Here is a 144179-nt window from a genome sequence, read left to right on the forward strand (position 1 = left end):
CTCACAATATTGTCGTGTATCATGTCCACGATGCTGGTGATGGTATCCCGGTCCAGACGGTACAGGGTGTGTATCTGCTCAGGGGTTAGGTTAAATGGACTGGCTCTGATCCTGTGGATTGGTGGGTGCCTCTGTGGTATGATTAGGTGCTGTGGTGGTCCTTGCTGTGCCTGTCTTGCCCTCCTCCTCCTCCCCCTGCGTCTCCTTTGGGCTGCCTGTTGTTGCAGCTGCGCTGCAATCATGTCCTCAAGCCCATGTAATGCTTCTAGTATTGGAACCATTTTGGTGTGGGAAAGGGTGTGGTGTGCTCCTTTTGAGCTGCCACTGTCTCCATTGCCTCCACCTGTGCTGATTGTGTCCACCTGTGGCAGGTGGGAACACTGCTCAGTTCTCTCAACGTGTGGTTCACGATGCCGGTATTAGCGCCATAGCGGTAAGGGGTTTTGGGGGCTTTACCATGCCGCTATTGGCATGTCGGCTCGCCTTGTGATGCTGTGCTAATAGCGGCATGGCGTAATTTACGGGATGGTGGGTCACGCGCACGCGGACTGCCCGCTATTAGTGGCACTGTACTTAGCGGTGCCGCTAATAGCGGTGAGCTGGGTCGTAATTCGCATGGGGATTTAACATTGCCGGTATTCCATTACCGGTAACGTTAAATCCATACCGCCTACCGTGTAATGAGGCCCTATATATTGATACGGCTATAAGTGCAATGGTATAAATCAGGTATTTAGGATCCCACAATGTAAACTTAAGAGCTGTTTAAATGTATTTTGAGATGCTGTTGCACTCCTCTTTCCCCTAGAATGTAGGTAGTTACTAAAAGGAAGCATAAAGGAGTTTCCTGAACCAGTATTGCATAGCATGCAAGTAAACTGGATGAAGAGTGGGTCGGGGACACCAAAGAGTCTAGCAAATCTGGTTAGTATTTAAAATCGTTTTTGTTGGCTAGGGGGAATCATTTTTTCTTTATTTGCAGTTGATGAGAAGGTGCAAGTGGATATAGGTCATGTGGTCTAAGCCCCATCCAATTGTAAATCACTGCTAAACTGTTGGTGCCTTCCTGTTTTCCTTCCCCTTTTCCCTACCTAAGCAGCCCTCCAGCCTCTTTTCCTTAGCAGTTGTAGAGCAGGTGCAAGTGGATCTAGGTAACGTGGTCTAAGCCGCACCCATTGTCTTAGCCCTGCCGCTTCCTTTCTGATCTTAACTCTTAGATCAAGAGCATCTCTCGCCTAGGCGTCCAAAGGAAAGGGCAATTTCTGTTTGGACCTAGAGGACACAGGGCCAGAACACCTTCTTACACAACAGGTAGGCATGTGCCGACATGTGTTTTCAATGCACAATGCAGCAAACTCACCCACATCAGCCTCAAGCCAATTAGCACCCCCACACCGTCCACAACGTTGATGCTCTCCAACGTCCGTTAAGCTATTACCCATACAGGAGACATTGCCGACCTTATCACTACGCACAGCCTGGATGCCATCTTCATCAAATAGACCTGGCTGACACCCACCGACACCCGAGACGTCCTTGTCCCCGATGGCTACAGCATCCAACACAGAGACTGGACGAACAAATACACAGAGACCAGCTGAACAAGATAGTTGGAGGCCTCTCAGTCATCCACAATACCTTGTGGCTCTGCAGCAGACTTGATATCGACAACATTGGCTCCTTCGAAGTCTTCTCCTGCCACCTACCGCTCTCCCCAACAGACAGTCTCATTCCATCCCATCCACAGACCACCCAAACCCAACACTGCCTTAATCAGAGACTTCATTGAGCTGGTCAAAACCATGTCCCTCACACACGCCAACATCTTCCTAGGCGAATTCAACCTCCCAGGCAACAAATCCACCAAACCGATGAAGGAAGCTCTCCTATCCTATGCCTTCTAGGCACCCTCAGCCTCACACAGCACACGCAAGACCCAAAGCATGAGAAAGGTAACATCCTCGAGATAATCATCACTGCACTGCCTTCCCTCACTAAAGCTCTCCTCACCCACTTCTCTGGTTTCACTACCTGGCCTTGCTTTTCCACATCCTGCACACCACCCCAATCAAGCACACCAAGCAGAAACCCATCAGACAAACCTTCAGTTCCTTTAAGAACTTCCTGGTGGAAGCCCTCATGGACGACTTCTCCAAGCAGCGAGTTGGTGGTAGATCTTTTTCTTCGGCAGGGGCCTCCCTCTGGAACAGCCTTCTGGCCCCTCTGAAACTTGAGGTGAGCCACCTCCGGTTCTGGAAGCACCTCAAGACCTTCCTCTTTGCTTCTGCTTTTTCTCCTCCTCTCCCCTGCTGATCCCCTGACTGAATCCGAAACTGCATTGATTACCTGGCTACCCTCTGATATCGGGCCCAGGTCCCCTCTCTGCCAGTTGCACACCTGCACTGCCCTCTGGCAACCCTGCACTCAGGGACTGTTCTGTACCCCTACAGCCCCGACAGGCACTTGGTCACCTGATGGCTGCACTTACCCTTGCACTTGCCACCTGCTGGTTGCACTTTTATTTATTTATTTAGTGTCTTTATTTATTTATTGCCTTTATTTATCTTACCTTTTTCCTATGTACTGCACTATCCCTCCCCCTTTCCCATCGCACTTTTCCCCTTCCCCCCTCCCCTGCACTTGCACAATCTCAATGTCACCTGGCCTAGTAGGATCGCTGTCTTTGTCTTCCCTCTGTTTCTCCTCCCAGGCCTCATCACACCTTGAAAGACTAGCACAGATAAATGCCATATCATATAAGACTGTGCCAATCTCCACCTCAAATGAACCGAACACTCCCAATCAAACAGCAACTCTCTACTGGAAGCACTCAACGCCACCCTCTCAGTCCCCATCGACCAACATGAACCTCTGAAACAACACAAGTGCAAACCGGAGCCGTTGGCAACCTGATACACACAAGAACTCAACCTCAGCAAAAGAGTCATCAGGAAAGGAGAGAAAACCTGGCACTGCTCCAGGACCGCATATGACCTGGCGCTCCTAAACGAACTCTGAGCAACCCACAGACTACTAATCAACACAACCACAGCCTCCTACAATCAGAACACCATAGCAGAAGACGAAAGAAAAAGCAGAGCCCTCTTAAAAGCAGTCAAGCTCTCCATCAACCCACTACCCGACCCTCCCATATCACACTCCATCGAAAAATCCCCCAACATCAAAACCTTCTTCATCGACAAAATGAGAAAGGTTTGCCAGCATAGACACCAGCTCTGCATCCACAGACCCACCTCAGATCCCTCCTAGTGGAATCTCCACACCCTGGACATCTTTGAAGACACTCTCTACAGAGGACCTGGTAGAAACCCTGGCTGCCCTCAATGCCACATCGTATCCGTCCCTACCTGGAGACCATCAACAGCCCCCTAACTCAAGGCACATTCCCACTGACCCTAAAGACAGGGCAAATCCTCCCTCTAACAAAAGAAACCCACTCTGGATCCCAACAACCCAGACAACTATCGCCTCATCACCCATCTTCCCTTGCTAGGTAAGATCACTGAGAAAGCGGTAGCCGTGCAACTGCAGCAACACATTGACAACAAAAATCTCCAAACCTACCAATCCGGCTTAAGACCCAGATGCAGCATGGAGACGGCAACCATACAGGTGGCCAATGATGCTCTCAACATACTTGACGGCAGCCACCCCTGCCTCCTGGTTCTACTCGACCTCTCGGATGTTTTAAACAAAGTAGACCATCAGGCGCTCACGGACACCCTACATCGACACATAGGGATCAGCTACTTTGTCCTATACTGGTTCAAGTCCTACCTCACCAACCACCAGCAGTTTGTTCAGATGGACTCCCCTAGATCGCCAATGATATCCATCACCTTTGGCGTCCCACAGGAGTCCTTGCTTTCCCCAGTTCTCTTCAATCTATACATCGAGCCGCTGGGAGCCCTCCTAGCCACATGCAACATCCACATCCAGCAATACACCAATGACACAGAGCTATAGCTCAAAATCGTCTCCATCAAGGACATACACAGTCTCAAAACCTGATCCAGTCTTGGATGTCCAGTGCATATTTGAAGCTCAACCCCTGAAAGACCAAATTCCTATTCCTTAACAACAACACCGAACACTCAGACATACAGACCTGGCTATCAACCATGAACCCTGAGTCCTTCACATCCAAGCTCAACTCCTAAACAAAGTCCCTCGGGTTCCACATTGACAAACACCCCTCCTTCAAGACACACATAGCTAAGAAAACTCAGACAACTTGGCATCAGCTCTCCCTCCTGCGGAAAGTCAAGGCCATTCCACCCTCCAAATAGCTTTAGATCCACTCTTCAAGCACTGGTCCTATCCCACCTGGATGGGGGCAATGCCCTCCTCGAAGTCCTCCCGTCGCTCTCCCTTGTGCCCCATAGAAGTGTCCTACACACAACTACACACCTCATCAAGTGTCTACGCAGATACAACATCAGCCCTGGCCATCATCAACCTTCACTGGCTCCCACTGCACGCGCAAATCAACCTCAAGTCTTGTGGCATCACTATAAGGCGGTCACTCTCAAGTCACCCAGCTACCTTGCTGAGAAACTCAGCATCTCCGGTGGACAGCACACCACCAGAAGCCAGGACCCGTGCAGACTTGAAATCTGCTGCTGCCAAAAGGAAAGGACCAGAAAACAAGCCTTCTCTACCTATGCCGCAAGAGTGGAACCTCCTCCCCGTCAGCATCAGACTCACCCCACGCTACTACAATTCAGAAAATGATTCAAGATACTCCTCTTCAAGGAATCTCTCCTCAACACCTAGGCCATGACATAACCCCCCTGTGCCACCCGACTCGCTAGAAGCCATCCACCCATCTCCGACCACCACCCTGTTCAGCTGTGCCCCTCTGTATCAAACCCCCAGCTAAATATCTGTTCTGTTACCTCTAAAAAGCGCTCCGTTTTGCATCTGTACCGTTGTACACTTCTGTAAAGCACTCCGTCGTGTATCTCTTTTGTTGTATTCCTCAGTAAAGTGCTCCAAGCTAGGTCCATGCACAATAAATAACATGATAATAATAACATAGTTCTGTAGTCTTTTTCTGATTTGTGTACAACCAGAGACCTCCAAATAGAGAATTATTCCTAGTGATTGGAATGGCTGGCCTTCTCACTCATTTCTGCTCATATTTGTCCATAGTTTTATCAACACCGTTAACTCCGATTGAATCGGATTTACGCATACTAGGGTTAATCTAGATCACTCAGTACACTGGAGTTAGGGCCGTCAGAATGCCTGGCTGATGCAAATCCTTCCTGGCATGCATATAACTTCCCTCTGGAGCTTTTTTCGGATTCACCCATCAGGGATTGGGGTAGTCCCTCCTGTTTTTTTCGGCCTCCATGAACATGTATTGCATGTCCTTACTTGTGTTGATCAATTAAGCCAGGTATATCATACCTGCCATCCCTCCTAGAACTTTACATTTTCTTTCAAGAACCTGGAGGCTATAACGTTTGGTTTCTTTCTCGGCGATAGCATTTAGAATGAAGCGTACAGGCTGTCCATTCGAAGGGCGCCTTTCCCTTTGATACAGCGTCTGGTCTTGCTCTCTTTACCCTTTAAGTTAAAAATTGTTAGTGAGATGAACTTGGTCACGACCCAGAGGGCTGCTTTCTTCTAGCCTCTTGTCTGGAGCTTTATGTGGGGGCTTGTACAGGGTGGAGAAGTGGAGGAAGATGCAGAGAGCCCCGTGATCCGAAGGCACTTCATATTCAGGGTCGGCAGCAGATAGGACAGATCAGAGCTTAATCCCCTATCCATAGACACCTTTATTCTGCAGAGAATCTTTGGGGAGGAGGTGATGGCAGCGCTGAAGGACTGTTCAGATTCTAGGTTGGAAACCCAAGGGGATGGGGGCCCCCTCTGGGAGATATTGGGCTTTCAGCTCAAAAACACCACAGAGCAAGCATAAGCCTGGGAAGTGGACATCTCCCTCTTATTGGAGGACTTCTCTGGGTGGGGGGGCGGTAACACAGTCAGAGATGGCCTCTAGCAGCTTCACTCAAGGTGTATTCATTTGGTATTTGAGATTTCAACCTTATCCTCTTCCCCTGTAAAAGCACTATATTTGGGGTCTAAAAGTTAGCAATTGCCAATAATGGACAGGTGTGATTTTATCATTTGTGGGGGGTTGCTTCCAAAGAATTGGCATATTTGTAGCATTATGTTATTCAGTTGTAAAGAATGGTATTAACTCGTTTGGTATGCCCAAAGGTCTTCCTTGTCTGCAATCTGAAATAGCACATTATGTTGAGTGAGAGAGCTTTATAGTTTTGCGATTAATGATAAACCTGCAAGCTTATAATGCCAAGTCAACATTCTCTTTTAGGCTTGAAGCTCAACTCACTCGATGAACGTATTGAAGCGTAATTACCTTGATGAACCTAATACCTTTAATGGCAGAATGTTGCAGGATAACAAGCTTGAATTACATGTGACTTGTTACTTCATCAATGTGGGTATTACTTTGTATGGAAACTGAGGTTTCCTGGGACTGGCTTAGAAAGCAGCAAAGAGAGGAATGATGCAATCATTTTTCAGTAATTCTTCACTACATGAGGTGTGCTCCCGCAGGAGCTCCCCCCCATTCAAACAACATCTAACCACAGGTTGCCTAAGGACTTGATGGGTGCCCATTGTGATTCCTTAAGGTGGAAAAAGCCAACTGCATAGCAAAGCTGTGCTACAAGAAATGGTGTACGTCTGAAGCAGCAAATGGGGGGCAAAGGTGTATGATGCGGTCTGTGCCCGCCCTTAAAAATGACTTCCAGTATTTGGTATAAGACCTAGCGGACTGGTGAATAGTGGTACAACCTTGTGGAAGTCGCCTTGATGCTCAATATTCAAATCACCACTGAGGGGTACCTCGCAGCTCTCCATACCATTCCTGATTTGGAAACCGCAGATAGAGATCATAGGTGACCTGGTCATGAGAGCTACTTCCAATTGAAATAAGAGGGGCACAGACCAGCTAGGCGAGAAGGGCTCCACCAAAGGAGCCAGATAACTATGATGAATACATCTTTTCCAGGACCCTCTGTGCCAGTGTTACAAGAGTGCCCTGGGTCATAAGAATTGATCTGGCAGGTAAAAAGGGTATCGCTACATATTATCCACACCAGAAATATCACCCTACAAATGGATTTGTCTCGCCATAGGCAATATTTTTTGGGGGGATAATTTGTGGGAGCAGGGGCTGCGGTGGTGTCCCCCGCACATTTAAAAATAATGCAGGGGTTGCAGGGGTGTCCCCCGCAGGGTCCATGGCTCAATATCACCACAAAAATAAGGCAATATTTTTGTATTGCGATATTTTTGCGGGGATATTAACACATGGAACCGTAAAAAGAACAATAGTGGGCACACAAACCAATATTGCCTTGAGAATAGTGATAGGAAAGGAGTATCTGGGAGAAAGGGACTTGGGTGACCGAGCTGAACTAGTATGCCTCACTGTCAACCCTTCCACCCCACAAGAATGGTTAATAAGGAAAATTATCCAAATGACTGGATACCGCAGCTTAGTTCTTGGATGTCTCTTCTCTTGATGGTTGACATATGACTGTGTCCGAGTTGTCCATCTTGAATATTTCAGGCTGGTCTTGGAAGTTATTCAGGAATCCCTATACAGCTCTGAAGGCTCCTCTGCGTTCACTCTTACGCAGTTATTGCTGGCTCTTGCATTCCTACCAAAGTCCCTGCCGTGCCATCTGTTTGAGTGATAACCTCATCTGAGAAAGCTGGCATTCAAAGTGTCTACCCTTTGGATTGAAGCTAATCTTCCTCTTCAGGTTGTTGGTGGCAGATGCGTTGCTAGGGGGGAGCTATGAGGGCTATAGCCCCTGGTCTTTTGGTTGAAGCCCCGGATAGAATCTCAGGAGCTACAACCAACAGGCTAGCTAGCCCCCAGTCCTGACAATTCCAACATTAACCTAGCCCCGGGTCTTTTCCAGACCTAGCAACACCCCTGGTTGGTGGCATAGCAATTAACTTCCGTTATAGCACGGAAGAGTGGTATCAGTGTCTTATATTCTGGAGTTTGTGGTTACCAAAAAGAGTGGATGTGAGACATGTACTCGTTCCTAGTTCAGTAGCCACATAGATGGCATCCTTGACCAATGCAGCTATTCATACATATGGTGAGGAAACATTTGACCTCAAGTCTCTGTCTTTCTGCAAACTCTGGGCAGAACCTCTGTCAAAGCCCAACAGCTCCCCTGGAAACAATGAGATAAATCAAACCTTCTGGCAGCAACTCTCGATGGCCAGCAACGTTCAGACAGAGGAGCCATCACTTCAGGACCAATGCGGACCACGCCCCAGGGAGCAATGTGACAAACAAAGCCTTCTAATTAGCAGCTCCCAATTCCGGGGAATGCAACCTCACTTCAGACCCAATGCCAGCAGGGCTCTATCATGGAAGAACTCTACAGGCCATGTGGTAGGAAAAAGAACAGAGGGCTTGTTGGGGCTAGACCCTCTTAATCCAAGAAAGAGATCCATTGTAGATCGGTTGTGAAGCAAGTTTTCCTTTCATGCAGTGGGATTCACCTCACACAGTAAGGACTAGGGCAAGGAAAGGTAACATGAGGACAGTGGAACTGGGCTAGGTTGGGTGAAGTGAATGCATTGCTTGCAAAGAAAATGTAGTGGGGACGTTCAGTAGAATTTTCAATAGTGGGAGGTACAAATCTGGGATGAAGCAAACGAGTGGCTGGCATCGAACAGTGAGATGTTTTCTGTAAAGTGTATATGATATTACCACATACAGTTTATTAATGTACACTGATATTTTGTTCCAGGTATTTTCAAAGATGTTCACCTGGCTGGTAAAACCAAATGTAACAAATCATGTGACATCACCAAAACCACCAACATAACATGTAGAAAAGGACTTGATCAAAAGTATATCAACATATCAGATGGACAGATTTGGGTTTGCAGCCAGAAGAGTAATAAAATGTACACTGTTGATTTCCTGTAAATGATGTGCCCGATTCAAGAGGCGATTCATACAAATATATTTTTTGGCCACGTTTAAAATACTAGATCATGGATTAAATATTTATATGATTAAGTGTGAAAGGCCTTCTTTTTTAAGACTATTTGCTCTAGATGCTCAATGTGATAGTGCATAATTGTAGGCATGGTCAATATACAGACATGTTTGTACCAGTTTTTAAACAGCCATGGTAAAATTAATCTTAAATGCTTTCAAAAATTGAAATCGTTTCGGAAACCATTGAAATACATGCTGCAACAATATTGAGGAGAAAGAACACTGAAGGGCAAACCCTGACAACCTAGGACTAGCCCGGAAAGTCTCTGAAAAACAGCCGTTTATAGATAAGAATATTAGAGGCTGCAAACAATGTCAGGAGGGCTCCTTTTGACACACAAACAGAACGGTTAGTGAATCCGGTCCATGGTGTATAGTGTCATGATAAATATCTCATTCTGTGAATTGTGCTTCTATTCTTGTCCGACTGAAACCCTGAGTGCTATCACAGACCTCACTGATCTCAACTAACAGCGGAGTTTAAAGTTGTGTAGTAAAAACTTGGTTTGCAAAACGCTTTTCTTGTGAAATTTGACATGAAACCATGTCATACTTTCGGATTTACTTAATTAAAATACAAACATCTTTTAAACACAAGTTTTTTTTTAATTCTAAAACATCCATGTTTGCCACATTCCTAAAATGAGATATACACCTAGAATTTACTTTAATCTTATGCACAAGCTCATCACTTCTTTTTGTTATGTTTTAATAACACCATTGCAAACGATATTATAAAAACACACTTTCCATTTAAACAAAATGCTCCCATCAACTGAGCAAAATATACAAAGGTGAAGTATTTATATACATTCCCAGCCCAATCAATTTCTCTAACAACATTATATCATACATGGACAAGGGGCTTCAAGATAAAGAGTTTCTAGATTATCACCATTGTTCCTCATCCAAAGCATATCCACTTTTCATACTGGTCGGATTTACAATTTCAAGGAAACATGGGCACAGAATAAAAGATCCGTCCCACACGCAGTCTACCATAGAGGTCTTTCTTCCACATTTGATGCATCTTTGAGCCAAGGATTAAGGACAGCAACCATATCCTATGGACAATTAATTATCCTTGCTAACTTGTAACAAGATACTTTTCCCATTCTTCAACCAATTCGGAAAGAACTGTGATGGAAAGCTAAATTATCGTGGATACCTTTGTAGGTGTTGCAAGCTCAAAGTTCTCCATGTATTCTCTGAGTTAATGTTTCAGACCTGGACTTTCTAGAAACAAAAAGCAAAGTTACCAAACTAGCGTATTTTGTATGCACTTGCATCCAAATACCTGTTTCAAGTTGCGAATTGTATAACACAGATAAACATTGCAGCATTAAATAACTCCATGGTTTCAGATGCATGCCTTGTGTTGAACGAAGAACAAATTACTCACTGTTGTGAACTCCAAACCCCCACCCTCACCCCTTGCTCCCTAGGCTTATGGGAAGTCTGCCCAAGAGCAGATCGAAAACTGGAGCTCTTCTGTCCAGCACAAAGTATAAGCAGCTCTTGGAGATCTAACTGTTAGGTATGGCATAGTGTACAAATGAATTGGGAAGCTGATGAGCCAAGACGGTCCATAATGTACCACAACACACCCACTGGCTTCCATTATGCAAGTGCCACCCCCATCGAAACCACAAAATCATAGACATGTATACCAAGAGCAATGATGGTAGGTGTGTGAGGCTTGAAGACTAGGAATCATTTGTACCTTTACACTGAACTCCCTTCTTCCTGTCTGTTCAGAGGTTCCAGGTGGGAGGTGGCAGCTAGATAACCTACTCAAAATGCTTACAAAAATGCATTTAGTAGTGGGGGCGGAGAGGTGCCTTGGCCATGCACTGATATGAAACAAGAAGGTGTCCTGCCACTATCATTAGCAACATAACATCATTCATGTATGTTGAGCTATTTGTACAATATAGTAACTTGATACAATCTGTTCTATACACCAAAACGTAAGGCTGTTTTTCAGTTCGCAGGATTAGTCTACAAACAAATGCAATCACAGTAAGTTGTGATCTATACAGCTTTCTTTAATTGGCTGTTGTATTGCCTTTTTCATACTTGTTTTTCTTATATGTGTTTCTCACATACACAGTGCCTTAAATGCACAGAACATTATATTATTTCTTCTTAAAATACACACATGCACAGAAAATCAAAACAGACCTAAACAAGTCAACATAAAATGAACAGTGCAAAAGAGACAAACCCGTGCATGCACCGAGACATGTATAAGTGTCCCACTATCTAGGGGGTCTTTTCTTCCACACATCCTACTCCCATTATCTACATGATCCACAAAGTGTGAGGACCAGTACGGTAGAGGAAGCTCAATTCTCTCTGAAACATGTCCACCTATCAAGATGGCTCTGCAATGCCCAAGCTCCCAGAAGCACTGCTCATATTGTTAACTGGATGCAAGGAATTACCATCTGGTAAGGGTGCAAAGCACTGGCTTTTTAAATGTGTGTTAATAAATAGAACCAGGCTAATTCCATCTCCAAAAGGGGTAGTCTGCCAAACAGATTCCCCCTTTCCATCAACTCCATGCCAAAAGCATAGTTCACTCATGTCCTGCCACATCAGGAGCCTGATCACAAGGTGCCCAATTGACAGCCGCAGAGACCACCAAGTCTCTGTGGCGAAGAGGCAGCATTTAAGATATGCCTCCCCTGTACCCAAAACTATGCTGATCGTTAGTAACCCGTGCTGGTGGTCCATGGTACTACTTATGATCATGACCACCACATTTCAATTGATATCACACGTGTCAGCTCCTCTGAGTCGGCTCTGCTCTGGAAGGAGGTGTGTATTTAGTCAGTCGGGTGTAGCCTGCCAAATGGCAGCTCAAGAACCTGCAGGACTGCGCCTCCTCTTTGTGTGGGCAGCTAACACCCTCCACTGAAGACAGCCGCACATCAAGCAGCTGTCCTGTACCCAGGCATCAAAGGAGCACACATATTATTCAAAAGGAGTAGTCTCACATCAGGGTGCTGTAACTCTAAAGGCCTTTCTTCTCAGAGAGAAGGGAAGGTGGTGGGATTATGCAAGGCAGGAGGACTCTGGTCAATGGAAGGAGGCTTCCACCATCTTGATTCTCACAGTCCCCCTCTCTTTCCTGTCCCCTCCACTTGCTCTGGAGCAAAGAATGTTGTGACATCAGAAGGGCAAAATGACATCAGAAGGACACATTTCACTCTGTTCAAGAGCAGGGAATGGACAACTAAGGCAGGCCAGCTTTGGTCCTATCAATGGAGGACTTGTGCCCTTAAAAGAAGGGGTCTTTCACTCTTTTGACAGATTCACTCAGGTCCTTTAAGGGCACAGATTTGTACTGAAGAACTTACTGGACTTCCTTTAGGAGAGTTGCATTCTCCAAAGCCCTCAGTCTGAGGGGAAAAAGGAATCATCCAAGACAGAAAGAAGATCTGTCCCTTACGACTCCAAGGGTACATAAGGCTTAACCCCTGCTGTGGATCAGGACCTACCACTCTGCATCGAATCTCCTGAGCTGGTAGAGCAGACCTGAATGGAACCATTCAATCCTCGAGTCCCCCTCAGTGGGCATCACAGCAACTGGATGACCAGACCAGCCAGAGCTCCCTGCTCTATGATATGATATGGCATTTATAACACGACTATACACAAGTATTTCAAGGCACCAAACGGGTTGCTCAGTGTTCACCGCAACTGGAACACGAGGGAAGTTGCCAGTACTGGTTGCTGTGCTCCTCCACCACATCGAACAATGCATGCACTTTCGACACTGCGTGTCCTTGCTAAGCTTGTCACTTGCTAGGCCCAAAGCGATTGCTCAATGCCGGAACCTGAACCGAATCACTGGAGTCACACGCCGACTAACCGGTGGTTACAACTAAGGCTCTACCCAGCTATCTATTGAACTGCCACCTCATCGATCGCACATTGATGCAAGAGGGAAGGCTATACTCTAAAGAGGTGTGAAGGTGAACAACAAAAGGTGAAAGAGATACAATTCTTAACAGTTACTGTTTTACCTTTATGATTGTGTTTGGTTTTGATTTGTAGAAGTATGAGGGCTGAGTGGGTCATTTTACCCCTACGCATCCTTTTACTCCTGTGGAGCAGAATCCAATTCGTCACAACAAAGAGCCCATAAAGCAGCTGTCTACAGAGCTGCAGAGCCCTGTGAGGATGACCATGTACACTGGCGAGGTGCAGCTGGGTGATCGCTTATGTGTTCCACTTTGTTTGTGAATTATGTCTGGGACTGTTCAGGTGGTTGCAGGAGCTGCCACCAAAGCTCTAAATGCAGTTTCCAACAGGGAAACTGTCAAACAACTTGCAGGCCAAAATTGCAGTCATCAAGAGCTCTAGAGTGCTAAAGCCGGTCTCGTGACAGAGAAGCAAGCCACCCCCACAGCGGAAAAGCACCTGCAATTGTTGGATTGCAACTTCAGCACATGGATGCAGTGCTTCACCAGGGACTCTGCAAAAAGGGCTACCACCAGCTCCAGTCACACAAAAAAATGATCTCCTGTGGGCAGCGCTATAGGAGCAAACATTGGAAGTGCTCGGGAGAGATATTGGGCTGCCAGACAATAACTGCTCCAAAGCATCAAGCAGCATTCCTGTTGAACTTATTCACACAAATGGTAACACCCTGCCTTTGGTGCAGAGGGGGCTGCAGACTAAGGCAGGGATTGACTAAATAACCCTTTGAGCAGAAATAAAGGTCAAATCAGTCTGGGCCACCAAAAACATTGAGGTGCACATTTGACTACCCACGCCATCCATACAGGGCCTTAGCTGCATTTAAAAATCCAGACCGGTCATTGAATGTAGGTGTCCCCGATTAATCAATTGCCCTGGAAGGAGGCGAATTTAGCCCACAAAGCTCGGAAGCTTTGAAGTGGGAGAGGGGAGGATTTCAAAGGAAAATCCTTCCAGGCAATGGTGTTCACCGAACATCTCGGATAAAGGAGTCCTTTCTGGAAAGCATAGGTGTTGCACATCACAAAACATTTTTTTTACCACCCTGAGACTAATGGTGCAGTTGAGAGAGTCAATCACACCGTCATTCTGGATATATCGAGATGCAGGACAGAGTTGGGAAAGGATTTTGAAACAGAGGGTTTGTACATTTAAGTTATCATCTCATGCCACTACTAGTCTTTTCCCTTTTGAAGTCTTGTGGAAGCCTCACACAGCAGTTTCCCTCACAACTCACTGTGATAGGGACATGCATGAGCAAAGGTTAAGAGGAAGAGTGGAGTGCTAGGATGAAGGCCAGGTATGATGTGCTCAAGAGCATGGTTTTTAGAAGGGGAGGTGGTGCAGGTCAAAAGACATGGTTGGGTGTCCAAGGACCTTAGCAGGTTTTGGGGACCGCAAAGGATAGGGAGAGTTTTGGATGATGTTGTGATCATGGAGGATGGCAGTGTTGAAAAAGGGAAATAGCCAAAAAGAAAGCAGCATAAAATAAAGGTAGGATCCTTTCCCCAAGGCTGTGGGTGGGAGGTATTACATTGTTGGTATACGTAGTTAAATCCTGTTTACCATGCCATGTTAGAATGCATTATGATAACATTTCTCAAAGGGTGTTATGTTCCAAACTAAGAGGCGGATAGAATGAGGCTGTTGTAGAGCTGGAAGCATTGGGGGGTCTCTGTGCCTGCACTCTTCTGTGGACATACTAAAATAAAGATGGACTAGTGTCTGCCTAGCTGACTGCCGTGGATTGTGCTCCATTTTACACCCCTAACAAAAGTGCATTCTGTGGGGTGCAGCAGAGGAGGGTTTTGGAGCTGGAATGCCTCACCTAGGCCTTTGTTTTGCTTCTCTTCTTTCAAACAGGGGGTATCACACACCGGTCAGCTCACTGGTTCTTTCCAGAAGTGCCACACCAGAGTTTGGAAAGGATAATGGATCACTGCCACTTCAACGACATAGCTACCGCCACCAGCAGAACACTTTATCTTGGGGTATTCACAGTGCATATAAGCGAATAACAATATGACAGATGCCCACCTGCACTTCAGACTGCCACAGCAAACTGTAGGGTCTTTTTTTCAGCAGGGGAAAAAATAACTATTACAGGACCCTCCGCATTTCTCCAGAGGGGGTCATGCATTAATATATTACACTGTCCAGCACTTAAAGCAGCATTAGGGTGTGCCCACAATGTTATGCCTGCAGCACCAGAGCAGAACATTAGGAAGGGACACCATCACTCTTGCTAAGTAAGCCAACATTTTATGTATTTATATTCGGTGCCACATTTAGATATTTCCCTACAGTGGAAGGCTGCAGTTGTCTGCGTTATCCCTCCTCCCCCTTCCACACACACCCATGGCTACTGTTTTTGTTGGGGATGTAAGGCGTTTAAATACAACCAGTATAGAGCCTACCTTTCCGAAGGGAAACAAGAGACTGCTCTTCAGAGCACTAAGGAGGGGTTTGAGATATTGTGGTGTACGCATAGTCTAAGAGAGGTAAATGGACTGAAGTCCTTAAGAGAAAGGAGGGTAGTGGAACTGTTGAACAAATAAATATGTATTGTCCTATTTATTATAAAGGTTTGCACTATGCATCAACCATATGCATTACAGAGTGGAAGTTGAAGGGTGTTTATTGATGAGTGAAAGTTCCCCTGCTCCCGAAGGCCAGGCCAGCCCCCCATAGCCTTCACCTTCCCCGAGATGCGCCTGACCCACCATGGTCAGGATTATAAATATCCAGATCAGGATGGCATACTATGAGCTGCCAGCAAGAAGTATATCACTTAGTGTGGGAGTGTGAAGTGAAACCTATCATGACCATGCTGCTCCCTAAAATCAAGATATGTTTGTTTGTTTAGTATTTATTATGCGCACCGGACCCTGGGGTATAAGGATACATAGTGTCATTCATGTGGCAGGGTTAACAAGTTAATGATTTGGTAAAGCAACAGTAAGGAGATAACAGTTGGGGCAGGCATGTAGGTAAGAGCAGGCGGGAGCAAGTTCATACATTCATTTAACATTTGTCTCCATCTGCCAGCTGATCACATTTTGCCTGAATTTGGTAAAGGATTGTTCTGTTCTCACGGTGATGGGTAGCTCGTTCCACAATTGAACGGCTTTGACTGGGAAGCTAGTTCCACCTATAGTGGCGAGTTTGAATCGGGGTACTTGAAAGCGATTTGTGTTAGCTAGTCTCGTTCGTCTAATGGAGTTTGTTCTACAGAATCTATCCGCTAAGTATTGTGGGGCTTTATTATTAAGTGATTTGTGTGTGAGAGATGCAGTTTTAAGTCTAATTTTCTCATAGGTGTTAAGCCATTATGTTTCCTTCTTGTTTCTATGTGGCAACAGGGTGCACTTCTTCATGGATCAAAAGATGGCCATGAATTATGTTGAAGTAATTATTGGTAGGTGAAGAGTGTCGATTAATCTGGAAGGGGCTCTCCAGATGACTTAATGTGATTGGGACACCTGGTAATGGGGATCCTCTTGAAACAGCGGAGTGAGATCTGAACATGGCAAGTTGAAAACATGACCATCCATTACTCCCCTTGGTGTGCGTTGGGACACAAACTGTATTTCTATGGTGGTGGGTGGGAACGTGTGCTGGTTTGGGAACACAGCAGTCCACACTTAGAACACTCCCTTTGTGGCCCAGGGCCTTTTTCCTGGTCTTGCTTCTAACCACCACCCAGTCCATTGTGAGCAAATGTTACATTGATTCCAGTGGTGTGAAGGGATGTGGTAACTGTCACGTACATGCAGGAACGACTACTTGGCCTTGGACTGGATGGCACAACTATGAATGCTATGTAACAGTGCTTAGGGAACATGTTTCTGGGAAACTGAGGTGGAGGTTCTGCTGTACAGGGTGCAGGCACCACACTGTGGAGGGTTAGCCCATTCTCAGGGAAACAATATGAAGTGACATTCGCATCCTGGGCGGGGATAGCAGCCAATCAGGTTCCTTGGATGGTTGGCTGAAACTGCTAATTGAAGCACATGTTCCATGGTACCTGAAGTCTACTTCCCCTGCCCCACACCACCATCTTCCCCCACACTCCCTTATCTTTTATTTTCCACTGTTACTCCCACCCCCGTTCTACTTATCTCTTTTCTTCAGCGGCAGCAGCACACTCTCCCGCCGCCACGCTTCTGCTGCTGCTCCGTGGTGCCCATGAAAATGTAAGAGGGGCTCGTTATGGAGCCCCGCCTTCCAGATCCATGACAACCATCTTGTGCCAGTATTTTCATTCAACGAACATGACACTGCACGCGTCCCATTCTTGAATTAAAATAATTATTATTACTTCTTTCTTAACACCCTCGGTTTCCGTGTTGAAAACCTGTGATGCATTTAATAGCCTCAAGACCCTCTCCGGTGGACCAGATCAGATGTTATCGGCCCAGGGACCTTTGTTAAATGGCCTGGCTTCACTCAAGCCTTCAACTCCAGCCCTGGGCCGTTAACACCCAATCCTGCCTGGCCTGCTGGATCAGGTCTTAACAATACATTGATCAATTTCTGAGTGACAGTAGAGGTCGACTCTTGATGACTTATGTGCTGAATCATTACACAGAGTTTTAATCTGATGCTGCCTACTTCTGGGTTGTCATGGAAAAACATGTGTGTGCTCTCACTGAGATGATACAGATTTGAGATGCATGAAGATGGAAAGCAGGGACATTGTGTGATCAAGCTGGCTATTTGCTCCATGCAACAGTTTGGTGGGGAAAGATTTGTTTTGCTGTGTGACTAAGACACTGGGAGCTGGCACAAGTATTGCAACAGCTGCTCAATTCAGAATATGAAGCGGGATTGCTGGACCCAGCAGGCGGTGCTCTCCAAAAAAAAGAGATCTATGGGTGGGGTGCAGAAGGCAACAACATGAAAGAGTATGGATCACACTCATGTTTATACTTTGTTGAAGGTGTTGGTGCTTTAGTGGTGCAGGGAATGGGTGGGAAAGCATACAAGATACATCAAGTGATCATGCAGGGGATTCGGTCTCCTTTATTCATGGATACATTGCAGATGGGGGTCCTCAATATTCCACTGACATGCACAATAATTACAACACGGCTGGAAGTTGCTGAAAGTGATTTAGTTCCTGCTTCATAGCCTGACACCAACAGCTACCAGGATCTACTATTGGCTCCTGATCCATTTGGTGCCATACAAACATACCTATGTGACATTAACTTTCTGAACTTGGCATGTTCTATGAATACACATTAGAGACATCTAGAAGACACCTAAAGCATCATGGATTGTATATAATGGAAAAAAGCTTAACTTTGCATCTTACAAACTTTACATTTGCTGCATGATATGTGCTAGCTCCTGGTCTTCTAGGGGTAGCGCCTACCTCCTAGGTGATGCCCAATATTCAGAACCTACTTTCAGCTCCTGCTCAAGAAAATTTAATTTCAACCAATGCCACGGTGGATGAAGCCAGTTTGAGAATTAGATGCATGACCTGGGTTGTACAGGGATTAAACAGAGGAAACTTAACCCATCCAGAGACAACGTTAATGCAGTAATGCTAAAGGAGATTGTAGGGAAGCAGATGTATACGTCATCTCTAGTGCCCGCCCCTCACCTCCGTCATATTGTAAGAACAACAAAAAGGCATTGCGCGTGACACCAGGTATCATCCCAATACTGCATTGAAGATATGAGACACGTTATGTGCTCAGACAACGGTATCGAATGTACCTCGCACCGACGTGGTAGAAGGATGTCTGCATACACCATTAAGAGCTATAAGTGAAATCTAACAAGTTTAAAGTGATGTCATGGAGAGGAGACAAGAGTACACACTGAAACGATAGAAGAATATTTAAAGAATAAAGATGTGACTGAAGTAACAAAGTAAACCTCTATGCAAATATGAAGAACATGTACACAGAGAAGATAATTGTTAAGAAATGCAGTAGATGTACATGTGAAGAAACAGAAGGTAGATGAGACATACAAAAGCATGCTGCAGTAGAAAATATAACACGAGTAAGGCGGCCATGATGAAAAGATGGACGTCGACTCTGTACAAACAATAAGCAAGAAGCCTGAAGGAGAGAGAGACCAAGGCTGTAGAAGCTGACAGGTGCTAGAAAATAGTCTTTGTTCCTTACACAAGCTATCTATTTGGCTTGTGATCAAGGATGCTGTATCAAGAAGTAATTGCAAAGCCCAAGAGGAGTCGAAGAGGATAAGCTACATACACACAACATATTTCTCTTAGATTCGGCAAAGGAGTAAACATTTGCAAGTGCCAAGTATTGAACAATCAAAGATGCAGAAAGCATATGCAAGACAGAGTAACCATGTCTCCAGACGCCAAGAGGAGTAATTGCACCCAGTATAATTGAATCAGATAGCACTAAATAAAAGGTGAGAATGGCCAGAATCGTAGTCTGCTCACACGTGATGCAAGAATGGAAAACAAGGCCTATTCTTTAGGCTCCAGACAAAGATAGCAATGTATCTTCAGTCCCTTAAAAGTCTAGAGGAAGAGAACAGTCAGCAAAGTCAACTAAAAGAAGAATCCTTGGCTTAGGGCCTAACTGATGAGAGATGGTAGACTAATTGGCCCAATGGGCAGTGGTTGGACTTTGTTCCCCGCACCTGGGCTTCATTTTGCTTATATGCTAACAAGCCAAATGACCAAGCTTGGGAGAGAATGCCAACCAATCATGAGGGCCTATGTAGCGATGGACCATACATTGTTGCAGAAGCCAATCCGCTATAGTTATTCTGCTATTAATCCGTATTATGCGTAGTTGGAGGTAGTTCAAGGCATGCCTACCAGATAAGGTGCAGCCAATTGTGTTACTAACACCTAAATGAAGTATAGGTATACATGTTCCCCTAACAATCCCTCCTTTCGATAGATTTTTACTGTTTGCCACGTAGGATGACGTCATAGCTGATGTACATTGTGGTATAAAGCTTTTGTGAAACGGAAATGTATTCGAGAGTGAGTGAGCTGCAATCTGTTTGTTCACCAGGTTTCCCTACTTTATTTGAGCTGCTAAAGTAATATTTTGCCATATGCTGTGAGTCTGTCTGGTTATTTGGGTCTGAGATCGTTTATTGGTAATTCCATCTGGCACTTGGAACACTCCAGGTGTAACTGCACATTTTGGTAGCGGTGAAGATGGTTTTGGTCCAGTCTCGTCAGCTCAGATCCAGACTCTCAGATTGTTGACGTCTTGCACCATTAGCCAGAAAATCGCAGTTTCCTGTTGAGAGCGGAGAAAAACATGTGTGAAAACGAGACGGTCGGTGGGTGCCCCTTTGAAGAAATTCCTGTTCGGTCCCCACAGGCCTCCGCAGACTGAAGGCGAACTGGTCAATTGGGGAAGAGCCAATAGCGAAGGACACGAGCTGAGCAACAGATGCAAGTAGAGCATCAAAAGTAGTAAATAAAGGGGAAGGATTGTATCCTAAGTGCAAATATATATAGTAAAGGGATTTGTTTTAAGAGAGAGAGAAAGATATAGATACCTCGGATCCCCAGTCCCAAGAGGACAGAAGGGCACGCATTAAACTTGCCACAGGGGTATTTGTAGAGATTCCTGAGGCAAGGCCGAGATGAAGAATGCATGTCACACTCCAAGATGCGGTCAACTGGAGATAAGCTACCTTTACTAGAGAATGTAGGAGAAGACTATCGTAGAAAATTAAAGTGCACATTTGTTTGGGATTATAAAGCAGCCAGCGCAAGACATTTGATTTGTTCAAACTAAGAGACATAAAACGATAGTAATCATCTAGCTGGTTACCAGACTAAAATCAAGCGATTGACATAAATCAGAGGAGGATAAAAGTTGAGAAAAGAATAGTAAGTGAAATAAGATTCTTAAAGTGTGAATAAAATAGTAGGACAGCAAGACTCGATAAGACTATAAACGAAAGAATAAAGAGAACATTATTGTACAGACTTTAAAATTGGTTAAAGAATAGTTTTTGGGTAAATGGGTGGCGATTGGTGGTGCTTACCCAAATTGATTGTTGTGGTATAATTGTTTAAAGTAATAACAAAATAAAAGAACCAGTAAGTATTGCAGTTAATAACGACTTATTATGGGGGGACAGTCTCCTGCTACATTTGTGTAAAACATTGCCGAGATACACACCCAAGATTTGGAAGTACCATGCCGAATTAGTAAAAAGCACAGCTGACAAAATGTTCATGCCGTGGTCTCAAGAAGGTTCGCTATCAAGAGCAGTATTGCATCATATGACAACATACTTACATGCCGCATATACAGGGAAGATGTTACAGAACAGATTAGCCATTTTAAAACTATGCAAAATGTATCAGAGCAAGGAAGAAGACCTGCCTTGAAAAGGAGTGGATGCTTAATCACCATAGAGGGGAGGACCCAATGCCCTCAGCTCCTCTTTCTTCTTCTGAAAACCAGAGTAAAGACACTGAACAAACAGGGATTCTTTCCTTTAAAGGAGTTAAAAGCAGCGGTCAGGTATGTTAATCCGACATACGCTCCCCCCGCTTATAATAGTGATGACAATATGGACGAGAGCAAGATTAAAGAACAAAAATATATGTCAGCACGCGATGAATATAAGGAGCGTAATGAAAGAAGGGATAGACAGATAGAGATAGAAGAAGCTAAGAGGCAAACAGAAGGGAAGGACACAGCCAAGGAAGTGACAATAGTGCAGAGTGGATGGGAGGACAGATATTACTCAAATTAGACCGAAAGGGTATTGACGATGTTAGAGGAAGAGAAGAAATGGAAAAGAACGAGAAAGAGCATACAAAAAGGAAAAAAGAGGAAGCGAAAGGAAGAATGAAGAAGGTATGAACAGAAGAAAGTGAAAGAATAGAGTAGAAATGTGACTAAATAGAAACACAAATTGAAAGAATGTATGTTGCAAATAAGGTGAGAGGGAGAAGAGAAAAGATGAGAAGAAGGGAAGAAGAAATGAGAAGGAGTAGGGGACAAAGTGATGATGAAATAGATCACATCATTAATAGATTTATAATACCAATTGAATCACGAGAACGTTGGGAAGAAGAGAGAGGGTCAAAACAACCCCACAGGGAGCTGTAAGGGATACAGAGAATACAGACATGGGCTGATGAGCAGAAGGCAGTGGGAAAAGGACTAGGGATTTATATAGGTAAATGAGTGAGAAAGCTGGTTACAAAACCAAAGGATTTCAACCAAATAGGAGAAAGATTGGATGACAGAATGATGGACGAGCATAGAACGCTGTCCTTAAGTAGAGTAGATTTTGAAGAGGAAGGGGATGACACCCAGTTCGGTATAATAATGTCAGACGAAGAAAGGGAGTAAAACAAAAAGAGCATGAAGAGAAGGTGCATGCGTTTTTTTTCTTTTTATAGATCCAAGCATAGAATGAGGGGTAAAGTGGTCAGATTTAGAAGACACAAAAGAAAAGACACCAGAACCGACATCATATTCTGAACGACCACAAGCACGGTCGCGCATTGCAGGGGATATATCCCCGCTTTACGTAAGCAGATTAAAATCATTGCCACAATGAAGACACACGGGTGAAACTAGCTCCATCTAGAAGCCAAGAATTGTAGGTGGGTATAATTGTAGACCAGGATTTACACAATTCCCATTATTAGAGAACGACCACAATATATAACGTGGCCAAAATGGACAAAGATAATTTGAATTGTAAATTACCTAGATTGACTGCAGGAAAATGGATTTATGAGTTAGAAAGAATCACAGCGGGAATGACGTTAGCAGTGGGTGACATAAAAGGCCCGCTAGCAGCTATGCTAGGTGAGAGAGCAGGCATTTGGAGACGAGCAGGATATGCAAGTTTGACGGTGCAAAAACGGCACATGATGGAGCGCTGTTTAATAATTGCAGAGCAGACGTATGGACGGCACTAGAGAACCGGTCTGGTAAAAATAGTGCCTGTAACAACGGATAACGGCACTTTTACAGGACCGACAATCTACACGGGAGGTGGACCACCATCGCCAGTGGCAATGAGCTCTGGCTGGCCCCCTAAGCAACGGGCGATAATACTGCCATAATGGCAACACTGCCACACGTCAAGGCTTACCCTTCCGGTAACACCGCCAAAAAAATTGGCAGTAACACAGCAAAATGCTAAGCAGCAGAAAACGCATGCAAGTGTGGGGAATGAGCCCACAGGTGCACCCAATGCAGCATGGAGGAGCTGAAAAAGGCCACACCTTCAACTGACACTTCCAAACACCATAATGCTGCCACTGACTGCAGTCAGCATTGACCTGCAGCTACTCCAGGCATACATAGCAATGCAAAGGCTGGAGGACCAACAGAGGGCACAAGAGACATTGGACTGGAAGACGAGGAGGAGGAATGAGAAGAGGAGGCAGCGCCATGCAAGGCGTGCACCCATACCCCATGTACGGGCCACAACATGGACCCTCAGTGACATGCAAATCCTAACCCTGTACAGCCTCAACAGGGAAAGCATAGCATATGTTCTCAGCATGATCCAGGGAGACATTGAGAGCAGTCTTGGCATCCGCACAGCCATACCATCACTGGTGATGGTAGTGTCGGTCCAGCATTTCCTAGCAACAGGCACATTCCAGCATACTGTAAATCAGCAGCATGGATTAGCGCAGTCAACATTCTCAAAAGTGTTGGTGGAGGTGATGGATGCACTCCTGCTGCATGAGCGACAGCACAATGCACTCCCAAATACCCTGGCACAGGTGAACGCCACTAAGGCAAGGTTTTACACCATGGCAGGCATGCCCAATGTGGTAGCTGCCTTGGATTGCAAGCATGTTGAGCTGGTTGCACCTCATGCCCAGGAGGAAGTCTACAGGAACCAGAAGCAGCACCATTCACTGAACGTCCAGGTCACCTGTGATGCAGACCTCATGATCACTCACTGCTATGCCCAGTTCCCAGGTTCAACCCATGATGCCATGGTCCTGCGCAACAGCATGCTGCCAGTGTATATGGAGGGGCACAGAGGGCAATATACCTGGGCATAGTAGAAGTCACAGTACACTGAGACAGCTGTATTGGAGGGGCAGGGGAGTAGCCACAATGCCAATGATTGGCCAAGAAGTCCCCCACATACACCGGTCCCCCCGCCAAGAGGCTGCTGTTCACTGTAATGTGACCTGGCACACAGTTCCAGTGAATGGGCAAACTGTGCAACCCAAACTGGCCACAGACACACAGGACCACAGGTACCACAATGTAAAAGTGCAAAGCACACAGAAAGCATGGCCTGCAATGTGGCCCAGGCATGGGTGCATAGGTGAGCTGAAACCATGGGGATGCTAATGTCCCTCGAGGAGGTGTACATCCAATATGCCACAACACACCCCTGCGCCAATGTCATATGGCACAGTCAGCAGGAGCACCCATCACATCATCACACATATGAATCAATGCACTGCATGGCACACTGTGCGTCAGCATGGGATGCCGACCCAAAGACACACATTGTATGTGCGGAAGGACACCTGCAAACAATGGGCCCACGTCACACCAATGTGAAGCAGACACATGGGGCGCACACCGCGTCACTCAGTGCAAAACATTGCCATACATGAGATGTCTGCCTGATGAAATGACACAGGGGGACCCCTCAGAAGCAAAAGACAAGGCATGTGACCCAGATCAGTGCTGTGTGCCCACAACCATGGCTGCTACATATGTGGGGTGTGAGCATCATTAAGCATGTCTGACCCACCCATGTGTAGGTGGGGCCTCTCACTGGAATTGCCCCTATCCCTCTCAGATTTGAGCCGGACTTCCTCAAGTTCTGGTAACTGTGCCAAACTCTGCCCATCCCTAACGCCTTCCCCCTATCCTTGCCTTGCCAATCACCCCTCTGCCGCTGAGACCTGCGGTGTGGACCTTCATGCTACTCACAGGGTACCAGGCCGCTGCCTAGTCGACACCAGCACCCTCCCACCCCTTCCTTCCACTGCCCTAGCGGGCACCCTAACTGGCAGCAGTGCACCCCATCCTTGGGTCCACTCCGGCCTAGCACCTAGCCAGTGTCCTCCTACCCTTAGCACTTCCCTCCCGGGCCCACAACAGCACTTGCCCATACCTTTTATCTCCTGCACGTCTCTTCGCTTCACTTGCATGTCCAAATGCCACAAGGCCTAGTAGGCCCACGATTGCATATGTAAAGTCATTTGGCATATTGCCTTATTGGGCCTGGAAACACTATTTTGTAGCGCCTAATGAAAGCACCACTAATTTAAATGAACATGAATGACTGACATAGTACACTCCACATCCAATGGGCCATATGCAAATAGGTGTACTGTGAACCACATGTGACCTGTCGTGTTGCCCGGACCATTATTTCACTGCTGGAATGATGCACCCATCCACTATGAGCAATTACATGATCCTATGTCTGTCCCCCTTGCAGGCGACTCTGGATAACTGCAGCTCCAATGGTTGAGGACTCCACTGAGGAATCCCCAGACACCACAGGAAGTGGCATACAATCGTGTTCACATTCGGACCAGGGTGGCAATTAAGCACACATTTGGCCTGTGGAGCGCATGCTTCCGGTGTCTACATAGTACAGAGGGAGCTTTGATGTACAAGCCAGACAAGATGGGCATGATCGTGCTAGCATGCGCCATGTTGCACAACAAATGCCTCTGGCGTAACATACCGCTGCCCCCATATGTGGATATGCCCATCCTGATGATGATGATGCAGTGCCTGCGGGTGGCACACATGAGGACACTGCGCATGCGGAGGCCAGGCTGGGTCGAATTGTTCGCCAAGAGCTCATTGAGAAATTTTTCTGATGGTAGCAGCATCAGAAAAAGTTCTCAATTAGCTCTTGGCGAACAATCCGATTATACTTATCAATGCATCCTTCACCGTTAACTGCACACAATAAAGACATGTACGCAATGATTAATATAGGATCAAGGTTGCAAGTAAAAATTATTAATATTGTAATAATTCAATCAAAATATACATGTATTAGACATCCCACCCCATCCCTGACCCCAACAACACCCTCCCCAATCACCAGCCACAACAATAAGCATCACCACCATACCTTTGTCCATGCCTCACTTTCGGGTGCATTTGGGCTTGGGGTCTGGTTCCTGGAGGCTTGTGGTGAGGCGGTGCCTGGAACGTCAACTTAGTATGCTTTCCTATGACCCCTGAGTGGGTGTATTGAAGGGGGAATGGCACGGAACCCTGAGCATGATTGTATTGCAGTGTTAACTGCATGGCCTGTGTTACGCGGACCCTCTGGCCAAGTATGACCATGGCAACTGTTGCATAACCCAGGGCACGTGCCATACGGTGGGTGCACCCATGCATGCTGTTGCATATTTCACGCATCTCTGTCAGTTGTTCCCCTGCAATTGTGTGGATGTCCGCCTGCTGGCACTCTATCTGGTCCAGACGTGACCGTATTGTGCGTAGGTGGACTTCAGGCACTGGTGGCGAGTTATGTGGGATTGGGGGTGTGGCTGGGCTGAAGCCAGGTGTGGTGTCACCCTCATATTGCTCGTATGACTCCATGCCCACGTTCTGTTCCTCACTGGAGTCAGGCTCCTCAGCAATGTCCAAGTGTGGCATGTGGCGGGAGGCATGGCACAGGGGAATGCTGGTGCATGTCGGGGTGCTGTCCTGTGGCACGTGTGCACTGTCACCGCCTGTGCTATAGCTGGAGGCCACAACAGTGTCTGCAGGTAGCACTGGGCAGCTACTGCTGGAGGTGGTGCTGGCTGGGCAGCTGTAGATGTTCCCGCTGGTTACTGGGCTTGGCCAGCAGCACTATCATGCTGCCTGCATTGGCCTGCAGTGGGTCTGGCCTGCGCAGGAGTGGGGGCTTCCCTGGCAGCTACATGCGAGGGTCCTGCTTTGTCGCTGTCTGTGGAGAGTGTACCTGTTTGGGAGACGAGATGGGTATTCAGCACTTTGACCTAAGAAAACAAAAAAGAAAGCTTCAAACCATCTGGCGCACCTCTCCCACCGAAAACAATAAAGCTAAACTAACCCAACTATCCAAACTCTATAAGAAAGAAATCACTAATACAAAATAAAACTCTTTAACGACAGAATCACCAAAGCTAAATCAAATACTAAGGAACTCTTCTCCATCCTCCGGGAAATGGAATCCCCCTTACAACTTATAGACACCACTCCCAAGGATAAGATATGGTGTACTAACATACAAACCGCCCTATCTAACAAAATCACTACCCTCCAACACAAAATAATACAGAAAAAGGACTCTCTGTCCCTTCCTGATCATAAACCACCACCCGCCTTCGAATCCAACACTATCCCTCCCTTCAGCTTCAAAACCATATCTATTGTTGACACTGAAAAAGTGGTCCTCTCCCTGAAACCGTCTAACTGTAAGGGAGACAGCTGCCCAGCGCAAATAATAAAAGGGATCTGGCCTCTTTCATCTCGAAGCTTATAAACTCCTCCTTCAAATCTAACAGTACCAACTAACCTGAAAGAATCCTGGGTCCTCCCCCTACTTAAAAAACAAACCCTCGACCCATCCATCCCCACTAACTACAGACCCATCACGACAGTGCCTTTCCTTCTCAAAATTATTGACAGAGTGGCATACTTACAAATCCAGGACTACGTGGAAGCTAACCACTTGCTAGGCACCCGGCAATCAGGCTTCCGTCCCCTCAATGGTACCGAAACAGCCTTGCTAGACCTCAAAACAAAAATTGAGAAAGTGAAGGATAGCGGAAAAATGGCCATGCTTCTCCTCCTGGACCTGTCGGCCACCTTCGATCTGGTGGATCATGCAGTCCTATGCAACCACCACAGGATCGCTGCCAACTTCACAGAGGAAGCTATAGCATGGGTCCAATCCTTTCTAGCCAACCGGACTATGAGAGTCTTCTCAACATCAAACTGTGCTGACCAGATCCAAATAACATGCGGAGTCCCACAGGGCTCTTGTGTCTCACCCACCATGTATAACATCTTCACCAAGCCATTGTTTGACATGTTGGACAGGCTGGGCATCACCTACACAAATTATGCAGATGATACCCAGATCCTCATAACCATTTCGGGCAACTATGAAACAGACCCGGCCTTGGTGAACAATATATACATCCTCATTCAGGCATGGATGGCGACCCACGGCCTCTGTCTGAACGATGATAAAACTGAGATACTGCTCCTCGGATCTGCCCCCAACCGAAAAAAAACTACCCTCAAACTACACATCCTTCAATATTGATAAGAATACCATCACAGTTTTGCCTGTAGTAAAAACTCTAGGTTTCTATTTAGACTCGGCCCTCACCCTCAAAAAGCAAGTTAGCACCCTCGCCTCCTCAACAGCTTACACTTGCAAGCTCATCCGCGCTGCCAGACCTTTCCTCTCTAGTGCCAGCTGTACTACCCTGTCCAATGCATTAATTATGTCCAGACTAGATTATTGCAACGCCCTGTACTCCGAAGCTAACAAATACGTCACGGACAAACTACAACGATGGCAAAATACTGCCCTAAGAGCAGCACTGACTGTCCCAACCAGAGACCACATCTCTAAATTTAGGAAAGAAACCCACTGGCTAAAAATAAAAGACAGAATTTTCCTCAAAACTATCTCCATAACCTCCAAATGCCTAAACAACTTAGCTCCCTCATACCTAGCGGAATAATTCTGTGGAGAACTACAAGCCGACCTACCAGGTCTGCCAATTCATTCATGCTTGAAACCCCACGATTTAAGCGATCCATGGCTGGAGGAACTAGCTTCCCAGTCAAAGCTGCGCAATATTGGAATACACTCCCAATTGACCTCAGACATCCACTACCTTACACTAGCTTCAGACACATTGCTATCAACTGGCTTCGCACTAACGACCTATAACCTCCTTGTCACCACACTATCCCCACTGGACCCGCCCAGCCCGGACTCTAACTTGCACCTTGATCAGCAAGATTTGGTACCACACACTGTTTTATATGATCTGCGCTCACATGTAAATATTGTATATTCTGTATAAACTTATTGTAAATAAGCAGCCCTGAGCTGTTCCTAATCAGGTACACCCTTCTGTAACATACACTGTATTCTACTGCATGTATTACTGTACTTTATTTACATGTATGTACTTGCCTACAACTGGAATTGTAACCGAGCCTCGAGAATTCTTTTATTGCTGCGCCCGTCTACCTGAGGGTTTGGTTGCGCATTATCAAATTAATAAACAAACACACGTCGTCAGTCATGCATGCTTTCTACCCATCCCATGGTGTGTCCCATCTGTCATTGTTCATGGTTATATACATTGTACTTATGATACTCTTGTATTTGCGGTATGAATTTCTGTCCTTTTTTTCTATTTTCTTGTTTCCTTTTCTTCCTCTTTTCTTTCCTTTGTGTAGCTCTATTCTTTCCCTTTAATGAGTTGTTTAATGGTAGTTTATGATTTGTTGCTTTTTATGCTGCTTAATGTTTACTTTAGTTGTTGATTACTGTTGTGAAAATAAAATGTTTTGAGCACCCATGGTGTGTCCCAGTGTTGTTGGTATCATGTGTCTCACATGGCTCATATTGCTCAGATGGGTGGGCATGCAGGGCAGTGCAGGGTGCATGCAGGGGTGCTTCATGCGGGGGAGTTCATGCAGGGTGTCTTACGATGTGCATGCATGAGCGATTTATCGGGGGTGCCACTGCCTTCGCTGGGTGTACAGTGCGTGACATGCCATGTGTCAGGCCACTTGCCATGCCAGTTACTCTGCACTCAACACAAAAAGGAGATCATGCACACATAATTAACAAATTTATAATTCTCAAAAGGAAGTACTTTATGAAACAAATTATGTTCATTATTCTTAACACTAAAAAAAAAAACTATTATAGAATATTGAAATCAGACATCAACACAAAAAAATGCATATTCATCTAAAAATTGAAATTGCACCAATATGATGCAAGCTTGTCAAACAATACCCAACCTAAAAAGATCGAAGTAAGCAGAGAACAGAGAGGGAAAGTCTCCACCACCAGAAAGTGCCAAGCCTGAGCACTAAATAAACAGGCTGAACCAAGTTGTCAGCATAAAAGAAGGAAAAAGGCCAATTAACAAAAGCCTCCAAGAAAATACACCCTAGGTCGCACTTTGTGCAGACCCAACACCTAAAGCAGGTGTCTAAAATACAACATCCAATTTAACCCATGAACAAACAAAAAAACATATTCCAAAACAGACATGCCAACTCGTTTCACCCAGCGTAAATGCCGCTTTACAGATGTGTGCAACTGAAGCGTACCTCAAGCATAATGGGGCCAGAATGCCGTAGCGCACCCGCATGAAAGTCCCACCCAGCCCCTCCTTACTTAAATTTGCAAAGACTCATGTTTTGATCACTGCGGCAGGACTGAGCAGTAGAACAACCCGCCCTGCCTGCCAGCAGCTGCTAAATACTTCCTGGTTGAGCCGCACGGGTCACGCTACCCAAAGAGATATGGGACTCGGGCCACATCAATGTGGATTGGCGTGGCTGCCCTGTATTATATGGTGTGATGCCTGCCCTGGCATGTTGTGTAGTAAACATAATCTTACCCCTAATCAGAGGATCCAACCTAAAGGGTTTCAATGTGAACAGTAAATTCGTTCACCAGACCAAGCTTAATGAGTAACAGAGTGGACAGCAGTCGCTGGGCATAGATGTTAAGTAGAAACAACCAAAGTTTCATTCAGTAACCCCTAAAAACTGCATACATGATGCAAAATGCAAGTAGATTTCAAAACTACGATGCTTAAACAAGGATCCATCCCGGATGTGGTTTAAAACCCCAAAAAAAGGTTTAAGTAGGGCAAAAACGGCACCCTATTTCGAAATAGACTGGAAGATCACTCTCTACACAATAGATGTAACGCCCGGAGTCAATCTCCTACACTATACCATGGTATATTTCTGGCTCTCTAAGCACTGTAAGGGCTGTGACTTGATTAAGTGCATTCCATGTAGTCTCATCATTAAGCCCTTCCTCATGCGATTTGAGCCGGAAAAATAAATGTGTGCTCCAATTTAAACAACCTGTTGGATGTACTGAACCCCCGGGTATCGAGGATAACCCTGTCAACCACCATCCATTGTAGGTAATGCTCTGTGTGGTTCAAGGACTTGTAATGCTGCACTAATGAAGCTAGTATACCCATTGTAATTCAGGATCTGTGTACCCCGATTCTGATAGACACTCGTCTTGTAGTCCTGCCAACGTACACTTTGGGACAGGGACATTGATAATATATATCACATTGGTGGTGTTGCAATTTGTGTGTGATTTTAATGTCCAAGTCATATGTTTGAAGCAAAATATTTGGCTTGTAATGCACGGTTCACATGCGGCACAGGACCCACATGGGAAGTGGGCCATGACCAGTTGACGTGGCAAATTCCAGCAATCTTCCAAGGGGTTAGTCCGCAATGGATCTAACGTTAAATGGGAGTGTACCAACTGGTCCCTAGTATTCCGCCCCCATTTCAATGCAAACAGTGGTTTGAAGTGCAGCCAGTGCTGCATACCAAATGCCAGTGTTTTCTGATCAGGCTCTTTAGCCTAGCAGTACCAGAAAAATTAGTAATACATGCCAATCTATCAACACTAGAATGTTTCTCCTGTTTCATAAGCAAAACCTCACGGTCTGTGAAAAATGCTTGTTTAGCTGAATTTAATAATTTAAACAGATAACCCCTATTTTCAAGTCTAGCTATGAGGTAATTGGCATGTGTGGTAAAATTGTCTTTAAGGGTGCAGTTACGTATGCGCCTTGCTGATGGATGCATGCAAAGGGGGGGGACATGCACATGAAACGGGTGATGTATGTGGATGGAACGGGTGATGTATGTGGATGGAACGGGTGAAGAATTGTAGACGGAACAGGTGAAGTATGTGGATGGAACGGGTGAAGTATGTAGATGGAACAGGTGAAGTATGTAGATGGAACGGGTGAAGCGTGTGGACTGAACGGGTGAAGTATTGTAGACGGAACGGGTAAAGTATGTGGATGGAACGAGTGATGTATGTGGATAGAACGAGTGATGTATGTCGATGGAACAGGTGAAGTAAGTGGATGGAGCGGGTGAAACATGTGGATGAACGGGTGAAACATGTGGATGGACTGTCTGAGTACATGGAACGGATGGTGTACCTGGATCTATTGGAACGGGTGCAATCTCAACCACCTAAGGTAAACCACCATATCACACCGCACGCTTACTCTCTTCTTTACACCATCACTCAAATAGAACACAGCGATACTATGACACCATTCGGTATAACTGTTCTCATACCATCACTTGTCCCATACCGCCCATCACCCTAACTAAACACTGCTGGTTACACACCCTCCAGCCTAGGCGTTCTCCTCAGGCCTAACACAGCCAGAATCGGTCTGGATAACAACCGGCCAGAACAAACACATACGCTTGATCCCTCAACCACCACACCTACCACTATGAAGCAGCTATCACTTGAACGCCACACCAGCTGCACACATATACAGTGCTCATACGCACCTTTTTGACTCTCTCTATTCTCTCTACTGACCTGAACTTCGGTTCCCGAGGGCGTTCAACCTACCAGTGCCTCTAGACCATACCAATGGTACACAAGGCGCTATATAAATGCAAAGTAACATAACATAACATGTACTTAATCTCATCTCCTTGGGTCCCCGCTCCCGTCTCAGCACCTCCAATGCTCCAATTGTGGAGTATGCTGCCAAGGCGCTCCTTCCATAGCATGTGTCGTAGGGTTTCCGCAGTGCCACCACTAGTGGTTGTGCACTCCCTCCTGTGCTTGGCTATGACTGCACAGAGCTTGGACTTTTGGTCATCCCACCTGTTCTGACAGTCTTTTCTTGTGCAGGGGATGGTCCTGACAGTCGTCACATTTGCCACCACCTCAACCCGTATGGCGCTCTTCCTCTGGCAGCTTGTCTTGCATTGCCTGGCTCCAAACAACTCATCTGCATACTGCAGCACAGTGTCCACCAGGGCAGTAATTTCAACATCAGCAAACTTGGGTTTGCGTTGGTGGGAGTCCTTGCCTGGGGGCTCTGCTCTTGAGACATTTTGTTCATGTTGTTCTGGGCCTGGATGGCTGTGGGAAACAGTGGATTAAGTTGGAGTGGGGTTTTTATGATGGCCATTGCACTTCTTCTGTTTCCGGCGCCAGTATTAATGCCTTTCCAGTTTTACTACCATTTTTAATGGCGGATCAGTTATTTCTGCCATTTTCAGTCCGGTATTGCCAGATGTTTTTCCCCTTTACCCGTTAATATCAGCAATCTGGTATTGCCGCTTCCAGCATGGGTTTGTGCATGCGTGTACTCGTAGTACGGCAGGGATTCTGCTGTACGCCGAGCCACAAATGCCAATACCAGATTGTCTCTATTAGCAGATTTTTAAGGGTTTACTCAGAATGATGCACAATATCCTGACACATCAGACATGGGTGCAATTATGACAAGGAAAATGGGTGAGGACGAGGATCCTGTTGCTTTTATTCAAGAACGTTGGGGTCTGGAGACGAGGAAACCTTGGGATAAAACAGTAGCATTATTCTATCATATTCCATGTCAGGGACTACCAGTGCAATGGCAGATGAAGAAACAGGTAGGAATGGGTGCAAAGCCATGGCCAGAAATACAGTTGACTATTGCACATCATTGTCGATTATTCCAAGAGAAGAATAAGAAGAAAGCTGAGAGTCGAAAACAAGAGGAAGCAAAGTTAGTTCAGAAAAATTGGCAAAATGTCCCATAGAAGGACAGAAGTATTGACAAGTGGCGGAGCTGTGGCAACACAAGAGTTAAAGCCAGCGCAGTCAAGCAATGTAGGGTATCCTATAGATCAAGGTGGGTACAATTTTAGGATAAGAGGTAAAGGCAGATTTCAAAACCTTCAAGGGGGAGGAGGATATAATGGAGGACAGCCGCAACAATGCTGGAATTGGTGGAGAATAGGACGAATGGCTCAAACGTGCAGAAGTAGAGGGGGCAGCATGCAGCAGAACTGGCAAGCGCCAAGAGGGGAGATGGGCTATTCTCTACAGTATAATAAAAAAAAAAAAAAAGTCGCAGGAGTAATATGCCCAAGATCACACGCAGAATCAGACACGTGTGCTGGAAATACAACAAGCGCAACAAGTTCTGTTGCAATCACAGTTGCCCCAAGGGCAACCACAGCAAGCGCATATGCAAACACAAGTATAGACTCAGCAAGCACAGACACTGGAGCAACGCGTTCCTGTGTTTGAGAAGAAAAAGTACCCAATATCTGGCATTGCCATGAATACGCAGGGATTCTCTGGGACTACGAGTTTAGCTCCTTTTACTGATGACTTACCAATTTCTATAGAACACAACTTGTCTATGCCACTATTGTATTCTGTGACTTGATGACAAAAATCAACATGACAATATCTTTCACTGACAAATGGATAGGGTGTTCCAGTCTAGGAATACATTACATGAAAGTAAGAGAATTCAGATTAGCATTTACATGCAAAAAAGCATTACAAGGTGTCCCTTTAGACCCAGAAGTATTTTTGAATGGAGTAAATATTTTGTTGCCATGGCTTCCTAGACTAGTAGGTAAATTGTTGAGAATACCTGATGAATTTTTGTTTAGGCCAGAAATACCCATGGATGTTGAAGGACAGGTTATCCCTTTAGAGCTAGAAGCAGCAGTAGTAAAAGAGGAAAGGATGGTTGTTCATGGGACAGATGAGGGAAGAGGATGGAGAGCAGTAATAGCTCTTGGTAAAGGGTACAGACTAACATATTTGACAGACAAAATATTGTTCAGAAATGATTATACAGATGATGAATTAGTATTTCCCTAAATCTCACTCATTGGATTAAACATGAGAATATGGAAATACCACAGAGATTGGCATTGGTAAAAAAGAAACCGTCACTTTTCCTGGAAGATTTAGAAAAGGGGACAAGCATCTTATGGATCAGCAGTCCATAGCACGTGGGTGTAATGCGTGTAGCAGAAGCAGTTAAAATTAAGCTCAAACCAGGAGCAATTTTTGCCACAAGCAAAGCAGTATCCCATGTCCAGAGAAGCAGATAACGGTATATTTGAAACCATTTCCACTTTAGTATAGCAGGGAATATTGGTGCCATCAGAATCCCAACGTAACACGGATGTGTACCCAGTGAAAAAATAATCAACAGGGGTGTGTGGAGGTCGTGGATATTTATTCCGGATCTACGTCCACTAAACAATATTGTTGACGCAGAGATTCCTCTGGTTCTGAATTCAGCTATATTATGCAACATCCCAGCCAAAGCCAAATATTTTACACAGTCATAGATTTAAAAAAATGCCTCCTTTTCAATTCATGAGGACTCACAAGATTTGACCTTGTTTTCGTATAGAAACCACTGCTGGAAACATACAAGATGACCTCCGGGGTACTGCGAGTCTCGCTCAATCTTTAATAGGGTCCTTAAAATGCACATAGGCAACGTACAACTTGAGCGCACAATAATTCAGTACATAGATGATATATTAGTGTGCAGCGAGACAGAAGATAAATGCAGAAAAGATTAAGTTCAACTAATGTCTATAATAGCAGACAAAGGATATAAGGAAGACAAATAGAAATGACAGCACCGTCAGGAAGAGGTCCTGTACATAGGACAGGTAATCTCTCAGGAAGGGAGAAAAGGGACACCTGAGAGAGCAGAAGCAATCATGAAGACTCCAAAACCACAGACAGTGAGGGAAATGCAACAATTTGTAGGGCCTGCATTTTTTATTACAGTACATATATTCAACCACTTTTAAAAGGGCTCAAGGAAACACAGATAGGTAAAAGTAAGATAACATGGACAGACGAGATTACTAAAGGATTTGAAGAATTAAAAAGGGCGATTTGTACAGTCCCTGTGTTAGGGTTGTACTTATTCTCACATTCAAATGGAGAGGTAATGACAGCAGTCCTCACACATAAGACTAGGTAATAGTGCAGGGCTCCTGGCTAGGTCCTGATATGCCCAGGAGGGTGATGTATATTTAAACAAAGAATCAGGATGGGAGACCCACCTTTTTGAGATTCAGGAAGTATTAATTTAATCTCTGAATCGTGGTAATGATTCATACAATATATCACTTATTTGCATAATAACAGATAGACGGACAGTTATACATTTGGTGTGTAGGAGTACCTCAAAAGTGTGGAGGGTTTTAGCCTTTTGGTGCTGCAAAATCTCTTGGATACACAATCAACATGGGTTCACAACACAAGAGTGAATGTAGCCCAGGACCTCATTTGGTCCATGGGTATTGTCATAAAGAAAAACACAACAACAGGTGTGTAGAGGTAAGTAGGAGGTGTAGTGTTTCGGCCACGGAGTACGAGGGCTGGACGTAGGTGGCTAGGACGGCCTTCTTCATGATGGAGGTGAAGGGATGAAACACTGTCCGTATGGTATCTGTAGAGTTGAAGGCAGATAGTTAGGGAGGTGTGGGGTCTCCAGGTATTTATTCATAATTTGAGCAACTTGGTAGTGACTAATTTGTGTCAAGCAACGGGTGCACCCAAAAAAAAAGGATGCACTGGTGGACAGAAGCTTACCGTGGACCGACAAGCGGTGTGGCAGTAGAAAGCTTCTGAGGGTCTTCAACCATGCGAAAGGTCTGGTGAAGACCGTGGCCCATTGTCCACTATGGCTAAGGATCTGAATCCAAAATACCATGTCTGGAACAGGTGTTTCCAGCTGGTGGCAGCGTCAGTAATGGCACCTACAACTAAAAGAGAAGGTAAAAGCTGCATGTAGTCCTAGTCTGATTCACGAAGGAGTGACTGGTCAGGGGTGGTGCTTACCTGACAACGAGTGAGTGGGCAGGAGTCGGAACTGGATTGAGCGTGATGTCTCGTCAGTGCGGAGGCTGAAGTGCCTGTGCAAGTCCAAAACGGGTGAGGGCAGGGGCCTCAGTGCTGCACAAGGCGTTGCAAACGCTAGTTCAAAGGCATGTAAGGCGGAACTGGATGGTGCATAAAGCCCAGTTCACGCAGAGGTTAAAATACCTGCAAGACATCACGCTCAATCCAGTTCCGCCTCCTGCCCACTCACTCGTTGTCAGGTTCAACAGTCACTCCTTCGTGAATCAGACTAAGACTACATGCAGCTTTTACCTTCTCTTTTAGTTGCAGGCGCCATTAACTGATGCTTCCACCAGCTGGAAACACATGTTCCAGACCTGGTATTTTGGAATCAGATCTGTAGCCATACTGGACACTGGGCCACGGTCTTCACCAGACCTTTCGCATGGTTGAAGACCCTCAGGAGCTTTCTACCGCCACACCGCTGGTCAGTCCACGGTAAGCTTCTGTCCACCGGTGAATCCTTTTTTATTTTGGGTGCACCTGTTGCTTGACACAAATTAGTCACTACCAAGTTGCTCAAATTATGAATAAATACCTGGAGACCCCACACCTCCCTAACTATCTGCCTTCAACTCTACAGATACCATACGAACAGTGTTTCATCCCTTCACCTCCATCCTGAAGAAGGCCATCCTAGCCACCTACGTTCAGCCCTAGTACTCCGTGGCCGAAACACTACGGTGTCGATCCATGACACAACTCCACTTCCTACTTACCTCTACACACCTGTTGTGTTTTTCTTTATGACAATACCCATCGACCAAATGAGGTCCTGGGCTGCATTCACTCTTGTGTTGTGAACCCATGTTGATTGTGTATCCAAGAGATTTTGCACCACCAAAAGGCTACAACCCTCCACACTCTTGAGGGTGGTACCCAACGGTACTCCTACACACCAAATGTATAACTGTCCATCTATCTGTTATTATGCAAATAAGTGATATATTGTATGCATCATTACCAAGATTCAGAGATTAAATTAATACTTCCTGAATCTCAAAAAGTGTGGGTCTCCCATCCTGATTCTTTGGTTAAATATACACTCACACGTAAGACGACATTATGACATAGACATAAACCATCTAACCTACTATAGTGGGATTTTAGACCCAGTAATAAAAGGACATTATCCTGGCAAACAAGGGTCAGCTGCTGCTGCTTCCACGATTGAAAAGGCTGCAAGTATTACAATGGGGTGCTCAATGACGTTATTCGGCAAGCTTTCTTTATTTGGCATTTTAGAGAAACACAAAAGTACATCGACTACACAAAGGGCATCTGGGTACAAAGTCATTATTTCGAACCCAGCGATCAAAAAGATATAGAGTAGTGAATCTAGCGACATTCATAGCAGAACCACTAGGGAAGGAGGACTATGTATATCACTGCACAATGTATACTGAGTTCTATGATAATATTCCCCATGTTAGAAAAAATGCTCTGGGGGGGATTCTATTTATTGATGGTTTTTCAAAAATGTACCAAACGGTAGGAAAAAGACATACAGTATCAGTGAAGCTAAAAATGAATGGTGAATTTGAAGTAGTGACAAGTGCGAGATTGCCTTTGCACTGTTCAGCACAGGCTGCAGAATTAGTGGTGCCCATCACTGCACTCCAAAGATACGAGGATGAGGAAGTGACAGTGTACTCTGACACTGCCTATGTGACGTCAACCGTACATGCAGGGTCACGCTGGAAAAGGAGGCGTTTCCTCCATGCTGACAGCACAACATGGGTCTCTATTGCATAAACTCATTAAAGCACTAAAGGCTCCCATTGTGGCAGACATGATTTCTCACAGTAACAAAGCTGCAGACCTTGAAGCGAAAAAAGGGCAGCATATTTCCTTAATATTTCCGATTCTGAAGTAGAAAGTGTTAAGCAAATGTCAGCACGATGTGGTAGTGAAGGAAGGTTTTAATATGTTGTCCATTGTACAGTTTTTATTGAGCTACAAGGTCGAGCATCACAAGAAGAGCAGGATTTATGGAAGAGACACAGGTGTTCTTCATCCCCCACTGAGGCTCTACGTAGACAGGAAAGCAATGGAAAGACAGTTATGCCTCTAGCATTATTGAACGTTGCCCTGGATCAGCTTCACCTTCCTGCGCATACAACCAGAGAGACTCTTGCTGCCATGATTGCAGAAGACTGGTTTTCACCAAATTTGTTTCAATGCGTGGCATAGTTTATTGTGAACTGCATTGCATGCCAGAAGTTCACGGCAGGACACACTTTGTGAACAGTGAGAGGATCAATCCCTAAATCCAATGCCAATGGTCCTTTTCAGCATCTACATATAGGTTATGTGAATATGATGAAAACATGCAATGGTTACAGATAGCGGTTAGTGGCATCATGTCCCTTTTCCAGATGGATTGAAGCAGGTCCATATACTCACCCCAATGCCACATGAGCTGCCAAGTTTCTCGTACGCGAGGTGTTTTCTAGATTTGGTGTGTGTGTGTGTGTGTGTGAAGTCCTGTGGTCTGATAATAGGCTGCATTTTGTAAATTAACTTTTCGAACAAATTACTTGTTTATTAGGCATAAAACCCAAGTTTTCATCTGCCTATCACCCACAGGTGAATGGTATTTGTGGGAGATTAAACAGACTCCTTAAAGAAAGTATAGCTAACATTAATATAACCCTGAAGAGGGATGGCTACATTGCGTACCCCTTGCTCAGTTTGCCCTGAGAAATCAGCCTGGCTCAGATCACTGTCTAACTCCTCATGAGTTGGTGAGTGGACGCTGCATGCGAGTACCCCTTGCTCCGCCCACTCGAATAGAAACTGATGGCCACAGTGTAGCAAAAACATTAGATGTTGAGATGCACGATTATTCAACAAATATGATCGCTAATGTTCCTTTTATTTCCCAACAGCTCAAAAATCAGAGGGAAGGGTTCAAGAAGATTGAAGAAGACAGCCATTTGATTCTATTGACTTGTTAAAGCAACCTAGTTTGTACCTTGGGGACCAAGTGCTTGTGAGGAGCTTTGTCCCAACTTGGAATTAGTCCAGTTTTGTAGAGTAGGTCACTCCCACTGCAGTGAAAATCATCAAAAGGAAGAAGAGCTTGGTTACATTTGAATGATGTAAAACTGACCCCTTCTGCACCCGCTAACAGTGAAGCAAGAGATGTTTCGTACTTGCAGACTAGATCGGCTACAAACTGCCAACAAAGAACGGATGAAGAAAAAACAAACAACTTGAACTATCAGATGTTCCCAAGTTTGAAGAGAAATAAACGAACCTTGCAGCGTTCACAGACATTTCAGTTAGGATTAAAGAGACAATGGGCCAAATTGCCACCGACTTCGTAACACCGTTTCCGGTACCTAGCTTCCCAGTGCCACCGGGACATTACAAGTACCGGCAGAACGGGAAGCTAGGTGCCGGAAAATGTTAGTTCCCATTCCCATGGAGTCCCATAGCACAGCGTCGGTGCTTCCGTGATGAGTCTGCCTACTGGGTCCGATGCGCCCGCCAGGGTCAGACCTGTCGGGCGCAGCGGACCTGGCTGGCATGCCCAGATTGTGCTGGTCCAGAAACAAGGGTGTTTCCAGACCACCACACTCATAATGAGGCCCAATGCGTTGATCAGCAAAGAACCTGAAGACTGCACACAACACTGTTGCCTATAACAATAACGTTGCACACATTCTTGTATGCTGTTTTTACCTACATACTGCAATCTTACCCAGATTTAGTAAGATGACACATTGATGGTGTTACATTTTTGGGAAATCCTAAACAGTCCTATTATTTTCAGGATCATCATTTTACAATTTCTATTATAAAAGAGTGTGGTTGTTATAAAAAGTAACAAGAATGGAGGCCACCAGGGGGAGTGCGGATGTCGGTCACATAAGCCCGCTGCTCCCGAACCAACGGGTCTCTTGAGTGGATGGAGCACCCACTTCTGACCCCCCTGGCAGTTGGAGCAGAGGCCAGACAGTGTCTTAACCCCTGGGCACGACTGGGTGAAATCTAGGACGAATCAGCTCAATGCAGCCAAAGTTCAATGAGAGGACCCTTCTCTCCAGCATTGCAGGCTGGGCCTGCCAAGAAACTGAGCCCAGGCAATGAGAACAGCTACAAGCCGTGAGACGTGAGATGGCGGATGCACTCAGTCTCAAGCAAAGCGCGGGTCATGGGAGTCCCAAGGTGGTGTGAGGGCACCTGCAGACAGGGCCCCCACCCACAGCCCCCTCCCATTACATCGCACAGGGAAGGACTGAAAATGAGGAGCTTATCCCCATGGGAGAGTGCCGGACCCTGTGGCTGTTAGGTAGGTGGAAGGTGTGCTGGGTGTCAAAGTGCCCCCCGCCCCTTGGAGTGGTTGAATAGGGCACAGATCCTGCAGACGGAGGACAACAGAGACTGGGGAAGTGGAGCAACAGCAGGGGTGTGAGGCCTCCTGGCACCTGCTAGGGGCGCGTGCCCGCCCAGTACAATGGACCTGGTGGGGAGCGGACTGGAAGAGTGCTAAAGTCAGAGAATCCACGTGCAAAAGGCCATTGATCTCCCTGGGAGCGTCGGCTGCAGTATACCAGAGAATTGGCTATGCGCCGAGCACGGGCGAAGGAGGTTAGTCGAAAAACACATGGGGGAGCGGGGGGGGCGTCATGGCCTAACCAGAGACCTAAAATTGAACAGCCCAGGGCGTCGTGGCCTGGAGGTTCCTCCTGGGATGGGTCCCTGCCATGATAACACTGCAGGGGTAGGGTGTCAGACCAGGACTGCCCTTGACCTCTAGAGGAGTACCGTGGGAAGACCCAGCGGGGAATGATTTTCCAGGAGTGCACCAGAATGGGCCGGACTGGTGAGTAGGAGTGGACCTCCCGGAACTGCAACAATGGCTCAGGGGCACCTGCGCTAGATTGCAGAGCAATCCCCCGGCCCCCCATGGACTGGAGAACCACACTGAGGAGTTTTGTGTACTTGCACAGGAGGGAGTTCAAGAACCCACCCCGAGCCCCACATAAAATATAGCGGATGGTGGGGGGGGGCGGACCCGGGGTCCATCAAGAAAGACATTGCCTCCATACTCGAAGAGATACGGGGATGAGAGCAGACATAGGGTGGTTTGGGGGGGGGAGATGGCCAATATCAATGTGAGGATCGATAAAATGGATGAGAAGCTACAGATGGTGGAAGACAACAAGACCTCCCTCAATACGTTTGAAACTCAAATTGACATGCAGGTAACAGAGCTGGAAAGAGAAACGGAAATCACACTCAAAATGGACGATTTTGAAAACTGTGAGAGGAGGAACAATCTATGATTTTTTGGCCTGCCCGAGAAGGAGGGGGAAACCGAGAGAGACCTGCGGAGGGCCATCCACAGGGTCACAAAGCTCCTCTTTGAGGATTAGATCACTGACGAAGCACAAATTTACAGGGTGCACAGAGCAGGTGGGGCGACCAGGGGTCAGAGGTCAGTGAAAGCCTGCTTCCATAATTACCCCGATAAGCTGAAGATCTTAGAGAAGGCGAGATCTGTGACTCAGGGTAACGCCAAAATCACTTTTTTTCAAGACTTATCCACTGTAACCCTGGCGAAGAGGCAGGTGTGTGCCGCCTCAGAAAGTGGCTAATGAAAAGGGAACCAGGTATAGATGGGGGTTCCTCTTCTCCATCTCCTTTGAGCGGGACAGCTAGGACTACAAACTAGTCACAGAAGAAGATATTCCAGAGAGTAACGAGAGAATTGATGAGGGAAGTGGGGGCACACCGGAGGAGGGGGAAGCTCTAAAAGGAGGACAGGTGATGGCACGTAAAGGGACCTAATAGATGTAGAGTGCCCGTCTCCCGAAGGTTTATGAAGCTAAATACCTTGCCAGGGACAGATACCTTGGGGGCACCCCAGGCCGAGACGTGAATTACCGGCACAGGAACTGTTACTACCCTGGACATGGCAGATCGTTGGAAAACCCTCAAAATACATTGTCCTTTTTTGTATTATTTCAGCCATGTTTGGGGAAGATTGAGGAATTAGTGTGGAGGGAAAGGGAGTTTTGTGGTATGAAGAGCTAGAGAGGGGCTCTTGAACCATTGAGAGGTAGGGACCTGAGGGGTTCAGTTCCTATAGGTGGTTCAGTACTAGTCCAGTGATGATAACCATCTGGGACTGGACGCTTCAAGGGGAAGTTCAGGGGGAAAGGGAAAGGAAGCTGTTAGGGGAGGTTGAGGAATCATGGCATAGATGAGCAATCAAGGGGCGATGAAGGAACCCGGGTGAAGCTGGGTGTGTATCATGGGGAATTTGTACAAGTGGAGCAAAGCAGATCATGGTAAAGGTGGACCAGAGTATAAGGGGGTATACAGATCACCTGAGGGTTTGTACTCTGAATGTTAAGGGACTCAACTCGCCCACAAAGCGATCCTTGGAGGCCAAAGAGTTTCGGAGAGGGGGGAATAGATGTCCTTTTTATTCAGGAGGCGAGGTTCTCTTTTGAGGGGAGGAAAGGGCATTGCCTTGTGGGCTAGTAAGGCAATCGTGGGGTAGGCATTTTAATCCAAAAGCGACTTAGGATGGTGGAGGAGAAGGTGTAGAGGAGTGTGGACAGGAGAGCGCTGGCTGTGTGGGAATCTTCAAAAAGGGGTGCAGATTACTTTCGCAACAATGTACGTCCCTAACCAGGGATAGTTGGAATTTGTGCGCCCAGTGCTAGCGAAAATGCTGATGGAGGGCACCGAGTGCATGATTGTGGGGGGACTTCAACCTTTGGGCAGATATCACATTACACAGGAAGGCCCTGAACCAGTTGGGGACAGAAGCCTCGGAGGTCGAGGGGGTGGGGGAAGAGTGGCTCCAGGAGGTGCTGGACTTTAACGAATTGCAGGACAAGTGGCGTTTTTTCCACCCATGGGAGAGGGGCTTTACACTCGGATTGATTATCTGTGCATCACGAGAGAGCTGTGAGAGATGGCTCGGGGCTCTAGGATTGCTCGGATTAGTTGGTTAGATCATAACATGGTTTCTGTGGACCTAACATGGTGGTGTTTACAGGTAGGCAACTCTCTATGGAGGTGCAATGAGTCCTTATGGATGGATAGGGTGGTTAGGGAGGAGATTGAGGGTGTGATCGAGGAATACTTCACCCTGAATGATACTGGGGAGGTGGACCAGGGCATGGTGTGGGATGCAGCAAAGGCAATGTGGAGGGGACTTCTGATTAGAGAGGGGGCTGGAGAAAGAGGGAGAGGACGCTTTTGGAGAATAAACTGCAAACAGAGAGGGGCCCTCGAAAGGCAAATATACAACTCGGATGAGAGGGAGGAAGAATGGGTAGAGGAAGTGCAGAGAAAGAGGCTGGAGATGCGACTGTTGGAGGAGGGGAAGATAGTCCGCAAGCTCCAAATCGTGAAACAGAAATATGACAAAGGGGTCAAGGCAGACACACTGCTGGCGGCCCGCTTAAGGGGACAGCAAGTGGAAAAGTGAATCTCGGAAGTGAGGGGCCCAAAGGGGATAACAGAGGGCACAGCGGCAAGGATAGACAAAACTTCTGCCTCCTATGAGAACTTGTACGAGGGGGGTGCCCGCCAGGGAGGAGGAAATTGGGGCTTACCTTGGGGGAAGTTTCCCTTCCGATGTTGATGACTCAGGAGGCCACGGGACTGGACTCCCCGATTATTATGGAGAAGATTTTGGAAGCAATCAGGAGGTTACCGATGGGTAACGCCCCAGGTGAAGATGCGTATACCCCCAGGCTTTTACAAAACTTTCGTGAACCAACTGGTTCCACACATGCTGAGGTTATTTAACCACATTTTAGAAACCGGCCAGGTGCTGAACTTCTTTGGAAAGGGCCTTATATCAGTAATACTGAAGGAGGGTAAGGACCCCCACGCTTGCGGATCCTAGAGCCCGATCTCGCTCCTCAACGTAGATGCGAAAATCTTTACGAGGGTTCTGGCCTCAAGATTGAACGAATTCATGTCACAAATGGTTCACCCAGACCAGGTGGGGTTTATACGGGGTCGGCAGCGAGCAGATACGATGAGGAAAACCCTGCACCTCATTGATCAGGCCAGAGGAAAAGATGGGAATCCCACTCCTGGCGGTTGGTGCACAGAAGGCTTTCGGTTAACTGGACATTTCTGAGGGGGGGGTTTGCGCAGGTTTGGCATGGGGTATGGATTTTTGAGAGGGGTCATGGCATTATATTCTGTTCCAGAAGTGCGAGCGAATGGCCGTTTAGGTGGTTCAGGCTGGGACTGGGGACACGAGCAGGCTTCCCACTGTCGCCACTCTTGTGCGCCCGATCCATGGAACAGCTGGCCCAGAGGCTACGGGACAACCTGCAGGTGAAGGGAATCACAGTGGGTACAGTGGAAGATAAGGTTGGATTATATGCAGATGATATACAGTGTCTATCCTGGTGGTGGTGTAGTTGATTGATGGGTCATTCTCGGGTTTCAAGATTAATATGGGTAAGTCCATACTGTTCCCTTTGGAGCCGAGGATCAGGGAGGACCAACTACAATATCTGGGAATAACGGTCACCAGGGACCTAAAAGGGTTATACAATTCATATTTCCCACCCCTGATCCGAAAACTGTACTTGGACATGGAAATATGGGGGAAGCTGACCATCTCCTGGTTTGGGCAGCTGAACGCTATCAAAATGAACTTCCTCACGAGAATGTTATATCTGTTTCAGATGCTCTGTATTAATGTCCCAGAGTCAACATTTCGAGAGAGTAGATGAAGGGGCACCTCCTTAAGTTTTTGTGGCAGGAAAAGAAAGCCAAGGTGGCATATGAGGTCCTGGTGCTGCCCAAGGAGAGCAGGGTGATGGGGGGGGGGGAATACTTTCCCCTGGTCTGTGACTTTTTAATAGAGCTGCTCAGCTCAGAATCTTAATCCTGCACCTTAGAGCAGAGGAACCGCCAGTGGGTAGCACTTGATCATTCCCATCTTCAGCCGGCAATGGTTGGGGAATGGTTTTGGGCCCCTAGCAACAGGATCCAGAGGAGGATTAGGGAAAATCCCATTCTGGGGATCATCTGTGAGATTTAGCGAGCATGCCCTGAAATGATGAGTGTAACGTTGTGGCCATCGCCACTGAATGAGTGATCTATGAGCCCCAGGACTGAGGGACCAAATTCCGAATGTGGACTGGTTGCAGAACTGCTTTGAGGCAGGCCTAACACGCATTGAGCAGCTGTGGAGACAGGGCCACTTTATTATAATAGTGAGTTGGAAGAAGCACTGAGGATAAGGGGTCTCTCTGCGTTCTCTTGCGTGCAACTAAAGGGAGTACTTACACAGGAGGTTTGGAAGGATAAAATACAGAGGGCCCTCACACTGGTGGAGAAAATTCTGGACTCACAAGTAGACAAGAAGGGGCTGATCTCCCTATATGGTGGACTGGTGGATGCGAGAAGGGGGGCACACAGAGGGGCTATGGAAGAAGGGACCTGGGAACGGAAGGTGGATGAATGACTGTAGGGTAAACTGTGTCGTAAAGCGTATAAGGTCTCCATTTCGACCCAATATAAATTGCATGCCATTAAAGAGCTCCACCGGTGGCAATATGATCCGGTCTGCCTTTCTAAAAGGTTCCTGGGGTGAGCCCTCTCTGTTAGCACAAGTGCGAAACCAGGCCGGACTATTGGCATATGTTGTGGGGATGGTGAGAAGGTCCAGACGTTCTAGGATGAAGTTCTTGAGTGGATTAAAGATCTTGATGGAATATCCAGAATGCTGACACTACTCTTAGTGCTATTTGGATTAGAATGCATTGACTAGGTATGTGTTGGCCTCCCACATCTGGTGCATTTCCTGTTGTTGGCAGGGAGGGCATGCTTGGCTATGCACTGGAAGAGGGTGAGCCTCACAGAAAAAAAAGGAGTAGGCGATAACAGCAAAAAAATATTTACCTAATGGAAATACTAACAGCGGCCATACAGAGGGGGTACTGATATGGAAGAAGAATGGGAGGCGTTCAGGGCCAGGTACATGGCACCGTAGAGGCTAGAAGTAACCAATGGGCATAGTGGGAATGGGTGATCTGAGTAGTGGAAGAATGACGAGATCAAGGAGAACATGTTGGCCCCGAGAGGAAGAAGATGAGTGAAGAACAGGGACTTGTGGGAAAATGTTTGCCATATGGAATAAGATCAGACAAGCTATATCGCCCAGAGACTTGCTTGGGTTAGGTTAAGATATTTCCCTATGCCAGGGGGTTGGGGGTGCGGGGAAAATGTTGTGGCATGAAATGTATTGGCCTCTGGTTGGGGCATTATTTGAGATACACGGATATGTGCTGGCGTAATTTTTTTGTAACATGTTGAAAACCAAAAATATAAAAAGTAACTAGAATTGCACTTTCATAAAAAAAGAATGGGAATGTTCCAAGTTATAGGAGACATGCTGCCAACAAGAAGATTGATACATTTATTTAGAATACTTCTGGTAACCTCATTCATTCTTTTCTTCCTTATTATCATGGCATTTCATCCAATAATGCAGATGAAGTGTTGAGCAATAAGACATCTATTTTTATCCATAACAAAAGCACAAGTGATCATTTCCCTGATATTTCCAAACAAATGATCTGATTTAAGAGAGATGCTTAAGAACATCATGAGGATATAAATACATACCTTGATAATTCAGCCCATTTAAAGACTAGCATGTGGTAACAGCACATGAAGGAGGTGGGGAGAAAGTCAGATGAGAGCTGCTATGTGTGTTCCCTCCTCCCTGATGCCATAAGCACAGCCAGAATATGTATTGCAAGGGAAATACTTGCACATAACGTGTCATAGCCATCTAGCAGAGTGCACAACAAAAGGACACTTTGAAGGAAGATGGGCGACCCTACGTTAAATGCGGAGAAAGACATTCCCATAGGAAGATGCATATATAAAAACAATGAAAATGGAAAATGACATAGATTGGAAAACCCGAATGCTCATGTACTCGCTCAGTGGTATGACTGGAGACCAGATAAGGATTGTTGAACAAGAGAGACTGGGTTGTGCAGCCACATGGGAAATGCCAAGATTGCGGTTATGCTGAGAGAGACTTTAGCTATTAGTATATGGATGAGCAGCAACCAGCATAGGATGGGAAGATGGAATGCTAGCCAGTAGGACACATTTATTGATGATGGCACCAGTAAAGATAGTGCAAATAGTGAATGCCTGAAAGAATTGGCCAAGTATTAAAAATGATTAACATGGGTTGAAAATGAAGCAGGAACTGTAGCCATACTGCCAATGAAGAATACAACATTGTGTTTCACAAACAGGGATCTGACCAAAGTTGGAGAAAATGCAGGATGCAAGCAAATAATTGCTGTACCAGGAATGAATGGATGAACTGCTTTGCTAATGGACAACTATTGGACCTGTGGATCCAAAGCCTATATGCAGCTGCCTAGAAATTGGGCATGAATATGCTGCATAGTGATCATACATGTTCCTGCATTGATGATTCCCCAAAGTGATCTCCAAATCGACGATTTTCCAATAAATTGACGCACACTAAAGAAAGTAGAGGTCGCTCAACCTCATTCAATTGAAGAGAGAAAATGTTTTATCAACAAAATCAATAGATGTCAGTACGGTCAACTTCTGTGGGTTCATTCAGAAAATTCCACCTCCTCCTCGCCTGAATGGCTGGGCTTGGTTGAGTCAGCTTCTTCCTTTCTCTGCTTCTGTAATCCTTTTTTATGAAGATAGGGTCTACCCCGAAAGGAAGCCACAGTGGCCATCTAGAAAACTAGCAGGCCAGTGACCTCGCTCCCAGGGCAGCCTTAAAAAGGGGTAAAGGCCCGTTACGGCATAAGATAAACCCTAGCTGCTGAGATCTTGAGGCAGTTCTGAAGTCTCAAATTTCAGAGCAATGTAGAGTCTTCACCCTTAAGGGCCTGAAAGGTAGGTCGGTTTCCAGGTCTGGCCAGAGGAATGATGATTCCAGGGAGAGCAGAGGTAAGGAGCGAAAACCAGAGAAGAAGAGAGATGACCAAGAGAACGCCAAGGACAGAAGAACTGAAGGCTGGGGTAAGCGATCAAAAAGGAAGATCCTTGGAGACTCCTGGTAACTGAAACCGGCCAAAAACAGCCACTGCCGGGAGAAGGGAAGCCACAAAAAGCTCTGGGGAGCAGACAGGGGAAAAGGAAAAGTGAAGGAGGAGAGAAGCCAGCTGAAAGCAGACACTACCGTGTGCCGGAGAGGGGGAAGAGCCAACGGCAAGCGAGGGAAAGGGAGAAGCCAGAGAAATAGAAACAGTGTGGAGGGGCACAGCAGAGTGCCGAACGATGGACAGCGTGTAAACCCAAGGGGGGAAAAGCTGGGTTGCAACGCACCGGCCGCTGGGAGGGAAGTGCCCAAGAATCTCCCAGCGGCGGCCATGTTGGAAAAAACCACTAGACCGCGTGGAAGAGCGCAGTGAGAAAATGGTGGGATGATCAATGGAGGCGAGTCCTCCATTGATTACGCAAGCCCCAGCCATGGAGGCGCGTGACAGTAGAATCCTATCAGGACATTCGAGCTGAGCAGAAATTGTTCAGTAAAACGGCAGTAATATTTACATCCATATTTATGCCAGGAATTCAGACTGCAGTGAATGCCAAGTGGTTACAAATAACCTTGTGTGAGCTTTTACAAACAATAAACATGACAATAAAAGGATTCAATGCGATTAGAGAAGAATTGAGGCCCATCAGACTTATGACCCTCAAGAACAGGTATGTCCTGGACTGAATTACAGCAATGGAAGGTGGTATATGCGCCAAGATTGGGCATCCTTGCTGTACATACACCCTGCGCTCGATGGAGAAAACAGAACCCTGACAGAAGCAATAACTATGCGCTCAACCCTGCACACAAAAACGGAGGAAGAAGTAGATGACATCAAAGACGATGATTGGTTTTCGTCCCTGTTCTCATGGGTTCCAACCTAATGCCTTCAAGCAGCTAGGAGCAATACTAGAGTTAGTATTGCTTGGATTCTGTCCTGTAATAAGGATCATAGGACAGTGTAAAAAGACAGCAAAGAAAGCTATTGGGATGAAGAGAATGATCAATGTGAATGCTGTGACTGACTAGCATACAGCCTGAAAGTACCACCAGTGAGCACCAGAAAGGAAGTCCTTTGGGACCTCCAGGAACAATTTTTTATTACCCCAAGTATCATAAGAACTATGTGGGACGTTGGGTATTCTGTCAACTGACTGGGGAGTGTTGCCATATGACCTGCAGCGTGGATGAGCACAAAGGATGCAGGTGACCTTTGGGATGTGGGGAGATGATGAGGGTATGGATTCCAAAGAAATCAAAGTGTAAAGAAAAGATGAAGAAGTTTAAGGAGGTGGTCGAGGACTCAACCAGAGGAGGGAATGTAGAGTGACAGATGTATATGTCATCTCTAGCGCTCGCCCCCTCACCTCCATCACATTGGAAGAACAAAAAAGGCACTGTGCGTGACACTTGGTATCATCCCAATACAGCATCGATGATAGGAGAGACGGTACGCGCTCAGACAACCGTATCGAATGAACCCTTACACTGACGTGGTAGAAGAATGTCTGCATACACCATTGAACATAGAAGAGTTCAAAGTGAAATCTGACAAGAGTAAAGTGATGTCATGAAGAGGAGACACTAGGACACACTGAAATGATGTAAGAATAAAGGTGTGTCTGAAGTAACAAAGTACACATTTATGCAAATATGAAGAAATCATATACACAGAAGATAAGTCGGAAGAGATGCAGTAGATGTACTAACGCAGAAACACAAGGCAGATGAGACGAATAGAAGATTGCTGCAGTAGAAGATAGAAGACTGGTAAAGCAGCCATGATGAAAAGAGGGACGTCGACTCTGTATAAATAATAAGCAAGAAGCCTGAAGGAGAGAGACCAAGGCTGCAGAAGCTGACAGGCGCAGGAGAATAGCTTTGTGGAAGGAACAAAGAATGTCGGTTTGGCTTGGGATCAAGGATGCCACATCAAGAAGGAATTGCAAGGCACAAGAGGAATCAAAGAGGATAAGCTACATAAGCACAATATATTTCTCTTAGATTAGGCAAAGGAGTAAACATTTGCAAGTGCCAAGTATTGAACGATCAAAGATGCAAAAAGCATGTGCAAGACAGAGCAACCAAGTCTCCAGAGGCCAAGAGGAGTAATAGCACCCAATATAATTGAATAAATAAAAGGTCAGAATGGACAACATTGTGTTCTCCTAACACGTGGTGCAAGCCTGGAAATCAAGGCCTATTCATTAAGCTCCAGACGTAGACAGCAATGTACCTTCACTCCCTTAAAAGTCCAGAGGAAGAGAACAGCTAGCAAGGTCAACTACAAAGAAGAGGCGTTGGTTTAGGGCCCAACTGATGAGAGATGGTAGACTAATTGGCTAAGTGGACAGTGGTCTGACATTGTTCCCCGCACTGGGTTTAGTTTTGATTATGTGTTGGTAACAATCCAAATGTCCAAGGTTGAGAGAGAATGCCAACCAATCATGATGGACCATACATTGCTGCAGAAGCCAATCAACTGCTGTTATTCTGCTATTATACATATTTCGAGGTAGTTGAAGGCACGCCTACCAGATAAGGGGCAGCCAATTGTGTTAGTAACACCTAAACAAAGTATAGGTATACATGTTCCCCTAACCAATCTGTCCTTTCAATAGGTTTTTACTGTTTGCACGTAGGATGACGTTATAGCTGACATACATTGAGGTATGAAGCTTTTGTGTAATGGGAATGTATTTGAGAGTAAGTGAGCTGCAATCTGCTTGTTCGCCAGGTTTCTCTACTTTTTTTTGAGCTGATAATAAAGTAGTATTTTGCCATATTCTTTGAGTGTGTCTGGTTATTTGGGTCCGAGATCGTTTATTGGTAATTCCTTTTGGCACTTGAAACACTCGAGGTACAACTGCAAAAGAGACTGCTTATTAGGACTGGCCATGAAGGGTTAGCTCATCCATCCAGACACAAAGCTAATGATGTAATGCTAGAGGAGACTACGCTTCTTAGGACTGGACACAAAAAGTTTACTTTGAAGTAGGGGCAGGACAAGTATTTTTCATCCATCACTAGTGTGTCCAGGACTGTGGAGGGTTCCTGTACTATTACAGAAATCAGTGGGATTCCAGCTTTAAAAGCATGTGCTCAACCATGAGGGTAGGTATTTTCTGGTGAAGGAGCCTAAAGGTGGTCGAAGGTTAAACATATGTCAGTGTGTATCTTTTGGAGTGAGCGCTCTGCACTCTTGCAACCGGTACCACTGCCCCACCTGCTATTCATGTCCTGACCTAGTTACTTTATATCATTAGATTAAACCCTTCACATTGTGACCTTGACCTGTACAATAATGAACCCTGCTTATTTATCACCACATGTTCTGATGTAGCCACCTGCAACATGAGGTCAGGTTTTTCCATATCATGCACCTGGGCTTTACCATTTGTAACTGCATGCCTTGATGTAGCTGCCTTGCAACACAAGGTTAGGCTTTTCCAATGTGTGTACTTGGACATTACTGCACTTTGTAATTGTTTTAACCACCTTCTTAAGCTTAAAGTGCCCAGATGCCTCAGAGTTCGGTGTGCTATATAAATGTCATAATAAATAAATACATAAATAAAGTGTATAGCCATAGTTTTGAGGCACAGCTTAAACCAAAATATCTTATGTTCTATGTTGGGGCTCTGACTTTTATCCTAGATTAATTGATGCCTATTCTCTTTATGAGCATGTTGAAGTCATGTGGGCATAACACACTATATTAAAGTGAAGTCATACAAATCAGCTTTAACCCTTTTTTTGAAGAAGGGATTGTGAATATACCAGACTTTGTGAAAAACTTTATTCTCCTGACAGATGCATCTGAAAACGCATTAGGAGTAATCGTGCTGCAGAAAATTCAGTGGAGAGAACAATCAATATTGTACATATGCAGGAAGCATTTTTAACAGTGAACAGAAATACCTCATACTCGAATTAGAGTGCTTTAGGATCAAGTGGACCATTAAACCACTAAAATATTATTTTGCAGGGAGATGATTTCAGCTACTTACTTACCATGCACAAGTTACTTGCCTGTCAAATCATAAACATACCAACACTGGAGATGTTTTTATGTCTGCAGCCATAATCCTTCAAAACCCAGCATTGGAAACGAAAATTGCAAGATTACATGGATTATCATACTTGCAACCCAATGGAGAATGGCAGGAGGGGTCTCGGGCATCCAGAGAAGCTGGCCTACAAGTGCTCCAAAGCTAGAGCAAGGAGCTGCTGGTGGCACTTTATGGAGGATGCTGTAGGGACCCCCTCTATCAAGGATTGTGCCCCGACATCCGTGAGGTCATGACCATCCCTGAAGAGCCCCTCAATTCCTTACTAACAGCACACCATGTTAATTCCGCCATGCAGGCTGGAGAAGTAGAAAAGCCTAAAGGTAGACCAATAGGTTTTGCTCCTGGGAACCATAACCCAGCATTGGGAGTGGATATTAGCTGGAAGGTATAGGGCTTTAATGATCAGGTGTAAGAGCCGGCCTGAGAATATCCACACTTTTGGGAAAGGAGAGATGAAAGTGAAGAAGGCTGTGATCCTAGGACAGCACCCGCAGCCTCGTACAGACCAATACCATCCCACCATATTTAGTCTGTAAATGTCCCTGGGAGAGGACATGCAGCGAGATACAGCAGTGTAGCATAGGCTTGAAACAGACAAATTAACATCCTTTGCAAGATCTTAGCCGTGAACTGCAGAAAGGAGTGAACAGTGGTGGAAAGAGGCACAGATGCTCAGGCAACACTGCAGAGTCCTCCCAGTAGCAGGGAACCAGGACCAAAGAAAGCACAGGCCCGACACAGAGCTAAGAAGAAGGCAGGACTTTTGCATGCAATCACAACAACTGCCCAAGAGCTAATCCGCTCAGGGCAGCGCGAGCCGGAAGGAAAAGGAATCATTCGCCCATAGAATTAATATAAAAACTCTGCGCAGAAAGCTAAACCAAACGGCCCACCTCCACAGAGAGCAGATAATGGGAAAGGAGGCATGGCCTATGACAGCAAGAGCAAGAATAACAATGAGGAGGCAGAGGTGGATGCAAGAGCGCCAGCACCGACCAGGAGCAGAAAGCAAGAAAGACAGGAAGCAGAGACCCGCAGGCTGGTAAGGTTTTTACATTAATTCTTGTTTGCATTAAAACTTGGAATCATCACTGATTTGACTGCGTTTATAACACTCAGCCTATGCTAAAGTACTACTTATTTCAAGGATTTGATGTACATAAGTATTTAAAGGTCATTTTGACCTGCATGATGAGCAAGCAGTACCCGAAGTGCTGTTCTAGGTAAACAGAGTGCAAAGTTAAGAGAAGCCAAGATGGTAGAGCTTCTTTGAGTAATTGACACAAAACTGCCACGAAGAATTCTGTCCGCTTGGCTCTGTGAGGGAAAATAATCCATCCATGCATTTCAATAAAGTTTACTTACACAAATCTACAGCCCCCGGCATCAGTAAGCAGTACTAGGTGGCCCCTGGCAGCAGTAACTGGTGCAGGGCTGGCATCGACAAGAATAATCAGAGGCGGGATTAGCAGTTGTAGATCGGACTACCCAGAGCGCATCATGTTTTAGAAGGTGGCACGAAGCCCATGAAGGCCAACTCTGTGATGGCTCAATGCAGGCGTACCAGGAACATAAAAGAAGTAGCAGATGAAAAAAATCGACAAAATATACTCCCCGACGCCAGCTGTTCAATAAGGGGGACCATCGGCAGCACCACAGAACACAAAAGGGAATTGATGTTTTCATTGGGTGAGCTTTTTTTTAGATAGGGGCATGCTGCTGTTTTTTTGTATTGTAATAAACCGACTTTTTGCAGATCCACATCCTTTGTGTGGATTTTTTTTTCTCAGACAGCTCGCTCGCTTGATCAGAACCTGTGCGCTTCTTGGAGTGTTTCAACCACAAACATCAGAAGCTAATATTTCTTCATTGGGCTCTCGCTCAATGCATTCGCAGCTGTTCTCCTTCCCTCCTGTTCCCCGCCTCCTGTGGCATAGAATCCCACCTCCTCAATTCCTCTCCAATATCCATTGACCTCTCCCTGGCGCTGGACTCAGTGCGCTGGCTTCTGTTCACTTTATTCATGGGGCAGCTCAGTAGGGAACAGCTCCTCTCCTGTCCTCCCAACTCTGCACTTGCCTCCACCTTGAGCTTGTTCACAAGCCCATGCTTATCGCTCTGCTGATCCCAGTTTACGCAGCATCACCAGACTTTGCAGCAGACATACAGGTCGATTCATGTAATTCCTCACAAAAGTGTCGCACGCGGCTGGCGCACAGCGTGCCCGTGCGAATGTCTGCGCCAGCCGCGTGCGATAAAATCAATTTCCGCGCACAGCGTATTCATGGATTCTCGCCTCCAAAAGCAGACGTGGCGCAGAGTGGCGCAGCGACCCTGCAGCAGCGCCAGTTACGCCCCGAAGAACGCCCTCGCGCAAGGAAAAGCCATCAAGATCGCAAAACCATCGCAAAGGGCTGCGCCAACCCTGTAACAGTTTACCGGACTGGCAAACAGCAAACGCAAAGCGGGGAACGCGTATTACGGGTGTCGGGAACACGCGTGCGCGAGAAGTTTCACACGCGATCTGGCCTGGGGGAGCATGTGCGTGTATTTCAGGGGTGCGTGAGAAGTATTACACACGAATGGCCTGGGTGCGTGTATTTCAGGGGTGCGCGAGAAGTTCCACACGCGAATGGCCTGGGCGCGTGTATTTCAGGGGTGCGCAAGAAGTTCTACACGCGATCGTGAAGTTCCACATGCGATCGGGCCTGGGGGAGCGTGTGCGTGTATTTCAGGGGTGCGCGAGAAGTTCTACACGCGAATGGCCTGGGTGCGTGTATTTCAGGGGTGCGCGAGAAGTTCCACACGCGATTGGCCTGGGCGTGTGTATTTCAGGGGTGCGCGAGAAGTTCCACACGCGATTGGCCTGGGTGCGCGAGAAGTACCACACGCGATTGGCCTGAGGGAGCGTGTGTGTGTATTCCAGGGGTGCGCGAGAAGTTCCACACGCGAATGGCCTGGGTGCGTGTATTTCAGGGGTGCGTGAGAAGTTCCACACGCGATTGGCCTGGGCGTGTGTATTTCAGGGGTGCGCGAGAAGTTCCACACGCGATTGACCTGGGTGCACGAGAAGTACCACACGCGATTGGCCTGGGGGTGCGTGTGCGTGTATTTCAGAGGTGCGCGAGAAGTTCCACATGCGATCTGGCCTGGGGGAGCATGTGCGTGTATTTCAGAGGTGCGCGAGAAGTTTCACACGTGATTGGCCTGGGCGCGTGTATCTCAGGGGTGCGCGAGAAGTTCCACACGCGATTGGCCTGGGCGCGTGTATTTCCGAGGTGCGCGAGAAGTTCCACACGCGATTGGCCTGGGGGAGCGTGTGCGTGTATTTCAGAGGTGCGCGAGAAGTTCCACACGCGATCTGGCCTGGGGGAGCGTGTGCGTGTATTCCAGGGGTGCGCGGAAAGTTTTACACGTGATTTCAGCAGGGTACGTGTATTTCAGGGGTGCCCGGGAGTCCTACATGTGATTTGGCAGTGTGGGTCCTCCCAGGTGTCCCCTGTACACCCTCCACGGCCCCTGCAGGCAGCCCACACCACAGGGGACTACCCTGCATCCCTGGTCATGTCCCGCAGGCAGCCCACCCAACATGGGCATGCCCCCCAGCAAAGGCACATGTCTCCTTGCACTAATGATCACCAACTCATGTCCCCTTGCACCCCCACCCCCAGCATTGCGGGGCACCTGCCAGCAGGCCCCCACTAATGTCCCCCTGCACACCCACCCCCCAGCATTGCGGGGCACCTGCCAGCAGGCCCCCACTCATGACCCCTTGCACCCCCACCCCCAGCATTGCGGGGCACCTGCCAGCAGGCCCCCACTCATGTCCCCCTGCACCCCCACCCCCCAGCATTGAGGGGCACCTGCCAGCAGGCCCCCACTCATGTCCCCCTGCACCCCCACCCCCCAGCATTGCGGGGCACCTGCCAGCAGGCCCCCACTCATGTCCCACTCATGTCCCCCTGCACCCCAACCCCCCCGCATTGCGGGGCACCTGCCAGCAGGCCCCCACTCATGTCCCACTCATGTCCCCTGCACCCCCACCCCCCAGCATTGCGGGGCACCTGCCAGCAGGCCCCCACTCATGTCCCACTCATGTCCCCCTGCACCCCCACCCCCCAGCATTGCGGGGCACCTGCCAGCAGGCCCCCACTCATGTCCCACTCATGTCCCCCTGCACCCCAACCTCCCAGCATTGCGGGGCACCTGCCAGCAGGCCCCCACTCATGTCCCCCTGCACCCCCACCCCCCAGTATTGCGGGGCACCTGCCAGCAGGCCCCCACTCATGTCCCACTCATGTCCCCCTGCACCCCCACCCCCCAGCATTGCGGGGCACCTGCCAGCAGGCCCCCACACATGTCCCCCAGCCAACATGTCATCACAATCTAGATCCCTGGCCCTTATGGTCAGCCTCCAAATGCCAAACACCCACCCGAGTATTGCATCCACCCACTTAGAAATGGCAATGACATGATAGTACCCCAATTGCAAGTTTGGAAATGAACACATGTCCCTCACATACACCCAATGGGTGCCAGTGAATCTCAAAACCCATATCATGATATGCATGATACCAATGAGATGATACTACACATTGAAGTCTGATGAAAAAATTGTATTAAAAACAGCATAAATGGAATTAAAAATAAACAAATGACAATGGGAATAAAAAACCAAAAGCAGCATGTCCGTAAAATAATGAAAAACCACAAATCATAATCCAAAGGAAAGGTGTCCAAAGTCACAGTTCAAGAAAGTAAATCCAAGGTAAAAACAAAACCGAAAACCATTGCTCCATGGGTAAATCCAAAAAAAACCACTAAAATCCAACAGTCAACTATATACAGCTAAACAATCCAGGGTCCACGATCCCAACTGAAGAAATGAAACCTATATAAAAATCCTACCTAATATAAAAAGTATTTAAAAAATGTGGTCCATAGTCCAAAAGGTCCAAAATAAATAAAAAAGCAAAGGAAACCTAACACTAACTACATAACTATTTACAAGGGCAGCGGGCTTGTCCGACGGCTCACTGGTTGTTGGCATGGGCCAGGGCATCATCGAACTCCTGTTCAATGGCTTGGAGGCGGGCATGTTCCCTGGCCCCGAGGTCTCGCAAGGATAATGCAGTGTCCAGCTCCAACTCCCTGCGAAGACCCTCGAGGCACTCAGCCCGCCTCAGCGCCCTCCGCCCTGACCATTGTGAGCCGTTCCTCCTCTGCCCGCTGCCGCTCCGCACCTATCTGCTGGCCCAACCGCTCCCACACGGAAGCCACTCCCATTCCAGGGTTCTCCTGCCCTCCGGCCGATGCCTGCACCCCTGATGTTGATGGCCCCGAGCCATGATGCCTCCCACGTCGAGCCTGCCGCTGCCTCCGACGCAACTGCCTGTGCCAGCACGACGGCATCCAGGCTGATGGAAACCACTGACACCGTCGTGCACGTGCCCTGCCCGATGATGCCGTCACATCCTCCATCTGCTGGGGTCCAGTTGCTGGTGTGTCCACCCCTGCTGGACCTCCGACTCCCGACTGTGGCAGGGATGGGATCCCCACCGAGGTGGCTGCATTGGTCGGGGCAGGTCCACAGGGGGCCCTGGTGGCATCTGGGCCGGAAGACGGCATGGAGTACGACTGGCGCATAGCCTCCACAGAGGAGGAGAGGGTCGCCAGAGTGCCCGACACATGTACGAGACCCCCGACCATGACCGCTCCCAACTGGGCCACGTTGGCACGGTGCTCTTCGTGATGACGTGCGTGCTCCCCCCGGGAAGCATGCACCTCATCACGAATCACAGCCGTGCGCAACGCGACACCAATCAGGACCTTCTCCATACGGCCAGGGGTCCCCTCGTCCGCAGGTGGAGGGGAGTCAGATGACATGGACATCCCCCCTACCTGCGGACGGGCCTGGGATGGGGCATCCCTGTTGGTGCATGGTGGTGCAGTCACAGTGTCAGGGACAGTGACATGCACAGGCACCTCCACGGCGACCTGTGCTGCCTCCTGCCCCTGCCCCTGGACTGCACCACTTGCACCAGCAGGGATGCCCCCACCAGGCCCCATGTGCGGCTCAGTAGCGGCCTCCTCCTCCTCTGTGGAAGCCACCAACCTGGATGGCTCCACACAGTCTTCCGCCGTTGCAAGCCCCTGTGGGGGCTCACCCACCCCTTCCGCTGCAGCCGTGGGGGCATCCCCGCCGCTTAGCTCCACAGCGCCGTCTCCGCCCTCTTCTTCACTTTGCGCTGTGTAGAGGGAGACATAGAACACAAGCATCAGGGTACTGTGCAATGGTCCCCTAGACAGGAAGCAATAGCAGATGAGTGGCACTTTCAAAGATCACTTCCATCATGTCCCTCCACAACACATGGGTCAGTGCAGGCAAAACACATGCAGTAACAGGCATGGCGCATGCTATGGACATAAGCAAACATGTCCAAGGGACTCTTGAAGCATACAATGTTGTTTTTGGACTCACATGCATCATGGGTCATGCCTATCACATGCACACACTTCAACGTACTTTCATCCATCTGGACTCGTACACCCCAGACACAGTGGATGCAAGGATAACTAGGTTGCATCAGTGAATCTGAACATTGTCACAGACATGTGTCATGCATCCATGGCATTCACAAGTCACAGACACGCAGGTCAGAAACACAGACATGGACACCATACATGTATATGGCATCAGCACCCATCCCTCATCCACACCCATGTCGAGGAACAGAGACTGGCATGCTCTCATGTGTCCATTCCGCATAGGGCTCCCCATGTTACATTTAAACACATACACCAACTATGTGCTTCACACATTACTGGTCTCACATGCATGACCATGATGTCCCTGCACACACACACGCGTACATGGCCTATGTCACACATACAGGCAAGTATCAGACAACCAGCACGCTGCAACATGCCCTGTCTCACACAGCGATGCTTGGCCACTTACCGCTCAACTTCAGACGGGTCTGCCTCTCAAGGATCTGGGCATGGAGCGCTGGGCGTACGCGTTCCAGGACCCTCAGCTGGATGGTACTCATGCTGCCCTGGCCCCCCCTCCACGAGGCACCGGGCCTTTATGAGGGTCCTGCACCTGAAGTCCTCCCAGCGCTTCTTGACTTGCTTGATGTTGCGGGTTGCCACCCCCTCCGCGTTGATGGCAACCACAAAGTCGTCCCAGATCCTGTCCCATCCTTCCTTGTCGGCGCGTGGTGATCCGAAGAGGGCATCATAATGCCCCAGGACAAGCTCCACCAGGACACCAACTTCCTTCTGACTGAAGCTGGTGGCCCTCTGCCCCTCTGGCTGGGGGTCACCAGTGGTCTCGGATGGTGTTTGCCCCGACATGGCGACCCCCGAGGCAGGCGTGGGTGGGCAACTGGGTCCTGGGGCTGGGCTGTGGAGCGATGGTATCCCAGTCGGGAGTCTTCTGTTCCAGCAGGGGTGGACACAGCAACTGGACCCCTGCAGATGGCTGATTTGCAGGCACCAAATGGCAGGGCACGGTGGCAGCAGGCAGGCAGCAGCAGATGGCTCGTGGGAGGCTGCTCGGGGCTCTGGGGGGCAGTAATTCGGCCTTTTGGGCAGGAGCATGGTCTTCCGTGTGCTTACGCGTGGCCAGCTTGATACAGAGTGATTTGGCACGTGAAAATTCTGCACGTCAGCGTGTAATTCGAGGAAAGGCCCTTAGCGCGTAAGCGCGTCAGCACGCATACGCGATTCCATTGGACCAAAGGCCCTTAGCGCGTATGTGCGTCTGTGACGTATCGCGCACGGGCGTTGCTTTTCGTGGGGTGCGGTGCGTGTGTTTTGCAGGCGTTGGGGTTCACACGCTATCACTTCACAGCGGGTGGGTGTTGGCTATGCATTCTTCTACAGGCAAGGCAGACGGTGAGTGGTACCCTGCTCCCCCAGGCCCGATCGCATGTGAAACCACCCGCGAGCCCCAGAAATACACGTACCCCGCTCCCCCAGGGCCTGATTGCTTGTAAAACCACCCGCGAGCCCCTGTAATACACGCGCCCAGGCCAATCGCGTGTGGAACTTCTCGCGCACCCCTTAGATACACGCGCCCAGGCCATTCGCGTGTGGAACTTCTCGCGCACCTCTGAAATACACGCACAAGCTCCCCCAGGCCCGATCGCGTGTGGAACTTCTCGCGCACCCCTGAAATACACGCACCCAGGCCATTCGCGTGTAGAATTTCACGCGCACATTTTTTTCCTGCGCAGGGACGCTACCGCCTGCTTTCGTGTGGCAGACATGTATGGGCCTGTGCGCGTCTTTGGCCGTGCGCTGTTTTTCCCTATTCCATTCCATGAATAAGTGTTGTAGGCGAGCGTGTGGGCGTTCCGCGCACTTGCCTCCTGTACTTCCCCCGTGACGCCCACATTTTCACGAGTTGTTCCCCATTCCCGTGTAACGCCCCGTGTTATGCCTACTTTTGTTGTGTGCGCCGCGCTATGTGCGAATTTGCTGTGGCCTTATCGCACGGCGTTCGATGACCTGTGCGCCAGCGTGCGCCGCACACTTTTTCAGCGCACATCCCACATTTTGCGCGTGCACGGACTTCCATGAATAGGTGTGCGCTGTTTTCTATGCGATAATCGCACTTGCACTGCGATTTTCGCTATTTCACTGCGAATCGCACGTTTTCGCACGCGTGCGCCGTTTTTTCGGCGCACATTCATTCCATGAATCTGCCAGATAGTATCTCCTTCGGAATCGTACCAAAATGTCACCGCGATTGTGGCGACATTACTAATACTGCACCTGAGCGCAGTACAAAAATCCTGACCCCCATTACTGCGGCCAAGCAGAGCAGGGGTGTCCCCCGCTATCCCTGGTTGCAGTAACGGAAGTCGGGGGTTGCAGAGGTGTCCCCCACTTACCATTACGGTAATCAGTGGATAAGAAAAAAAAGAAAAAGGACCCAGCAGCGTCAGCACCGCCCCACATAAGTGGGCGGATCTGACGTCACAGGAGTACATGCACAGAGAAGTGCGCCGCAGTAAAGGTCTGGGGCGGGTTAGTGGGGTCCAGGTTGGAGGATTGTGGGCCGGGGCATGCAAACAAATGTGATCCATCCGATTACTGCATCGTGCCGTAATTGTAGTCGATATTTTCATTGGCGGAATTACGGGCGGCGCAGTGAACATAGATTCTCTCCCTCCGATGATGTCCATCGGTGTCTCTGTGGCTTCTCTGAAAGTTCGAACAGTCAGAAATCTCAGGCTGCATGCCTTATGCGTTTAGCTGCAAGAGTGAGGCCACACTTCCAAACATCCTGTGTAGGTAGCCAGAGCAGTAGCAGAAGGATAACTAGGGGCAGAATTGCAAAGGGGCAATTCCCCTACTCCATCCGCTTCAGAGACAAGTTCCAGAATGGCAGAGGATCACCAACCCCGATACGTGGGCCGCAGGGCCTGCTTCAGACCAGCAGCAGTGAAATCTGTAACAAGGGGCAGAGACCAGACTGGAACCACCACAGCATAGGCATAGTTGATAATGCCAGTTAAGTGGCACTCGAAAATGCTGAAGGACCGTAGCATGTAACGAGTTGCGAGTTGCAGGTGGGTTGAAGGAGAGCATGCTACTCCCGCAAATCTTTTGTTCGGGGTAATGGATACCAGCATGAAAATTCAACAGAGTTAATATATTAATCGTGGCACTTGGAAGAATAACTAGAGCGTATGCAGATCAACTTGAAGCTAAATTCCCTCAGGAAGGGGCCCTGAAAACACAGACAAGCTCACATAATATTGGGTGACCAGACATCCCGAGTTTGACGTGACTGTCCCAGTTTTGGGTGCTCTGTCCCCCTTTCTCAAGATTATGTTTCCATTGGAAACTGCAGTGGTCCCGCTTTTTGGTAGATGGTCTGTATAGCTGACAGCCATGAATGCACAATCTGACACAGAAGAAATGCTGCATTTTACAACTTAAGATAGTGTTACTGGGTGATAAATTAGTTATATTGTGTGTTGATTTGAACAGTAACACTTAAACCCCCTTCTCCTCCAACCTCTACTTAAGTGTAGTGCCTTGACAGCCACTTTCAAGAGTTAGTCCTACTTTTAGGTCAGTTGCCCTGTCCCAGTTGTTTACTTTTTGAATCTGGTCACCCTACATAATGTAAGCAACTCAATAGACGATCTAATATCGTTTTAAGACCAAAATAATAATTAGGGACAGAAAGCTGGTGGCCCAGTTGGCCAAGCTTATGGCGAATGGAAAAACATACGGAACAAGAGCTCCATGCTTGAACATAAAGTGCAGGTTTACACTAAAGTGAAACAACACTTTCATAAACTTCCACAGACGTGCTGTGACTACCTTACGCCAAAGGGAATCCACAGTGAAGTGCTACTGAAGGACGGTTAGTTTGCTGAACATTTTCAGTTCAGTTTTCCCGGGCAGGAGAAGGGGGTGAGGGCTCAGTCCATTTAGTCAGTTTTGATTCTGACGTACCCCTATGAAATTGGCAAGGACGATCGACCAACGTCCACATCAGAGCAACGTTAAGGTTCAGGGAAAGGTGGTGGCACCTCTGTTGACCCCTGAAAGACAAAGGCCAGATATGCCTTAATTGGGGCAGCCGTGAATAAAGAAAGTAAGTCCAGAGATGGTAGAGCCTTGTTGTTCATGGATTGGAGCACCGAGATAGAGCAAAAAAGGAGGGCTCAACCATGCATAACGGAATTGTTAGCTTCGGAGCTGCAGTCTGTTTGCTGCAGCCAGCCAAGCTGTGTGTCACTACAAAGTGTGACACTAGAGGACAGTGCATAGGCATTCTTGAAGGGAAAGAGGGGCATCAAAGAGCTTGAACTGGAGGGCGCCATGTGATGAACAAAAGTACTGCAATAGGTTATAAGGCGTTCATAGTATGCCAAATCACAATAGAAGTATTCTCGTAGCACATGACTAACAAGAAAAAAAAAACAAGTATTTACGATTGCTTGGGTGGTTGTGGGTCCGAAACGAAGGACCATTGATCTCAATTGAAGGACAGAGGTAGGTAGACCGGATTATGTTAAACGAGGTCAAAGTGAGGCAGTTTTTACTATAAAAGGTTTTGAAAGGCATGTATTTTAGCTGTCCGATGGGCTTGAGGTGTGCTCAAGCAGATCACCTCAGTAATGGTGTTTTTTGACGTAGGTCGTTTGTATATTGTTACATAGGTGAAGCTTCGAAAAAGTAATTCTGGTGCTGCCCAGCCGGTCAGACGAGGGCGAGTCAAGAGAAGACTGTAAAATATGATTGGGTAACAATAGTGGGGGAGGGGCAACATAAGGGTATAAAAATAACTTTCAAGAGGCAAAAATGGCCCTTTGGAGTATGACAGGAATCAAGTAACATGTTCTTTACCTTAACCCAATGACTCCCCTCAATATGGCGCACATCAGATCTGTGCAGCCCGGGAAAAATTCCATTTGTTAAGGTGGATTTCTAAACTCTGACCTGGTGGGCAGATGTTTAGGAGGCCACCCTCGGTTTAGTGAAACGGAGGAACCTTCTGGACAAGCCAGACCAATCTAGGTAGCTTGGCAGGCGGTCAAGATTAAGTCTCAGGAGGGGCGAGTGATCGGAAGCCCACAATGAGCACACACAGAAACAGACCACAAGTTTATTTTATTTTTTTTAAACACTTTTTTATTTTCCTCAAACAACACTCCAAACATTACAACCATTTAGGACATTCACAATCAATATTAAAGCGTTACATTATTAAATACACTTTTTACTGTCCTCTCTCCTGCCCCCCATTAACTTGAGCTGTACCGCCAGTGTCATCCTCCTGAGCTTCCTCATGTATCTCTGACATCATCTCATCCATGTCCTCTGCTTCCCCCTCGGTCCGTTGGGGGTTTACCATTGAAGCCACCAGTTGTCTCCAGGCCATCAGGGGACCTACCTCCTCCTCCCCACCTCTAGTAGCTGCTTCATACCAGGCCACCGATTCTGCCTCCACCCACTTCAGGTGGTCCGCCCACCACATCTCCAGTCTGGGCCGGTGGACTGCCTTCCAACCCATTGCAATTCTGTGCTTGGCAAGGATAAGCCAGATCCTCATCTTGCTAATATGCTTTAGGTTACGGGGCCTGGGAAAGCTCCCGAGCATGCATGCCCAAGCAGATCCAACGTCAAGCACCACCCCACTGCTAGCCAGTCTCGTTTTCAATTCTATCCAGAATCTGCTCACTTCCTGGCAGGCCCAGAAAATATGCAGCAGCCCAGCCTCCTCCTCCCCACACCTGGGTCATTTCTGTACTGTCGAGCCCCCAAACCTAGCTATTCTGCCGGGGGTCAAGTATGCCCTATGGGTGACGTATAACTGGATCTGCTGAAGTCTCGCATTCCGGGACACCTTCTTGTGGTACCTCTGGGCTCTGTCCCATTGACCGTCTGTCATGGGTTCCCCCACCTCCTCCTCCCAATCGTGCCTCAGCTGGAGCAGCTCCCTTCCCGCATATTTCGTGTCCACCCTCCGAGACATTGTACATCATTTCTATGGTGGCGTTAGGTTGTTCTGCAAGTAGTGTTTCGGGCCACCTTTCCCCTCACCCGTTCCATAAGTCTAGTGTACGTTATATGTTGGCCTTAATGCACCCCGGTCTCCTCCATCAAGCTCTGGAATCCCACTGCCTCCCCCTCCTGCCATATATCACCCAGGGTGGCCAGGCCCAGCGGTTCCCAGTATCTGCGGACCCCTTTTATCAACTGGGAGTCTCCTCCACATAGCACCACTAACGGGACCTGTTGAGAGAGCGGGTCCGGGTCACCCACAGTTCACCACGCTCTGCGCCAGACCTCCCAGCCCACCACCAGCAGCCTTCCCCTCCCCGCCACCTTCGCCCTGGGCAACCACACTGTCTCCCTGAGGAAATACGGGGCCAGGTCTCCCCGCAAAAGCCTGGCTTCTGCCGACTCATTTTCCGACAACCACCTGGCCACGTATAGTAGCTGTCCCGCCAGGTAATACAATTCAAAGTTCAGCAGGTTGATACCCCTCTTTTCACACGGGTTTTGTAATTTCCAGAGGGCCACCCTGTTCTTGGAATTGTGCCAAATGAAGCCCCTGTATATGCCATGAAGTTTGACAAAAAAGCGTTTGGGAATCAGATACGGGACATTCACGAAAAAGTGTAGCAGTCTGCGCATCACAACCATCTTAAGCAAAGCTGCTCTTCCCATCATGGCCAGGGGCAATCTCGACCAGAACACCATACTGTTTCTGATGCCTTCAATCGCCTTCTCCATGTTGTGTTTGTGCTCTGCCTCTATACTGTGGTATACATTTATGCCTAGGTATCAGAATGTCTCGGTCTGCCAGGGTATCTGCAAGATGGGCAGCTTATCTGGTGGGATGCCCCTATATCTCCCCAAGGGGAACACACTGGACTTCCCCGGGTTTACCGATATGCCCGAGAGGGTGGCATAGCGATCCATCCCCTCTAGAACATAATGCAGGTTCTCTTCCGGGAAGCGCAGGTAGAGGAGCATGTCATCAGCATACAATGATGTCAAATGTGTCCCTCCTACCGTTTGGATCCCCACCTCCCCATATTTTTGCCTAAGGCAAACTGCCAACGGCTCCAGCGCTAGGATATATAACATGGGTGACCATGAGCATCCCTGTCTGGTCCCTCTACTGAGTTGCAATTTGTCTGAGATCACAGTGCCTGTTTTGACCTTAGCGATAGGGGAACTGTATAACATCTTGACCCATCTCATGTACCCCGGCTCCATCCCAAATCCTCTCAGGGTCGCCATCAACCATGGCCACCTAACTGAATCGAAGGCCTTGACTGCGTCCAATGACACAATGGTCCGTTCGCCCGGGTCATTCTCTGTTTGGTCAATGATATGGTGTAGCCTCCTATGATCATCAGTGATGTTTCTGCTGGGACATAACCTGTTTGGTCTGGGTGTATCAGTTTGCCAATCAATAGCTTGAGCCTATTGGCGAGCACCGCTGTGAGTATTTTGCTATCCTGGTTGAGCATCAATAAGGGCCTATACGACCCACAGTTCGATTCCGGCTTGCCTGGTTTCAAGAGCGGGATGATCACCGCTTCTCGCAGGGTCTCTGGCAACTCCTCCCGTTCGTAGGCCTCGTTGAACAAGGCCAGCAGCGGCTGGAGCAGCTCCTGCCTGTACGCTTTGTAAAATTCGCTAGGCAGTCCGTCTGACCCAGGCGCCTTACACGTGGGCAGATGCTGGATCACTGCGTCCAGTTCGTCTGCGTTGATTGGGGCCTCGCTCGTTCCAGGTCGTCTAGGGTGGGCAAGCCCATATCCTCTAGTGTTTCGGAAATTTCTTGGCCCATGACTCCGCCTGTATCCTCGTACAAGTGTTTATAATACCTGAGGAACTCTTCATTCACGCCGTCCTGGGTATCATAAATCTGGTCATCTTCCCCCCCTAATAACTCTAATCACTGACCGGCGTGTCTCATTTTTATATAACCAGGCCAGCAATCTTCCCGGCTGGTCCCCGCCCGCATGCTGCCTCTCCACTTATTTCTTATAATTCAACTTGCATAGTCTGTCCCAGAGCTCTCCGCTAGCCCCTTGCAACTACCTTATCCTTTTCCCATCTTCCCGGGAGGTCCCCCCTGTACGCATCAAGTCCTCTAGCTCCCTTTCCCGTATCCTGTAACTCTCTTTCAATACCCCCTTGGAGCCCCCTGGATTTAGATATGGCAACCCCTCGCACCACCACTTTGAATGCCTCCCATACCGTTCCTACTGATTGCACACTACCAGTGTTGATGTCAAAGTATTCCGTGATGGCCTCCCTTAGGTCCTCCCGGAATCCTGAGTCCAGTAGAGCCTCGGCTCTAAGCCTCCACGTCGGGATACGCGCCCTGGGGGGGTGGTATCGCCACTCTAGGACTAAGGGGGAATGGTCCGAGAGCACGCTGGCCTTATATTCTGCTCCCACCATTTCTCCCGCTACCTCCTCGGGAGCGAACACATAATCCAATCTAGGGTGCAGCTCGTGCGGCGCTGCATAATGCAAATACTGCCTGTCTATTGGGTGCAACCTCCTCCATACATCCACCAGTTTGAGGTCTGACAACAATGCCCCAAGTGCTTTGGCTGCTGGGGTTGGTTGGTCCAGTTTACCATCTGACCTATCCACCCTGGGGATCAAGGTGCAATTGAAATTCCCCCCCCCCTCCAATAGTATCGCTCCGCCTAGCAGGGGGCAGATTTTTCCATATAAAGACCTAAAATAAGCCGCTGTGTCCTGGTGAGGGGCATATAGGTTGATAATATTCACTTCTCGATTCTCCAGGAGCCCCTCCGCCACCACCATTCTCCCCTCCGGGTCAACAGTGGACCTAAGCAGCTGAAACGGCACATGCGGTGCCACCCATATGACAACTCCTCTCGCGTATGCCGAGTATGTGGCTCCCATGACGCTACCCTTCCATTTCCTCTTAACCACCTCCAGTTTTTCTTTAGTGAGGTGGGTTTCCTGTAACAAAGCGATGTCGACTCTCATCCTTCTGAGGTACATCATCACTTTATTCCGTTTAAGGTTTTTATTGAGGCCCCACACATTCCAGGTCACCGCCCTGAGATTACCCGACGCCGTGGACATGGAATCCTGCCTCTCCTCTTAGCTTCCCTTTCTGCTCCCGATAACACCGAGTATGGCTCCTAACCCTCCCACCCCCAATAGCCTCCCCTCCCTTCCCCAACTACACCCCAGTGCACACAACCCTTCCCCTCCCCCAACCCCCCCAAACAAATGTTATTATTTCTGGCGCGACCTTCTGCTTCTTCCGCTCTACTCTCGAGGTTGCCCACCCGCTGCACTAGGGCATGAAGTTCCGATTTGTGGGCAGCGCAATCCGCCGTTTTCGGGGCCATCTCCTTTTCCAGATCCCCGGTGCGCTCCGGCAATGTTCTCACGTCTTGTCTAAGGAGGTTTACATCCTCCTGGACCGCGCCGACCTTAAGATCCAGTGCCACCTTCAATTCGTTCATGGCCAGCCCCAATTTAGTCTCCCAGGCAACTTTTAGGTCCGCAATCGCAGCAAGTACCTCCTGGATTGTGCCCGGAGCCTCTGCAGTCCCGGTGGTAGCTTTGTCCTTACTCCTGGCCCCTTCATCACCCGGCAATGTCTTAGCGTAATCATCTAGCGTGGGCTGCTTGCTCTTCGGTCTCACAGTTTTGTTAGCCATCGTGCCGCGCCAACTAGGTGTGTGCAGCCTTGCCACTTCTCGCTAGAAGGTCTGCGTGTTATTGAGCCGTCCCAGGTGTATAGGGCCCACTCCGACTGTACGGGGGGTGTGTGCCGACTTCCTGCTGCGCTCCTGGAGTGGGCTGTGTCCTCCCACGTACCAGGTCTCGCCCAGTGTTATTTCACCGGCCTACGCTGTACACCCCTTAGACACTGGTGATCAGAAGCGTTCACTTGCTCCCCACCCTACTGCTCCAGGCCCCGACAGGACCCCACCGCTACTGGGCCCGCAGTAGTGTCGCTGACGCCTCTTCCGGACCCTATCCTGGCACAGGTTGCCTTCTGTGCACTCTCCGGAGCTCTGCGTATGTCAGAGGATAAGCTGCTTTGGTCTGCTTCGTGGTATTGATGGCAGGGTCCCTCAGGACTGGGACCCTGTCCAGACGGCTTGGTGTCTCCCCACCCTCTCCTGGCTGTTTGTGATGATGTCTCCAGCCCCAGCACAACCCTCTCAACTTCTCATCGCCGTGGATGCCGCCTTATGTAGGGGGCCCATGCTTGCATACGCATTCCAAGACTGAATGCACTTCCTCTTGTCCACGTGCCTCCTCATGCGGTGATTGCCCCAGTCACCTGGTCTAGTACTTGATGCGGCCACATGCGCCCCTCGATGCATTCCTGGTCTATACTTCCTGGGGTCCCTGGGCACTCCATTAATCCTTTACTCGGTCCTTTGTCTCAATTCTGCATGGGCACCATCTTGGATTCCAGCGCGCTTCTTGCGCCAGGCATCTATTGGTCTGTGACTATGGTGTCACTATGGTCTTGATTGGCCTTGTTGTCCCGTTCCCTTCTCTCGTTGTTAGTGAGCCTTAGCTCTATAGTTCAGCCCTCTCTTGCACTCAGTTTTTTCCCTACTTCCCCCGCAGGCCTCTCAGCTCCTTATGCCTCTGTGCATCTTGTATGGCGCAATGTATCACTCTCCGTTCCGTTGGGTACATGAGACTGGGCTGTCACAATTCTTCAGGCTCTAGTCTAGGTGCTTGAATGTGTATCCCGTCTTTATCTCTTTGTGCGCCCCACACTGTGATCTCTTTCACTGGGGCCCATCCCCCTTTTGGTGTTCTCAAACTGGGCACTGACACCGCGCCGCAATCACCCGGGGCCCTGGGGTTGCTCAAATGTGTGTGGTTTGCTGCACCACCCTTGGCATGTTATTCGTACACAGCTTGCCCAAGGTAACTGTCCCCTTGTTCCAATTGGCCACCTGCGTACAACCGCTTATCTTCGGCTGATTTCCATCGGCTTATTCAGTCTGCCTCCAGTCCTTCCGATCCTTTGTGTCTTATTGGCCGGGCACCATCTTTAATCCGCCGTCCATCACACACAGGGCTTCAGGGTATGTGATTGTTCTGTGTCAATACAAACTCACCGGCTGTGGCGCTTCGTTTAATTTGTTTTCAGCTATATGAGCCTCAGCTCTTCTCCCCAGTTTCAGTCAGCGCCCCCGCACTCCTCCTCCTTCTCCTTCTCTGCGGGCTGCACAGACCTCTGTGCCTTTGTTTGTCTCGATCAGACACAATGTATCCGCATCCCTTATGTGCGGCTTGTTTGCATCAGCTTCCACAATGTGTCCGGCTGTAGTCTTGCGCTAGTAGGCATCAGCCGTGCCAGCTCCTGTGTGTCCCTCGCAGCTAGCTTCCCCGCAGGAGCCCAGCCCCAGCTCTGGGTCGAATTTCACTCGTGTGTGAGTGCCATCTGCGCCATCTTCACTTCCTGCACGCTTTGGGTGCTCATTTTCATTCGTACAATGCTGTCTTGGGGAAGCATCTCGTTTCAACGATCTTCGCCTCGCACATGCACTGGATATTCATACGTCCGTGGTTACAAGGCAATCAGTCAGCAGCTTCTATTTCATCTCATATTTGTAAGGATCATTGCCGGATCACGGGAGCACACAGGATCTGCAACCTAGTCCATGGCCCTGTAGCCACGCCCCCCGCAACAGACCACAAGTTACAAGTGTATATGAAAAATATTCATACATTTGTAGGCCAGACCAAATAGACACAAGTAACTTTAGCAGTGAGTAAAACAATAAATCACACAAATCCCTAAACTATACAGTATATATACACACATACATTATATTTCCTAATGCAATTCAGTTACAAGCTACAACCACAACCTTTGAAGAAAGGGGTGAAGTTTAGTACACACATGGCAATAGGTTATTTTTCAGAGTTTCATGTCCAACCCTAAGACGAGAGGAGCATTGTGCTCAACAGTACAGTTATGCTCAAAAACGCATCATCGCGCAGATGAACAAAACAGCGGGTCTTCTTTGCAGGGCTGTAGCAAGTCAGGAAGGGTCTTGAGGCGATGAAGAATAAGTTCCCACTATTTGAGTAGGCCCTGCCCTTGGCTGCAAAGCAGTATTCAAGTGGTGAGAATAACTAGGGAGCGCAGGCTAACCGAGCCAATTTCGAATACTTTTAAGGGATACTCGTGCGTAAAACGATCGGCTGTGCCATGGGGCCACCGGTAAGCTATGCAAGTACTCACCAACGATCGGCACAGTCAGGACCAAACCGCCAGTTTAGTCGAGGTTGCTAGTAGGTCTGAGTCCTGCCGTTTCGCTGTGCTCTGACGATCGGCGGCTAAAGTGGTGAACTATCGTCTGTGACGGGACAGTTGCCTTTTATCAGCTTCTGAAGGAGGTATGAAGAAAATCCTGGTGCAGCTGGCTTCAGGGCACAGGAGAGCAGAACACCAGGGGAACAATAGCGATTGTCACCACCAGTTAGAGACGCAGTAATCAGGGATGCGGGCCACGTTACACACTCTCCCAATTCGGGACCCAGAAGAGCTAGGCCTGCAAAATTTGGCGGGAGAATACACGGGACCACAAGCAAGCGATGTCACAAGTCTCGGGTCTGCACTTGAGATGGCGGCGTAGCTGCGGGATACCCTGAGGTAGAGCTGGACAGTTCACTAGATGGCCCAAGAGCACTTCCGAAGGGACTCGTTTGGTGGGTAAGCAGGGAGCGCCGAGAGTAGTTGTTGCCACTACCCCAAAGGGGTGAAGCACCTGGGCAGGCCTTCTTGATTGTAGAAGAAAGCAGGGGTCGGACGGGACAGCAGAGGGCAAAGGGTGCCAAAACCGTCCAAAGTGTCTTTGGTAGTATTACGAGTCTGTTTCTCCGTGTAGGAGACTTGGCTCCTTCTGTATTTCGGTGGGCTCCTTCTGTGGTTCAGTGAGATCCTTCTGTAGTTCGGTGAGAACCAGGTGATTGACCTGTTATAGCTGCAGAGCCCCTTCTCTTATCCAAGATTAGCTTCACGCCAAAATCGAGGACTTGCAATAGAAGATCTGCTCTCCCGCAGGCATCCCAGATGTGAACCAATCAAGGCCCATGGTGGTCTCAGTCATTCAGGCACTCCAAACATCCTGGCACCAGCAGTGTGGATTGGAATTAGACAGGTCCAGCCCTCTTCTTGGACACACATACCCGACAGGCAGAAGCCTGCATAAAAGATTGTTTTTTGCGGGAGGCTGCATGCCCAAATAAGGAAAATCTGGGTTACTCAACTTGGGTGAAGGCAAGGAACAAAATGTCCATGGAACAGAACAAAAGACTTTGTGGTACAGCCATTTTTGGACCTGGCCACAGTCTTGAGCCAAACGCAGTAAACGCTGTTTAACTCGATACAAAGAAGTAAAACATAAAAATAAATGCAACCACCAGCTTGTCCCAGGCACACTTACACAGTCACAGAAGAATTATTTGAGGGTGTCTAGGGCCATAAACAAAAGGGGATCTCAGCGCACAGTACGGGAAGGTACATTGTGCACTGTTCAAAAGTTACCAAGAAATGGCAACATAGTCAAAGACTAAGGGAAACATAGGTTCCCAGTACTGGCAATTTGAAACGTGTCAGTTCCCCATAACAAGTGAGCAAAAGCCCAGGGGAGTTCAGCTGATGGTTGGGCTCTACTGGAAAAGAAAAAGAAAAAAAAAAAATCAGGTTAGGATAGTCAAACAAAAACAAAATGTGTGGGGGTCCATAAATGAAGGGAAAATTGCACATAACTGAAACCTTTCCTAACACCAATCTTCAAGACAACTAGCATGAGCAGGAAGCAACCCCATCAACGTGTACAAGGAGCAGCACCCACAATGTGCAAAACAGACCGCCACCTGCTGACAAGCAGTGGCGTGTGCCAACCCGGAGGCCTGATGTGTGAAGATGTCCCAATATATTATTAAGGCCCAATATTAACTTCTTATGTTGTGTGAAGAGTCTACTCCCATGGACCGCTTTCACTGAGCTGAGAAGGAAATTGGTTAGTGCAGTTTTCGTCTTCCAGGTACATGCATATGTATTATGAAATAGCATAAGTCAAGTGGCAAAATGAGAGAGTGTTGCAAACTAAATGAGAGAGTGTTGCAAACTAATTGTATGAGGCCAGATTAAAAGGCAAAAGGTTTTTTTATTAGAGAAACAAAAAAAGATAGACAATTAGACAAATAGTACAATATGTACAGAAAGCAACACAGTAAAAACGTCAAATAAATAGGGAGAAATATTAGGCTAAATAAGATGTCTGTGTGTGTTTTCAACAGAAAAACAACAATTACTATGCCCAATTAACCGTATTACAAAAAAGAAAAACCACACTGGGAGAGTAAGCATGTTTAATATCAGAGTTGAGTGCTTGAATCTTGATGAAGCAGATTAACATTAACGCTAGCAATAGATAGTTATCATATTAGCAGGTCTCGAATTGTTCTGTGGTGCTGCTCTCAGGGCATTAGATACCCGACAGTAGGTATATGCAATTTCCAGGGCATACAAGTTCTACTGGTAGTGTTGCTGCCCTGTAGGCAGAATATACTGAACATTAGTCAATGGTGTTGCCATAGAGATAGCATAAACTGCCCATTGTTAGAGGGTGCTGCTCTGGGCATAGCAATGCCTAAGGGCAGGAAACACTGGCCATTGAGAGGGTGCTGCCTCAAGGACATCACTCTATGCCCAATCTTAGTATGCAATGCCTCCAAGGCAGCATATGATATCTGTTGGCAGTGGTTCTGCCCGAGAGAAAGGATATGTTATCTATTAGTAGTATGTGCTGGCCTAGGGTAGGCGCTACCAGGGCAGCAGATTTTTGGTAGTGGGTGGATTTTTCTTTTGGTATACTTAAATGTGGACACCATGACGAATCGCAGGATTCAGTCACTTCTCCCCAGGGGCGGGGGGATCCTTTCCCTGTGAGGCTAGGCAGGTGAGCCCACTAAAAAATACCCTCACTGGGAGAGACTCCCCCCTTGGGGACAAGGACACCCGTTCCAAAGAAGAACTCCCTTACCAACCTACCTATAGCCCATTGCTTGTAACATCTGCTAGAAGAAAATATGAATAACAAACTGATATTCCTTTTTTATTTTATGGTTGGAAGAAACTCAACCTTTTATTAACACACAATGAAACCGCAATACTTAGAATCATTAAAATCAGCAATTCTTACAGATGCTTAATAATATAGTATTACACCACAAAATTAAGCTTCATCATACTTCAGTTCATTTCATTCATTACAAAAAACATGAAATCTATGCAACATTCATCTAAAAACTCATCTAAATTCATTGCTCTAATAAAAGATGCGATTCCAATTACGGAAGATGTAGTTCTGCCCGACCGGCATCTGTTACAAAAGTCATTCTCATCTGATTCAAAACACAAAGAGACCGGTTTACCAGGTAAAGCTCATGGAGCGAACTTAACACCGAACAATCCAGTACCCAATGTTTAGAGGTTTCCACAATACGCTCTAACTGACAGAACCTGCAGGCTCCCAAATTCAGTGGGATCCTGTTGTATCTCATCATGATGAATAAAGCAGGTTCCAACGAAAGTGGATGAAAACCGCTTATGTAACCTTGTCTGGGTAAATGCTAAGAAAGGGAGCTAAGATGCCTCTCCTTTTGTGATCTTCCCTCAGATGAACCAATGATGGATATGAATGTAGTTGCAGCGTCATGATCCAATCATATTGATATAATGATTTACTCCTACTAGGGTAATTAACCAAGTCCTGTGCCGAGCAACTAATCTTATCCAATATTGAGCTACAAAGAACTTTTAGTGCTTGCATTCTGGATCAACACTGGGCTACATGAAATATCTTAAAATCAACATTTAAAGAATTCTCTACCAGGATTAAAATCTCTCAGGAGGGATAAGATTTTCCAACAGGCGCTCGATTGGAGGGGGATTAAACCCAAATCACACCGAACAGCTGTTCCAGGAAGACACATTGGTATATTTAATATCCATTTCCAGATTCTTCCCTCCAATATGTGCAGATATTCCAAGAGAGCACATGGGTGGGTCTCGATTCTGTACAAAGGTTTCGGTATGACTTTGGCTTCATAATATCTGATAAATGGTTTAAGGGAGAACCTGCCAAACTTCATATCAATCATTTTTATTTGGCTGATCAATTTCTCCATATTTTCATTCAGCCAGAGTGTACTTCTCTTCAAAGAGAATCTTGCAAATACCGGAAAATCTAAATAGACACGTGAATCTACGCACAGAATCATTGGAGTTACCTATATTCCACTTAAGTGAACATTTTGAGGGATTGACTAAAAGTGAATGCTTCCCCATATATTTCATAATGGAATTGCTTAGACACTGTAGGCCAATTTTATTTGCATCAAACAAAAATAAATCATCCACATAGGGAAGCCATTTCAAGTGAAGATGTAACAGTTTAAGGGCAATCAATGAGAATTCCACAAGGGCATCCCTTATGTCAGCTTGGTATAGATTAAATATACAGGGTGCAACGACACAGCCTGGTCAGACCCCCCCAGCGGTCCTGATCTGCCTGGATAATGCCCTGTTGTTATTAAGGTGAATTTGGATAACAGTTTTAGAGTGTAGGGCAATAAGTAAAGTAAGGAAACCAGCCGGGATACCCCAACTTGTTAATTTCTTCCATAGTAAGCCTCGATCCAGTGCATCGAAGGCAGATGTTACATCAAAGGATGCCCCATATACTGCTTCATAACTGCCACTGCAAGACAAATGCTGTACTGTATTTATCACCAATCCGTTGAGCGTGGTCCCCATCTGTCTCCTAAAACCTATTGGCCATTTTGACAGTCTGCTCGTCCACACTGCCCAGGCTTCCAGATGGTATAACACGATTGAAGCAAAAACCTTGCTATGTGCATCGTGAAGCGCTATCGGACGATAGTAGGATTAGTTCCATCTCCTCTTTTAAAAATTGAAACAATATGAGCACTGGTTCCACGTGGGTAGGAAGACTCGGATAGCAGGTATATTGGCAGACAGGATAGAGAGAGTATTCACCCATGCCTCCATGTCAGATTGAAGCACAAGATTACCCAAACCGTTTGGGCATGGAGCCCTGGAAGAGCTAATGGTATGCATTACTCTCAGTATCGCATCTTCACCAAAGTCCATCATTGTGAATAGACTTGGGTCCCACTTGGGCCACATCACAGCCCAGCTCAACCCAGGATTGTCTGCGAAAACTCGTCCAAAACACAGAACCCCATCTGACTCTAATACTCCATTTATTTGGGCCAGGGCTTGGGGCGCATCAGTAGTATTAATCATCTGCCAAAAGGCCATTGAATTCTTATCCCCTAAGCACGAGAATATCACTTCACCATCCCTCTGCTCTCTGGCTGCCTTGCATTGTCTGACCAAGTTACGATGTACCGGCCTGATTTTTCCAATTTTTTCATATGTTTCAGTGTTGGTACCATGTCCCTGTTTTTTTAGATAAATCAATCTTGCGGTGCAGTGTTGGTACCATGTCCCTGTTTTTTTAGATAAATCAATCTTGCGGTGCATTGCTCTTTTACGTATAACCATCTCTTTGTTTTATACATGCTTATGGTTCATCCTATTTCAATTACGACCACCCCTCACCACAGCACCACGCGGTAGTAGAAGGCAGCCTATAAAATTTCCAAATTCATTGGGGATAAAGGCTTTATATTTCCAAATATTTCCAAGACTGATCCATGGATGTCAAATAAGCCCTCAATACTAAATTCGCCTTTGCAACCTTTCCCGCTTTCCAGTGGATCTGGGAACCTGATCCATTTACTGTCAAGTCTGTGGCACATACCGGTTTAGGAGCAGCGCCTCACCGCACGGATCTCATTGTGGTTTCTACTGTTGCCAAAGGCAGCCTTTAATAGGGCATGATCACTATATGGGGTAAAACTAACATTATATTTCGTGTGCAAGGCACCCAGCCAGTCGTCCATGAAGATATAATCAAGCGTTAAGCTAGTGGCACCATTTGTCCATGTGGACCGAGCAGGGGCTGCATAACAGAAGGCATTGTTCAAGGACCAGAGACCCAGTCCCTGCATGCTTGCGAGCCACCTTATACCATTCCTCCTGTTGGAGGAGATTGTGGCATCCAGGCCTCCCATGTCCGATCCGCTTCCAGAATGGATACAATCCAAAGTTTAGTGCCCCACCAGCATAACTATGACTCCCCCGAGCTTCCTCACACCATTTTAGCATTCGGGACGATATTTCACTAAGAATAATTTTCAGATGACAGATCCCTTTATGCCAGTAGACATCCATCACCCACAGGACAAGAGGGTCGACCCTCCCAAATGTAATGTGGATTGCTAATGCTCCTCTGATAATGTTAAAGGAGTCTTTTACTGTGACCATACCAGAGGTGCGCATTAGGGTTAGCAGTCCCCCTGATGGACGATCCAGGGAGCCTTGCACGGTCGGCTGACTCATACCTACAAAGCTGTCTAATATGGGGTCAGTGGGTTATCAGGTTTCTTGAAGAGCAATTATGTGTGCTGACTGCAACTTAACCCCCAGAGCAGTATCGGAAAACAAATGCCTATGTCCCAAAGTATTCCATGATATTAGGCTCAATTGCTTGCCTCTTATAATCCCACTGGACTGTGCATTCTCATTTCTAACTTGATGCATTAAATAGCCACGCCTAGTTGTTAGTGGCTTCTGACTGTTGCATTTTCTGTTTCAAGCGGGCGATCTCAGCCCACAAGGCGGGGGTGCCTACTTCCTTTTCTCAGTGTTATAAGGACAGACATCAAACCCCAGAATTAGCAGATTATTACTTTGTTTTAGAATTGAATTATAGACAAATCTGGAGTTTAGCACGACCATAGCTCTTTCCGTCATACCGTGTTCAACAAAGTTTGGGATTTCAGGAAACAGTTGCAGAATCGTGGAGCGCCTCATAATCACCTCCTTATTCTCAGGCAGAATAATCGAGGGCACATCACCTCTCTCCAGTAGGGAGAATTTAGGAATTTCTGTATCTTTATGCATTCCCCAGGGGTTCACAATACTCGTCCCACTATAAAAGGTCGGGCCCTTAGGAAACCTACCCAGTTTGCCCTTAAAGAACAACCCCTTAAAGAGGCGGGTACCCTGTTGGCTTGGAAAACGCTAATAACAGAATTGTTTGGAGTAATACCAGATCCAACAGACTCCGAAAAGAACGAAACCTGGCTGCATGTGCCAAACATTGAAAGGAATTGACAAACAGGCTCACGGGGGGAGGGATAATGGGAGCAGTGCTTACGATAACTTGATGTGTAACTGAACCATTATGATTATGCTGCTTGTTTGGTTTTTGTTGTTTTGTTTGCATAAAATCAATAAAAGAAATTAAAAAAAAAAACCCTTAAAGAGCAATGCTCAAGGAAATAGGATTTGGAACTTTCCACTGTCGCACCTGAGCCATTCATTCCACTCGCCACCTGCCCCAAGACTTGACGATCACTACAAGTGCACTGTTCCGTTGACCTTCCAGACTGCTGGGGGGGAACTTGCTCCATCAGGGATAATTTTGAGTCAGGGGGATTTTTGCTTGTCCTCACTTCTCTTGGGGGAATTTCTACCCATTTACCAGTCCCACTTCCCGTCAAACATTCTTCCCCCACTCCCCCCCGAGCATACATAAAAATCCCCAAAGTTTATTTTCCAGAAGTTCGACATATTTATGTGAAGCAGGTAATACCTCTGGTCCCATGGTCAGATGATTAAATATAGCCTTATCTGCCTATGGGTGATTAGGCAGGGCTAGCTCCTCCGCATGGTGATCCATCAGTGGGACCCCCAAACCAGCCAACTTCTCCTCCCTTCGATTGGTGGTCTTAGAGAGGATGATAAGCAGTTTCTTACTCTAAGTCGACAGATGTTTTTCTAGGGTTACCCGAGAGAACGTCTCTCAAAAGTGGCTGCCTAAAACATTTTTTACTTCAAAATGATGGTTTAGATTGTTTTGAATAATTTGTTTCCCCTCCACATTGACTCTTGTTCAAAGCCTAGACTTTCTTTCTTTACCTTGTTTGCTATGAGAGATGTAACTATCGTGGGAAGACCAGGCTACCGGATCTTATTATGAACATCTCCTGCACTGTAACTAGGTTTCTGCGGTGCCGGGGGAGCAATTCCTTTAAAAAGATTACATTATCTTCAATAATCGTTTCCACCTCCCCCAATGCTGCAGAAGTATTCCATTTAAGCTCTAATGTAGGGCCCACAGTAATAGGTTCAGTGTCCAGATCAACTGATGGACCAGATATTGGATTGGTACAGGGCTTGAATAGAGCAGGCCCCATTACATTGTGGTTTACTCTATCTGACGTAACCGTTAGCTCTTCCAATTTCCCCAATACCACATTCAACAGCAATGTATTATTTTTGACATCTGCTTTTAACCCTTCACCATAATGCCTAAAATAAAAATTTTGCATAAATAAAAAAAAATAATCGATATCTCCATCAGAGTTTCATCCGATGGGACCTTCCAACGTAGGTTGGTCCCAGGAGTAGACAGAGGGTCTACGAAGTGAGGGGATGCACAAAAGAAAGAACAATTCGAGTCCCGATTCTTTATATCACTGTAATCAGAGGTTAAGTCATGTGTAGCTAGGTTCAACAAATTTAGGTTCAACAAATCAGAGGACTCTCAAAGCGAGATTTGGGCATCTCTATTTGAAAAAGGAGCGGTGTCAGAATATTCGATTTGTAGTTTTATGCTAATTGGTTCCTCCCCCTTTGATATATTTTTGGATAATTCTATTGGAAAAGAAGGTGGTAATCAATTTACTCCCATGATCTGTGTTCTTAGTCAGACCCTTTGAAGCACCTTGGGACGTTGACCTCACCCTACTGTCCCCAGCCATCATTGTCAACATAGCAACCACACCTTTCTCCACCATTGGTGAAGGTGGCAGAGGAATATTGGCCGCCTTCAACATTTCCTTGTTATGTGCTGGTTTTCCACTCCGCAAATTCATCCAGGGGAAAGGAGATAAACCAAAACAGGCCGGTGTATGAGTGTATGAAAATCTTGCAACCCACACGTTATCAGAACAAATATAAAAACACAAGTTTAAATACACACTAACAACTCGACGGCTCCCAGTGACCAAACACAGTCATCGTCCCAAATCACGCCAATTAGATGTGGAAACAATTAGTTTAAAGGTTCACAGCCCAGTGCAGTTTAGCGGAATGGGTCCAAGGCACCAGGCCTGTTGTCACCGTCCAAAATGACCCCAATTGGAGGTAAAACAGTTAGTTTGAAGGTTCACAGCCAATCATAGTTTAGCTGAACGGCTCCAAGGCATCAGGCCCGCAGTCACTGTCCAGAATCAACCCAATTAACAGTCAGTTTAAATGTTTACAGCCCTGTATGGTTTAGTTGAACGTCCCCAAGGCGACTCTTCCACAGTCACCATCTGAAATTCGCAGCTCGAACGTCACAGAATCAATCTGGACTTAATCATCGAAACCTAGGAACCGGGGGAGGCTCTCAAAAATCTTCCCACTGGGGGTCTCTTTAAATGTATAACCACCGCAATGTGACTAAGTTGTCTACAGTCAATAATGGTGGCAGGTTATATAGAATACCTTATCTCAGTGCGCCAGTCTGTCGGGCGGTAAACGTCTTCTCCCGACATCCTCCCGCGGACCAAAGCAGACCACTTGGCTCCACTTATCCGATCCGCGTTCCGTGGGGTCCGAGGTTTCTAAAGAGGTTGCTGGAGAGCTACAGGTAGTGGCCACGCCCCCAATCCCCTACCAGTGAAAATACACTGTCAAATCAACACGTAGACCACAGCAGACCACTTGGCTCCACTTATATGTATTATTGCCGCACAGAACATTTGAGTGAATTTGAATATAAATACTTATGTGAGGGGAAGGGAAACCTGGGAGTTTCAAATCAGCTGTGGAGATGTAAGGAACGCATGGGGCAACAGTAAAGACAAACACATGATCACAGTTCAGGGTGTTTATTAAACTGTATGCAAGTTGGAAAAACGCCTAATCTAAACCTAAATCTAAGATGGAAACAAACGTCGACCATCAAATTAAAATAAGGCAGTCCTAGTGGCGTTGTGTCAAATAAAAGGGGCCTATACTAAGAAACCTATTGCCAAACCTTACAGCGAATACAAAAAGGGTGTGGGATAGTTTTCAAGAAAAGAAAGAAGTGCTCATACATAATATATGTCAGGATGCGGTAGCTTGGGTCTCCGTTCCCCATGTTTTAAGCACAGGGTAGGGTGGGATCTTGGAGCACAGCACAGTCTCGAGCTCTCCCAGCACAAGACAACAGCTCTGTTTCAGCTTATCAGGAGTCTCGATGGCCAAGTCTCTTTTGCCTTCACCAAAGTCTCTTGCCTTCGAGGGTCAGCACAATAACAAACACAAAGTTACTTTTTTAGGTGACCCTACACCAATCGTTTTCCACAAATCAAGTATTCTTTTCACTGGTTTTGGGTGATGACTTTCACTCCGGGATCTCCCTCTCCCAGACGCAAATCTCTAGAACATTCTTTCAGTATCAGGGCCTTCGTGGCTCGGTCTCCTGATTTCGAGGGCCTGATAGGTTTACAAAGATGACTAACAAACACAAATCTATGTTCTACGTATTTCAGGTGTGATGGCTTCACCACTGGGTACCCCGCTTCCTGGCACAGGCCCCTTGTTGCTTTCAGCCTCCCTCGACTGGGTTCACTATGGCTTACCTCTTGGGTGATGGCTTCACCCCTTGGTCCCCTCTTCCGGGCGCAGACCCCTCTTTGCTTTCACTCACAAACCTTAATGTCTCGAGTTCCAGTGGACATCCCTCTGCCGGGTTTACAGTTAACACAGTTTCTTGCAACTTTAGACTTTGCCCCTTCCTTGTCAGCATCCCTCTTCAGTGTTCACTCTTGCCAACTTCACATTCACTTTCAACTGTTAGCGGGATTCACTTTCTTTACTTTCTCATGTGGCGGGATTCACTTCCCTTGTTTTCTTATAGTTCTTAGGTCAAAGGCGTCCGACTGTACAGGGATTTTGCTTGACCTACTGTATGACCACTTGGACCTATTTTAGCAGCTCTCCTATGGACTCCTGGTATCTGTAGTTTTACTCAGACGGGGATCGACCAGAGTCTCCACAGAGTTAGCACCCATGTGGTGCAGGTTCCCTCTGCAGCTGGTCTCCCCTTTAACACTTTTACAGTTCTTTGTACTTGGTTCAACTTACCACTTGCGACTTTCATTCAACACAGCCAGGATCTTATCAGCTTTCCTCTTGACTCACCGGCTGTGATGAACCGCTTGGCTTTCCTCGTAACTGGAGTCAAGGACGGTACCACAGTAGCAGGGATTTCCCTTGCTCCTTCCTATCATCGTTGACATGTTCTGTGTACCGTTGACAACTGTTGCAGCACACTTGGGCTATTGTCCTCGGTCTTACGCTTCCATATAAGGATGTTTTGCTGATCTGCATCGAAAAGGACAAGGTTGTGTTGTCTCTCCTTATCAGCCTCTCGATATTCGCCGCCTTTCTCCTCCTCTTGAACTGCCGGACTTGGATAGTGGTCTCGTGGTGCGGTCTGCCTTGCTCATACTGTACTCTCTTGTTCCACCCTTTATCCCTGTGGGGAAAGTAAATGGCTGTCAGGTGTGTGTGATTCTGATTAATTGCCTGACTCTCCCTGACCCTTGTGTCAGGTAAACAGCTTTATGAATCAGTCTGGAATTACAACCCTCATATTAGAGGGGATTTGAAACTAGGAAAATGGGACTACCTAGGATTGTGAAATGAACAAGAGGGATTGTGGGAACTGTAGTATTTTGCCTGAGCAGGTTGGGAGTGCACGAAATAATAATCAGAGGGACGGAACAGAAAATGACTGGGAGTATTCGGGTAGGGTGTAGGGAAGAAGGGAGCCGGAGATGTATAATCTTCGGGTGCAAGCGGGTTGGAGGTTTTAGGGGATTGGCTCTGGACAGAGGGATCTTTTGATCCGGTGGTATACCCTACAAAAGCCTCAGAGATTTTGTTTGTCCCTGCTTTTCCCTTGGTACAATACTGCGTCTCCCTTGGGTTATTAACTAGAGTACAACCTCGGGTTCCCCCTTCCTGGTGAGTCTTTCTCGCTCTCTCACCCCTAGAGTTTGGATCAGAGTGGATCAGCCCATCATTGGCCACTTGAATAAGGGGTCCGTTATGCGAGATACCTTAAGGTATTTCACAGAGAGAACCTGAAGAAAACAGGGATGCATAGCGTCCGATGCTGAGAGGAAGCTGGAGTGTGAATCCAAGTGTGTGACACTCAGGAAATGTTAAGGTGGGGAAAAGCCGAAATACTGGCACAGTATCCGAAGAGCGATCGAGTAAGAAGTGGTGGCGTGACCGAACACCCCTGTGGACCAATCGAAGGCACTACAGAGCATGCCGTGTGAAAGAATCGAGCTGAGAAGCCAACATGACATCCAATGAAGAAGGTCCCGTCCTGACCAAAGTCCCAGTGACGTTATCCCCGAAATACGAAGGTAACGAGCAGAGTGGAGGACACGGGTCTGGAACCGAAGATCACGCATTGGAAGTGCATAAGAAAAGTCAGAATTATTACTGGAAGGCTCCTACTAATCCCAGTCAGAGTGAACAATCGGACTTACAAGAAGAAAGGGAGTAGTTTCTTACCTGTAACTCCATTTCTTCAGCTTTGGCATCTTTCATGGATTCACATGCTGTGAATATTTCCCGTCGTCAGGCTGGGAAACCTCTGTAACTTTAACCCAACGTTTTCCTATGGAAAACTTTGACACCTTAGTGTCCTATCGATGTCCTTTTTGGGTGCTTTAGGCTACACCAATAGGACGTCCAGTATAAATAGGCCCGCCCCCGCGGCTTCCCTTCAGATTTTAACCTCCAAAGTAGAGGAAATCCGAATCAAGGTTTGCCGGCAGGGGGAGGCTGGCGGGCGCATGTGAATCCATGAAAGATACCAACACTGTAGAAATGGAGTTACAGGTAAGAAACTACTCCCTTCTCCAGCATTGGATCTTTCATGGATTCACATGCTGTGAATAGATTACATAGCAGTATGAGCAACCAATGGAGGTGCACGACAGGCAAACCAACCCCATCCCCCTCAACCCTGAACATAAAGAATAACATCCAACAACATGCATGATAAGAGAACCAGTAAGTGAGAGGAAAACGCAAACCCCGGAGGCTGCATGGCTTAGGCATTGAAGGACCGCCCATCCCATCTGCACATGTTGCCGACCCCGACAGTAGTGTCTGGTGAAGGTATGTGGCACCACCCAAGAAGCCGCCTGGCAAATGTCAGTGAGCGGGATTCCAGCCCAGAACGCCACCGCCGCGGACCTTGTAGAAAGGGCCTTAGGATTGCCCCTCAAAGGCTTGCCAGCCTTTCCGTGACAAAATGACATCATGGAGGAGACCCAACGGGAAAGTCCTTGCTTGGAAACGGATCGTCCCTTGCTGGAGGGACCAAACGCCACAAACAGCTGTTTCGACTGCCTAAAGTCCTGAGAACGGGCCAGATAAAACTTCAGCGTCCACTTAACGTCCAGGGAATCCAGGGCCCCTTCCGCCTTAGCGAAGGACGAGGGCAAGGCAATTGTAACGTGTTTGTGAAACGCTGAAGGCACTTTAGGTATGAAGTGCGGATTAGTAGACAGTAGAACCTTTTGTCTCTCATGAATTGCAGGTATAGCGGGTCAATAACCAGCACTTGAAGCTCTGAAATCCTTCTGGCAGATGCGAGTGCCACTAGAAATACGACTTTTCATGAGAGGAACTTCAAGGACGCCGTCGACATTGGGCTCAAACGGCGGTTTCATGAGAGCAGCGAGAACCACATTGAGACTCCATACCGGAGCAAACCTTTTCTCTGGGGGAAATGTCCAAAAATGTCCTTTCAGAAAATGCTTAACCAATCTGTCACTAAAACAGGAGTAGCATGGCACTGTCTGGTGAATCTGGAAATTGCAGTTAAATGTACCTTGACTGAAGACAACGCCAGACCCCCCCCCTGCGCCAGATGCAGCAGGCATGGGAGAACCCAGGCCAGTGAATCATCCAATGGCCGCACGTCCGGCTGCCGTTCGCACCAGGCCCAGAATCTCACCCATTTTCTACTTTAAGAGATATTGGTGGAAGGTACCCTTGCCGCATCCAGGATCCGACGACACTCCTGTGAGATACCTAGATGACCGAACTCGGAGTTGTCAGGAGCCACGCAGCCAGGCTGAGGGACGCTGGATCGTGATGCCACACTCTGCCTTTGCCCTGCGACAGCAGATCCCGTTCTGCCCCCAGACGAAGCGGCTCTTCCACCACTAGATGGAGATCTGAGAACCACGTCTGCCTGGGCCAGAATAGGGCGACTAAGATCACTTTGCATGGGAATTTGTGCACCCACTGGATTGTCCGCCGAACCAGTGGAAACGGAGGGAACGCATACCCGAAGAGGCCCGTCCACAGGAACACGTCTCCCTTTGACTCTGGATGAGCCACTCTGCTGGCAAACAATGGGCACTGCCTGTTCTCTGGCGTGGCAAAGAAGTTGAGGGGGGACTAGGGGGAACCCTCACTTCCTGAAGATCTTTGTCACCTGCTCTTTCTTCAGCGTCCACTGCAACTGCTCCCCATCTCTGCTGAGAGAGTCTGCCTGCACATTCTTGACCCCCGGCAGATGGTAAGCTGTAATGTGAATTCCCCGAGCAATGGCCCAATGCCACACCTCCTGAGCCTCTCTCGACATTTGCCCCCCCCCCTGCTTCCTCAAATAGAACATTGTGGTGGTATTGTCCGGGTGGTATTGTCCGTCAACACTAGAACCACTGCGCCTTGGATGCGAGGTAGAAAGGATATTAGGGCACAGTGCACCGTTCTCAACTCCAGTATGATGTGCAATAATGTCTCCTGCGGAGACCACAAGGCCCTGGACCTACGACTGGTCGAGGTGCGCCCCCCAACCCACCTGGGAGGCGTCCGCCACTATTGTGAACTGAAAGTTGGGCTCCAGCAGGGGGCTTCCACCAGTCCCCGGGAGAGGACCACAAGCGACAATTCAGGATAAGCAGAATGCAGGACGCCATGGAACCCAGCAGCGACATGTAACTGCGGACCGAGACCACAGTTCCTTGGCCCCATTCGGCCGCTCTGGACTGCAACTTAACCACTCTCTCGTCCGAAGGCTTCTCCAGATTGTCCTGTGTGAGAAACTGAGCACCGAGAAAAACCAACTCCCTGGATGGCGTCAGAAAGGATTTTGAAAAGTTGACTGCGAACCCCAGCTGTTGTAACAAATTATGGACACCTGGAGAGACCCCAATGCCCTTTCCGGTGACCACCCCTGTACCAACCAGTCGTCCAGATACAGTTATACATGATGCCCCAGCCCCCCCTTGCAGAGGAAGGCAGCGACTGGGGCTAGGCATTTTGTGAACGCTCTGGCAGCAGACTTCAGTCCAAACGAGAGGACATGGAACTGGTAATGATCTTCCCCAACCAGAAAGTGCAGGAACTGGTGATCGTTTGGCCTCATCGGGATATGGAAGTAAGCGTCCTCCAAATCCAACGATGCCAGGAACTCTCCCGGCTGCACCGCCCGGATCACATCCTGCAGCATAAGCATCTTGAACTTCAGGTGTTGTAGATTTTTGTTCAACAGCCGAAGATTCAGAATAGGCATCCACTTTCCATTGGGCTTTTTGATGACAAAATACCGGGAGTACACCCCCTGACACCTTTCCGACACTGGGATTGGTTCCGTCGCCCCCTTTCGCCAACATGAGTTCTACTTCCTGCCGCAAGACAGGCAGGTGCGGCTGTACCACATGCACCGGTGGAATTGGGATGCCAAAACTCTGAGTTGCTGAGACATACCGTATCCAGTACCCAGCGGTCGTAGTAATAAGATTCCACTCATCGGCATGTCGCAACACTCTGCCCCCAAGTTGACTGCCTGCATGGCAGTCATTGGTGAGACTTAGACTGCCGTCCCTTAACAGTTGAGGCGTCAGGACCCTTCTTACGCTGCGCCCGATAGTCCTTGCCTTTCTGCACCGACTGGAATGAGTGCCTGAAGCCTTGGGAAGAATAACTGGTGCGACTAACCATGGTTGAGAGAAGCGGCAAATCTGGCATTAACAGAGGCCCCTCGAAACACCCGAAAGGGGCAAAAAGAACGGCCCATTTGCAGTGCCCCCTGTGACTTCGTTGTCTCAGTGTCTTTCTTCATTCCCTTTAGTGCCTCATCGATTTCTTCGCCAAGGAGCTGCTCCTCCTCACAGGGCATATCCACTACTTTATGCTGGACCTCTGGTCGGAAGTCAGTGCAGAGCAGCCACGCCTGCCTCTGGAGAACACCACCATTATTTGCTTGAAGCCCGACTCCGCCAAGTCCAATGCAATGGTGATGCTGTGGTTGGAGGCCTCCTCCCCCTCTCGAACCAGCAGTATGGCCTCTTTGCGCTGTTGCTCCAGGAGATGGTCCAAGAGAGGGGCCAACCAGTGCCACATTTCCCTGTCATACCTGCCCATAATGGCCAAGGGATTTGCCACCTTGACTGTCGTACCGCTCACTGTGAGGACTTTCTTCCTGAAAGCATCTGGCCTCACTGTCTGGGGGCGTAACACAATTGTGCTGGCTACCCAGCTTCCGACTAGCCGCCGCCAAAACCACTGACTCTGGCGTGGGCTGAGAAATGAGGCACCATGGGGTCGATTCTGGCACCTTCAATTTCTTCTCCATAAGCCCCTTCATGGCTGGTTCGGAAAAGGGATGGCGCATCATGTGCAGGCCCTCCTACCACACATGGTCCAAAAAGGGGACTGAGAAGACTGCCTTCCGTCGCTTCCCCATGTGATCAAAGAAAAACCGGCTCAGGAGCAAGTCCAAATTCTTGGCACGCCATTGCCATCATAGCGTGAAATGCCCAAATATCATCCGGCGGAGATGGCTGAGCTGGGCAACTAGGCGGTTCCACCTCCGGGTCTGTATCCCAGGTATCGTCTCTCCTGGGCGACTAGGACACCATCAACAGCGTGTCACGAGGCCCGCTCTCCGGATCCAAATCGACCAGCTCCCCTTCCTCTGGATGACTCTGTGGGAGGCCTAACCCCAACGGCAGCCACACCAGAGGCGAATTCCTGGGGAGACTCGTGCAAGGGGCCTCAACAGGCACACTACTTACCACTGAATCCACCGGGCTCGGAGCCGCTGAAGTCTTGCATCCAAATGTCCCAACAGCGACTGAAGCATATTTAACACCTGCATGGACAGCAGAGTGTGGGTTCACCAACGGGTACAGTGGTGCCCCAGCCCCAACCCCACTAGACGCAGACAGACCTGCCTCCCGCAGACCCAACGCCGACGGATGGAAACCTGGTTCATGCTCCTCCTTCAGACCAGAGGACACTGAATATGGAGCCAGATCCTGTTGAAGAACGTCCACTGGGAGAAACGGCCCGAAGCCAGCCCCAGACTGCCACGGATCTCCCGTCAGCAACAAACCACCATCAGCCTCCAGCTGCGTCGACGACAGCAATTGCGGCCCACTGATAGTCACGGCCGTAGACAGAGCCGATGAAACCCCAGTGGAACCTCCGTTGAACTCCGGAATGGTGTTTCTGACGAGTCCCAGCTGGAACAGGACCTATACCTGTCAGACGAGTGCTTCGAATGGGCCACAGATGACATTATGGCCGAAGTACGAAAAGCACGTGTAGAACACGAAGAGTAGACACAAGGTGATCCCAACGGTTTGGAGATGGTTGAAATATGAAGGGAAGCCGCAGGGGTGGGGGCATTTATACCAGATGTCCTATTGGTGTAGCCTAAAGCACCCAAAAAAGGATGTCGATAGGACACAAAGGTGTTAAAGTTTTCCATAGGAAAAATGCTAAGTTAAAGTTACTGAGGTTTTCCAGCCGGATGACGGGAAATATTCACAGCATGTGAATCCATGAAAGATCCAATGCTGGAGAAGAGAGGAATACAACTGGAACACTCACACTTGTCCCAGGCAATACAAAGTGACATAAGTGAATACAGAGAAGGAGAATCATTATTGGAATAACCTCATTAGTCCCAGTCAACAGAAGGATTGGGCATGGAGTAAAGAGAAAGTCTTGCTAAGAAGGAAGGAACAGAAGTATCCCAAGGGAAAAGGGAAATAAAAATAAATAAGACCACAAGAGAGGAGAATAAAAAGGAAAGAGACCGAGTGAGTAAAAGACAGTTGAAAAGTTAAAGAACCCAGTATCTGAACGATATAACTTGTAGTTACTAAGAACTACCTATGAATACTCTATTGAAGTGAACTTGGTGAGAACCCAGCTCTTGGGAGAAGGGAGTCATTTGTCCGTGCTTTAGTTGTTTTTGTAGTTGTAGGGTCGGGTTAGATTAGATTGGGCAGTGGACTGATCTTTCTTTTGGACTCACTGACAAATTACCAGCACACTAGTTAGTTTTTGTTAGGTAGGGACACTGCATAGTATAGGGAAAGTTAGGAAGGTTCACTTTTCTTTTAATGAAGAATAACCTGGTAGATCATAGTCCATGTCCTTCTTCTGACCCGCCACAATGTCTACGATAATGCCATGTTGAAATGCAATAGGGGTGCTTTTCCTTTCTTGCAAACATATTGAATCTTCCTTCTTTACATCATGTAGACAAAATTAACAGTTTATTACTATACTTCATTGTTTAAATCTCCTCTTAACATGCATGGTTCAAAATTGCCAGAATCAGGGATTTAGTGCCCGGTTCTAGCCGAGGGCAGCCTGGTTAGCTTCACATCACCTGGAGCTACCTTGGTTCCTCAGGGCAACTGGAGCCCTACAAACAATGTTAAGTCTGCGTTATATGGAATCTGTATTAAGTTGCAATAGGATAGGAGAAACAGAGAGATCATTTAAAGAATAAGAATAATAAAATCATACATACGTTTCTATTGTGCGTGTCGTGTGGAAGTTAGATTAGCAATTTGCTATGTACTAGCTCCTTGTTACCCAGTAATAACGTCAAGCTTACTGGGCAATGTCAGATACCCAGGAGCTGCTCTTAGCTCCTGCTCAACAAATCCTTATTGCGAACCCTGAACATGTATGGGTTAGGTACATTTAATACGGCCACAAACAGACCGCATCCATGCATTAGATGGTTTCAAATACATAAAATCCCAAACTGTTGGCAGTGGCTACGCTTTTCTCAAGCTTTCTCCTGTTGTGAATTTTAGGAGGGTGCTGAAGGATATGAGATACCCAACCCTTCAACTTGTACTGGCCATCCACCTACCTGCACCAAATACATCCTTCTACACCACCACCTTGATTCAACTATAAGCTCCATCCCAATTAATCCTTCCTACACTGCCCTACGCCTCATACCTTCTCCACTGAACTATAAGCTCAGTCTCACTCCATGCCTCTTACACTGCCCTGTGTGAGAATATGTACTTCCGGTATTAGGTAAAATACCAGTACAGAGGGATGTCATGAATATACTTCAGGGATCGAAACTGAGATGTGATGAGCAGGAGTTAAAAGCAGCTCCTTGGTATTGGGCATCACCCGGTAGGCAGGAGCGACATCCAGAGACCCAGTGCTATTACACACTGCACTGTGAATCTAACATTCACATGAGATGCAATCATTACATTTTAATCCATGATGTATGTTCCATTCTGCTTTAAATGTGCCTTTGATGTGTCCTTTGATCACATTTATCCATATTATAACTATGGGAATTTTACTCTGTGCATGTGGGATAATCTATAAAGATTAGGACACATCTAGAAGACATTTCAAGCATAAGGAGCTATACAGAATGGATATCATTCTATGTGGAAGTAAGATTTGTTTAACGCTATGTATTGGCTCCTCATTCCTCAGTGGGGACTCCAGGTGAGTGGTTACTGCTGGATACCCTGGAGCTGCTTGTAGCGCCTACTTATCCAATCTTAATTTTGAGCCTTAATTACATATGCTTATATGTCGCCAGTTGGCTTGGGGAGTCATAGGTAGCTCCTAGTAACTGTTGGCTTCAAGCTAACCAGGCTCTCCTTAGCTAGTAGCAGGAGCTAAATAGCTCCCAGCAATTTCGAACCCTGATACTTTCTGACCCAAGAAAAGTCTATGCATACAAAGCAATTTCTTTCAATTGTGTGAAAAGGCAACCAGTCGGTACAATACTGGCACCTTTCCTCGCCAATCTCAATTACCGGCCATGGACAAATTCGGAGTAAGTTATTCATGGTCAACTAGCGGAAGTGGTTCTGTTCCACTTATTTAGATATGTTGTATATTCTGGACAGTGCAAGTTTCCAGCCTCACCAAAGCACTGTGTCGCACCCTGGACCCAATAATTTTAGTATTTCTGCCCCAACCTCCCATCCACCAATCCACAGCAGTTCTTTGGCTGGCTTCAGAAGCAGGGAACAATATGAAAGCTTGCTCAATCGTTCAACAGGAGCCGATGGCCCCCAGAGAATGGACCTAGAAGCAAGTAGTAGGTTTTTGCTTCCCAGGTCTACTTACCACCATCTCCACTACTCACCTTGCCCTTTCAATGGTAGTCGAACATAATGGTGGTGCGCATTCTGCTGGTTCCAAACACGCTCCTACAACACTTTGAATGAAAAAAAAAATCATTAATCGGAGAAAGAATTCAATGTCAGCAGTCCCACCCAAACATAACTATGCTGCTTAAGGTATGAATTATTAATCGCACTGTCCCCATCTAACAGGATGTCATTATTTCACTTGTTTTTTTACGGTCTATTCTGTACAATATTCTTTTTTTACTACAAGGAGACATTGTCCAAAACAATTTCTATGACAGCATATATAAATCAGAGTCTAATTGGAAAACCCCTATTTAGAGAGGGACAGAGAAACAAAAATGCCTGGAGAGCGAGTTTCCTTTACAGCCCTCAAAGGATAAACTGATCATCGCCATTGAAGGGTAAGTTAATATAAACTTACTGCTGAGCAAGGAAATTCAAAAAGCAGCTGAAACTTTCTGTGAAGTCCTTGAAAATGTGTTATACCATTATAGACAAGAGGAATACGGGTACCAAAATGCAAAGAAGTGCAAGCTTAAATGAGGAGTCTAATCCCGGCATGGGATCTCTGTAAACCTCACCTATTACAAACATAGCAGAAAATGCAATTTATACGATAAACTGCACATAAAATTAAACCAGTGATGCCTCTTGATTCCACACTGCTCCCCAGGACACAGATATCGTCAAGCAATCAATGATTGAAGCTCATCCATCGCTACCCTACCCTGTACGCATTATTTGTGGGTCTTTTAGGTTTTTCAATTTTTTTCCAAATGTTCACACTAAGGCATTATTAATTACTTCAGCCTAAAGCCAGACAGACAGACAGACAGACACACACACACACCTAGTACTGTCTCCATCAAAACACATTCGTTTTGTAAAGCAGTTGATAGAATCACCAAAAAATATTTAATTGAGCAAGACCATGGTTCAGTAGATTCACATTATACGGTCTACTGAAAAAAAATAGAAAGCCAGTTGCGCAAAACACTCAAATTCGTTTCATTGCTACCTATTCAATTAAGTGGAATTGTGCTTTACTTAGGCCTGAAAGACATAAGAGGGCTTTTGCAACAACACTGGGGCCTTGAATTCCTCAATCACCAACTGTTTTGTTATGAGAAGGATGCAACCAGTATCTTGTTTTTGATACACATGCCTGTTCTGGACAACAGGAATGAACTAATAGTTGGTTTGACTCATAAGCGTGAATGTTGATGGACACATTGCCATCAGAAAGCCTCATACATCTCCTGTTAGCAGGGCTCTAGATAGGATTTTAAGGTGTGAATTCTTGACTCCCTATTACAGTAAATGCTTTTAGGGAGTTCAAAAGTAAGCTGTATTTAAGCATTGGCAACACGACTAGGGGCTAATCAGGCCATTAGGGGCCCGGAAGACTGACTTAAAATGACCTGAGTGAAACAAGGGCTGTTAGAGAGGGTTTAGGACACCTAATTACGACCATTGTCCTTGGACGCAGGTGCTAAAGCTTTAAGCACCCATAGCGTTGATGAGAGGGTCAGAAAAGGCCAAATTGCCCTCTTACTGGCATTTGTCAAAAAGAGAACACAGAGTGTGGTATGCTGAAATGCAGGGTAACCAGTTTATTGCAATAGACTGGGGAAATAATCAAGATAGAAGCCAAGCTCTCACTCCAGAATTCTCCGTTTGACCAGACAACAGGAGTTTATATAGTACAAAAGGGTCCCTGTGATGTCATAGTTATAAAAACCTAAATCGCTCCTGCTCATTGGCTCCCTCATCTAAGCTACATATGGAACCTAGATGTGTGCACCTAGGGATTGGACAATCGTTATCTAAGACCCCACCCATGACCTTCCCCTACGAAAGTGCTACCTCACCATATCTGGAAATTAATTGGCAGGCTCTAAATTACTTCTGGGGTGAAAAAAACAACATGTGCTAATTGGGTACAATGCGGTCACACTATCCATGAACTGGCTGCACAATGACACATTTGTGAAGGTGAGAGAGTGGGAGAGACAAGTGCATTGCCTTATTTTTATTAAATCAAATAGCCCACGTTTACCTCCCATGCCATGCTCAAGGCCTTGTCCGCAATCGTCATCCTGCTCTTACCCGGTTAAGATTTCATTGCAGCATTTAATCGTTTTCTCTTTAGCCGCTTCTTGCACCCTCCAGTCATGCGTAGCTGGGCAGAATGCATTAATCTGTCACTTCCTTCTGATTTCTTGGGATATTATAAACTTGAAACGGTTTGCTGGGTCCTTGTAACTCAATTTATCTGACAACTGACCGAACACAATAATATCTTACTTCGCCAGGTGCACTTCCTGCAATGGCTTGGCATTGACATTCCTTTGGCTTAGTCACCATCAGGCCGGCTACAGCATTTTCCCTGATTTTTTCAAGAGTGTCCAACTGGGCCTTTCTTAAATTTGGTTGAATATGCGCTTTCCTGCCACCTAGTCTATTCTATTTAAATGGACACACTAATTGTGCAAGCTAATGCCTCCTCTGTCCCTACTTGTCTAGCGAAGCTAACTATTCTTTTCTGCCAGCAGCATTTCCAGGATTTAAAGTGTAGTTTCAAATGTGTTATTTCTGATTTTATAATTGCGTGTTTTCTGGGTAAGGCGGGGGGGGGGGGGCCCGCTTTCTAACCAACAATTGGCCCACTATAGATTTGTGTGGGGGTCGGGACATGAAGTGCAGAACAAAACCCCTGAGAGACAAATGAAGCAGATGCCATGCGGCATTGCAATGGGGTGCAGAAAGAGGAGGGTTAATGGTACCAGTACCTACCTAAATCTTGCTCAACCGACCGATGTAAGTCGGTGGGGGAAGCCTAGTCTGCCCCGAGGCTGCAATTGAGATCCTGCCCAATGGTAACAATGCTGCTTTAGGGCATTAGATACTGCACATGGGTAGAATGTGCTGCCGCAGGATAACATACAATTCATATTGATAGTGCTGCTGCTCTGTAGGAAGAATGTACTTATGATTGGCAGAGGGTGCTGCCCAGGAAGTAGCCATTATCAACTGAAGCAGATACTGTCCATTATTAGTAGTGCTGCCCATTGGTAGAATGTGATGTATCCAGGGCAGCAGATACTACCCTATGGTAGCAGTGCCGCCTTACGGCATAAGATCCTGCACGTTGATAGACCATGCGGCTTCCAGAGCAGCACACAATTAATATTGGTAGTGGTGCTGCCGTGGAGGAATCATATACTGATCATTGGTAGAGAATGTGCTCAGAAGTACTATGTGCTGCCTCCAGGACTGTCATGATCACAGGTCCTGGGACCCGAACAACCTTAGCAACACCACAGGCAGGGAAGGCTGGACCTCACTGGTGCAAGAATGGCGTTTGCACCACTCACTCCAAGGCAATAGAGCACCCTTCTCATTGAGACTAAACCAGTATCCCAACATGGGCGTTGTTTGAGCCATGGAACATTTGCTCCGAGCGCAGTTCTAGACTACAAGGGCAGTGGACCGAGGGCTATTTAAGCCACGCTCTTGCTTTGCGTTAATTCCATCCGCCACACAATAGAACGCTTACCGTACTACCACGCACCTGCCCGTGATTCGCCTGCTAATACTTACCGCTGGCAGGGCGCGGAAATCCCGGCCCGGCACCTTCCTGCTCCACATCTTCTGGACGCATGTAAAAGACTAACAGGCATTATTGTACAGGCAGTGCTCCGTCCTGATCGCCGGAAGGAAAGCTCAGCTGTAAGTCAAGATGTGCTTAATCACCTCGGATTCAGCTCCGCTCCCTCCTATACTCTGACCCCGATCCGCTCCGGTGCCTGTAAAGGAAGACGACAAAGACATGTGAGCAACCGGCTAATATCTCAGACCTCAGACAAGCAAGAAACATTGAAAGCAGCAAGAATAAACGCACAAGAGACAGTAAAGCAGTAAGAATAAAATACACAAGAGAGCAAGAATAAATGAGCAAAGAGACATTAAGGCAGCAAGAACAAACATACAAGAGGTATTAAGGCAGCAGGGACAAAGACAAGAGATATAAGCAGGAAATTACACTTAACCAGCAGTAGAACAAAACAAGAAGCGAGCCCAAGACATCCAGAGACAAATCAAAACAAACCTAGAGAAGGTGCCACTGCAAGCCACAGCAGGCCTGGGCAAGCAAACTAGTGAAGTAACTGGCAAAAAGAGCACACCGCAATATGTCATAGCACCATATAGAAAGGTGAGTCCAGCCTCCCTGTTAGGTAATAGCCTGGGAGTGAAGAGGGAGAATTCATAATCACCAGAGTAATGTCCACTTATTTTGTTTCTAGGGAATTGCTGCATACAGCCGCAGAAGTCCAACCAACCCGGTGCATTTCACCTACATCCCATAATCCCCAACCCTTAAACATGGCACTGTGTAATTTCAGAGCGCTGCATGTGATTTTGGTAGCAAGATGTGTGGGACACTCCACGAGATATCCAGATGCCCCTGCAAGACATCAGGTAAGCGTTACATGGACAGCAAACAGAATTGTTATTAGAGTTCAGCTGTCCAAGGCAGCATATAGTGTCCTATGGTAGTGGTGAGTGATGCTTCCGGGGCAGCAAATAACACTCATTGTTTTATCTGCTGCCAATAGGGCAGAAAAAAATACGATTCCTAGTGCTGCCCTGGAGGCAGCATATACTCACTACTGGTAGATTGCGATCAAGTTAGAATTAGTTGTTAACAAGGGCAGCCGATATGGTCTATTAATAGTAGTGGTGCCACCAAGGACACAGATTATATCCATTCGTAGATGGTGCTGCCCCTAAGGCAGCATATAATAAAAATTGTAGTTTCGACCACCAAGCCAGCGTAGACTGGCATTTGGTAGATGGTACAGACATGGAGGCAGGATCAACTGCCCACAAGTAGCAGGTAATGTCCTCGATGCCGCCATTACAAAAGGTATTAGATATTGTCCATTAAGAGATTTGATTCCTCCGGGTAGCAGGTTTTGCCCATTGAGCGATGGTTTCTGCCTTCAGGGCAGAAAATTTTGCTCACTGGTAGTATATGCGTTCCTGTAGGCTGCATAGGGGGTCAGTAACCTGAATGGAAACTTATTGCTGAGTAAGGCAATACAAAAGATGTTCTGAAAACTAGTAAATAGAACACAAACATAGTACAGCTTTGAAGACTTTATCGGATCTGATGCCCAGCAAGCCCAGGACACTGTATTTCTGGGACATGCTTGTGGTTTTATTTTATGCAATGAGAAAGAAAGTAGGGAGAGCTATACATGTAGATACTGAGAACACAAAAACAAATGGGTATGTGAGAAGAAACACTGTTCTGGGGGGTAAAAGTAAGGGCGACGGGGAGAAAGATTTTCGTTTACTGTATAAAGTCAATGCTCCTTTGGAGGAGGGCGTGTGCAGAATGTTTATAGATATGGTATGTTCCAAATGATACTTGTATGTGGTTCACTAGGTTTTGCAAAACCTAATAAAAATCAAATTTTAAAAAAATAAATAAAAGGCAGCCCTGCTTGTCACACCAGGGCGCGCTTGAGTGGGGACCATGCAAGCAGCGCCTCCACTGACCGTCTCTCTTATTTTGTTGCGCACGTGCCCTATACGCACCACAAAACAGGAATGTCAAGCACAGCCTATTAAAGAAATGCTAATGTGTGTTAATAAAAATACAATCACGTGCAAAACAAGCAGCTTCTCGTCACACTGCCTCATAACGGCTTAAAAAGCGGCAAAAACCATTAAAGAAATACACATTCCTTTAATAAAAATGAGCGCTCAGTGGAAAACACTTTCATGGTTTCCTCTTCCTGACAAGAAAGCTGCAGCTTAAATGTTTCCAGAAAAACAAATTGTTTATTTTATTTATTTATTAGCATTGGTTCATCACAAACTTTTTAGGTTGCTCAATGCATGAAACAACTTAAAAATTAGAGTTTAAAACCAAAATCAGTATCAAAATTCACCATTACTATTCATCAGTACAATTATCTCGTCTAAAATAATTATAAATAATGAATCCCTCTTAAAATATCGTATTCAAAAAGTGTATAGAAGCTGGGAACGGAGGGCAGCTTCTCCTTTTCTTACTCACCATGGACACACGAAGGGAGACAGGCGCTCTAATAACTTCTTCATTCAATTCAGGGCAGATTTGAATTACCCGCCTTGAAGCCTGTCAGTTCGAGTGCTTTACGCCCGCCCGAAGTCCCATCACTTCCGTACCGGCGCACAGAACGAGAGCCAATAGGAAGGCTCGCTCGTTCAACCAATGGGAGCCGGCAATGAACCCTGCTGCCCAGGGGACGCAGTTGAGGACAAAAAACTCGAGCATGCGAAGTGGGGAACTCCAAGACATGCGCAGTCAGCTTTGAAACCACGGGGCAGGCAGCAAGAGCGTCACAGGTTGGCGACTGCAAAGCACCATGGGGGATGTTGTTTGTGTGGCTCCGCCCAGCAGACAGGGTTAACCCTTACGTGGCACATGTAAGATTTTAATAGCATCTTTAAAACACCGAAACCAAAATGTACGCGTGCCCTTTAAGGGAGCCCCCCCCCCGAAGCTATAGCATACAGTTCCCAGCAGGCTTTGCGATAGAGTTGTGCAAGTTTCTCCCTGAACCGTCAGGTTTTCGGCGACAGTGCTGGGGGAAGAACGGAATCCTTAGGCGATTGCAGCGGGGAGGAAAGCCGCTCGTGGCCCACACGCCCATCAAGGATTCACAAACGAGGGTGTAAGAGGTTAAAGAAGAGCCGACATATCATCCGGGATACACCCCCCTCTTCCCTCCAGAAGGGGCGGTGGCAGCAACAAGATGTCCTCATCACAACAGGCCTCCAGGAGACAATGGTGCTACCTGTGCGATCTTCCCAAAATGCCCTGGGCTATGATCTGGGACTTTAGCGAGGCTGTGTGCCGAGGATGTGTCAACTTTGAGGGTGCAGACCGGATTGAGGTACTTATTGAAGCTGCCAGGCAGCTCAAGAGAAGCCATGGCATGCAGGAGGGTCGGTCTCCTGGACCACACAATGTAAAGCATGGGGGCACACTGCAGACCAAAGAAGGGCCCATCGTCGAGCCTAGCCGGACAGGGGCCACAGAGCGATTTTCTGGTGTCACGGAGAGGGCCAGGACAATGGGTGATTATACTACTAGCCCGCGTCTACCAAATGGCATGTCAAGGGGAGATGAAGGCACTGTGGAGGGGAGCCGGCAAAGCCCTAATACACGCCGCGCACTGGTCGGGGCAGTGGCCCCTAACATGATGCCACAGGGAATGTTGGCTGGTCCACAGGGACTGTTTGCAGCAGCCATGGCTGGTATGGGTGTGCGTCCTATGCTCACCATGGCCGGTCCGCTTCTTGGGGAACCAGCAAAGAGGCCTGCAGCGGTTACCATGTCCTACAGCGACTATGAGAGGGAGCTGAGGGAGAAGCAGCGCCATGAATCATTTGCCGAGCTCAATGAAAGCGCCCGCCACAGGGCTGAAGAATGGCACAGCAAGCCAAAGATGGTGCGGGAGCAACTGGTCACTCTTTCTGGCTGTGCACCCTTCAACGTCCGCTTCAAGAAAGACCACACACTTGTGGGCAGGGTCCTGGCGTTTGATGCAGGTGCCAAACCAGGTTACGAATACGAGCTGAAGATATTCACCGAATATCCATGTGGCTCTGGCAATGTCTACACCAGTGTACTGGGGTTGGCCAAGCAGATGTTCCAGGACTGCTTAAAAGACTCTCAGAAGGTCATCTCCTCGGGATTCAAGTATCTGGAGTATGAAAAGAGACACGGAACTGGTGACTGGCGACTGCTGGGGGAGTTCTTCACCGAAGCTGTGCGTTTCTTCCGGGAACCAGTATCCATGGACATGTTGCCACAGCAATACGTAGATTCAAGCTGTGCTCTGCCACCCAATGCACCCAGCAATCTCACCCGTTCTGCGCCCCCTCGGACTGTCATGCGTCGTCGCAAGGCCTCGCCAGAGCCAGAAGGGGAAGCTGTTACAGGTGGGAAGTTTACCAGCGAGGAGCAGCGCCAGCAGCAACATCAGCACGCCTTGCCACAGACCTCCGCGAGTATGTACACTTCTATGTCCCATATGCCACTCTCCAGCACTACCACCACCACTGCTGCAACACTCGAGGCATCTCACCGTAAAGATCCCTCACCAATTGCAGCACTGAAAAATGTGGCTGACAGCCTTGTTGCTGCAGCTGGACAGTCCCCCAAGGATGGCAGCATGGTGCACTCCACCACCCGGCAGAGTAGTGCCAGTCCTGCATCACCAGCAGCTACGTCTGCCTCTCAGCACCGGCTGGTGTCGCGCAACGGAGACCAAGCTGCTGCAGCCCCAGGCTCCTCCAGTAGCCATGCAGCAGAACAACCAGCCACGCAGAGTGCCCCCGATTCTTCTGGAAGCGCCAACCCAGCACCATTGTGTTGTACCATCTGCCATGAGCACTTGGAGGATACACATTTCGTTCAATGCCCATCTGTTCCTCACCACAAATTTTGTTTCCCCTGCTCGCGGGAGTTTATTAAGTCTCAAGGGGCTGGTAATGAGGTGTATTGCCCCAGTAGCGAGAAGTGCCCATTGATGGGCTCCAATGTACCCTGGGCCTTCATGCAGGGTGAAATCGCTACCATCTTGGCTGGAGACGTGAAAGTTAAAAAGGAGCGAGACACCTAGGTCAATTTGGAGCGAGAAAGTGGACACACGCATTTTGTGCGTCAGTCATGCACAAACATACTTTGGCACTAACATTCCTGATCGACAGATGCGCGACTGTCGAGGGGTAAGGAGGGTAATGGGGAGATATAGCTGGACATTGTCTCCTTGGGGTGGCTCCTTAAGTGAAGAACTGAGGACTGTTTACCCAGTTTGGGACTGAGTGATCGCGAACTGTTGTAAATATATAAATATATATAGAGTGTTTTTTAAACCAAAAAAATACACGTCTAGAGGCGTCACATGACTGTAAATCCATGTAAAAATATGGAAGGAATTTAAGTTTGGTTGGCTTCCTCAGTCCAGGTTCTGTAGAACACCCTGCCAAACGCACTCTTCCCATCTTCCCCTGCACGTGATCTGGTGGTGGATGATGTGGTTTTCGTTTTACTATTTCAGAGGCTATCCTATCGTTACCTGTACACTAATGGTATTCCAAGACAGAGCTGTCCAATCGGGGAACAGATGGAAGGGTGCATGCTCCCTGTACACCTTGGAGGTCACACTGAGAGAGCATGTTCTCTTCCATCTTAACCTCTGTTGGTCCCCCGAGGAGAACATGGAAGACATTTTCTATCCTTTTCCAGATGTATCCCTTTCGGGATGTGTATGGGGAATTGACACAAACCATTTTGTTTCTCTGTCCATTTTTCTGTTGACCCAGTGAGGAAGTGAGTTTAAAGAACGGGTGTTCTGCCAAGCCCTTCAGACGACCCTTTGGAGAGCCTGTAGTAACTCATTGAAGTGACTTTGTATGGGTTCGTGGGTCTGGAGCTAAATGCATACTTCGTTTGTCCATGGATTTTTAAATAATTGTTGACATAAATATGCATTCTTTCATATTTAGACAATCATTGATTGGCTAATCCAATTGCATTACATAATCTGTGTTTAGTTTTGACTCGCACCCATCCAGATCCTGAAGTTCACAGCAGGGATACTCGGGTGGTGTTGGTGCATTTTCAGACTGCAACCTTTACTTTACAACATTACTGCAACCTTTAAGCTGTCCAAAGCTGGGGCACCCCCTGTTCCATTTCCCTGAGTAACCCTCACCTGACCCAGATGTAAATAGGTCCAATTATGCACACCCAGCAACAGTTCCACTTGACCACAGTCAAGCCTGGTAGGTCAGTGCTTTAAGTGGGGTGTGAAATCGAAGTGGGGCCTAAAGTGTGCTGTGCAAGGTGTTAAACTAAAACCAAAAAAAGTTAATACTCTGCACCAATCTGCACACATTAATGATTAACGATCAACATAGCATTAGTCTTATGCTATTTTGAAACCTCGAAAACAAACAAGTTAGTGCCCAAATATATTTTCTTACAATGTAAGAAGACAGGTTTGGCCACTAACTCGTAGGTTTTCTATCTTTTTTTTTTTTTATTGTTTTGTTGCTGCATTCCCGTCACTCGCAGGCTATAATCCCCAGTGACCAATGTGTTAAGTTAAAAAAAAATTTTTTTTAAAGAAAAGCAGTGGATCCAGCTGAAAGAGTATGTGTGTGTTATTTTAAATGCACGTGTCATTCCATCACCCACCACTCTCAGCCTGACGGCGAGAAAATCCACTTTTTCAATATCTGATTTCTTTGGTTTCATTCAATAGACTGCTTGATAAGTTAAAGCCAGTCGTTAAGGCGCTATATAAATAACTTATCGTGATGTAGTAGTAGTTTGTTATTTATATATTGTCTCTATCCCAATAGTATGGCCTCAATGCGCTTGTGGGGGTGAACGTCCTCGGGGGACCGGAGTCTAATGTATGACATTTCTCAGAAGGTTTATTGTGCGCATTGGGCCTAGATAAGCCGATAGATGGGCTGAGTGTGTCTTAGTAAGCTGCCCATGATGGTCGGGCATGTGGATGGGGGCTGGCCAGGAGACTGCGCAAGTGAATAAAATGTCACTATTGAATGAAACAAAAGAAATTCAACACCTAGACAAATTGCAATGTGACACTGGCTTGTCACCGGCAGTAATCCGGTTAGAATCCCCAGCACATAAAGGGCGGGAAAAAAGGAGCTATCTGGGTTGTGTGAGCCCCAGAAGCGCCCTGGCTTGGTTGAGGTTCTGGGAGACTGCTGGGGCTCAGTCCCGCCCCACTTCAAACCCAGTGGCAGGTGTATCTTAGCAACGTCCCTTTCCCTGACCAATAGATGGGATCTAAATTTTGGAGGTACACTGTAGACGATATCTCTCTGCACTCTCCTTATCTGTTCCAAACTAAAAACACTTAGAAGAACATGAGCACCAATATTTTATAACTGTAGAAACTGCTCGTTTGTATATGCTCTGTTCTGCTTTTGCTGTAAGTTTCAGTTAGGGTGATTGCAACACACTGTGCCAGCCACGTGTTTGCTCTGTTACAAAATGACCTGTGCGGGTGTGGAAATCCAAGCAGCCCTTGCTCTCTATAGTTCAGTCAACCGCGTGTCTCCTTCCCAGCCCCACAGAGCACACCTCTACTTCTCTGGAACTCTGTAGGTACACACTCAGATTATCAAAACTCCTCTGTCCAACTACCAGTAACCGGGAGAGAAAGAGAAAAAAAGAGTACTGTCTGTGTGTGTGTTAAAGGAGTGGGTGGACGCATGCTCAGTAATCTGCACATGGGACACAAAATCTTCCTTTTTGTTTACACCACATAACATTCACTTGTGTGGCATAGTGAGTTGGCTGGTCAGACGTGTTTTTCTGACACCGACGGCTCTGTTTTTATTTTTCCTTTTAGTTGACGAGTAGCCGTTTGTCTCTTGTGGCACCTTAACACCACGGTCCCGACTTGTAGGCTCGTTCATATAGTGGAAGAAACGAGAAGGCCCGTCCCAACATGCAGATTGACACTGCCTGAAAAGCATTAACTGGCCGAAGGTGTCCACACATATATGGGGTCACTTAGCATCTGTCTTTCCTCTGTCGCAATGTGCTTCCTTGTGTTCTTCGTGCTGGGGTCAGTGATTTCATCAGCACAGTGTAACTGTGTGCACAGGTCACCAGCATACGCCATGTCACAGAGGCATCAAGTTATGAGCTGTAATGTTTGCATTCATTGATAGCCAGTGCTTAAGACCAGTTGGTTCAGTTACAGCTCATGCAAAACCACAACTGGAGTGCTTCAGTTTCTTTTTTAATGAAATCCCAAGATTGAGACATAGTGCCTTTTTGACAAAAATCATCCGGTCGTCAGTACAGTGCTTCTTATTTGTAAAAGGGGAATTGATTGCAAGCATCTTCTGATTGGTTACAATGGGTAGCATTGTTGCTATCGCCATGTGATGTGGGCTTTTTCAAATGGGTGCCCAGCTTGCCTTTTTACTGTGTGCTTGGTTAGCACTCCAGTTACTCCATGTCATGTGTGAGTTTATCCAGTCCTTGTTTGCTTTTATGTATTCTGTGGCTTGTAGTTTTTTCCTTTTCATTCTGGTACTTGAAGTGTCAATTAGAATGGGGGGGAAAAGTGTGGCTGGATGAGCTTCTCGTGCCTGGCGTGGGGCAACTTGAGTGCAATGTTTGTCAATGTTAGTTGCTGATAAGGCGTATTCTAGGAACTGAATTATCTTATGCTGGTGGCGGCAAAGGGAAGATTCTTGCACAACAGGCAGGACGATGACGATCATGGCATCCGAGCTGGGGAATATGGCTGGTATTGGCTCACCGACTAAAGTAATGGCCTAAATGATGCCGTCATTAGTGCGATGGAACTTACCAGGCCGGTACAGCCTCCCCTAACGCCATTGGCACAAATCGAGTGCAGACAGTAATGGCTAAAGTAAGCAAAGTTGTAGAAAGAGGAAGCAGGTCCATACTTCAGTCAACACTGGCTGGCGATAATGACCATGTAATTAAGTTGGAGGGCAAGGGAGGGAAGCATGTGTCCACAGGACCATAAATCAGTGGGTGAGAGACTGAGAGTTAGGGCACAAAGGGTCGGAAGGATGAGGTGAGGCAGTTAAATATGTAAGCCAATTGGATAAATGGTGACTGGGTAGGCAGGCATGTCCCTGCAGGTACTTTCCTTGTTACCACATTTATTGGATGTTCATCATTCTAAGGGTGCTAATGTATTTTGCAGACTACAATGATAGTTATGTTAGTAACAATGCACTATGATAAATACAGGGAGCAAACATTCAAGTAGCAAGCCATAAGTCACATGCCACCTCAATTCAGCACATCAACACAGCACACTATTTCTTACTCTCCAAGAGTCAAATATCACTAGCCAGTGGCCAGTGTACATTTTGCACCCTATATTAGAACATGTGCCCATCTAGTAGAGAACAATGTCTGGAGCTGGCAATTCAACAACATAATTAAATAATGGAACTGTACCAAGTTCGAGAAGGAAAATATTGCCATGGGCACCGCTACAGATAAGGGGTGTATCGACACTTTTACTCACAAAAAATGGGCAAATACACCCCAAAAATAAAAACAGGGAGTACAAACACTCTCAAGGAATGTAGAACCCTGTGTCCCTGTCTTCACCAATGCAGCTCAATGGATATGTTTGGACCAGTAGTGCACATAGTACCATAGGAAGAAACTACTATTATAAATGCCTGATTGGAAGAAGTAAATGTGTATGTCTTAATGTGCATGAATAACTAGGTTCAAAGAAATACTTATTACAAAAACATTTCCGTTTTCCAGTTAAACATATATTTTTACTTGCTTACAAAATACTCCCATTGGGAATTGGACTTACATTTTGTCTCCCTAAAAATCATTTTACTCTCGCTTCCAAATGTTATCTGGAGCACTGGCTGTGGGCATGCAACATGAATAAGGAATAGCACAAGCGGAACAGTGGTGAGTGAAGATTGTGGGGCCTTCTTCTAGCTTGCATGTTTATAAAGCATAAACCTAGCTAGCAATCAACAGAGCGCTGTGCAAGGGGGACAAATGCACTTGATCACAAGTAAGGGTCACTTGATTGCAGAAGAGCTGGGATGGATAGCAGGAACCTGTTCTTTCAATAGGTAAAGATTTGCAGGGATTGAAATTAAGATTGGATAAGCGGGAGCTAAAAGCAGCTCTCGAGTATCCAACATTAACCAGTGACCAGGAGCTACACCAGTGGGACGAGGAGTAACTGCGGGACGAGGAGCTAGTACATAAGTGTTCCACAAATGTGACTTCCTCATAAGATACAAAAATATAATTCTGTCCATTATTTACAACCTCCTTATGCTTTACTTGTCATACAGAGGTTGCCTAATATTTATATATAGATTGTCCCAAATGACAGTTCAGTTCACATAGGTGTGTTTGTTTGGCATCAGTTGAGCTGGGAGCCAAAAGTAGCTCCTCTTAGCTGTTGGTGTCTAGCTAATCAGGCTCTTCTAGGCTACTAGCAGGAGCTAAATAGCTCCCAGCTCGGCTCAGTTTTGAACCCTGCCGTGCTTTGAGGTAGGTGGTTACAACCATCAGCGGTCTAAAGAGGCACTCATGCTCTGGTGCTTAAGACTTTCACTGGGCAGACATGAATAGCGAAGGATTCCTTCCTCAAGTGAGATTAGGCTCCATCACCTGAGTTCTAGCCTTCCAAGGACTCCAATCTCATTACGCTCTGCTACTTCTAAACTAGCCTTTTTGACTGAAAAAGGAACACTGTAGATGGAAACCGTAATTTACATGTCAGTCTGTCACTTCCACTTCTGCCTTACAGTGAAAGGACCACGGCAGTATGGAATCCTATCACCAGGGAGGATGCCTACCATTTAGCAGTCCCTTTAGCGAGACATACCTGGCTTGCACCCATCCCCAATGTGTGGCTAATTAATAACCTCATGATAATCATTGTGAACCTGGGCTCTTTTCCTAAGAGGGACTGGGAAACCTGGAGGTCTGTTCTTGTCCACACTCTTAAGAATGACATGTTGGTTATGGACTCTTTTAAACCTCTCTGTTTTCAGATACATTATGAGGAACATTATTCATCGTACTAAAACATTTTCAATCGCTCCTTCCATGTACATGAATGGTATGTTGTCTAATATTGGTAATTTACAAGTATAATTTCATCCTCGACCTGCAGCGCTGCCGCTGGTGATTTGCACTTAAGCTATTGACTGGTTCGTATGCTCTGCTGGCACAAACAACCACCCCGATTAGAAGGCAGTTTACTTACGCGGAGGGTACTGTTTTGTCTGCAAATTCCTTAATGGGCCAGTGATGTCCATTGGGAGAGACTGGCCTACTGAAGAGCAGGGTTGGACTGGGAACCGAAAGAGGCCTAGGAAATAATGTTCAAAGTGGCCCCATATTACACGTATTTAGCAAGCCCAACCCTTTTCCTATGAGAAAATTTGGAGATAAAATCGGTTACCACACAAAAAGAGGCCCAAAGTATAGAGGCCTACCGGGAAATCTCCAGAGTTCCCTATAGGCAAGCCCACCCCAGCTGAAGATCCATTATTTTGAGAAATGTGATATTGTGGCAAGTCTGGACCCATCACCTCATGTACCGAAAAATGCTGTTTTCATCAAGCGAACACAAACCACTCTGTAAACAGCTGCTTGCATTGATTTGCAGCCCGCTCCTTCACCAATATGGTCCGTCATGTCAGGCCTGCCATCTTTCATAGTTCTGTATGTAATTGACCCTGCATCAATTTTTCCCAACTCAGGACAAGGGTTGACCAAAAAGTACGCCCTCGACTAACCTTTAAACTAACATTTCATCATTACTAACAAAAGTGAACCTGTCCATTTACCAGTTACCTGCCTCCACTGTGAAATCCCCAAAATATGTTCTATTTCCTGTTATGATTCAAATACTCCTTTAGGGAACAGGTTTGTTTCCAAACAATCCCCACTGCTTCTCTACTTGCACCTCAAAATCAAATTGCTGACCCTAGTAAACAGTAGGCGAGCAGGCCAGGTGGGCAGGCCTTGTTCTTCACGGTGAAGCCCAGGAAATCCCTAAAACCAGTGTTGCGCCATGTGTGCTTGTGAGGCTGCCATTGACCAATTAGATGGTGAAAGGTAGGAATTTAAATGGGTCGGCATCACTGGGGTTTCTAGATCCGTAAAATATGCTTTAAATCTCCAAGACAAGTGCTTAGCGCCTCCTTGATTTTAGCTGCAGTGAGTCCTGGCAGTGTGAAAACGTCACTCCTTCTTTAACCTTCTTCCACAACCCTGGTCTGTGCTTGTTGATTGGCCGCCTACCCCCTAGTCAGGAAGATGCATCTTGCTATATCACCACAAACAAGTGTAACAGTTCCCATGGAAATTGGCCCAAATGAATAGCGGAGAACAACACATCACTTTGTCTGTGTTTAATTAAATTATCCTACACTATTGGGAGCGCATAAAACTCTGGCCCCTAATGCTTTAAAAAGAACTGGCCTACTCTTTTAGTTGGACGTGTCTTAAGGGCAGTTCAGCTTGCCCTGTTGAGTTATAAAAGAGTCTCTTCTCAGCTTAGAAATACAAATCTAAATTTGTAATGTAAACACTGGGGACAATGATTGTACTTGGATAAGGGTTCCAAGCGTGAACTGTCTGCATGATCAGGTCATTGTTATAACCAAGCTTGTCATTGAGACATGGAGGCAATGGGCCGTTTACCCTGAGTTCTTCTCTGGAAAGCGGTGGAGACCTCTTCTTGCTCGCTCATCTGGCTGTAAACATGGCTCACAGAGCTGCCATGGCAGGACTTATACTGGAAATTGTGAGAACATAGATGTCAATATCATAAAACATCTGGAACTCACATCTCCAGAAGGATACATGCAAAGAGCCAGCCAGAGGAGAGTTAAAGTGAAAAGTTGAATCCTGCCAAGAGATGCAAGGACTCAAATTTGTATTGTCCGAGACAGAAAGCAAGAATTGGAGGGAACAGTACACGGTTGCATATGCAGGGGTAAACTCATGAGTGAGGATGCCAGTACACTCCAATAAGGGGTCATGAGAGAAGGATTGTCTCTCGTGTGGACAAGTGGTTCTCAGGAGTGACCCAAAGACGTGCATCTTCATGGGAAAGATGGTAAATGCATTGAAGCACCTTCCAACATGAGTGGCGGAGCAACTTTGGTGGTCAGATCCAAAATAGCCTGTGACGGACACATGGGAGTAATCCTAGCGTGTGAACAAAGACGTAAGTGGAGACTAAATAGGTGCAACCATATTACTGTGAACAGGAACATGGGCAGACTTTTCGATTTATTACCCCTTATCTGCCACCAAATTTAAGTGACAACTGTTAGATTTCGCAGCATAGTTGGGAACATTCATGTAACTGAGTGATGGGATATTTTCCAAAAAGATGTCTCGGGAGGATAACTCACCAGCAATGTGCTCGCCTTGGGAGCAAGGTGACACGAAGCAACACAGGTTCGATTCCTGGGTCCGCGCTTACAAACCTCTGGGTATTAAGCGCGTTATAAATAGCCTATCATATCAAAAAGGAGAAGTGCTTAAGGCTCAGAAACCAAACAAAACATTTTGAAATGATGTACTTATTTTCATCTACTTGCAAAATGCATTATTTGCTTAGGCTGGTCTCGTAACAAGATTTTTTTGTTTTATTTAAAAATGTGTAATTCTTCCAAATCAATAATACATTCCAAGGAAGGAGATTCCCCAGCAATCGCATTTGAGACCTGCATATAGTGCATGGGGAAGTGTCGTTGGACTTAAAGCTCCAACAGTCACACAATCGTAGTCTTTGGGGATAATTGGCAAGATTTCACAGAACCTAAACAAGAGTTTTTTTATCACTGCATTTTCTCTGGGCACTAATCCCTAGTTCAGCTTCCCATGGCAGCCCCAAATGTTTTACTTCATCTGAAAAAAGGACCCCATATACAACAACCTTGGCCACAGAAGATTACCTCTGCTTTCAACGCTTTGAGCTTCAGCCCACTCGGATCCATCCAGTCAGTAACTGTTTGCATTCCATTTGCCAGTGTTGTAAAGCTACCCTCTGAGCCACTGACCAGTATGTATATTGGGGTTGGGAGGCAAACATTCAAGTTGTAACATACTAGCCAGCCATAAGAAGTCACTCGCTACCTCACTGTGATACATACACACAGCACACCATGTCATACTCGCCAAGAGTCTATTATCACTAGCCAGTGGTGAGTGCAAATTCCAAGCAAGGAAATTCCCCAGAAATCTTTGCACCATGATGTATATCTGCATGTCACTGTCGTAGGAGTAAAAAAAAACAAAGCCCTGCATCTATATCCAGAAAAGGACATGGTTTATATAATGCATTAAAGATCACTGGCAAAATCAGTAACCGTTTGGGTGCCCCACAATCCACGATGACTGGGCTTGTCAAGATGCTCTCCAACTCCACTCTTTTAGATAGAAAAGACATGAAACCACTCAATTGATGACCTGTGCAATAGTAGTTCAACAATGCAGTTCATGGTCGCAGTTGTTTAAAAGGCTGCCAACAAATCAAATATCACCTGAAGTGATAAATGCCCATTGTAGGCTGAATCCAGTACATTGTTCTGTGCTTTTATCAGGGCAGTCTCAGTCCCATGTCTGGGGAAAAAAACCCTGGCTTGGAAGTATCCAAGATTCATTCTTCTATGAATGTTGAAAGCTCGGAAGTAACCATCTTCTCCCAAACTAGATGGCCTGGGTAGTTCAGCTATGGGCCAACATTTATTTGGAACCAATTTGTCCAACATGGTATTTTCAGCTAAATGCCTGTACTGACAGTTTGATAGGGAAAGGTTCACCTAATGAGTGGTATAAGGTTCGATTCTAGTGGCATGGTCTTTACCAATGCTGGAAGGGCATCTTCTTAACAAGTGGGAGGTTGATGCTATGGATATCCAACACTCTGATATTGGGTAACATGTGACTCTGCGATACAATATTGGCATACCTAGATTTGACAATGTTCATTTTGAACTGGACGGACTACATTACAGCACTCTTGACATTACGTTTCACTGACGCTTAAACTGAATGTGCTCCTAATTTTGGCAGTGAAGGGAAACGTGGCACAAAATAATGACGTGATCAGCCAGGGATCACACAGGCCAGATGTTATCTTTCACAGAAATTGTTCTGTTAATATTACTTATGTATGTGAATGGTATGCACTAGTGGAGAAAACACCTGCTTTCTGTGGTTGTGTTGATTCACACAAGTGAATCTACTCCTTTTTATGTGGCTTGGACCTTGCCGAGCCCCCTCTTTGAAGCAGCCCCCCCGGATGATGTGAACAGGGTGCATGATGCACGAGGGGCAGATAGGTGTAAACGTGCATCACTTACCGCTAATGGGTGTGCCAATTCAGCAGCTCTATCCCGTGTGGCTGACCTCTGCTGTCAAAACTAGAAACAAGAGAAATCGAAAACCAGTTGGGTCTGCACGGGCCTTTGTCTGCATCTAGGGGTCCCAAAAAGAAAGAAATGCCAATTTGTTTTCCTCCTTTTTTTAAAAAAAAAAATAATAATAAAACATAAAAAAAATGTCCAGCTTCCAAACAGATGTGGAAAGTAATTACTGCATTTTCAGTGACTGACCCTTTAAGGCCCATCATTTCAAATAGGGGCACACAACCCATCTTGTTGGAAGGATGCAGGTTCAGAGCCCAAAGCATGTTCAAGTGCCATGGATGCACTTGACATTTGAATATGCATGATGGGTATGGATTTGGGCCCCATGTGCTTGTAGTGTGCCAGCCTCCCCGCCCCACATACAGTATATTCTTATTCTGGGATTTGCAGATTTGTGAGGGCAAAGGCTACTTCTATTCTTCCTTCACAGTTCATTGTGCTTTATGTCCACAATTCTAGAAGTGGGGAAGCTAGGACTGTACTAGAGGTAGTTTTAGCCAGGTCTTACCCATCAACTGAGCCAGCAGATCACATGTTCCCCTCTCTACAACCCACGCTGAAGCAGAGGGATCATCATCAGTAGTCCTCTATCATATTCACGCTATAATGTGCCCTGGCAGGTGTTTTCTTGGAACATACACGTGGATCATTCAGGTCCTCCCAAGACAATCCACCAGATGTCTACCGAGGCTACATGAATGTGATTTTACCTTTTAAGGTATAAATGGCACCAGATAGACAGCTTTGGTCATCTCGCACACATTGTAAGAAAGGACTACACTTTTGCTTTTGTTGGGCTTTAAAGGTGCCATCATCACCAGACTGTTGGCCCAAGTGAATGAATGAGCAGATGGCTCAATGTATGATTAAGAGCACTTGACAGTAAAAAGCAGTGATTTTTTTTTTGTTATATTTTTTGTTGTTGTGGGAAATAGTTTCAAATCGATCCCCTTTGACACTGCCTGTGTACTTGTGAGAGTCATTTTGTCTGCCTGTGTATGGCCATCCTTATATTCATAGGGACCAGTAGGAAAGTTCTGTGTTTGTGTGAAAGCAGACCAAGCCATCAACACAGCCCCCTCAATCATCTTTCTGCCTTGATGTGATGAGTGTAGTCTGCTGATGAACAATTTGCTGCAAAGCACAAGAGGTGATGGCTGAACAATTTAGAATTTCATTGCTCTGGGCAACCGTCCACACCCTTGTTCCTCAGCCTTCCAAGACCTTGCAGAAAGTGGCTAGACCATATACAAATCAGAATTAGACGCACCCCAAAAAGGGGCAGTCCAGCCAAAACTGCTTGGTCATATTCAACCTGCAGGAGACCACACACAACCCCAGACATGCTTTAGCCTTGTTTAGTGCCACCAGTGAGGTGTACCTTGGGTCTCTAGGACCAGCAGGCTCAGGACCCACATCTGGGTGTACCTGTCCAACTCAGGGCAACTAAAGCAAATCAAAGGAGGTGATGGCTGAAAGATTTATAATTCATCTTAACTGCTGGAATTGCTCTGGGCAACCTTCCAGACCACTGTCCTTCAGCCTGCCAAGCCTTTGTAGAAAAGGGAAAGACCATATGCAAATCAGGCTTGGACCCACCCCAAAAATGGTTCGTGTATTGTGAACTGCTTGGCCACAATCTTCCTGCAACCCCAGACATGTTTCCGCTGCATTTGCCCTCATCGGTTATGTGTAGCTTGGGTCTCTAGTCCCAGCAGGCTCGGTACAATCTATTAACACATTGCCCTAAACTGCACAAATAAGCTGAGGGCAGTTTTATCAAAGCCCCTTTACTCAATAAGGTCCTTTTTAATTTGGTAGATTTATTCAATAATGTGATCTATTTGCAAAACCACTGCTGTTGTACGAAACACCTTTTCTATGATGCTGCCTGAAAATATGCCCCCTATGAGAGGGATTTACAGTTTCTCCATAATTCTGCAGCCTTGATTTATCTTTTTGCACGTACAGTGAAAACTGCTGAAGGGCAATTGGGGGTGAGGGCGTTTTAGGGAGCAAATACCTGAAAAATATTCCTCTTTCTGTCCTCCCTACATGGCTGAACAGAATGTCACCAAATGTGTTATGTCCTGAGAATGTAATGCAAACTATTTTAGTTACTTTTTTTCTATAATGGTAGAGGTTTCCTTGAACTTTTCTTGTGATAGTCAAGGTGAATTATATTCTTAAAATATATCCATCTGTGCGCCATACAATCGAAACCCCTTTCTGGCTCTTGATTAGAGTAGAATTGGTTGGGGTGGGGGGGGGGAGTCGGACTCACAGGAAGTCCACTGTCCCGCCCAAACTGAATCGGGGGGGCCTGGTAGATACTGCTGATTTCCCTTTGCTGGAGAATTTTATGCCACCCTCAAAGAAGGAAACCTCCAACCCTCTGTTCATAGTATCTGCTACGGTGTGTGTTATGATATGATGTGGAGGTCCATTGGTTCAACTGCTTTGAACTACCAAAAAAGATTAATTTACCATTACATAAGCAGATGGGGAGCACGTGCGTGTGCACTTGTGCATACTCTAAACACACACAATGGGTAACTCTGAACTTTGGCGATTGTACACCCTTAAGGTAGTCTGTTTAGTGACCTGATAAATCATGTGACCCAACAAAATCATAAAACCCTCAAGATGGTAATCTAGGAATGTAACGCACATTGCCCGTTGGTATTTTGTATATGACGTGATTTATGTTCACTCAGTAGTAGATAATGCCTTACTTTTTAGGATTGTGTCCTACCCTTTATGTATCTTGACCTTTCTCAAGTTCTGAGAAACACATTTCGCTAATCCTGATGGCTGTATTTTTTTTAGAGGGATGCAGATTGTGTTTTCATAAAGGAGATTTTTGTTGTGCGACACTTTTTCTCCCAAAAACAACTTTGAATTCACGAACATGTTTATTTTTCATAAGTCGGCATTGCATTGAGCATGTCTGAAACAGATCTTTTTAATTCTTTGTAATGGCCGATTTCGTCTGTTTTTGAAGAATGCTTAATTTCTCAGTAAGATCTGGGCACATGACAGAAATGGTGAACACTGAGCTCGCTAATTTGGAGAAATGTTGATTTAAAAAAAAATATATATAAACTCAATTGTTGCACAGTTTGAATTTTACAGTGTATTTCTCAAAGGTTGCTGCACATTTTTCCACAATGTCTGTTTTTCGTGCACTGGTTCACTTTACTCTCAGATCTGGCCAAACATAGGTATGAAAAATGTGGTGAACTGTGCCCCAGAATTGCAGCAGAAAATGCATTCCCATTTTTAATAGGCATTTCCATGTAACCTTAGTGTAGTGCTACATTGAGAACACACAAACGCACATCCCTACACCTTCCTTCTGCCCAACACTCCCAGGAAATATAAAGCGATCCATTTCTCTTAGCACCCTCGCAGTGAGCTGTCACTTCTCTGATAGGGCCTCATCACCACAATGTCCCCATCATGTCTTTCTGCTAACTCTCTTTTATGGCAACCCAACAGCACTGCGAGGTAGTTTGCAAAAGGTGTTGGCGAAGGTTAGGGTTGCATTTAGCGGGCCATCCAGACTTGCCCCTATGCAAGGTCTCTAAGGTTCAGTGGTATTTTAGGAAGCGCTGTGGGTGGTTGGTAGTTTGGTGGTCTTTTTAGGTGCTTGATGAGCTTTATTGGCTGTTCAGAGAGGGTATGGCGAATTAATGGGTACGGGTTTGGTGTTGGTGTTAGTGGCCAGCTGGGGAGTGGCAATGTCCCACTTTAAACGGTGGCGGTTCATTGGCCATGGGTATGAGTCTGTTGCAGTATGGGGATGGCTCTGTGGGTCATTGACACATCCAAGATTTCTGGCTCCTGTAAGAACTGAGCTACAAATCCTCCGTGAACAATTGCAGTAAAAAACAAATGAACTCCCGAGCTAAATTCCTACCATTTTCCCATCTCTGAAAGTGGCCACACCTGAGCAGGCCATGAAAGATATTGGAACAACTCGTGTGACGTCCTCAGGGATTACATCTTTCAACTGGAAGCACGAAGAGCCAGCTACGATCATGCTGGTTTATTTCTTCCCCGTGTTCTGTTGTGTCCCCCCTTTCTTCCCCATCACTAACTTATCTTGGGATTGTGCGATTGCAACTTTGTTTTTCAAATGTTCCAAAAGATTTGTTTGGTCTGTGATAACGCCATTCCCATGCAGCTACACCACATATAATAGAATGTCTAACAAAAGGAAAAGGGAGTGTCGGAAGCAGGCTGTGCCAGGAGCAGCACTGACAATGAACAGGATAAACCATGAACAACTCCACGACTGGAATGGCGGAAAGTGTGTCGCAGTATTATTGTCACACTGTCTGTCCATCTTGCAGCAGAACTAACGGAATCTGACATCTCTTGCCATTACAAACAGCAACACAGCAGTGGCAGTCTTATTGCAAGCCATCATGTGATCCAAATGGGAGTTCAGATGGTCAAACAGATCACTCTTATCCCACCTGGTCTCAAAGTCTGGATCCTTCTGATGATAACCAACAGAGCAGCACTACTAAGGCACCTATAGACTTGATCAGAAACATGACTGCATCAAGAACCCCCCCACCCCGCACCTGTTTCGCCATGGGGTAGCGGATTGAACATCCAGAAGTAAAGAAAAAAAAATACGAGTATTGACTTGTGTTTATACTTTAGAAATGATAACGGGAATGAGCTAAATGTCTTCTGCTCCCATGGGAGTCTTCACTTCAGAGCTGGTTGAGCGTTCTGTGGTTAATCTTCACTATTGCTCCTTCCTTATCCCTAATCTGTTTCCTGCAGTTCCTAAAAGCTCCCTATCTGCACATTCCTGATGCCAACCGTTCCTGCTAGCTAGCTGCCTGCCTGCCGTGCTCTCATAACAACTGGTGTTGATCGCTTAATGTCAGGCTTTCTCTCTAGACATATTTTGTTTACCTGCTTGTAAATGCTGCTAGTTCCCATGCCTTTGCCGCTCGTCTTCCCGGAATTCCTGCTAGACCCGTTTGCACTTCTCTTGCTAGTAATTCATATGAACTTCCTCTCTCTGCCCCTTTCACTTTACATCAGTTCCTGTTAGCTGCTGAGTGCCTGCTCTTCTTGCCCTTCTCCAGCGCCCCATCATCAGGCCCTGATAGTCTCATGTCCTCCCCTGCTATCCTGTCCCTGTCATCAGTTCCTGCTAGCCCCTTTCCCACCATGCTCTCATGTCATGCTCCCTTGCCTGCAGGTCTGCAGCTCCTTGCCCGTTGGTTTTTCGGCAGATCTGCAAGGTCCTTTCCTTCCATTCTAGGATGACAGCAATTCTACCCGCGTCTTGCCTGCCTGCTACCGTGATTGCAGTTCTGCTACCTCCTTGTCCAAGTCCAGTCCCCCTGTCCTCTGTCTCCTTTCTTCCCCATTATTCTCTCTTCTATTATTGTCGCATTCTCTTCTCACCAGCCCTTTCCTTCCCGTACAGCCTTCTCTTCCCTGAAAGTCCATCTCTTACACCCTTGTATGGTCTCGGCACCCCTTATTTATCCTTTGTTCCTGTCGACTCTCCCTTTTCTGTATTCTGCACACTTGTTTCCCCTCAGTGGTCCCTCATCTCTGCACACAAGCCTTTTACCCGAGTAGTCCACTTTCCCCACTCGCCACTAAGTAGTCTTCTCTCAGTTGCCCCTTTCCCCCTCATTTCTTACCCCTTCAGTGCCATTTCCCTTTCTCTTATTTGATCTTTTGTGGTCCGTGGCTTTCTTCAAGCCTTGTGGTATTGGAAGGGCTATCTGAAGAATACTGGTTTGCAGGATTGAATTGGAGCACCTATTCAACAGAGAGGGGCTGCTGAACAGAATATGAACCCTCCCTCCCCCACTCCTCCACAGACCGAGGAGGAGGTTTTTAAAAGCAGGCACGTCTCCTTTTACCTAGCACTCAAGGCAAAGATCCTGCACTGGGATATATGAAACATGTCATGCCAGTTTTGTTTTAACATTTTTATTTTTGTATATTAAAATCGAAAATGTCAGTGATACTGTTTTTTGGAAGTTTTTGGTTTGAGTGGAACACCAGAAAGTTGCATGTATGTATGTATGTATGGTTGTGTATATGTAGTGTGGAAGACTGGCAAAAAGTCGGACTTTATTTGTGTTGGGATAAATGCCTATGGGGTATTGGGTTATTCTACAATTTGTTTTGGGGTTATCTACAACTAACAGGAGTGTTCCTGCTTGGGAGTTGGGGAATCCTATTGACATACAGCATCTCGTAGAGCTGTTTTGTATGCTGCTAATTTCTCAGGCTCTTCAATTGGTCTGCAGGTTTTCTGCACCTCTCACTGTGTGGAGGGGAATCACTTCTGGTACACTTGGCTCTGATGCACCACAATACTCTGCAAGTGTTCTGGTCTTTAGTTTTGGTTCTTTGGGGCTGCAGTTTCCATGAGGATCCCCACTGACTGATGGGCACCTGTGGAAAAGTGTCTCAGATCCTGAACTCTTGCCTTTTCCAGGGTTGAGATGATGGGGAACCATAGTGACATTGAAGGCATTTTGACCCCCTTCCTCTGTGTATATATGGGAGCGCACACAAATATACGTACCCATAGTTTAGATCTTCAAAAGCTGTGTCACCAGAATTAAAGGCAGAGCGTGGATTAGGAGGGACACAGCAGTTCCTCCAAGTAATTCACACTTCTGCCAATTGGACCCTGGTAAGCTGGTTTCCCTTGCAGCCTCTCTTCTTTGTCTCGGGAAAGTGCCACCATGGCTCAAAATGTTTCTAGTGATAATTCACTCTTGGCAAGTAAGAAATGGCGTGCTCCGTCAAGTGCATTTTTATGTCTGACTGGTGTCTTGAAACTTTAAATGTTGCCCCCTCGCGTCGCACATCAAGATTTGTCATGGGGTGTGTATTAAGCACACATTTGAAAAGTGGCATCCACTTGCTTTCAAGATGTTCACCAGAATATATCCGCTCTATGTACCCAGTCAAGCATGTAACGTCTCTTGATCTGCAGGCCCTTTGGTAAGCTGACTGGGTTATGATCACTTCCAGAACAGTTAAGCCTCAGCCCATGTGGCTTCCTTCAATGCTATCACCAACCCTATAAGGCTCCTATCCATCTGGAAGAACTTTCAGGTAGCAAGGTCCAGCCCATTGCTCTCAGAAGAGCCACAAAATCCCCTCACAGAAGAGTGCTCTTAACTCCACACAGCCTTCCTCTACTCTGCACCACCAGAAGTCTGCACAGCTCCTTTCCCCCAACCTGTGATAGGCCAAGGCTCCTGCCAATGAACAGTGAGATTACGATGGGTTCCACTTTCTCCTTGGACCGTCACAGGTCTAACAGCCCTAATATTTGCAGGCATCCAGACCAAATCTAAGCATTGGCCCCATAGCAGACTGGATTGGGGAAAAACATATTATCGGCTTAGCTCCAACAATTAGGTAACACTATGCTGGTCACTTTCCTTCCAAATCCGGATGATTTAACCCATTTTGTTAATCCGACACTCCCAGTGGCTAATCAACTTGAGGTGTGATGTTGAACTTTAGCAGACAAGTGCTTAGAAGTAGCAGCAAAGTGGCATGGCAACAAGGACTTCATTTAAACATCACAATACATCTAATTACCTACACACGCCCTCTTCCTCATGACATTCCTTAATAATTTACAGGCAGTTTTCCATGAATATGTGTGTACTTTTTCCCATGATACCTGGGAGGGATTAACATCCCTCCTATCACCTGCATGATCTTGTTTTCTGTCTCCCTGTGACTGCCAAGAAGATAATGTAGCCTTGTTGTTGCCACCCTCAGCAATTTAACTGGTAAGTATAATGATATGATAGTCAAGCTGTTGCTGACTTTAGGTATTCTCCCCATGCTTCCCATACCCACTCATATAGGGCTGTGCTGTTGCAGGTCCTTGTCTGGAAGGTTGGGAGTTGGATGGTGGTGGACGTAGGTCTCAAGCCCACACTGCTGCTGACTGTCCTAGGCCTTTGCTTTTCCCTTTTCCTTGGAGCGCCTTGCGGGAAGAGTGGGCACAGGGAATGAGTTGGACAGCACCCTAAGCTTATTATGCAGACCTGTTGCTATGATCAGCCTCTACGAATGAGACAGCTCTCTGTAAGTACAGCATACCCATTTATTGACATCTTTGGCTTTCTTGCTGGCATTTTTCCAGTGGAGATCACTGAAGCGGATAGAGTCTATCATGATACTATGTTTTAATGGTAGGACTTGGGATCTTTCCATCTTTGAGTAAATATGGTGGCGTTTGCTCTTGCAAGACATCTAAGTTAAGCTGTGAAGGATTAAAAAGCTGCAATTTCTCTGGCTTGGGGATTCTTTTCTTTTGTTGTGGTTACATGAATGGTTTTGAGGATCAACTTCAAGGCTTATCCATAATACAGTGGGTCCTTTATGGCTTTATCGCCAGTGACTTAGGCTGTCCCCACACGGCATTCCTCAAGCCAGCATCCTCCACAGGTAAAACTGTATCCTCGCCCTTTGATTGTTGTGAAGCTGCAATATTCCCTGCAGTGGTCTCTTTGCCCTTATGGAATCTCATGTGGGTACCCTTGTACCCCGTTTACACCTTAGTCATGGTTTCATTGAAGGTCAAGTGCTAGTAGCTTTCCTCAGTCAGACACAGGGACAGAGCTGCATTTACATCTGTGAAAGAGGTCTTCAAAAGTGGATGTGGCTTCATTCTACATTTAATTCAGCATTTGGTTCAAGAATCGGTACGTCCAGAATTGCACCCTGGTTCAGTTGCTCCCTCTGATTAGGGCGACCCCTAAATGCATTTTGTTCATCCATTGTCAACTACTACTTCACCACTAGGAGTGTGTCTAGTCATTATCTGTCCTTATTCTGAGGGACAGGTATTCTGCTCCTTAATCAGAAACAGTCATAACATCAATTTAGATATCAGATATGCAGCTTCCCAACCCTCTCCCTCACATTATAAACACGTCTGAGGATGGGTGATTGTCTAATGGTGAATTTAGATGTATTATCCCTTTTGACTAGTTCCTGGGGAGCAGATTGAATACATATTCAATCTTTGAGTTATTATTCTGAGTGTAATATTCTTGGATACATCACTGGCATATACAGTTACGGCTTCCGACCTTTTCAGTAAGTAAGGAAGGGTGACGTGGTGAAAATGGCCAATTGCGTGTGGTAATCTGTACTATTCTATAGTCCTCCGACTCCTCACACTCCTTATGACCCTCCCCCGTTTCACTGCCAGATGTCATCATCTGCCTTTGTATGGAGAAAAACTCGGTAGAAGAGAGGGTTTAAATCCCTCGTAGGGATAATGCAAAAATGAGAGACATGTTAGGTGAAAAACTGTCTGGTAAGGCAGACTGCCGTTAGTAGGTATAGAATGTGACGAGGTGGTATGAGCCATTAACAGTGTGAACATAAACAGTCGGGAGGTGTCTTCTCCATTCAGAAAGCTCGGAACGTAGGCTTATGCAGATGCCAATACCTGCATTCTGAGCTTTTGATCACGCCTCCCTTCGTTTTTAACCCCTTTTCCTTTTTATTACATTTTAAAACATGCCTTGCTGCTGTCCTGTTACGATATTCTCTCCTTGGCTGTGTCTTTTCCTTCCGTAGATGGCTGCTTTGAAAATGTGAAATGGTCTCTCCCTGAAGTTGCCTTTCTTTTCACACATTACCTGCAGCTAACACTGCCTCTGGCTCTTGCTAAAGGCTGTTATTAGATTGATCAGCCAGAAGGTCCAGTCTTCTGTAGTAGTCATTATTGTTTAAATACATTTGTGAACTAGTTGTGAGGGTGTGACTCTGACTTCTGCAGGAGTACAAGGATGAGCGCCCACTCGGCCCTAACACTTCTCCAAACCAAGAGCCAACACCATTCTAAAGGTAAAACAGACCCAGTCAAGAGACATACCTCCTTCACCTTTTGTGGTAAAGTGGGCAGAGGGAAGGCTATACTCTCCAGAGGGGTGTGAATGTGGTTCAGTAGCAATCCAAACAGTGAAGTATACAAGTCCAAAATAAAGGAATGTCCAATCCAGGTTCTATAAAAAATATATACTTTAATCAAAGACCCCATGTACAATTGTAACCAACAAAAAGAAAACACTGGTCAAACTTGCCCCTGTTGAAAGACTATAGAATATTGTGAGAAACCAAAAGGTGTCTCACGTGCTAGTCCTCAGGGATCTCCCAGGTAGCCAGGGCACAGCCATCGTCTTTGGATCCAGACCCTGGGGGTGGACCAGTGCGGTAGGATCACCTGGATGAGGGATCTTCGGGGAGTGGGGGTGGGGCAACCAATGGTGAGACGCAGTATCCCCCTTTACCGTGCCCATACCCCATCCTACTTTTTAGGATTCTCCAGTGTTCTAACACTGGGCTGAGGAAGAGCAGGACTGAGAGTAAAGAGGCTAGCACTTGCATATCTCAGTGGACATGTCCGTTAATAAGATCTGACAATTGACCTTAATTACATACAGATGGGATCCATTAGCCCCCCCCCCCCCCCCCCACGGATAAAAGGCAGAACATTGAGACACATTTTGAGCAAAGTTAGACATGAGGAGGAGCAGATCTCCCGAGGTGAAGGCGAACCCCCTGGAGCAGGACGACTGATCGAGGAACCAGAGCGAGGGGGTAGGGAGACCATAAAGAGCCTTGCAGGAGGTTGTTGCCTCTGGGAAACCGTGAAGGATACACAGAGAAATGCAAATCCTAGACACGAAGAAGCCTGTTTTGTGTTTCAAGCATGCCAGCGGTATCAATCTTGACTCGTGAATCAGAGCCGCAGAGAAAAAAAAGGAATACACACAATAGGTGAGTTAGCAAAAGACATGGAAGGCAGGTATGTGTCAAGGAAAGATTGAAGCCACAACAGTGTATCTCACAATTGAAGGTTGCGCACGTGCTGATGAAACGTGAAAGAAGGCAAACCAGTAGTGAACTATAAAACGTACGGATAAATGTGAAGCCAGTGATACAGAGTAGCAGAGTGGTCTGGCTTAAGGAAATAGCCAACTCGAAATTCTCAGCAAAATGTCTTGTTGTAAAGTGACAAAGTGAACAAACTCCGAAATGTGCAATGGTCAAGATTAATCCAGACGAAAGCGGAACTTAAAAGGTGAATGCTTTAAGAGAAAGATTTCTTTGAACATTTCTGATTGTGTTATGGAAGTGCCAAGACCAAGAGACACTGGGGCAAATAAAATAAGGGAGAGCTGAAGTGAAAGTCGAAGTGGTCCTGCAGAGGTCTATGAAAAAAACCTTGCACACTCAAGTCTTCGACATCAGTGAAGGGTCCATACCCGACTGAGGGAGACCTGGAATGTGAAACAAGTTGAGGGAAGGGAACCCCTGCAAGTGCTGTGATTGCGAAGACCGAGCTCGAAAGAGGGAGACCTACGTGAACCTTTGTTGAACTGTGAACTGAAAACAAGTGACTTAAACATGGAAGGCGAAGCTGCCTTGACCCATGTTTTGAACTGCCATTTTTTGATAACCTGATCCAGAGTGTGTCATCCTGTCTACGGGGGCCGCCTTACTCCGTGCTGTCTAACGTGGGGAGGAGAGCTGACTCGGCCACCTTGATCCTTTATGCTAAAACACTGACTTTCTTCTGCATACACATTCCCCTTTACACATTTTTTGTATAAGAGATAGGGCAGGTATTCATTTTTGTTTAGTATAGGTCATTTTGATTTGACATGTAATCACTAGGACTGTGTTTTCTTTATTATTTGATGGTAGAGACTACTCCCATCGTAGCTATAGGGCAAATCCCAGGAATGTTACAATGTTTTTGAAACTTGTAGTTCGTGTCAGTGTCATACTTGTGATACCATGCCTCCCTTATAATATGCAAAGAGAGAAAAGATACAACACTCTGGGTAATGAGAGAGGTGAAAAGACAGTTAAAAGACCACACTGTTCAAAAAGGATATTTTTTGAGGTTGTAATGGGGATTAAAAGGCCCTTGCCAGTCTCTAAGGTCCAAAGATGGACTGGTTGAAGATATCAGTCAATAGTACTTTTTTGCAGTTCTTTGTGGGACAATGACAACAGACTTCTTTGCGCTGTGCAAAGTTCAAGAGAGTGCAAAAGATAGCAACAGAGGTTCCGGGTGGTTCAAATATCTTGAACTGTGCTTGAAACATGGCTTCAAGCAGTACAGTGGTAAAAAAAAACACTAGGATCCCAGCTGTCTTCACACTCTGGGTGCTATGAGTCCCAATCCAGTGGCTCCGGGACAAGATGAGTCCTTTTCACATGCTACCAAACATGATGCAGGCTGGCACACAACTGCAGGGGTTCTTCACTATGGTGAGGACCAGGGTACCACTTTGGCTGGTAGAGAGATAGATCTTGCTTTAGCAGCAGGTCACTTCCCAGGTTGCTGTGGGTCCCACTGAAGAGACTCAGAAACAAGATGGGCCCTAGTTCCCCAGCTCCCAAACACTGGGAAGGCTGGCACACAACTGCAGGGGTGCTTCAACACACTGAGGTGCTGTGGCTGGCAGAGAGGTAGGCTGTGTTTGTTCACCCCCAATGTTCCCTGGGAATGGTTAGGGAACAGAGTGTTCCTCTGCCTTGGAACATCTGCCTTCACCTCACAACTGGAGAACTCTGGAAAGGACTGCTCTCCCAGCAGGGTCGAAATGCAATCTTCAAGGGTTGAAGTTCAAAAGATGATTTAAAGAAGTGGTATGAGAGCCCTTCTTTTAAAGGCAAGGTTATTGGACTAAAGCTAGCCTCTTTTAGTGGTCCAATGCCTGATCTTAAAATGAGTGGACCCTGCCCTTTTGACATCACACCCACAGTGTTTTATATTACAGGAAGTGGAGGGGACAGGAAGGAGAAAGAGAAGCAGACGTTTCTAAAATGTGTACAGATCTTCCTCTGTCTACACAAACTATGCCTCCTTCCTTTCTCAATAGAATCCAAGGCCTTTAGATATGCATCAGCCTGGTGTGAGGCCTGTCCCTTGGTGAATGGGTATGCCTTTTGATTCATGTTCCCAGGCCAGCTTCCTGTGGGGTGGCTGCCTCTGGGGAAAGTGAGTTACCTACCCTTACACAGTAACAAAAAGAGGCAATCCGCCTCTATAAGCTATAGTCTTACTGGTGGGCAGGGGGCAACCTTGTCTGGAAAGAATACACATAACCGTTCCACAGCTGTACTAGGCTCACAGAGCTGACGCATGTGCAATATGAATTTGATGTGGCTGGGATGACTATGAGAGATGCTGACCACCATACCCGAACTCGGGTATGGCTAATATTTACAGTTTAATGTGCCCCTAGGCAAGGATCCTAGAGCTATGAAGTTTTTGGAACTGTGGTGCATATCATAAATACAGCCTCTCCGCTGCAGAGACTAGACTGTCACTGCTGCTGTTAAGAGGGCACCTGTGACCTTTAAACCTGCTCTGTGCCACTGGCAGAGCAGGTGCTGCAAATCAGGATACTGATGCAGCAGGGTACAAGTACACACTTGCTTTTGTCATGGAGCATATGAAAGGGGAATCTAATCTGCTGATTTCACTTTCAGAGATGGAATTATCTTAATAATTTTATTTAATACAAATTAAAAAAAAACAGGGTTTTCACACCCTTGTCAGATGGCAATTCATCACAGAGGGTATATGTGTTTCCCCTGGTGAATAGAGACGACAAGAATTGAGTGTGTGACAAATCAACTTCCAGGGCACCAGTGGTCCAGGGATGAATGTCGGTTTCTAAACCATAAATCAGCCCCACACCTCTAGTACACCAGAAGGGATCTGAACAGATCGGAAACAAGTAAATTATAAACCTCATTGTCCAATTTTGGTAACGTGGACGGAACAGCAGTCTTATCTCGGCACGGGTGTCCTTTTTTGGGAAATGCATGGGGTTCCCTGTTTTCCTTGGTGGCTTGGACACCCGATGCCCATATCTGTATGTTGCGCTTGTCTGGAGAAAGTGTCAAATTCAGGTGTGGAAACAGACTTGGGGTTACCTGTGTTTTAGGCTTTCCCCTTGGCGCCCAGGTAGGTGCACCCACCCATGTGAGGTACCATTTTCATCGCGACACCTGTGGGAACGCGGGACGGTAGGCCATGTGTTGTTGGCGGCATGTTTCAATCGGTGAGCCGAGTGAAATGTGCGGAAAATGCATTTTTTTCCCCACATTTCAGACTTTGCGGGGGTGTCTGGGTAATAAATTCTGGGCCGATTTGTGCAAATTATACCTCTGCAGATTCCTTCCCATGGGTGTCCTCTTTTCGGAAATGCATGGGGTTCCCTGTTTTCCTTGGTGGCTTGGACACCCGAGGCCCATGATGTTGCGCTTGTCTGGAGAAAGTGTCAAATTCAGGTGTCGAAACAGACTTGGGATTACCTGTGTTTTAGGCTTTCCACTTGGCGCCCATGTAGGTGCACCCACACATGTGAGGTACCGTTTTCATCGGGACACCTGTGGGAACGCGAAGCGGTAGGCCATGTGTTGTTGGCGGCGTGTTTCAATGGGTGAGCCGAGTGAAATGTGCGGAAAATGCATTTTTTCCCCCACATTTTGGACTTTGTGGGGGTGTCTGGGTAATAAATTGTAGGCCGATTTGTGCAAAGCATACCTCTGTGGATTCCCACGGGTGTCCTCTTTTCGGAAATGCATGGGGTTCCCCGTTTTCCTTGGTGGCTTGGACACCCGAGGCCCATATCTGTATGTTGTGCTTGTCTGGAGAAAGTGTGAAATTAAGGTGTGAAAACAGACTTGGGGTTATTTGTGTTTTAGGCTTTCCCTTTGGCACCCAGGTAGGTGCACCCACGCATGTGAGGTACCGTTTTCATCGGGACACCTGTGGACACGCAGGAAGATACAACATTTGTTGTGTTTGTGTGGTTTTCATAACGTTTTGACCCATTTGCTGGTGCCCTTTGTCACACAACCCTTTCATTTCCCAAATGTGGCCTACATTTAGTCGCTACTTTAGGCACCATACACTTTGGTAACCTGCACAAGTCACCTACCCTTGAAAGGGTCTACCTGTGCTCTTTCAAAAAATGGATGCTTGCCGTTCCTCACCACATTGGTTTTCCTGATCAGGCCGTGAGCATAAACCTCCTGTGTACCATGGCTCAGTGTTTGGCTTGTGGTGTTGCTGGTTTTGTAAAACACTACAAAAAATGTGTACTTTCCTAACTCAAGAGTCGGGGGAATGTAGCGGAGCATTGCTTTTCTCAAAATTAATAGAAGCCATTGCAGTACCAAGCCAACCATGTCCAACACATACCTTTTTTCGGTCAATTTCCCGCTTTTCCCCCAATCTATGGCATTTCCCCCTAGCTAGTTGTTGCCTGACCTATGCAAATCACCCCTTCCTAAACTTGGTATTTTGTCTACTTTTCAGAAATATGATATATGGCTTTCTGTCCTCCAGTTCGCCTTTCCTACCCTTTTCTTCCATTCCGTCCATTCATGTCCAATTGGCAAAAATGGCCAAAATCGCTTACCTCTCACAAAACAGTTGATAACCACATCAAAATATTTTTTTTTCGTTTCCACTCAACATGTTCTTGAAAGCCAGGAAATTGGGGAATTCAGCACAGCAAACCATTTGTTCCTAGCTCTTACAAGGAAAAAACCACAGGCTTCTTTGTACATCATTTTATTGGCATGTTTTGAAAAAACACAACATTTTCGCCCTTTTTGCTTATTTTCTCTCACCCCCCTACAGCAACCTAGGATTCCTGGGTGGTGTTACGACCGTCTACCTGTGGGGAAAAAAGGAGCCAAATTTGGCCGAGATATCTCATGTAACAAAAAAGTTACAAGGCTTTGAATGGCCACATACCGAAATCACCAAAGAAGGCCCTGGCACTGGGGGGAAATACCCATGGCACTTAAAGGGTTAAGGTGGATGGCCCAAAGCTGACGAGAGTGTTTGCAGGCAAAGGCCTTCTCCTTTGTTCAGAGACCCTCTGGCACTTCCCACCTAGGAAGCTTGCTGGCAGAACCTAGCAGGGCACGCTGTGTGCTGGCTGGGTAACTGGTACTGGAGCTGCTGGACAGGTCCTCTGAATCCGGTATCTCCCTCTGTTCCCTGGGAGATGTTTAGGGGAAGGGCCTTCCTTCACTGGCAGAAACTGTAAGGTAGACTGTACCTTCAGCCAGGGTCCAAATGAGTCCTTTTTAATCCTTTCAAAGTCGTTGAATGATTGCTAAATTAGGGGCTCAGTCCAATGATTGGTGCAGGCTAAGTCTACCTTAATGAACCAATCTTGGGTCCCCACCAACACTCTTCTGTTATGAGTGAGGTCATATCCAGAGTGCTTTGCAACAGGAAAGGTAAGGGGTGACAACATGCACTACTAAGTCCTACCCATATTCCTGTCCGTTGTGGATCAAAATGTGTCTGTGGTTAATTGAGCTCTCTGTGACTCCTAATCAGAGCACAGGTGTCGCTTGATGTTTGTGGTGAGAACAGACTTTCTGTCTCCATCAAATGACATATTTCTTCCCTCTGAAAGGGGATCCCTGCAGGGGTTGCCTACTGTAAACAGTTGTCCCAGACAAGACATTCACTGCCCTTCATACAGAGGGGTGGGAGCAAGCTTAAAGCTGACACATTGCATATCAAAGAGGTGATGGTGTTTCCTGTCCCTTGTTAGTTCTGTGACTAGGCCCCTTCGCAGGCCTGTTTTCATTTAACTCTCATCAGTAAGCGCTGCCACCACACAGAACTTTGACAATAGAACAGGGTGGATCCACAGAGCCTGGCCATGGGCGGAGGAAGGTGTTGCCTTCCCCCTTCAGAGATGCTTTGATGTGCCTGGGCTGTCACATTCTTGCTAAATGTGACAGGGAGGACTACGCCTGTAGGCTATGTCCCCCCGGAGTACACTTGACCATTTGTTTGTTGTGCAGCGAGCATAGGAAAATGTGTGCAGATTCGCCCCAGACATTTTCTGAGGTTAAGCTCCCATCATTCATTTTGCTTACAGAACTTCAAAAAAGCCCAGGCGAGCGCACACTCCCTGTGCGGATGGTCCAATTCCTCAGAGTGATTGAAATATTGTGTTTCTAATTCAGTCTCACAGGTCATCCCTTTAGCGGTAAATTAAGGAAACCATGTCCCTAGAATACCCCCTCTCTCAGGGCTGTGAATGTTCTTTTTTTCACGGTTATTGACAATTGTCCATGTGCATTAGAGCTTGGACGCAGCCCATGTGCATTTTGACATGAGATGTGAGCAGATATTTTAGAGTGGTCATGAGGAGAGGTAGACGGTGTGCCTACCTGTTAGTCTCCTGCAGCCTTAGAATTATTATCTTCCTGCTGATCTAGACTGCTAACAAACAACTTCACAAAGTTTTCCCTGCTACCCTGGATCTCTTCCTCTCTTGTGAGGTTGGGGAACACCTTCTAAACACAGCTTGGTCCTTTCTCACAGGTCTGTCACTAAGGCAGTGTTCCGTACGATACATTCTTTAATAGACAAGGGCTAATGCAGGCTATCCAAAACAGAGCAGTTGTGCGTATGTGGGCTATGGCACACCAGAAGGAGGTCTCTGAGCAGATCAGATGTTATTAAGAGGCTTTCTTTAACTTAAAAAGAAAATGCCTTATTGCTATACAGGAGTTCCCTGCCTATCAAAACTCTAACTTAGGTACTTGTCAACAGACAAAACAAAAAAAAAGTCCTCTATCAAAACCTATCAATTTAACTGCCCCTACCACTTAGAAAATATAAAGGAAACACTAGTGATTTCACCCTAATCTTCCTCCGGCTTCTCAGGTACCTAGTCTGGTTCTGGTTCAATAAGTGTAGAAAACGCAATTCTTGGTTCTTTTTAACAAGTCTTGGCAGCCAAAGTTTATGCAAGTTCCGTAAAGAAAGTCTTATGTCTCAATTTCTTTAAAGGGGTAGTTTGGTCAGAAATTGTATTGGCCCAACCGATCGGCATGTATTTCCGAGCATACATCGATAGTTCTTAAACAATTTCCAGTGCAACTTCACCATGTTTTTCTCACTTTAACACGTGCGAAAACGACAGGTTGGGTCCCGCCATCATGTGCTAATTTTATCCGTTGATGCATCGCCCTAAGTTCTGTGGTTCGTATTGAAAGTCCCCAATCTGTAGGTCCATGTGAAAAAGGCCTACCTGTCATTACCAAATGAAAAGCAGCATTGTTTATTCACAAATGAAGACGAACTTCAAGGGTCCCTTTCACATTTAAAAACAGTTTTTTTAAACACTGACACAAAAACGGCTTTGCATTTGTATTTGCAAGTTAAAGCAGTTTAAATGTGAAAAATGTACCCCTGCTTTCATAAAAATATCAGGGAAAAAACATGGTGCGTGCTGACAAAAAGTAAGATATATTATGTTTGCATGCAAAATATCAGCAAACATTAGAAATGTAAAGCCCACTTTGTTTCCATGAAAAACTTCTGTAGGGCTGAGGCAAACCCTTGGCTTGCTGTGAGACAAATGTCACACCCCCCCATGGAAAGCCTGTTTACATCCCCCCAGCTATTCTACAACTGCAATAAAGTGTTGCTGTTAAGAGGTGTTGAAAACCGACCTTCTCTAGACTTGGGGCTTCATCATGAGTTAGGTGGTATGCCAGTGGTAATACCACCAGGAAACTGCCCAATGCTAATAGCGCTACCGCAACTCGGTCCGGCACAATTTGTACTGGATCACGTGTTGCATGGGGCAGTAATTCCGTATTAGGTCTGTATGGCCCAATGTGGTTGGGGAGTGCTATTACCACCGGTGGTAATTGCACCACCGGTAATAGCACTGAAAACAGCCAAAAATGGCCTGAAAATTGTAATTTTTACCTTCAGCAAAAAGCCAGAGGTAAAAATGCCCTTTTATGACCACCTCATTGTTTGGCCAGCCCTTAAATGTGGCAGTAATAGCATTACCGATGCATTTAGGGGCTCAGGCCAAACTCGTGATGAGGCCCTTGGTGTCTTTGAAAGGGCTCTGTGCAGAGACAATTTCCTTTGACTGATGCATGACCAAAATGTAAGCAGGAGGTGTGAAAACAGGGGCTACAATTAAGGGAGGCTAAAACTCCTACATCAAATAGCAAGCTTCAGATACAAAGAGACTAATAACAATAAAACTCTGGTTACAGGCTGGCCCAGGGAGAACAAATGGCCTGGAGGCAGGGGAGTTGCCATTTGTCAAACATGAAGATTTACTATTAATTTAAAAGGACTATTATAACTTCAGCCTTTTTCTTAGCAACCATAGGTCGCACTGATTACATGTATGTGTCATTATTTAGGTAACTTCCAGGTGATTTTGGTGATATACAATTCATCCATCTACGACTCGGGGAACTGTAATGGCCATCTAAAATGGGTTTCTGGCTGATCTAAAAATGTTCAAAATTTGGGAGTTGGCCAATGGGTGGAGGGTGAAATTAGGAGTACGGGGAATAAATTGCATGTTCCTAATGGTTGTTTTTTGTGGAAATGGTAGAAAATTGCCACAAGGCTGTGCAAAATTGTGCAGACCTGGCTGTCATCTTATTTAATGACCCATGATTAGCTGAAATGGAAAATATATATATACTATGGTAGTTGCAAGTAAAATGATGAAGTTTTGACACATAACTAGAGTTTTGCCAAAATTTGACATGAGAACAAATGGGGATTGCAAATGAAGCTGACATTTGTCTGCTTCAGACTCTTATCTAATCCGTAGAGAGAGGCAGGAATTAGGAGGAGAGAGACAACTGTAGGGTAACTGTCCAAACCTTTTTGCAAGCACTCTTACAGGGTACTCCCCAAGATTTTAAACTGGATGGTGTCATCGCTGCTATATAAGGTGGAATACACCATGAGGAAGGGACAAAACTGCTAAAATGTACCTTTGGGGGAGTGCTTCTGAAACGTACCATCTGACAGCTGCAAGGAAACGCCAAAGGAGATTGCTGAGAGTGCAACTGGGTAAAGCTGTCTATTTCTGGGGAGGCCTAAAAGCTGATTGGGTTCTATGGTGGAGTGCTGAGGGCCATCTTTGAGACTGGAGTGACCTGACCCTTGCCCTATCTTTTCAGAGGGTCCTGGCATGCAGCTGGCTTTCCTGTACTTTAAACAGAGGCTTTCAATGTAAGTAGAATTGAGCCCTGTGAGACCAAAAGGTTGGGGATTCTGCTTGCCTTAAATCCTATCCATTTATAGCGGGAGGGGGCAACACTGTGTAGATCCTTAGCCTATTTAACTAAAAAATATAAATGTTTTTAATTCCATTTGACAGAACACTATGGGGTGATTTTTGTTAATATTCGAAAAATTAACAAAGCTCTCTTCCCAGTGTGTGCTGAAAAATTATAGCCTTCCATTTAATTGGGTCATCGTTTTTTTCCTGTTGACCCCAAAGTCTTTAAGGAAGAGAGGTGTCTTTGTTCATAAATCATTCCAATCTTTTTGTCCAACTTTTCCCAACACAGGTCCTTCAGTGGATCGGGCTCTGAACTCCAAAATGCTTCAATCACCCTAATGTTTCTGTCCTACTTCCCCAACCCTGACCAAACTAGGGGCGGGGGGTCTAAAAACAAACTGCTAAATCGCTGTGTTTATTTAAAACCAAAAGTGTGGGTGAAATCATAATTGCCATATGCAATTGTCCAAATCTGAAAAACCAAACTGCTAGCCTTTTAAGCACGCAGGAAAATCAAAATTGCACAGCACTACATTTGTAAATTATGTTCACTGACCAGCGCTAATTATTTCTTGAATTGAAATTGAGATAAAGTACTGTGATTTGTGTGTTTCCCCAATAAATTTGTATAATTGATTTGTGTAACACGAAGTTAATGGTGAGCCACAAAGAAGGTGGTGGCGTGTGTAGTTTATGCAATTTTGTCACAACATCTAATTTAAATACACATAAATATATTCCGTGTACATCGGCCTGGTCGTTGGCTCATTGGTAGCTCAGGGGGATGATCCAAAGGGTATTAGATGAATTGGAAATGGGGCTGAAGAAACAAACTAATATTAAACAGTTTCTTGGGTGACACCTTGCTTGGAGAGGGAATTGGGGGCTTGTGGCCAGGATTTGGCTAGCTATTTTTGACTCCTGACAAGTGCATTGTGTGAGAATCCTGAAGGTGTCTCACCCGCTAGTCCCCATAGATCTGTCATCCTGGTGGCCAGGTTACAGCCATGGCTTTTGAATCCAGTTCGTGGGAGTGGACCAGTGCGGGAGGATCACCTGGGTGAGGGCTCTTCAGGGAGTGGAAGTGGGACACCAGAAGGTGAGACGCGGTATCCCCTTTCCTGTAACACCCTATACCTATCCTACCATGTAGGATACATAGGAACTCAACCCCTCTTTCCCGCTCAACCCCCCCACCCCCCTTTCCCGACATGAACCCTTTCTCACGGACAACTCACCGCGAGCAAAAACAGACTAACACCAGAGCCGCGTACCTGACATGTCCCAATACAATGGTCAGGCAATGTCAGGCAATTACTGATCATTACACACACCTGACTTCCATCACACTTCCCCATACACAAAAAAGGCGGAACACGAAAGCACACTCTGAGCGAAGCAAAGCACATGAGGAAACAGTGGTTCCAAGATGGCAGCTTAATACAAGGAGAAAGATGGTGAAACCGAGAGAGGGTTGCAAGGAGGGAAGTGCCCTTGACCTTTTCTGACCGTTACTTTCACGAACCTTGGAAAGTAAGAAACCTAAGACCGGGAACTAAAGCTGAACAAACCTGTATTGTGTGTCAAATGTACCCAGGGCTCTCCCGCGTCAATAGCCAAGGCGGGGAGGAGCAGCTGCTGCTGTGGTACTGTCCTTGGCTCCTACAACAACGCAGCACCAGTAAAGACAGCATAGCCGGTGAGTCAAAGAGACTGATACCAAACCTGCCTATGTTAGAACCAAGCGGCAACATTGTGTGAAGAAATCTAAAGAGAATATCATGTGAAACGTATGTGACGAACAACGCAAATATAATTGGAAACCAGAGGAGTGATTGAACTTTGGGTCGCCAAATAAGAGACCATAGATGGAGTGGTCCAGCACCACATCGGTGCTCACTTGTCAGGTATCTGATTAATTGATAACTATTGAAAGGGGAAATTTGAGATCAAAGTGGTCCTGCAACGGGTCAAGATAAATCATGTGCACATTCAAAAGTCTTCAATAGTTGAATGCCTGCTACAATTGGCCTGAGCCCGGCTGAGAGAGACTAATTGTGACAAAGAAAGGATCTGACCCTGGCTGAGGGGGATCTGGGGTGAACCGTGAGTCAGCCGATAGGAGGTCTTCTCTGCACATTGGAAAATGGGGATCCGAACCCGGAAGAGGGGGAGCCACGCTACTGACTGTGAAACAAAATGGAATCTGAGCCCAGCTAAGGGGGATCCAGGGTGAGACACCTGAATTGAACACTTGAAAGAGAAGAGTAACTTGGTGTTTATTGTGTTCTTGTACATCAGGCCCTCAGAGTCAAGAGACTTTGGGAAAGCAAATAGACTTGCAGCACAGAAGGCCCTGATGCTGGTAATGGAATGGTGTCCTCATGCTGAAGAAGCCAGAGTGTGTGCTTTGCTCGAGTGAACCACCTTGTCCCATGCTGAAAATGTGGGAAAGGAAGCCAACGGCCTTAACATCCTGACATATCTTTTTGTAAACACGTATTTCTTTCTCATGAACACTACCCCTCACTATGTATGTTTAGTGGTAAGGATTGGCAATAGATATTTTTAGTATAGGCACTTTTATTTTGACAAGATTCCACTAGGACTGCATTATTATTATTTGATGATCGTAGCATGCTCCCCTCTGTAGATTTCAGTTTAGATAGGAGTTTATCACACCCTTGTTAAAGTTCAATAAACACCCTTGAACTGTGGTCACTTGTGTCTGTCTTACTGTTGATACCATGCCTTCCTTACAATTGTGACAGACTATTCATTTTGATGTAATTGCATTAAGGTGGAGGGAAAGTCATCTTTGCCTTGTTAAAGTGCTGCAATGACTTCATCCCTGCGTTCCAGGGAGGTGCATAGGTGTAAAATTAGCGGAAACAGTGATTTTTGCCCTTGCACAAAGGAAATACTACAAAATTGCAAAAAGGCCATTTAAAAAAATTAATATAATTGAATTTGATGATGCCAGGAGACACTTCCTTAATAAGCAGTTCATTGGTGGTGGGTGGAGAGAGGCGGATGTAGGGAGCTAGCGAGCTAAAATGATGCAAGATGTCACATGAGAAGGAATTGACATTTGGGGGGTAATTCATAGAATTTAGCGCACAAGTGGCGCACGCCGCTGGCGCACAGTGTGCGCGTGCGAATTTCTGCACCAGCCGTGTGCGCTAAAATCCATTTCCGCGCACAGCGTATTCATGGATTTTAGCTACCAAAACCAGCCGTGGCGCAGCAACCCTGCAGCAGCGCCAGTTACGCCCCCAAGAATGCCCCCCTCGCAAGGAAAAGCCATCAAAATCCCCAATCCAGTGCAAAGGGATGCGCTAACCCTGTACCAGTATACATGGCTGCCACACAGCACACGGCAAGCGGGGAACGTGTATTACTGGGGTGTGCGGGAAGTTTCACACGCGATTGGCCCTGTGCGAGTGGAGTACGTGTATTAATGGGGTTCGCGGGAAGTTTCACACACGATAGACCCTGTGCGAGTGGGGTACGTGTATTACTGGGGTTTGCGGGAAGTTTCACACACGATTGGCCCTGTGCGAGTGGGGTACGTGTATTACTGGGGATCGCGGGAAGTTTCACACGCGATTGGCCCTGTGCGAGCGGGGTACGTATATTTCTGGGGTTCGCAGGGAGTTTCACACGCGGTAGGCCCTGTGCGAGTGGGACACGTGTATTTCTGGGGTTCGCGGGGAGGTTCACACGTGATAGGCCCTGTGCGAGTGGGGTACGTGTATTACTGGGGCTTGTGGGAAGTTTCACACGCGATAGGCCCTGTGCGAGTGGGGTACGTGTATTACTGGGGTTCACGGGAAGTTTCACACGCGATGGGCCCTGTGCGAGTGGGGTATGTGTATAACTGGGGTTCGCTGGAAGTTTCACACGTGATAAGCCCTGTGCGAGTGGGGTACGCGTATTACTGGGGTTCGCGGGAAGTTTCACACGCGAAAGGCCCTGTGCGAGTGGGGTACATGCATAACTGGGGTTCGCGGGAATTTTCACACGTGATAGGCCCTGTGCGAGTGGGGTACGTGTATTACTGGGGTTCGCGGGAAGTTTCAGATGCGATTGGCCCTGTGCGAGTGGGGTACGTGTATGACTGGGGTTCGCAGGAAGTTTCACACGCGATTGGAGCAGGTTACGTGTATTTCGGGGGTTCATGGGAAGTTTCACACGTGATAGGCCCTGTGCGAGTGGGGTACATGTATTACTGGGGTTCGCGGGAAGTTTCACACGCAATTTTGCTGTCAGAGCTGGGTACGTGTATTTTGGGAGTGCGTGGGGAGTCCTACACGTGAATTGGCAGTGTGGGTCCTCCCAGGTGTGCCCTCTACCCCGTCCATGGCCCCCGCAGGCAGCCCACACCACAAGGGACTACCCTGCACCCCTGGTCATGTCCCGCAGGCAGCCCATCCACCATGGGCATGCCCCCCAGCCAAGCCACATGTCACGTTGCACTAATGATCACCAACTCATGTCCCCCAGCATCCCCACCCACCCACCATTGACGGGCACCTGCCAGCAGGCCCCCACTCATGTCCCCCAGCACCACCACCCCCAGCAGTGAGGGGCACCTGCCAGCAGACTCCCACTCATGTCCCCTAGCACCCCCACCCCCCAGCAGTGAGGGGCACCTGCCAGCAGGCCCCCACTCATGTCTCCTAGCACCCCCACCCCCCAGCAGTGAGGGGTACCTGCCAGCAGGCCCCCACTCATGTCCCCCAGCACCCCCACCCCCCAGCAGTGAGGGGCACCTGCCAGCAGGCCCCCACTCATGTCCCACTCATGTCCCCCACTACCCCCACCCCCCAGCAGTGAGGGGCACCTGCCAGCAGGCCCCCACCCATGTTCCCCAGCACCCCCACCCCCCAGCAGTGAAGGGCACCTGCCAGCCGGCCCCACTCATGTCCCACTCATGTCCCCCAGCACCCCCACCCCCCAGCAGTGAGGGGCACCTGCCAGCAGGCCCCCATTCATGTACCCCAGCACCCCCCATCCCCCAGCAGTGCGGGGCACCTGCCAGCAGGCCCCCACTCATGTCCCCCCGCACATGAAGTAATGATGCACAATCATGGCCCACTTCACCAAAATACCACAGCACACCACCCCATTCTTGAGACACAATAATTTCCCAATCCACCCCACACTGACAAGACACAAACCAAAAGTCAACTATGTACATCAACACATGTCCGTCACACACACACACACTGGTTGTCATTGATTGTGTAAACCCACATTTTCACATGCATTAACCCAATGAGCTAATCCCACACATGGAACTAAAATATGAAAATGTATTATGTACAAAAATAAAGCAATGAAATGAAAGCATAACAAAATAGCAAACATGAAATGAAAACCATGTGCAAAAGATGAGTAAATGAAAAGTATAACCAATCCAAAGGAATCCTAAAGAAAAATAGTCAAAACTCTCCCTCCACCAACGCAAATCCAAAGGAAACGTAAAAAGAAACGTAAGCCCTGCGACAGAAGGGCTGTGATCTATTCACTGTTTGGCTGTGGCGGCGCAACTTCTACAGTTCCATAGTGAACTGAACTCTGGTTCTGCATCTCCAGCAATTGTCTACACACACAACTAAGGGAAGCGAAGTGAGCGGTGAAAAGGACGCTGCCGCTTTAAGCTGCAAGACCGAGGATTCCCCTTTCCCGTAACGCGATTGTCACGTGACCGCCAGCCGGAGACATCAGCTGCTCAGCGCCGCCCTTGCGGCGTAAGCCCTGCGACAGAAGGGCGGTGATCTATTAACTGTTTGGCTGTGGCGGCGCAACTTCTACAGTTCCATAGTGAACTGAACTCTGATTCTGCATCTCCAGCAATTGTCTACACGCACAACTAAGGAAAGCAAAGCGAGTGGTGAAAAGGACGCTGCCGCTTTAAGCTGCAAGACCGAGGATTCCCCTTTCCCGTGACGCGATTGTCACGTGACCGCCAGCCGGAGACATCAGCCTCTCAGCGCCGCCCTTGCGGCGTAAGCCCTGCGACAGAAGGGCTGTGATCTATTCACTGTTTGGCTGTTTGGCGGCTTTGGCGTTCGGCGGTCGAAGAAAAACACAGCACAGAGAGACGCCTGCCGATTCCTGTAACAAACAGGTAAGAAGTAACGAAATGGCAGAGGCGGGGCCGCAGACACATTAAAAACTAAAATCCTGTGCACAAGCTATAGATAAATCTGTATCTATGGATGACAAACTAAACAATAAAAAATGTGAACTGGAGGGGTACAATTGGTCAAACCAAAAGCAACAAAAGCTAAACACAGACACTTCTGATATGGCAACACACGGTCCACAAATAGCACTAACCCCACAAAAGCAAACTAATAATGTCTCTGAGTTCCCCTCTCTTGCTCAATTAACCAGCAAATACCTGGCTAGAATTACAATAACAAATACCCACACAGGGCGTCTTGCGGAAAATGGCAATTCTACTTTAGGTCGAGCTAAGGGTGACAAGTCAGATAACAAGTCAAATTCTGACTAACACTTGTGGAAAAATTTTGAGAAGCACGAAACAGCGATGACTAAGACTGTGCCTATTGTTGAATTAAATCAATGCGCAGAAACAACCAACGCGAGCTGCACGAAAGCTATTCCTATTGAAATTTTAGAAGATGGATGAATTGTAAATACAATTGAAATCAACACAGTGCTGTTTGATTCGCCTTTTGATGTAACGGATCACAAACTTTTACAACTAGCTGTCCCAGAAAGATCAGACGAAGAGAGCCTAATGCGGTTCGTCTATCCACCCACAGACTGCAAGTTAAACAATGTGGAAGAGAGGATGACGCAAAACAAAATTAAAGAAAATTCAAGACAATCAGGTTATAATACACCGACCCAGAACAATAAAGGTACAGCAAAAAAAGACAAGACAGAAAGAGCAAACGAAATGAGGACAAACATGGATGTAAGATTTCCAAAAGGACAAGTCATCATGAATAAACAAACCAACGGTCACTTTAATAACGAATGCATACAGAAAAACAGCCCTAAGCAGAGCAGTGGATTTGACTTCGCAGGTCAGGAAGCACGCTTAACGGAGCGTCTAAAAGCCAACTTTGAAGCGATGAAGCACAAATTAGCTGAAAGCTTTACAGAAAAACACAAAGGCAAAGACAGACAAGTAATAACGGAGTCTCTTCAAAATATTGCAAAGAATAAAGACTATACAAACACTCAAATATCACCTGGAAAACATGGTCAAACAGGACCTTGTACTTCGATTATTGAAAGGCAAACGGCAAAAAGTCAATTTCAGGAAACTCCCACTACTAATTCTATTATCATGCCATATGATCTTCAGTGGAAAAGAGGTCGTCAAACCAACTCCTCTCATCTGTTGATAAGCTGTTCAATGCCTGCAACAACGCAGCCAGCCGCCAACGCAAGTCCAGAGTCACTGCCGGCAAAAGCAGCCTGTAACCAAGAAAGAACTGAAAAGGAAACGGAGAGGACAGAGCCTATATATCATGACTCTGATAATGAGTCAGTATTGAAATCTAACATATCTACGGCGGCGGCCATACAAATTCACAACAATGTACTTGCTGCCACCGCCTTGGCTCTAATTCCTTTCATAAAACTATATGAATCCCTTCACGACGAACTAAAAAACAATAATGCATTACTCAGTCATCTAAATGAGAAAGTGAACAAAATGGAAAATGCAAACAGTGAGCTAAGACAACAAATGGGAAACGAAGCATCCAAAAATTGGTCACGGTACACCGAGCTGAGCACACAGATTAGAAATGATTATGTGGAAAAAAACTCTTTACTGAATGCTTTAAAGGGAAGTCTGATGCAAGGACCGTGGCATACCGAAAAAGAGAAGAAACCCGTGGCATGCATGACAGATCCCGAACAGAACACGACAAATCAGCCGCCTGGAGATAGAAGGAGCCCCAATAAGCACAATACACATAACAACAACAATGCTACAACAGAACTGCAAAATCAAGAGACTGAAGAACAATGCCAAAAAATCCCAAATAATGAACACTCATCGTTCGAAGACCAACAGAACAGTATGGTGGGCGGCAGCTCCCTCCCAAAGGCGGCGGAGATCAAGTTAGCAGAGAAGCCGCCTCCAAGCAAAACACAAACCGGGCAAACAGGAAAAGCACAAGCCGGACCATCCGCGGGTCCCTCTCACATCTCGATTGAAAAGACAACCTATGGCATATTTGGAGGAACAGCAAAAACCATCATACGTGATGCCAAACAAGACCAACTAAACTTGGCAAAACAAAATCCGCACAGGAAAAAAACCAAAAAAAAAAAAACCTAGAGGTGATAAAAAAATATTCCAGTGGATTAAGAAAGTTCATTTGTAACCTACCTACACCAGTGAAACAAAGTTTGTTTGTAAGAGAAAAACTGGTACCAAATAAAGGGTTAGAAAAGGCAAAAGCATTAATAAAAATAACAGGAATAACAGACAAACCGGTTGCGACAAACCTGAAAAAAAGATTGAGATTGGATTCAGACAATGCTTCAGTACATTCGATACAATTTTCGGTGGATCTCTGCGATCTTTCAACCTACACTGACGACCTTGTAGATGAATCAATGGCAGATTTCCAGGAGCTGGATGAGACCTGTCGGTCAATTATGAAAGAATCAATGAAAGGAGCTGGAAAACGTCTGTGGATGAAACCAAACGAACGTCCAACAAAAAAAATGAAGCCAGAGAAAAATGGATTAACACGAAAAAATCTAATAATCAACATGAGTGGGAGTTTAGTAAAGAGGAAGAAAAAGGGACAAAACATCATGTCTCACTAAACCCAAAATGAACACGTGCACAATCGCAGATTAAATCTCGTGCAGCTGACAAATCTAAACAAATTGAATTAAACGATAAGTCTGGCAGAATACGGATTGAAAACATCTTCCATGAGGAAAATGACGTAAACCTGAACAGAGGCAACGTCATGAGATTATTGCACTCAGTGCCGATACTGAGAACAGTTACAACAAACGACGTAGGAATTGTAGAATATATTTCAGAAGAACGCGGAGACCAAGTTCTGCTACATATACATTCGAAAGCTGTACGAAAAACACTCTTGGGAGCAAAAGACGAACTGCTGTTCATGGGTTTTGAGATCTCAGATGAAGATTTATCCATTTCTAATAACTCCAAAAGTACGAACACCAGAAAAATGGCAATCGATTCCATGGAACAGCGCCCGGACATCTTGCGAAACCAGATGAAAATCACGCAGTGTGTGAATTCGCAAAAAAGCGAAGTGGAACCAAGGATAAGAAATCAATAGGTAGAAAGAAATGAACGAGAAGGGCTGGTCACATTAATCTCATGGAACACACGAGGCTTCCAGCACCTCTTTGAAGACTTTCGAGTCGATTTGTCTGATAACTTTCTAATTTGTCTACAAGAGACATGGCTACGCAGTCCGCCTGTAAAGGATGGGTACCTGACACTGCTCAATTCGGCTGAAAAAAACGCTAGAGGTCGCCCGCAGTCAGGTCTGATAACCATGGTCAAACATGGAACCGCGTGGGAAGTCTGTGAAACTGAAAACCCAAAAAGCCTTGTACAGACCACACTCATTCGAAAGTCAACAAGTCAAGAAATAGCGGGAAAATACATACTCCTAATTAATCTGTATTGGAATCCGGTTAAGATATCAACCGAAAAATGTATCCAATCAGTAACACTAATAATTGACAAATATCAAAAGAAGCACCAAGACTTATCAATAATCATATGTGGTGGTATGAACCTATCATGGTTCAATGACGAGAGGAAACTCATCTCAACAGAAATAAAAGAAAAATGGACTAGCAGTGAAAGGAGAGCGTGCTGGGACAATGAAATGGACGTAAGAGATTGTGATCTGGTTAATGGACAAATACCGGGAGACACGCCTCCGATGTACACTTGGAGAAATTTCGGCAACAAAAAAATTCTAGACTACATCTGGACATCAAGAAACGTTTGGACTAAAATCTCAAAGCTACGCATCATCCAGACAGACCGAAGTGACCATGACATCTTGGAAATGTCATGGCCTATACTTCAAAAAACAGAAGCAGCTCTGTACAAACATTCAGATGGAATAAATCAAGGGCGAAATCGGCTACGCTTAAACGAACAACAAATAAAAGGCCTCCCCGAGAAATTTCTATCTCTCGCCAACAAAGAAAGAAATTCAACTAATTATGATTTGATACTGCCCTACCAACAAAGGAGCAGTAACAGATTTCTAAACAACAAGTCCACACACAAGCATGAATGGAGCAATTTGGGTAAATGCCAAAAGAAACTGCTAAACAAAGATATACGAAAACTGAAGCGTAACATGGGAGCGCACACTGCCCAACAAATTAAACTGCGGCGACAAAAATATCGAAATTGGCACAAGTCATTTGCCTATATAAGAGACCAAGAACTTGGTGAACTGGTGTTGTCCTTGATTCAATCTAACAACACGCGTGAGATCTGGCACATTCTAAATAACAACAATGCAAATCAAACAGATATGCTTGCTAATGGAGTGTCTGAGGGTGCGTGGCAACAACACTTCACAGGTGTCTTCAATCAATCTCAACAAGTCTCAGCATTGGACGTGAACCAAGAACCAACCCACTGGAAAGTAGTAGAAACTGTGGAAGACATTCAAAACTCTATCGCTAAGTTAAGCAACTCAAGAGCAGCAGGGCCTGACAGCATATCCATTATCGACCCATCGCCCTTCTTGATACAATTGGGAAAGTAATGGCTGTATCCCTATTTGTGTTCGAAAAGTGTTAAGTTTGCCAAATTACATCTCAATTGTTGTAATAAGACACAAACTTGCACTAGAAGAACTGTATGGCTGTGTAGTATGGAAATCAATTGGGAAAGTAATGGCAACCTTTTTACAACAGAAGATAACATAGTGGGCCACTGAGCAAGGAATCATGGACTGTCGTCAAACTGGGTTTACTAAAGGAGTGGGGACAGAGATCAACCTGACTATAGTAAATCTGCTAAAACTAGAAACTCTTTCAAAAAGAACAAACTTAAATCTGGCCTTTGTAGACATGCAACAGGCGTTCGACACAGTAAATCGTGATCTTCTGTGGAGAAAACTTAAAAACTGGGGATGTCCAACAAACATCTTACACCCTATAATGGCCTTTCACGCCAAAACTACAATTCATGTAAGGATAAACGGTAAAGGAGAACTAACCAAAGCAATAAGCACGAATAGAGGGTGAAACAAGGCTGCCCTTTAGCTGCAGTCTTCTTTAAATTATTCATTGCTGACATCCCGGACGCACTAACCAGAATACATTGTTTCTCGCCAAAAATAAATGGACATCAAATCTGGTGCATATCTTATGCTGACGATTTAGTTTTGCTTGATCGAACACAAATAGGGCTACAGCGGCTACTACAGGGATTGCATCAACACATGAAGAAAAATGAATTAAGAATTAACATAAACAAGACCAAAATAATGAAATTTGGGTCAGCAAAGGGAAAAAGAAATCGAGACTTCGTCTGGAGGATTGACAAAGATGAAATCGAAGTTGTCAATGAAATACGATATCTAGGAGTGCAAATAAATACGTCAATCTGCGAAAACAATTGGGCATTACACCTATTGCAAAAAATTAACACGCTCTCTCTACAAGAAACGAGAATCCACAGCTTGTATGGAAAGTACAGCCTGATTCCAGTGCGGCAATTCTACATGCAAAAGGTGGTCGCAGGAATCACATATGGGTCAGAAACAGCATGGAACCTGGACCATAAAATCTCGGCAAAATTAGAGGGCATCTTTTGGCGAAAAGTGTTAAGTTTGCCAAATTACATCTCAATTGTTGTAATAAGACACGAACTTGCACTAGAAGAACTGTATGGCTGTGTAGTATGGAAATCACTTGCGATGTTAAGAAAAATGCTGATTGCAAATCCTGTACCGGCTTACAAAATACTAGCGCCTACAGACAACTTAGAATATACAGGATTACTCAAGAACTGGGTACAAAAGCTCGAAGACGTACCAAATGCGAGCGACATCAAACTTGAAATACTGTTAGATCAGCCGCAAATTGCAAAAAAAAAGTTACAACAATGGTTTTGGATAACAAATATGGCCAAATTAAAAGATCTTTCATCCACACTAGACCATAGTCAAGCTACGAACAAACTAAACAACCTGCCCCAATACCTACAGAAATTTCCTTCTAGATACCATCGAAAGGCGTTCCTGAAACTGCGACTAAATGCTATAAAGACAAAACAAATGCTAGTGGCACGTCATATTGAAAAAACAGATGACGATGGTTGCAGATTCTGCAAGTCACATACAGAATCACCAAAACATCTAACAACAGAATGCCCAGAACATAAGACTTTTTGATCAATCCACCTAGGGCAATTTGCGCCAAAAAATGACAACATGGACGAATGGTGGCAAAGAATCTTAGGTGGAAGCTCTATTCACTTGACGTGTTCGACAATAAACTTTCTAGACGCCTGTTTGGACAACGAAACTTAGTCTGGGCTAGTAAACTGAATTGGAAGATGTTGATTTTCTTAAACCCCCTTGATAAAATTAAGGAAAAAATGT

General features: G+C 46.5%; 1 protein-coding gene and 1 long non-coding RNA gene across 3 annotated transcripts; one reads left to right on the forward strand and one right to left on the reverse strand.

Moving 5' to 3' along the window:
- Positions 1-9723: 9723 nt before the first annotated feature.
- On the reverse strand, positions 9724-98550 carry LOC138566918 (uncharacterized). 2 transcript variants are annotated; one of them, XR_011302061.1, is made up of 4 exons: positions 98415-98550; positions 95927-96132; positions 92317-92388; positions 9724-10333 (listed from the first exon to the last, which is right to left on the reverse strand). It is a non-coding gene; the product is annotated as an uncharacterized lncRNA (long non-coding RNA). The 2 variants fall into 2 exon arrangements; XR_011302062.1 differs by lacking the exon at positions 9724-10333 and adding an exon at positions 81718-83370.
- Positions 98551-98892: 342 nt separating this feature from the next.
- On the forward strand, positions 98893-117384 carry IRF2BP1 (interferon regulatory factor 2 binding protein 1). Its single transcript, XM_069644654.1, has one exon. The coding sequence runs from the start codon at positions 99136-99138 to the stop codon at positions 101008-101010; it is 1875 nt and encodes a 624-aa protein (XP_069500755.1). The 5' UTR covers positions 98893-99135; the 3' UTR covers positions 101011-117384.
- Positions 117385-144179: the final 26795 nt, after the last annotated feature.

This window comes from Ambystoma mexicanum, chromosome 2p, assembly GCF_040938575.1.
Source record: "Ambystoma mexicanum isolate Mex_15411 chromosome 2p, UKY_AmexF1_1, whole genome shotgun sequence".
Taxonomy (NCBI): domain Eukaryota; kingdom Metazoa; phylum Chordata; class Amphibia; order Caudata; family Ambystomatidae; genus Ambystoma; species Ambystoma mexicanum.

Excerpts from the sequence above, each read along its gene's own strand:
- IRF2BP1 (XM_069644654.1), top strand. The coding sequence starts at position 99,136 with ATGTCCTCATCACAACAGGCCTCCAGGAGACAATGGTGCTACCTGTGC.